Source organism: Hylobates moloch, unplaced genomic scaffold, assembly GCF_009828535.3.
Source record: "Hylobates moloch isolate HMO894 unplaced genomic scaffold, HMol_V3 SCAFFOLD_14, whole genome shotgun sequence".
Classification (NCBI taxonomy): Eukaryota; Metazoa; Chordata; class Mammalia; order Primates; family Hylobatidae; genus Hylobates; species Hylobates moloch.
Window position 1 is genome coordinate 75,901,756 of NW_026652289.1, and position 144,179 is coordinate 76,045,934.

At 36.6% G+C, this 144,179-nt stretch overlaps 1 protein-coding gene and 1 long non-coding RNA gene across 2 annotated transcripts; one reads left to right on the plus strand and one right to left on the minus strand.

Annotated features, from left to right (window-relative positions):
• Window positions 1-18,292: 18,292 nt before the first annotated feature.
• SPRED1 (sprouty related EVH1 domain containing 1) lies at window positions 18,293-119,775 on the minus strand. The gene is made up of 7 exons (XM_032174393.2): window positions 118,865-119,775; window positions 73,195-73,369; window positions 50,152-50,320; window positions 47,760-47,806; window positions 32,664-32,822; window positions 24,054-24,155; window positions 18,293-21,315 (listed from the first exon to the last, which is right to left on the minus strand). The coding sequence occupies exons 1-7, from the start codon at window positions 118,894-118,896 to the stop codon at window positions 20,665-20,667; spliced, it is 1,335 nt and encodes a 444-aa protein (XP_032030284.1). The 5' UTR covers window positions 118,897-119,775; the 3' UTR covers window positions 18,293-20,664.
• LOC131381148 (uncharacterized) lies at window positions 102,085-111,819 on the plus strand. The gene is made up of 3 exons (XR_009209639.1): window positions 102,085-102,448; window positions 106,208-106,325; window positions 111,718-111,819. It is a non-coding gene; the product is annotated as an uncharacterized LOC131381148 (long non-coding RNA).
• Window positions 119,776-144,179: the final 24,404 nt, after the last annotated feature.

A 144,179-nucleotide genomic window follows, 5' to 3' on the forward strand; every position in this document is an offset into this window, starting at 1 on the left:
CTATATCTGTAAAAGCACCTGCTTAGAATTTACATCCACTCACATTTCCATTGGCCCAAGTAAGCCACATGGCCAAGACAAACAAAAGGATAAGGAAGTCTACTTCACCTACAGGAAGGCATAGCAAGGATGGGGATGCAAAATATTCTTTCAGAGGAAGGAAAAGATGATTGGAAATGACAATACAAAGTACAAATAAACTAAGGGGGAGCAAGGAAGAGGGTGTTGTAGTAGCCTAGATGAAAAGAGTGGAAGTGTTCTATTTACCTCTTGCTGCATAACAAATCACCCTAAAATGTAGTAACTTGAAGCAACAACACTCATTTCATTGTTGCCCATGGCTTCTGTGGGTCTGGAATTCAGGAGGGGCTTAGCTGGGCAGTTCTGGATGAGGAGTCTATAACATACTTGCACTGTGGGTGTGCTGGGGCTGGGGTAGGGGAATGGGGAAGCACTCTCTGGTCATCGTAGGGACTCTATGTCAGCTGGTTTGAGCATTCTTACAACATGGTGACCCAAGGCATTCAGACTGCTTCTATGGTGGCTGAAGGCTTCAACATTGAGGATTCTACTCAACAGGGGAGACGCTGCATCCACTTTTTAAGATCTACGCTTGTAAATTACATGGCATCCCTTCAGTTGTACTCTAGAGCAGGGATCGACAAACTTTTTCTATAGAGACCCAGACAGTAAAGGCTTTTAGGCTTTGTGAGCCATATGGAATGTTATAACTACTTGAAACTACTCAACTCTGCTGTTGTAGCTCAAAAGCAGCCACCAGTCCCTATGAACAAGAATGGCTGTGTTCCAAGAATATTTAATTTGTAGACAATGAAATTTGAATTTCACATAATTTTCACATGTCATGAAATATTCCTTTGATTTTTTTTCAACAACTAAAAATATAAAAACGATTCTTAGCTTGAAGGCTATATAAGAACAGGTGGCAGGCAAGATTTGGTCCATAAGCTGTAGTTTTCCAACCCCTGCTCTGCTGGAGAGAAATCAGATTGGGTATGTCCACTGGCAATTGGAAATATAGGTTTTATGCTCATGAAAGATATCTGGGCCAGAATTATAGAGGTGGTGTCACCGCATTTCAGTGCTGGTTGAAGACCTCAAAGCCAATGAAAATTTCCCCACATGCACTGAGTAGAAAGCAGAGATATCCTGGGATAGAATCTTCAGGACTCCAGTATTCAAGGAGCAGCTAGTTAAGGAGCCAATAAAGAAAGGTCCGAGGAGGCCCACAGCCCAGCCCTTCCCACCTTCTTTTTCCATAATAATCTCCATCTTCTTATTCCTACTTCCTTTCTCTGTCTCTCAATCCCAACCTTCCACCCTCAGACACTATATCCAAAGTCATGGGTAGGAAACAAGGCATGTCACATTTGAAATGTGGAGAAGACATTCTTCACACTCCTTTCTGTCCCATTGATTCATACAAAAACCATAACTTTATTTGTAAAATCATACGTTATTTAAATATTAGATGGCATTACTGCATGTTAAAAATTTTCTTAAAGAGTATTGACATATATTTATTTATAAGTCATAATTATTTACCAAATGGAAAAAAGAACAACAAATTTAACCATATAATTTAGTATTTGAAAACATTATTTGTACCTTACTGAGAAGGAAAATAAACGTCAGAAAGAGACTAAAAGTTGCTCAACTATATTTTCTCTACTTTTTTTTTTTTTTTTTTTTTTTTGAGACAGAGTCTTGCTCTGTCACCCAGGCTGGAGTGCAGTGGCGCGAACTCGGCTCACTGCAAGCTCCGCCTCCCGGGTTCACGCCATTCTCCTGCCTCACCCTCCCGAGTAGCTGGGACTACAGGCGCCCGCCACCACGCCCGGCTAATTTTTTGTATTTTTAGTAGAGACGGGGTTTCACCGTGTTAGCCAGGATGGTCTCGATCTCCTGACCTTGTGATCCGCCCACCTCGGCCTCCCAAAGTGCTGGGATTACAGGCGTGAGCCACCGCGCCCGGCCTATTTTCTCTACTTCTTTAGTCCCTTAAAAATCTGTTCTGAACTTCTTCAGAGTAGGGACCCCAACACTAGGTAAATAATTTCAGCAATGTACTTTTTATCCAGTGTTGAAGGTAGGTAATGATAGTTCTCTTCACACATAAGTCTGTGTAGAACAGGCAGTAATATCTGATGAGTAAGATAATTAGAAGTACACATGATTTTGTTAATTGAGCCCAGGATAAAAATGACAAAAAAAAAATGAAAGTAGCAGTGTCATGACATAGCTCAAAAGAAGCAAGGCAAAAGCAGCCCAATCACCCGAGGCATTCTAAGAAGATGGACATCTAACTGCCTTGGAATGTGGCAGGGATAGGGCCCCCTCCCATCTCTGTGTTTCATTTATACTGTTTCCACATGTCTTTAAATAACATGTAGCCAATCATTCATTTATTCCGCAAATATTTAGTGAGCAGAGATACAAATCAAAATGAGGAGTACTCTGTGGGACTGAAAGATAAACAATATTTAAATAACATTCTGTCCCTGCCCAAAGGAAAATTATACTTTTTAGGGAAGATTCAATACGTACATGAATAGGCTGCTCTGGATTGGGAATACACAATTTTCTGTTGACCTCTTTCTTTTTACTGAGATTAGCTGGGGTAGAATCCCTGCCTAAGAAAGCCATCATTTCAAAATCTGCTTTGCTTGTAGTGATGATAGCCAAGGATCAAGAGGTTGGCATCTCTGTTTAAGAAAACATCTTAATGGGTTTTTTGTTGTTGTTATGCAAAGTTAGGTCCTGAAGTCAAGTGAGGAGAACGGTTTCCCAGTCCAATGTAAGAGGCTATCTCTTTTATGGACAGAAAAAATCTTTGCTTAATTCTGTTTTGCTATTTTAGTAGTTACTTTAGAGTTTGTAGTATGAATATTTATCAGTCTATCTCCAAGTGCTATTATAACATTTCACATATAGCCTAAGAACTTTATAATTCCCTTTCTCCCCTCCCAGTCTTTGGGCTACTGTTGTCATGAATTTTATTTCTACATATGTTATAAAGCACATACTACTTTGTTTTTATTTTTAAAGTCAATATTCTTTTAAAAGAATTAGATATGAATAAAGTATTTATTTGCTCATATAGCTACTACCTCCAGAGCTCTTCATTCCTTTGTTTAGATCCAGATTTCTACCTGGTGTCATTTCATTCTGGCTAAAAGACTTTTTTTTTTTTTTTAACATTTATTGCAGTGAAGATCTGATGGTAATGACTCTTTCAGTTTTTGTATAACTGAACAAATTGTTATTTCATCTTTGCTTTCCAAATATATTTTAGCTGGATACAGAACACTGATCTTGTTTATTTTTTCCTTGTTTATTTAATCAGTCTTGCCAGAGGTTTATCACTTTAACTTGTCTCTTCAAAACCACTGTTTGATTCTGTTGGTTTTCTAAATTCTATGTTTATTTTCTAGTTTATTAAATTCCAATCTTATTTCCTTTTACTTTCTTTGACTTTATTATGTTATTCTTTTTCTAACTTCTCATGATGAGTCTCATTAATTTCAATATATTATACTTTTCTAATATTAACATTTAAAGCTATAATTTTTTCTCCAAGTACTGTTTTGGCTGTTCTTACATGTTTTGCTATTCTATATCTGTGATTTTTATTATTGTTCCAGTCTAATCTGTAATTTTTATCATAAGTTCACCTGTGAACCACAAGTTATTTAGCAGTGTGTTTCTAATGTTCCTTATATGTTTTTTCAAATTCCTTTTTTGTTCCCTAACATCATTCAGAGCAGAGATGTGTCTCTAATCAATTTTTTAAAATTTATTGAAATTTGTTTTATGTCCCAATATATAGTCAATTTTTGTAAATTTTCTAAGAGTGTTTAAAAATATATTCTGCAATTTGGGGATATATGTGGTCATTAGATCAAGCTTATTAATTAAAAAAGTAATAATCCTATGAACCCACAAAATGAAAACTGAAGATGAAGGCAAAATCATTTATGTACTAATTTTACATCTCCAAACTTGATTGCTTCTCAAGACTTTGTGTTTACATATTGAAGTCCCTATTCAACATCTCCACTTGGGTGTCTAATAGTCCCCTCAGGTGTGTTATGCCCTCACCATTCCTATTCCCACTAAGACTTTGTCCTTCCCCAGGCTCACTTACATCAACATCTCTCCAGATTTAAGGTCAAGGATTATACTGTTTCACTGATTTCCACCTCCCACACCATTTATTCCATTATGAAGTCCTGTTGAAGTGGCCTTCAAAACATATGTAGAATCTGTCCCTTTCTCTTCCTCATCTGATTCAAAGCAAAAAACCCTAAGAAGACTACTTCAATAGTCTTATCATTGGCCTTCCTGCTTTTTGTTTTGTCTCCCTCTTCCCCAAGCAATTCTCCATATAGTTGCCAGAGTAATCTTTTACAATTGTAAATGATAAAATGCCATCCCCTAGCTAAAACCCTTCAATTATTTCCTCTTGTACCTAGAATAAAATAAAAACTCCTTACCTTGGTGTACGATGCCTACATAATCTGGCTTCTGACAATCTCTCCCATGTTCACTCTGCTCCTATCCTAGTCTTCTATCTCTTCTTGTAACCCATAAAGCTTGTTTCCACCTGAGGCCTGCATTAGACAAAACAGGGTAGGTTATGCTACTGTAATACACAATCCTCAAATCCCACAAAGTATCCAGTGGGACCAGGCAGCTCTCCAGCTCAACTGCTGTCCATAAGGGGACCCAGTAATTCAGGCTGCCTCAGCCTTGTGGTTTCACCATCTCAGTATGTGATTGTGGTAGAAGAAGAAAGTACTAGCAGGTCTTACATCAGCCTGCAAATTTTTCTATCACTTTATCTCATAACCCATTCTCCAGAACCCATTTTCCAGAAGTAACTACCTATAACCCCACAGGTAGGAAAGTATAATCCCCCTGTATGCCAAGAAGGAGAGCCGAGTCCAATACGAGTACAAGTTTCTACCACAGACCGGTTTCCTGTTCCTGGAATGAACTTCCCTCTAATTTTCACATGGCTGACTCCCTATTGACATGCAGGTCTCATCTCAGAAGTCACCTTCTCAGGCTGTCATTGGCCACCCAGGTGTTCTTTGTTTCAATTAAGTATTAATTTTCTGTATATAACTTGCAACATTCTGATTTGGTTTTATTTTTTTGTTTATTGAATACCCTCTCCCTCATCTAGAATGTAAGCCCCATGAAAGCAGATAACTTATTTGTTTTGCTTACTCTGAAGTCCCCAGACTCTCAATAAGTATTTCTTAAGTAATTTAATAAAACAATTACTCAGAAATGCAAATATGATCATCCTCTCTCTCTTCCCCCACCCCTCTCTCTCTCTCTGTCTCCCCCTCTGTCTTTCTCTCTCCCTCTCCTTAATGAATTTTTATAATCTTCAGGATAAAGTTTAAACTTTCTGACATGAAATACAAATCTTTGCATTTGTAACAATTGGTTACCTTTCATTTCATCCCCAGGGGCTGGTGCTTGGGGATACAGTAGTGTAGAATCTCCAGCTTCATATCCTATCCTTCTCTTCCCAGTACTCAAAGTCATATAAACAACCTAAGGCAGCCAACAAATTCCATTTTCTTTAGACAGATCCTTTTTGAATTTAGTAAGTGAGGATGGAGGCAGATTAATACAAAATGTACAAAAAAAGAGATTCACGTTCTAATCTGCCTTCATGGCTAAAGCCAAATCAATGTTCTAAAATAATTCAGTTAAGTGCTTATCACTTATATTTGGGTAGGGCTAGACTGAGTTGCTGAAACAAAAACAACAAAACTCCAAAGTACCATGAGCTTAACATAACAGGGGTATATTTCTTATTCAGGAAAAGTCCAATGAAATTCAGGTTGTCCTCCTCCATCTTGTAGCTGCACCCAGCTATTCATGACCATTAAGATTTTGCAGAAGGGCAAAAGAGACAAAGTCATACTAGTTCTTAACTGTCTTTCCTCAAATGTGACCCCTCATAACTCTTTAAATTATGTTGGCTAGAAGTAGTCATGCAGCCTCAACATATTCTAGGGGAAGCTTGGAGAGGTAGAGAAGCATATGAATACTAGAAAAGCACTAGCAATCTCTGCCTTAATCAGGCCATCAACTATTCCTTTGATTCCTTCCATCTACTAACAAAGACTTCTTGACTTGAGTCAGGCTCCTCGGACTAGACCCTAAACTTGGGCTATGCCCTTAGCCAACTTAGTTCAGTCTTGGCAAGAATCCTGCTGGAACAGTTGAATGAAAATCCCCCTTCTGATATACGATCAATTTTCTCATACCACCCTCCTTGATATCTTGTCTCTCTGGTCTGCCTTCAGCACGGATCTTGTCAAGTGGGTTTAGCCACGATCTCCCTCACGCCTGATGTTTCTTTATAGAAATTTTCTGTTGGCTGGCTCTCGTGCTACTCCTTGGCTATAAATCCCTACTTGTCCTGGATGTATTCAGAATTGAGTCCAATTTCTCTTCCCTACTGCAAAATCCCCATTGCTGTAGTTCCTACCTCTATCACAATAGTTATGAATGAGGTCTACTTTACCATTTTAACAAGCACCTGAATTTTTCTTTAACACCACACAAAGAACATATTTGATTGATTCCCAAGGGAGACAACCTAAAGTACCATCCTATTGTTGCAGCCAGCTTAACAGCCTGGACCTGTGTATTTCTCGTCTTTGAGACATGGTTCTTCTCCATAGATTTATGAGCCAAGAGTCAATTTACTGGTCCACTTCTCCAACATATCCCAGATACACTGCTAAATCAAGAACAGGATAACTGCAATAGAAAATTCTCATTCAAAAAAAGGAAGAATGGTGGACATAAAGCAATTAATCATCCATAGCAATTCTAAAATTCCACTCAGGAGACAACAGGAAGGTCTCTTACCCTGAAAATCCGAAAGAATCCTTGATTAGTCCCTAATTTTGCTCTGAAAAACTCCTTTATCCATTGCTGGGGCCCACTGCTTTGGCTTCTGAGGGATGTATTAGGTTTTTGGAGCTGTTGGATCCAATTACCAAAATTTTAACTTACAACACTTCTAGAGGTTTAAAGTTTGAAACTTGAATACCTTGGGCTGAAATCAAGGTATCAGCAAGGCTGCGCTCCTTCTGGAAACTCTAGGTAGGGGAGAATCTGTTCTTTCCTTTTCCAGATTCTGGTGGCGGCCAGCATTCCTTGGTTTCTGACTGCAACCCTTGTCTTCAAGGCCAGCATCTTCAAATCTCCCTGTTCTGTCTTTACATTGCTTTTTGTGTGTGTCACCTCATGCTTGTAAGGTTTGTCTGCTCTTCCTTATAAGAACATATGAAATTATTGTATTTAGGGTCCACCTGAATACTCTAGGATGATCTCTGCAACTCCAGATCCTTGTGACCAAGGATCTCTCCAACTCAAGATCCTTGGTCACAATGGCAAAAGCTACTTTCTGATATAAGGTAACATTTACAGGTTCCAGAGGACTTGTTATCTTTAGTGGCCATTATTCAGCCTACTACAGGAGCTTATTCCATTTTTCTTATCCTCAGTAACTATCTGAACTGAGCCTTTGGAGAGTGTACAGCCTTCTCAGCCTGCTTCTTACTGAAGGAAATTTAGTGGTCCAGGGTGGGTCTTATGCCTTGAACATCACTTTTCCAGAGTTCTTGTTCTTGATTCCACTTTCTTTTGTAATCTTCTTAATCAGACTTCTTGGGAGACAAAGGTAAGTTTGAAAATTAGATAAAACTACTGTTAATAAACAATAATTTCAAATAGCCAAGGCAATCCTAAGGAAAAAGAACAAAGCTGGAGATAACATGCTACCTGACTTTAAACTATACTACAGGGCTGCAGTAACCAAAACAGCAAGGTACTGGTATAAAAATAAACACATAGACCAATGGAACAGAATAGACAGCCCAAACATAAGACTGCACACCTATGACCATCTGATCTTCGACAAAGCTGACAAAAACAAGCAATAGGAAAGGACTCTCTATTCAATAAATGGTGCTGAGATAACTGGCTAGCCATATGCAGAACATTGAAACTGGACCCCTTCTTTGCACCATACACAAAAATTAACTCAAGATGGATTAAAGGCTTAAATGTAAAACCCAAAACTATAAAACCTTGGAAGACAACCTAGGCAATACCATGCTGGACGTAGAAACAGTAGAAAACCTAGGCAATACCATTCTTTGTCCGTTGGGCAAAGGATTTCATGATGAAGACACCAAAAGCAATTGCAACAAAAGCAAAATTGACAAATGGGATCTAATTAAAGAGCTGCAAAGCAAAAGAAACTATCAACAGAGTAAATAGCTTACAAAATGGGAGAAGATTTTGCAAACTATGCATCTAACAAAGGTCTAAGCTCCAGCATCTGTAAGGAACTTAAATACATTTACAAGAAAAAGCAACCCCATTAAAAGTGGGCAAAGGACGAGAACAGACATTTTTCAAAAGAAGACAAACATGCGGCCAAAAAGCATATGAAAAAAGCTCTACATCACTTATCGTTAGAGAAATGCAAATCAAAACCACAATGAGATACCATTTCACATCAGTCAGGATAGTTATTCTTAAAAAGTCAAAAACTAACAGATGCTGGTGAGTTTGCAGAGAAAAAGGAATACTCATACACTGTTGGTGGGAATGTAAATTAGTTAAACTATTTTGGAAAACAGTGTGGTGAGTCCTCGAAAACCTAAAAACAGAAATACCATTCAACCCAGCAATCTTGTTACTGGATATATACCCAAGGGACTATAAATTATTCTGTTATAAAGACAGGTGCATGCATATGTACACTGCAGCACTATTCATAATAGCAAAGACATGGAATTAATCTAAATGCTCACTAGTGGTAGACTGGATCAAGGAAATGTGGTACATATACACCACGGAATACTACACAGCCATAAAAAAGAATGAGATAATCTCCTTTGCAGGAACATAATGGAGCTGGAGGCCATTATCCTTAGCAAACTAACACAGAAACAGAAAACCAAATGCTGCATGTCTCACTTACAGTGGGAACTAAATGATCAGAACACATGGATACGAAGAGGGGAACAACAGACACTGGGGCCTATCAGAGTGTAGAGGGTGGGAGGAGAAAGAGAATCAGGAAAAGTAATTAATGGTTACTAAGCTTAACACCTGGGTGACAAAATAATCTGCACAACAAAACCCCATGACAAAAATTTACCTACATAACAAACCTGCACATGTACCCCTGAACTTAAAAGTTAAATTAAAAAATAGAAAGAAAATAGATAGGGCTGGGCATGATGGCTCACGCCTGTAATCCTGCACTTTGGGAGGCCGAGGCGGGAGGATCACAAAGTCAGGAGATTGAGACCATCCTGGCTAACACGGTGAAACCAAAAAAGGCCAGGCTGGTGGTGGGGCCTGTATCCCACCACGGAGGCTGAGGCAGGAGAAGGCTGAACCAGGAGGCAAGCTTGAATAAAAGAAAAAAGAAAAAAGAAAAAAAGAAAAGAAAGAAAATAGATAGTAATTTATTCCTGGTTAAAACATCATGCATTATTGTTTGCTTTTACTAAAAATTAAGTGGAGAAAATTAAGACTAAGAAAAGTATTCATATTAAAAATAATGGGCTTTAAATACTTAAGAGGAAATAGTTTCTAATAAGATACACACAGGTTAAACCTATGTCATCAGAAGTAGAGATGACTTTAATCAACTGCTGATCAAACTACAGGGAGTAATGGGTAAGTGCCAGCATTTGCTAAGCACAATGGACTTAATGCTGCCCCATTACAAGGAAGCAAATAAAGGCCTCTTTGTTAGAATATAAGGCACTGCAGAAACATGCTACAGAGGCTCACACTGACCTTCTAGTTAGTCATTTTCTTTCTAAAAATTTCTAAGCATAGACTTAACATCTTTAAGTGGCTTTGATATTGATGGGCGTCATGAAACTAATCTCACAGTCGGTCCTTCAAAATTTAGTATATTTGACTGTTATTTATGGGCAAGATAGGTCAGTGAGTATACCAGAAAGTTCAGAATGAGAGAAAACACACAGAAAGAGATTTGAAGGGAAAAAAGAGACAATGCAGGTTGAGCAAAAACAATAAACAGAAATAAAAGAAGACAGACCAGGGATTTAAGAAGGGCACAATGCAGACGAACCCCACAGGAGTAGAACGGAAGCCAGGAAAGAATGGGAAGCAGATAGACCAGGGTTTGAATTTTAGCTCTCACACTTAAGAACATAGCTAAGTTTCTCAATTTTTATATGCCACGTTTCATGTGTGAAATGGAAGTAATCATGCCTACATTACAAAAGTATTGAGTAATTAAATAATATATGTGAATGTGTTCAACACATTATCTGGTACCTAATAGGCATACAATAAATGTTAAATTCTCTTTCCTCATTACTTGTGCACAAAATACAAGTAGGAAGGCAAGGAGAAGAATAAGGAAAATAATTGTTCAATTAAGAAAAAACATATCAATTAATCCTAAAACTATGATAATGGAAAAGATGAATATTCAGTGAACATAATGAATCTTTCTAAAAATAAAAGACCCTGAGGTGAGCAAGTAGAAGTAGGAAAGCTGTTATAGAAGTATAGGCAAGAGATCACTGAACTTGGACTGAGATGGCAGTGTTGCCCATGGTGAGAACTATCCAGGATAGAAATTTATTTTTAAGTTGAATCTCTTGTTGGTCTGTATTTAAAGCATGAAGCAACAAGACGAACTCTCTGAACAACTGGGTGAATTATGATCATTTCTTAAAATAAGGCAACCTGGAGGTGGAGCAGGTTTGGAGGGGAAAATCAGGAGTTCTGTTTTGGCCTCATTAAAACTGAAATGCCAATGAGAACCCCAGTAGGTATGTCAAGTAGAAGATCTAAATGTGGATACCACAAACATCAATATGGCATTTAACTCTCTAAGCAGGGAGTTTTGCTAGAGAGAGTTTATTGCTGCACCCTGAAGAATTCCAACTTGTAGTGCTTAGAGGAGTGACAAGTGAAATTTGAGGAAACAAGGATAGTGTAGCATCAAGGAAGAATGTGCCAAAAGTTGCTCAGTGAGGTGAGGTCTAAAAAACATCCATCACATTTAGACATGTGGAGGCCTTGTGGAGAGCATTTCAGTGGAATGCTTAGGACAAAGCCTCAGGTAATACAATACCATGCCAACAAGATCTGAAACCAGCCTGTAATCCCAGCAATTTCGGAGGCCTAGGTGGGAGGATCACAAGGTCAGGAGATCGAGACCATCCTGGCTAACATGGTGAAACCCCGTCTCTACTAAAAATACAAAAAATTAGCTGGGCGTGGTGGCGGGCACCTGTAGTCCCAGCTACTCGGGAGGCTGAGGCAGGAAGATGGCTTGGACCCAAGAGGCAGAGCTTGCAGTGAGCCGAGATTGCACCGCTGCACTCCAGCTTGGGGTACAGAGCGAGAGTGCCCCAAAAAAAAAAAAAAAAAAATCTAAACTAGTATTGGGCTTTCTTTCCTTTTAAAAGGCCAAATAACAGATTTCAAAATTTCCCAGTTGAAAACCTTCCAGTGGATTCCTATTACCCTCAGAATAAAAGCTGAACTCTTTACCGAGACTTCCAGATTCCCAGAATATCTGGCACTTGTGGTCTTACTTCCATCCAAGAGCGCAAGAGCGGCCTCACCCAGCCCTTCTAGCCCTACTAGCTTCTTGCTCTTCATTAAGAAGCCAAGTTCCCTTCTATTAAGAGCCTTTGCATTTACTCTTCTCTAACCTGCATGGTTCCTTCCTCACTTATGTGCATAGCCTTCCCTGACTACTGTATATAAAACCATACCTCCTTGCGAGGCCGAGGCGGGCAGAGCACCTGAGGTCAGGAGATGGAGACCAGCCTGACCAACACGGAGAAACCCCACCTCTCCTAAAAATACAAAAATTAGCCGGGCGTGGTGACACATACCTGTAATCCCAGCTACTTGGGAGGCTGAGGCAGGAGAATCGCTTGAACCCGGGAGGCGGAGGTTGTGGTGAGCCGAGATTGTGCCACTGCACTCCAGCCTGGGCAACAAGAGCGAAACTCCATCTCAAAAAAAAAAAAAACAACAACCATACCTCCTCCACATCTTTTAGGTAGTCAACCTTACCTGGAGCTTTCTTTTTCCTATGAAAGAAATCTACGCTAGGTAGGTGATTTCTGATCTTCCTTTGGCAAAAAGTGAGTTAGAAAAGGCAAAGAAAATCTTTTGAATACAGGCTCACATGATTACAGAGCTACTGACTTACTTATAATGCTACCAGTGACAAGATTCCAATGGTTTCCAGTAAGGGACTCTTCGTTCACCTACACTCTAAGACAAAAACCCACAACGACAAATAAGATAATATGTTTAAATTACTTAGAAAAAATAATGGGTTTGAGGAAAAATGAAAATAAAGTTTAAAGTTTACCATTTCTATAAGTTTGTACTCTGTAGTTCAACTTAGTCTTAATTTTCTAGTTGGTCCTAGGTCCTGCAGTGTTCTTTCAAGTCACCATCATCTGATTCTGCAATCCCACTGTAAACCATTTTTAGATTTTGTCTAGATCTGGGAATGTCTCAATCTGAAGATCACTTTTTAGTTACAGTATGAAGTACTTTCACCTTCTTAATCACATTTAAAATACAGACTCTTATTAAAAATAATGGCATCCAAGTGATTCATTCAATGCCTACCTTCTAATGTCAATAGTGAGAAGACTTCTATTAAGATAGTTACAGTGGGGATAGAAGAACATGGACAGACTTGAGGGATACTTAAGAAATAGAACTGTAGGAAATTGAGAACCAATAGTGAAAAGGGGAAATGAGAAAATAAAGATGAAGGCCAGGTGCAGTGGCTCATGCCTGTAATCGCAGCACTTTGGGAGGCCAAGGCAGGCGGATCACTTGAGCTCAGGGGTTGAGACCAGCTTGGGCAACATAGCGAGACTTTGTTTCTACTAGAAATAAAAAAAATTTTTTTTTTCTCTAATGGCCTGGTTTCTGGCTTAACCCACTGGATAGGCAGTGGTGTCACCTCAAGGCAGAGAGAAAAAAGGTTTGAAGAATGGGGGAAATGTCAGTTTTGGGTATATTGAATTTAAGGTACTTGCAAGAAATGTATTTTAGGCAGTTGGATATATAGTACAGATTGTGTTACTGTGTATGTTAAGTGAATGACAACCTTGCAGTAATATCTAAACCTTCTTAGATCCATTACTATATTTATAAAATGATATAGTGATCTTTAAGGTGCCTCTCAGCCCTAAAACTTCAGTGAATTCAACTTTATCATTTTATTATTTAAATAATTTGGTTTGGATCCCCATTTTCTTATTAGACTCCAGAGTATCATGCTATTGTTAGCACTTTAGTTCAGCAGTTTTAAACAAAAACTATTAGCCAGTTAGAAGCTTGTGAATTCATACAACTTTGTTTTCTCTTAAATTTTAAGGGATTGTGAATCATTTGCTTCCCCTACCAACGGAAGACATATATTCAAGCTTGCTGGACTTTCTTGGGATGAATACAAGAATTTTTAAAGAAAATGTAAAATATATTCATGAAAATTTCTTCTCCATGAATTCTTCCTCTCATAGATTTGGAGAAGTTGGAGAAACATTACTTTAATTAATAGAAAAAAAGGGGAGAGGAAAACGTGGAGCACAAAAAAATGGGGTTTGGCAAGAAAAATAAATCTACAAGGAGATGTATCACAATACATTTTAAAAGGAAAAAAACCAGCACTTAATTGGTGCCTTGCAACTGGCAATACGAAATTAAGTGATAGAAATGAAAGACAGGTTTAAGTTAAATTTTAATTTAAATTTTATTGTTGAGATAATAGTCTTGACATTTCAATACTGAATATTCTGGAATTCTTTGTCCTCCTCTCTTCCTAATTGCACATAGCATCTTGGTTATTATAAACTATTTCCAGGTTAACAGAACCAGTAATTTTGAGAGAAGAGAGAATACTAATCTCATTGTCTGAAACATGTTTAAGTAGTAGTCCCGGCCGGGTGCGGTGGCTCATGCCAGTCATCTCAGCACTTTGGGGAGGTCGAAGTAGAAGGATTGCTTGAGCCCAGGAGTTCGAAACTAGCTCGGGTAACACAGCAACACCTTGTCTCTACAAAAAGAGAAAAAAATTAGCTGGGTATGATGGCAATTGTTGTGGTCCCAGCTACCTGGGAGGCTGAGGTGGAAAGGTAGGTTGAGCCTGGGAGGTCAAGTTTGCAGTGTAATGTGATTGCTCACTGCACTCCAGCCTGGGCACAGAGCGAGACTGTGTCTCCAAAATAAATAAATAAAAAAAGTAGTCCTGACAATAAACGCAACTTTGGTTCCCAAAAGAGGCTCTGTGGAATAACTGACAGATGAATGGCTCATCATTTGGAGGGGGGGAGGGGGGGAGTGGGAGGTCGAAGAGTACCGTATACACAGCTCATTTTAGAGCATTGTTTCCTACTGCCTCAAGGAGTATTGCTGCTTTGGTGAAAATGAATCCCTCCAATGAAATATCACCAATTGAGCAAAATGAACAATTCCACAAACTGAACTATGTATGTTTTTAGTGCTTCCCATTGGATCAGCTCACAACTGGCATATCTTGAAGCATTATCACAATTATTCTCCAATTTAAAAAATTCCCATGCCATACTGTGGATCACATACCACAACTTAGTGAGACAGGGGGGCCAGAAATGCACAAGGGAGTAGAAATTAAGAAATTATTCCTTTATGAAACAAAATTACTCCAGCTTAAAATAATAAATAGAATTTCATTTTAACAGAATGATTATTTTATGAAGTGTATCTGTAACTCCTGTAACAGAAAGCTGAAACTGCATCAGGAAGAAAAGCCTATGCTTTTGGAGTCAGACAATTTGTTTCAGACCTAGTGCCTCTATGTAATCTGGTATTTTGACCTTTTGATGCCCAAATCTCTTCCTTAGAAAAATAAGGAAGATAATCCTTACAAGGTTACTTGAGGATTAAAAGCAATCATGTATAAAATATATTATGTAACAAAAATGAAGACAAAAGAAACACTATTTCGACTGTGATTTTGTTAGACTTTTATTATGAATGTATTTTTTTGAACCATCATTTCAGATCTCACTAAAACTGCAAATCTTAGAGAAGTTCAATTTAAAGAGTGACTACAGCTTTCATACCATTGATGTCGATGTCTTTTTCTTTAAGGAGCACTATGTGCGTGACACTTATATTGATAGCCAAGCTAGAACCCTAGTTTCAATTTCCTTGTTATAAAAGCTATTCTACTTACTTGTGGGTATTAACTTGAGGTGAAGAATGTAAAGCAAATTCTGAAAAACCTGTAAATAAGCACATGAGACTACATTTCATAATTAATGGTAAAGATACAGTTACTCCTTGATTTTTCAAATAAACTATAATATAGTAAACCAACTTATTCTAGTGTTGAGATACACTATAATTTTTGATTACTGTCCTAATAACCTTTCATTTAGATTATTCGTTATTTTTTGTTTATATTGCAAGTTAAGTAAAACGATGAAACTGACTTGAATATAAAAAAATCAGTAGTCCTGGGTTAAACATTTGCCACTTAAGGTCATTAGCTTAGCTGCAACATGTTACCAAACCAATAAATATAACATTATTAGGTTAGAGACTTAAAAAAAATCTGAATACAATTAAGGATGAATAAATATGTTATTAAGATGAACTACATGTGAACTTTCAGTTTAAAAGTATACTTTTAAAGAACAGAGCTAATTATCAAAAGCTTCCATTTTTACTTTCTCCTCCAGTAATTATCTCTTATGTGATAATTTGATAAGCTCTAGGAGAATAAGAAAAAGTCCTTTTATAATTCATGATAGGTTTAATCAGGTAATTCCAGGAGGGAAAAAAACCATTAAAACAAAATCTTATGATAATCATCTGGTATGTCCAATTACATGGGTATGATGTAACAGAAATGGTTACAAACTTATAATGTATTATTTACATTATATACTCAAAACTATCAAGCTAGTTAACTATATCTGAGGAGACACATTATGACATGAGTTAAACAGTTTTTCATTGTTCATTAGAAAGAATGCAGTCAAGCTTTTAATGGAAATAATATACAAGTGAGGCACTTTTTAGGTCAGAAATAGAAAGCAAACGACACTACACACTGGAAATGTTCACAAAAATCTATGTGTATTTTTAATACAAAGACTTTTCAACTAGTTTATTCTTGAAAAATTCCAAAACTAATCACTGATGCAATTTAAGAAGCTTGAATAATGGCTAACATTTATCAGTGTACCAAAGCATATGAACGTTTTATAACCACCTGGCTGCTAGGCAAACAGTACCTAATACCTTAAAGCCTTTTTTTTTCTTTTGGTTTATATAAATCATCTCAGGTTGTGTTTCTTTCTTAAATAAATTCATTCTTTATGTTTGTCTCATTGCAAAACACCTCATGGTGCTATTATCATGATTTATAGACTTTTTTAGTGCAACAATAATGCCAGTTTCTAGTGCTTCCTCTTACACTTTGAAATGTGATCATGGAAGTCAAATCAAGAATGAACATAATTAGTAAAGAATCCTTGCTTTTCAGGTAACTAAAGTTTTCTAAGTTTTATGTGGAAAAAATGTAACACTTGCTTAATGCACCTTTGGGCTACAATTAAAAACCCAATTTAACACATATTTCCAAGTGTAATCATAAAATCTAATGTAAATTTCAACACAAGAAATATCCTTAAAATTCTTTACACTGACCATTTAGAGGAAAGCACATTTCCTGTACTCTGGAGACTAACATGCATATTAAGAAACATTTCTGTGCCATTTAATTAAGGGGGCAGGGGAGAGGAAAAAGAAAAGAAAAAGCAAGACTTACCCAAGATATCAGATGGCACTATACACATGAATTGAAAGTGCATTTACATTACTTCAAAAGCTCATTTTAGGCACTGCTGAATAACCAATGAAAATAGGTAGTTTCAAGTTTTTCCCTTTAGATTTTAACCCCACCCCATCATCATTTCAGAAACATACACATGGCTGGGCGCAGTGGCTCATGCCTGTAATCCCAGCACTTTGGGAGGCCGAGGTGGGTGGATCACCTAAGGTCAGGAGTTCGAGAGCAGCCTGGCCAACACGGTGAAACCCCGTCTCTACTAAAATACAAAAACTTAGCTGGGCATGGTGGTGGGCGCCTGTAATCTCAGCTACTTGGGAGGCTGAGGCAGGAGAATCGCTTGAACCCAGGAGGCGGAGGTTGCAGTGAGCTGAGATCGCACCATTGCACTCCAGCCTGGCCAACAAGAGTGAAACTCCGCCTCAAAAAAAAGAGAAAGAAACATACACACACACTCTCTGAAGTTGTCATGATAAAATACAGGTGTGATTATGTTTTTTCATGTTTTGAGTATTATTTTTAAAAATTCTCCCTGACTGGCGGAAGGAGGAAAAAAATACCATTTTGGTAATGGCTTTTGAGAGTTAAAGCAACTGGTTCTATAAATGCCTCAGTACATCCATTAAGTTTGATTGCCAGTCCCAAATATCAACAAATATTTTAAAACAGGATATGTAAGAAAAAAGTGCTTAAAATCTTTCAGCAAGCCAACAAGACACATTTACAATTCCTTTGAGATAGTTCTTATTCCTGGTTTCCCTGGTAGAGGTGGTCACCACATAAATAGCCCTTTAATGGTAGTAGTGATGAACCCTGTCAGATCCCTATTGCCATCTCATGTCTCTGGCCTGGAAATCATCCAGTAGGTGGTGCTGAAGCTCCACATGACATACTTCTTCAGAAATCAAATGATGTCCCTTTTCAAGTCAAGAGAAATATTTAAGAATTATCAATTCTGAACAAAACAAGTTCATCAGACCAGTCTTGCTTGTCATACCATCTAGATGATTCCATTTTCAATACTATTACTCAAGCAGTTGTCTTGAGCCATCTGCTTATATCAGATAAAAACAAAGGAAAGTTTTAGAGGAAAAGCCAATTGGCAGTGCCGAGTCTGTACAGAGAATGAGAAAATGTTCCTGAAGTTGCCTATACACGTTTAAGAATCAGTGATTTAAACTACCCATTTGCTTTCACAAAGGAATTCTAATTTACTCAAAAGAAAATTTCCACTTAGCGATTCAGAGAACATTATATCATCAGTTAGTCTTGTAGACTGATTTAGAAACTGGGTATGTTAACTACAAAGATCCAAGGTAAAATAAAAACCATTTCATCACCATAGTTTTTAATGAAGAAACTTGTTTAAAATTGTAAAGGAAAAAATGGGAATGGGACGGCAAAATCTTAGCAGCAAAGTGGTTAAACAAATTGAAAATATTAATGCACAAACATTAAAATATTAAAGCATATATGTTGCATATAAAATACAGTACAGAACCAGGAGTTGCACTATACTGATTAGTGCTTAACAGAAGAAATGATTAAATTTGTTCCTCCCAGAAGTATATACACAGTTCATTTCCACAGCATTTTCCTATATAGCCAGCAAGTTATTTTCTTCAGTTATTCACACCTTGATCAAACCTGAATTATAATCTTAGCACTTACAAATATGAAAATTCATTCACAAGGAAAAACAGTATTTCCATTTCACCAATAAAAATTTTGAAAGTTAACAGTCTATTCTAGGAAACCAAGTTTAGCTGAAAACTTCAGGGATGAAGATCATCTGTTGTAGCAGCATTCAAATATATAAACAGTAAAAATAAGACTTAAAACTGCTGCTACAGTGTCATGTTTTGGATTTAGTTCATCCAATTGACTTTTAGTACAAAACTAGAAATACCCTCTTCTTCATAACATCTATAGTTATCAATATATTTTCTTCTTTTCAATGTGAAATAATACTTCAAGATGATCTATATACACAATGTTGTCAGTTCAAGCTGTCATATAAATATAAATGCTTTCTTAAAAAAAGTATTTTACAGACAGATAGTGTTATATACATTGTTCAGTTTGATCTGGGGCAAAAGAAAAAAGCTAACACAAGCTTAAATGTGATATATAAAAAGAATGATACATAAATGACGTTTAAAAACCTGCATAGAAAATGAGCTTCAAATGGTAGTGTGATTTTAATTTTTATCACCTCTGAAACTTCAAGCCATTAAAAAAAAGGCACACTTCTCAACTTTATCCCTCTAAGGGAATGTTCTTAAAGAACCCTTTCCTTGGTTAGAGTTTTAATGTAACACTTAAGAAAACAACAACAACAACAAAAAAACAAAAACAGACAATTTGACTTCAAGGTACTTTAAAGTTTGTTGGAACACTTATCCAACTATTTTGTAAATTAAACATCCAGTAATATAATGCTCTGCAAAAGAAATAAATTTATATGTACAAGATACTTCATTTACAATGTTGGATTAAATACTTTCCTGGGATAGTTTAGCACACATTTTAACATAAAATAATTTTGCTTTTGGCCAGTTTAAATAAAAATAAAATGTAACTGATAAAAAGTTATTGTTATGTAAATAATAAGCACTGAGGATTAAGCTGAAAAATTAGTAACACAGCTGAACATATTCTGGTTTAGCAGAATGATACATGAAGATCTCAAGACGAAGCTTTTACACTAATTATCCAGTCAAACTTTCTGCCTTGTAAAACATTTGTAAATGCAATATAATTTTTTGAAGGAGGAAACTCTGAAAGAAAACAACTTGCTGGTTGAATACCACAAAAAACAACTAAAAAACTTCACTTTTTTTCTATAATGTTTGTTTACTCAGTCTCTTTTTATATAAAAATAAGTGTTACGTTCCCATCAGAACATTAGACAATTACATCTGTGCTTTAAAAAAAAAAAGTTGGTCACTCAAGGCTATTAGAGTATTTTTAAGGATTTTAGATTACCAGAATGTACAGATATAACTCAATATAAATTGTAGCCAAAGAGAAATAAGGATGAAAATATCAAATCATTCACATGGAATAAAAACATTATTAACTAGATGAGTTAAATATTCAAAATATATGGAATGTGACAGTAGATATATATATATATCTACTTCAGAACTAGGAAGGGGAAGAAAAGTTTAATATGTAATAATTCGTACCTTACATTTAGTTAAATATAAACATTTGTTATTTATACATAAAACTGCTTTCAAAAAACAACTAATAAATGATTTAGTTGCACTTGTTTTACTTCTTGTAATTCCCAAGTGTTAACTTTTCTTAGATTGAAATCAACTGTCCCCTAGTGCACTTTCATTTTTAGTTCATGTCCTAATAAATTCATACCTTTAAAAGTCCCATCACCTAATGCATAAATATACAAAAATGCCAAAAATTAATCCCTTTTAGTTGGATCATATTTTATGCTGACTTTTTATAGCCAAATAACCAGAAATGGTTTCCTTCTGCAAATACTCTACAACCTGTAACAAAACATGCCATGCACTCAAGGGAAAAGTTAGGCATGGCGTGAAACGCCAAGAACTGATGAGTTCTGCTTCCTCCATGTGTGGCCCCAATGATACCAGGCAAGATTCCATATTGCTTGCCAAAAGCTTCCACAAATCCAAGTTAGCTAATTCCTGGAAACAAAGATTTTAAGCTCATTTTGGTACTGGACCATTTCATCCAGCAGCTTTATGTTTCCCACCACAGCAACCACATGCCTCACCACAGCGATGGCACATTCTCAAAGGGACGTAGCAGCACATACATGGTACAATGAAAGACAAAGCTACCAGGGCTAACCATCGCAAGCAGAACTTGTCGTCGCTAGTGTCACACGAACAGGGATCAGAAAAATCTCCCTCCGAGTCTGACATACAATGATACAACATGCTCTCTGCACAGAGCATGCAACTAACTTGATATATGCATCTTTTAATAGGGTCTGGAGCATCCTGACATTTTCCCCTGACATTTTCTTCATGATTAAACCTTTCCTGGCAGTATACACAGCGAGAACGTTCACCATCCTCTTTTCTTCGTTTTGACTTCTTAATTTTTAATGAGGAAGGCTGTGTCTTAAATACCACAGAGTCTTTGGGTGAACTTAACTTAGTCTCATCCCCACAAGAGTACAGATAGTCTGATTTTTTACTGTCTGGTTTAGAAAACTGAATACTGGAATCAGCATCATCTCTTTCCAAGTCATTTTTCCACATGTCAGGATGTCTGTAGTCTGCATAGCGACGTATTAAGATATCTCGAGGGTTTATTCTGACAATCTCATCCTCATCTTGAAAGCTGACATGTCTGATTGATTTCAAAGGGACCTAAAAAAGAAACAGATAAAAACTGCAGTGAGGGCTGTGATGGTTAATTCTATGTGTCACCTTGGTGGGGCCAGCGTCCAGATATTTGTTGAAATATTCTGGACATTTCTATGATACGTTTTTGGGATGAGATCAACATTTCAATTGGTGGACTATGAGGAAAGCACAGTACCTTCTGTGATATAGGTGGACCTCATAAAATCAGTTGAAGGCTTTACTAGAACTAAGACTGAGCTCCCCCTGAGCAAGAAGAAATTCTGCCAGCAGGGTGCCTTTGGACTCAGACTACAACTATTTCTTGGGTCTCCAGACAGCCTACCCTGCAGATTTTGGATCTGTACCTCTACTATTGCATGAGCCATTTCCTTAAAATAAAACTTTCCTATCTGTCTGTCCATCCGTCTGTCCATCCATCCATCCATCCATCCATCCATCCATCCATCCATCCACCAATCCATCCATCCATACTGTTGGTTCTACTTCTCTGGAAAACCTTGACTAATACTGATTTTATTGTCAGTATTAGTCAAAGTGGGGTGTCACTCTAACAAACACCTAAAAATGTGGAAGTGGTTTTAGAACTGGGGAATGGGTAGAGGTGGAAAGTATTTTGAGATGCATGTTAGAAAGAGCCTTGAGGGGACTGTTGCTTCTAAATATGGACTTTAAAAAGTGCTTCTGGTAAGATCTCAGATGGAAATGAAGAACATGTTTTGGACACTGGAAGGAAGGCAACCTGTGTTATAAAGCGACAAAGAACTTGGCTAAATTGTGTTCTTGTGTTTTTTGGAAAGTAGAACTTGTGAGTGATTAACCTAAATATTTAGCAGATATTTCTAAGCAAAGTGTTGAAGGTGTAGTCTAGTTTTTCCTTGCTGCTTATAGTAAAATTCGAGAGGAGAGAGAGGAATTGAAAGAAGAAACTGTTAAGCAAAAAGGAATAGTACATGAAGATTTGATATGTTCCATGTCTATCCATTTGCAATAAAATGAGAAAGCATGTTATGGAAAGAATAGCTAGGGTATAGTTGGACAATCATATGGTAAAATGAAATGCTGTCAATCTGGATTGAAGGGGACAGAGTCAGGACAAAATGAAGGAAGACTGTTGGACTTCTGGAATTCTACAGGATGGGCCAAGGGAGTAATGTGAAATATGACTTATCTTTCAAGAAAAGGGAAGAATGAGCCTAAAGGCAGGCTGTTTTCTCCTCAGTTCCAAAGGGTGGGGTCAATTAGTCAGTGTCAGTGGGTCAGGCTGTAGCAGGCCAGAGCCCTGGGGGCAATACTGACACCTATGGCCGAGGGGGTGGGGCTACCTACCATCCCAGTGGGCCCAGAGAGCAGAACATTAAAACAAAGAGGATTATTCTTAATCCTAAAATCTTTTTCAAAAAATCTTAAAATATTTTAAAAAGTTTAAATATCTAATGGAATTATTGTAAGGTTTTGGAATTGCTTGGGACCCATGACACCTTTCTTCCTTTCAATTTCACTTTTTCAATAGGAATGCCTATCCTATACCTTTCCTATCATGGTATTCTGTAACCTATCCTATCGTGGTATTTGTACCAAGAAATTACAAATTTCACGGGTTCATAGCAGAAGACGAATTTTGCCTCAAGATATATGTACCTCATCTTACCCACACTTGATTGAAAGATGTTATTTAGATGAGATTTGGGACTTAAGAGTTGATGCTGGAATGGGTTATGTCTTTGGGGCTGTTGGGATAAGGATGAATGTATTTTGCATGTGAGAAGGACAAAATGTTATGGTCTGACTTACGTCCTCTTCAAATTCATATGCTGAAGCCCTAACCTCCAGTAATGCGACTGTATTTGGAGATAGAGCCTTTTAAGAGGTGACTAAGTTAAAATGTGGCCCTTAAGAGAGACTTTAATCCAATCTGACCGTTTTCTTTATGAGGAAATTTGGACACACAGAGAAAGACACCAGGGATGTATGGGCAGAGGAAAGACCATGTGAGGGCAAAGTGAAAAGGCAGCTACCTGCAAGCCAAGAAGAAAGGCCTCAGAAGAAACCAAAGCTGCCAATAACCTTGACCTTGAACTTATAAGAATTGTGAGAAAATAAATTTCTGTTGTTGAAGCTACCTAGTCTGTAATATTTTGTTGTGGGAGTTCCAGCAAATTAATACAAAGACATACATGTGTATAGCTTGGGTACACAAAAAGTCTCTGAAAAATGACGTAAAATACCCCTACTTCCACAACCCTTCTGGGAAGGTTGGTTCTTTGAGGCCAAAGAACAAAATTAAGTCTTTTGACCCCTTCCATCATCCATAAATGCAGGCTTCTAAGTAGATAAATTTGTATCTTTAGCTCCAGTCCCTGGACATAGTGACTAGTCTACTACAAGTAAGCATCTGACTCAGTTTGGGGCAAACTTCTACTTCCTAGATACATGGAATTAGGGCTAAAAAAATTCTAGGTCTGAGCTAAAGGTGGGGTGACAGATACAGTTCCTTTAATTAACAATATATAATTCTTTTTGGTCCTATCTAATAAATGCAGCTCTGGCAATCTTTTAGACTCAAATGAGAAGTTTGGAGAGTTTTTAACTAACAGCATTTATAAGCACATAGGCAGCAAATTCATACAATGAAAAATTTTCTAGTACAATTGAACTATATGGAGAATTAGAAAGACTGGAAAACTTTACCTATATATTAATTAGTTAAATTCCATATCACAAGATAAACTAACATTACTTACCCTATTTTGGGACTTTAGGCTTCCACATTCCTTGGATATTTGCCGCTGTACGTATTCCATACTTCTGCTCTGAATGTCCAAGCCTGGCTGACCAAATGCTATCTAAAATACAAACAATTTCTACTTGAATGACACAAGAATTTCACTTTTAATGAAACTGTACAGTGTATGTTCCAAAACCTTATAATCTATTAGCAGTAAAGTTTTTCAAAAATGGTTTTGAGAATAAAAACAGAATCATTTCCCCCCACCTAAAACACAAAAACCGTAGGTCTTTTCTTACATATTTAAATTTTAACAAGTAATGAATACATAGTCAAAAAAGTACAAACAACCCAAATATTCGTCAAGTAATGAATGGATAAACAAAATGTAGTAAATCCGTAGAGTGGAATATTATTCAACCACAAAGAGAAATAAAGTAGTTACACATGTCACAATGTTGCCAGGGGCTGGGAATAGGGAAGGAGGGGCAATGACTGATAATCAGTGTGGGTTTTTTGGGAAGTGATATGGAGTTTGATACTGCTGATGGCTGCATAATCTTGTGAATATAATAAAAACCACCAAATTATATACATTTTTAAAGCATGATTTTGTGGTAGGTGAATTATATAGCAATAAAAAGATAGGAATCTTTAGTGTCCTGATACATTTACAAGTGTTTTGAATTGCAAAGCCCATTTCAGACCTAAATTATAGCTAAAATACATCAATGTTTAATTTTTAAAATTTTATGGTGAAAAATTCCAATATACATAAAAGGAGAGAATAATGTAATGAATCACCACGGGTCCATTATCTAGCTTCAGTTATCATCAACATTTTGGCAATCTTGTTTACTTCTTATTTTTCCAGATAATTTTGATCCAACTCCTACTGTTACACACTTAATAAACACAATAAACACTATAACCCTGAAAATAAATAGTAATACATGCAGATAGCAAAATTTTCAAATAGTATAAAAGCACATGAAGTAAAACCCTTCCTTCCATCTTAGACCTTTCAGTCCCAGTTTTAAAAGTTAACTATCATAAAAAAATTTTTTAATGCATTCCTCCAAAAATTTTTACACACACACACACACATCTTTAAAACAGGACCCTTTGTACTGTGCCCTTGGTTTCTGCATTTAATGATACAATATGGAGGCCATTCTATGTGTATAAGTAGAATCTGTAAGAATTTAGAAATTAACAAGAGGAAATAACTATGGATTAAATGGTCTGGGAAGGCATGAAAGGAAATGCAACTTGAAGTAAACACAGAATAAAGCTAGGTATTTGGTCAAGCGAAAAAAAGAAAAACAGAAGAACATTACACAAAAGGAAGTGGAGAGAACAATTTTTTTTTTCCTGATAGAACACAATGAGACCTCAACTAGTATTATTAAATATGTATTTCTAAGAACTATTTTAAAGAGTAAAAATGTCACGTTTCTCACCACTGTCTCAGAAAAAAGTCACACACACCACTTAAACACATACATACTTTGAAAACTACCTGAGTCAATAGGGTCTACGCATATTAAATATTAGTTCTCTCACACAATCTCTAAGTGAAAAGACAAATAAATGGACAATATTGACCTTTTCAAACTTACTAAAAACAAATGTTGTAAGATACACCCCAATTAATTTCTGCTTTTTAATATCCTCAAAATTTGGCACGTTTGCTATAATCTTCAGTAAAATTTATTAGCTGAAAAAGTCATAAGAGACGCTTCTTCAAGGCTGGTCACAATTAAAATTTTAAAAGGATTCCATTTATAATAGAACAACAAAAATGGTACAAAGAAATAATCCTATAAAATATGTATTATCTTTTCAAGAAGAAAATGCAAAGTTTTATGTAAAGATACAGAAGAAGAGCTACACCAAGGTATATATCATATTCACTAATAAAATGATAAATTATCCCCTAAACTAACACACACATTCAGCGCAAATCAAATATAAACCACAAAAGAATTCTTCGTCAGATTTGACAAGCTGATTCTAAATTTTTTAAAGGGCAAACAGCCAAATTAAAAAAAAAAAAAAAAAAAAGATCCAAGAGGGAAAACAAAGTTAGGCACTTTCTCTACAAATATTAAATTATTATAGAGCTACAGCATTTCTACAGTAAAGATGACAATGTGGCACTCATTTAGACTAGAGACATCAGAAATAGACTCAAACATATATAGAGAATTGATATGACAGATATGGTACTGCATATCAGTACAGGGAAAGGCTCCAATAAACAGTGTGGTGACAATTAGTAACCTATGTGGAAAAAATAAAATTTGATCCCTACCATAGAAAATAAATCAAATTAAAGTAGATTAAAGACTAAACTTTAAAAGTTTTAGATTAGGAAGAAAATCTTTAAGACGAGGATAGGGAAGAGTCTGTCAAAATAATAAGAGAAATGATAAATTCAACTGCATTAAAATTTGTAATGTCTGTTCACCAAAACACCACAAAGAGTGAAAAATAATCACAAACTAGGAGATAATAGCCGCAAATAAAACTCAGAAAGATCCTGAATCCAGAATATACAGAGAAGTGACACAGAACATTTGATTACCTAGTAACAAGGCCATATGAGAGCATGCAGTTAAAACCCATTTGTAAAGGAACAATCACAGTTATTTCCAAAGTCTTTCAAATACTCAATACATATCCCCTGTACATGGTACACATCAATCCTAAAGTCCAGTTTGTCCCAGAATCTTCTGTAGCACATCAATGTAAAAAATCCACTCCTGAACACTCTAAAGAAACTCATGCACATGAATAGTTGTGGACAAGAAAGTTTGTACCAGCAGTATGCCTGTAACAACAAAAACCTGAAAACAACTGAAATATCCAATTGGGAGAATAAAAAGAAACAAGTTTTAGAACTATCAAGGAAAGCATGAGAATGTTAGACAAATACAATTCCAGGTAATAGTTACCTCTAGGATGGAGGCAAAGGTGTAGATTGGGGGTGTTCCTTTTTTAAGTTGTTTCGTGGTTTCTCAAGTATTCAGTGAATACATTCTTTTTTATGTATTAAACATGTCATAAATCTTTGATATAGGCTGTCATATTTGTCTACAGTGAAATGAACCCCGTGAAAATAAGAGAAACTGAGTTAAAGAACTATAATGGCTTCTAGGCCTGTAAGACTTTGAAACAATGTATCTATCCATCCAGAGGATTTTTTTTTTTTTTTTTGAGACAAGGTCTCACTCTATCACCCAGGTTGAGTGCAATGGCGTACGTGTCTCATTGCGGCCTGGACCTCCCTGGCTCAAGCAATTCTTCGGCTTTAGACTCCTGAGTAGCTGAGACTACAGGTACGTATCACCATGAGATATATATATATATATATATATATATATATATGAGATGGAATCTTGCTATGTCGCCCAGGTGGTCTCAAATGCCTAGTCTCAAGTGATCCTTCTACCTCGACCTCCCATAGTGCTGGGACTGCAAGTGTGAGCAACCATGCCTGACCTCAAAAGATTTACTAGCTCTTCAAAGCATTAAAAAACGAGTCAAAGACAAACACTGGCAATGCCTATTTAAGCATTACTAAGGGAACATAAACTAGCGTAGTTGACAATTCTTTATGGGTCCCATCTCTGCAGATCTAGTGAGCATATGCACTATTGGCCTTTTGTTTTGGACTATCTTTTCAAGGATGTCTGTACAGTGAAACCCTTGAAAGACACAGTGTTTCCCCTTTGGAGACAGGCTTGTTTAGTGTCCAGTATAACAAAGACAGTATCTCCTTCCTCAGCAAGGCAGGCAGGCTACTGAAGTGCATTAAAAGTCATTACAAAAGACTTGGCTTCCCTAAGTTCAAGGTTCCAACGCTGGGATGCTAACCCACCGAGTGGACAACATATTCCTGAGCATCATTCCCATGGGATTTGGAGGAGCAAGGGAAACACAAACATGAAGTTCATGCTACTATTGTACTGTGAATAATAATAAAGTCCTTTGTTTGACCCAGCAGCCATGTCTTCTAGCAGCATTCATAAAACTAGTAAGTTAACTTGCTAGCTTACTCTTTACAGTTCAGCAAGGCAGTTGTCTAGTCCTTTTGGCAAGGTTGTTCCTCTGTTGTAGAAAAAGATCCATCAACTTATGCAATTAAACATTCAAAAGACATAGTTATTTTGTTGAGCATTTACGCTCACCAAGTTAGCTTTTAGTGATGATCTCATAAAGACCTATTTTAGGTAGAGAATGTGTTAATCAGGCTACTGCAGGTAACTACAGTCCTCATGATGGTTGAAATCAAATTTTATGTTCTGATTTTCACATATCATTTTCTTAAACTCAATTATTTGAATCTCTGAAGATGACTTTAGTCCTAGTATCCTAAGAAAATAAGGTGTCTGGTCTGCAAGCTGAGGGCCAGATTCTCTACCATGAAAAAACTCATCCTGTGAGGCCTTCTTGGTCACATACAAATGGAAAACTGCTACACTATCCTAACAGCACTGTGCTGAATGGAACTGTTTTATTCCTATTAAGAAACTTCTACAATATTTCTTTACTGTAGGTATAGCTACAGTCCACTGCAGCTTTAAAAGAGTAAACCGTTCCATTCTAATTCCTATTGAGAAGTTCACTAATTATAACAGCAGTAAATGTATAAACATCTAGTTATGCAATTCATATAACCCTTGATTCTCTAAGTCACATCAATTTTGGAGATAAGAAAAAGTATCAATTACAAGGAATTACTTACGAGTATTATTGTTCTATTTAACATTTTTCCTAAGTGCTTTATATATAACATTAATTATTTAATATTCATAACAACTCTAGGAGGTAGATACTGATATTATTCCAATTTACAGATGAGGATACTAAGCCACAAAGAACTTAAGTAACTTGCCCAAGGCCGCACAGCTAGTAAGTAAAGAAGTTGGAATTCAGAGCCAAACAGAATAGCTCTAGAGGCCATGTCATAATCCCAAAGCTATCAGCTGTCTGCCAAATGTTGTTCACTTCTCTCTCTGCAGTTATTGAGCACTTTTTGTACTTTCTACTTGATGACTACATTCTTCAACCACCCCATCATAACCGCCATTACTATTTTGGGAGAAGAGTTCAGTTCTTTTTCCCCATCAATCAACAGAACACCTTTAAATATATAGTTCTTTCAGCCAAAGAAGGTAGGCCAAATAAATTCCCAGGGCCTGGGATGAGGAATACTGGTATATCATAACATCCCTGTGTTACATTCACCGTGTTTTCTTTCCCTGCTCAACTGTATGAATCAGTGACTTAGTTCAGGATATCCATACTTCCACTCTCTCCTATGTTGAGATGAGTTTTTCTGCCTGCCACTCAGTATGTGGGAAAATATTTTGTATTTAAAACTGTTAAACTGAGTATCTCCAGATTCAAATGTCTCACAGGATGCCTGGAAGTTTATAAGCAAGTATGACTCCTGGTGGGTTCATTTTAATATCCCAAAATCTCTAGCGAAAATATGCAGATTGCTTTTAGCCTTTATTCTTGCAATTATTTTGCTCAAAGTAAAACTGGCTTGCAATTTTTTCCTTCTTGTACCAATATCTTAATTTTTCTTTAATTTTTTATAAAATTTCATAATAAATTTGAACATACATAAACTACAGATAATTTTTAATCACTAAAAATAGGTAGTTTGCCAGTTTGTTGAGAGGATTAAAACGAGTTATATAAGTAAAGCACTTAAAACAGTATCTAGCACGTAGTAGGTACCAGCTATGATAAACATTAATAATAATGATTAGTGAAAAATAAAGCTACAGGGGGCCTGGGAGACTTACCTGGAGCCTTTTACAATCTGTGTCTACCTTGAATAATTCAAACTGTATTTGCTATGGTATGAGAGTTGCTGGAAGAAAAGCTCCCAGATGATCTAGAAGTTTTTCTGTTCTCTCTCTACCCACTTTTAAGACTTCAGGACAAGAATAGTAGGGCCCGCAATGCTGAATTAATCAAGTTTGAATTGTTAACTTTCTGTCTCAATAGCAAATCTGTAACTCTACCTAAATTTCACTTCCACCTTGGAAAATGAAGTAATTTTATCTCTTCTCATGCAATTCTCCTGTCTTTACAGTCTCCATTGTGCCTTTCTCTATCAATTTTTTTCTCTGTCCTGAATCTTTTAATTTCTCCACTTTCTTCATCTTATGACCATATTCATTTCTTGACCCTGCACCCCTCTAACTCCATCTATTTGTTAAGGAAGGAAGGCTTTTGCAGTCAAGCTTCTAGAGAAGTGGCTAGCAAACATCATCTTTGTTTCCTCTCCAGACATGCACACCTCTTAATCCCACTGAAACTGTGGTACGGTTATCAATTACCTTTATAGAGATGAATTTGAATTTTATTGGGGCATTTTCGCCATAAAATATTAATTAACTACTCCATCATTTCCTTTCCTTACTCCATCACTGTCCTCCCCGGGCTTCTGAGACATCCTTTTCTGGTTCTCCTAATGTGACTGCTCTTTCTTAACTCACTGTCTCAATATTTAGTGATTCCCTACTGTTAATAGTTTTAAAACAGAACATATATAGTCTTCCAAAATAATTCTAACTGTCCTCATAGTTTCAATTTTCATTCTCTGATAATGATTTCCAAAATTTATCTCCAGTCTTTAACTCTCCCTGAGCTTCAAACAATATTTAAAGAGCTACTGGTTGAAAATTTCTAAATCTGTTCAAAGACATCAAGTCACAGATTCCAGGAGCTCTTTACAACCAATACAAAATATATAACCTAATACCTAGGTATAGCATAATAAAACATCTGAAAACAATAAACATATTATTTCTTAATAGGAAGGGTAGAAACTTCTTCTCAATGGTATTACATCTTTTAAATTGATGAAAGAAAATGAATTATAACAGAATTCAATGAAAAGCAAAACATCCTTCAAAAATGAAGGAAATAAAAGATTTTTATCAGATAAATGAAAACTGAGGTTCAGCAAGCACCAATAAACAGCAAATGATCCTAGATGGAAGTATAATACATAAGGTACTGAAGAATGTCAAAAGTCATAAAAAAGTGAATAAACCTAAATGAATGCTGACTGTTTAAAACAGTATTTTTGCAAGGTTTTAAATTTTATAGAGATAAAGTTTGTAATGACAATTACATAAAAGGTAAAAGAGAGGTAAACTGAGTTAAGATACTGTAGATCTGTGCATTATCTTGAAAATGGTAATAAAACATTAATACAGGATAGATTTTAAGGAGGCAAGACACATTTGTAATCTCTAGGATAACCACTAAAAATACTTAACAACTGTATTACTAGTTAGCTAATAAAGGGACAAGAATCAAGTAATATATTTGAATCAGCAAAGTGAAGGGGAAAAATACAGCAAATGGGGCAAATAAAAAATGAATAAAATGGTAGATTTATATCAATAATTGTGGTAAAAGTAAATGAACAAAATACGCCAATTAAAAGACAAAGACACTCCGGGGGGGAAAAAAAAACCCAAACCCAACTATATATGGTTTAAAAGAGAGGTCTGAAATGTTGGAAGAAAAAAAAAAACCAAAAACCCATTGTGAAAGTGCTAACCAGAAGAAAATTGATGTAATCAGACATCAAAAAAGTAGCTCTTTAAATATTGTTTGAAGCTCAGGGAGAGTTAAAGACTGGAGATAAATTTTGGAAATCATTATCAGAGAATGAAAATTGAAACTATGAGGACAGTTAGAATTATTTTGGAAGACTATATATGTTCTGTTTTAAAACTATTAACAGTAGGGAATCACTAAATATTGAGACAGTGAGTTAAGAAAGAGCAGTCACATTAGGAGAACCAGAAAAGGATGTCTCAGAAGCCCGAGGAGGACAGTGATGGAGTAAGGAAAGGAAATGATGGAGTAGTTAACTAATATTTTATGGCGAAAATGCCCCAATAAAATTCAAATTCATCTCTATAAAGGTAATTGATAACCGTACCACAGTTTCAGTGGGATTAAGAGGTGTGCATGTCTGGAGAGGAAACAAAGATGATGTTTGCTAGCCACTTCTCTAGAAGCTTGACTGCAGAAGCCTTCCTTAACAAATAGATGGAGTTAGAGGGGTGCAGGGTCAAGAAATGAATATGGTCATAAGATGATGCAAGGTTGCAAACCAATGACTGCAATTTAACAAACAGAATAAGGGAAGAAAAAAATAGAATCACCTCAATTACTGCAGAAAAAGCATGTAATAAAAATTTAGTTCTGTAGGAACACAAGGTTATCCTTAATCTAATAAAGAGATCTATAAAAACATATAGTAAACACATCATAATTAATGATAAATATTGAAAGCTTTCCTGTGAGATAAGGGGTAAAATAAGAATGCTTGTGATGTCCCCTTGCTCAATCGCTACACCCATATAGGACTTTATGGTGTATATGTTTACTGTTTCACTCTGGATTTGATTCATCATAAATCACATTCTCCTGGTTTTGTTTGTGGGGTTTTTTGTTTGTTTGTTTGTTTGTTTACTGTGTCTGGTAAAGGGCAGATAGTTTTAATGTCCTTATCTAAGACATCATCCAATTTCTACACATATAAACAACGTGCTGAAAAAATATTTTATCTTCTTACCTGATTGGCTTGGCTTTGCATGTAGACTCTTCTGGCATTCAGATCTTCAAAGGGAGAAGGTCTTATATTTGAGCTTCTATAAGGCTCACTGGTAACAACTGTCTCTTGCTGAAAAAGGTGATCCTTCACTAGAGAACTGGAAGAATCCTCTTCATTTGCCTATTGGGAACAAACCTTAACGCATTAGTTGCCAGAATAAAAATCACCACCACCACAAAGTAAGATACTTTCACTCTAAAAAGTATTTAGCAAGTCAGTAAGTATATATCGCTACCATCGCTATGAACAGCAATTCCCAAAACTCAAATGTACATGATTATAAAGCTATGTCAAAATATAATAATAATATGAACTTTTAGAAAAATTCAACTTCATGAGAAAAATGGGCTTTATTAGAAATAACATGAAGAACTAAAAGGCTAACCATGTCATGTAGAAGAGCTAATTATAATAATGCTTTTAACTATAATAAAAAGTGATAAATGTACATAGAAAATGCAGAAATTATTAGGAAGAAAACACAAATCTGTTTTATTTTGCAAGTTAAAAAAAAATGTTCAAAGAACTCTGCTGTTGATACAGTGAGTCAAAAGAGAAGACAACAGTAGTCTATTACTGTGTTGAATGAGTGAATGAATAAATTAGCCTAAACTTGCTGATTACGTAGGATTTAAATCATGTACTCTAATTAGACTTAGGTTGGGAGATATGCTCAATAAATGACACTCACTAAAGACACTTTTAAAATGTCGTAAACAATAATTTATATAAAATAAATATTAAGTAAGTAAAATTTAGCACACTACAAAACACAAAGTCCTGGAAGGGCTTTGTTTCATTTAATTTTTTAAAGAAATGGGATATTACTTTTCCCATCACTGTATAATTATTTAAGAAAAAAGCTGATATCCAAGTAAAAGTGGCTGAAATACTTTCACTAGCTTATTCTAAAATAATTCAGAGAAATCACTATAGGGCTAACAATTTTAAGGGTTCAAACCTTTCATAAGCTTTTCTTTTTAAAAAATTTAAAAGATTGTGTTGGTGCTACTTCTAAAATTAACAAATAAAATTCAAAAATGACTAAGATATTTTAAATTTATAAATGCAAGTTCTAGTTTTTGTTTAAGAAAAAAAAAAAAAAAAAAACAGCCTTGTCCCATTTAATTCCTTTGACATTCAATTTCTCCATTAGAAAATAATTGTGATACTGATGCTATTTTATGACACCGGGTTATCATAAGGATATAATGGTAGTAACTGAAAATGCTCCTGAAACTAAAAGCTGTTATTGTATCAAGGAGTAGGCAATTGAACTATTAAAAATATATCTGAGAATCTACTGTCACTTAAAACTATGTCAAAACTGGCTGCTATTTTTACCCAATTTTCATAACAGCTGTCCCAATGTGTTGTGACAGTTGCTGATAAAATATTGGAAAAATGTTGGCTAAACATTGATATCCAGCAAACATGCTTTCAAAATACATAATCAAAATTGGGAAGAGTAGAAAACTTCAGGAAATGTATTTATTTGTTCCAGAGATTTCTGAAAATAAATGACTCAAATAATTGTCAAAAATCATAAGCAAACTGAATAGAATACTGGGAGAAAAAAAAATGGGTGAGAAAAGACCTAAGTTAGAATCTTGTCTTACTTTAACTTATCTAAACCACAATTTCTTTCTTTTTTTTTTCTTTTGAAATGGAGTCTTGTTCTTGTTGCTCAGGCTGGAGTGCAGTGATGCAATCTTGGCTCACTGCAACCTCCGTCTCCCAGGTTCAAGCAATTCTCTGCCTCAGCCTCCTGAGTAGCTGAGATTACAGGCGCCCGCCGCCAAGCCTGGCTAACTTTTTGTTTGTTTGTTTGTTTTTTAGTAGCGACGGGGTTTCACCATGTTGGCTAGGCTGGTCTCGAACTCCTGACTTCAAGTGATCCACCTGCCTCGGCCTCCCAAAGTGCTGGGATTACAGGCGCACAATTTCTTTTTATTATAAATTGAATATCTGCCTCAACAATTTCAGGGTTGGGATACTCAGGAGATTGAAAACTATAAACAAGCATAAGTTTTAGGAGTAGTATCAGTGGTAATTATAAGATGCCGCTTTTAATTGTGACTTTTTTGAATTATCTTTTACTAAATTATAATAACTGAGAAGTCATGTTAAAATTATAAATTAAAATAAAGCTGACTTGAAAAAATCTGCATATGAACAAACTTAGTGTCTTGCTGTACTGAGTTGGGTTATTCTATTTATATACTGTAAATTAAACATTAACACATTTTACTTTAAATATAATACTTTTTTAAAGAAAATATCACAAGTGTTTGTTGCTTCATTATTAAACTGTGTGTAATATTTAAGTAACAAATGATTTTTAAATGTTTACCAACATAGCTGAAATTAACCTATTAACTAGGAAAGGTTCATATTGCACACTGAATTTATAGCTACACACCTAAACGGGTCTCAGTGAATAAAATAACCAAAGCATCATTCAAGTGTCTGATATGGCAAACAAAAGACTGTTTGAAAATGCAAAGTATACAATCTACAATGAAGTATATATATTATTCATGAATTGTAAGAATCAAATTAACATTTTAGAGAATCCTAAACTAGAAAAAAGTATCTTCCTACTACCTAATTATCTCTTTCAGCAAGTTAAAAGTTTAAATGCATATTAAATTTACAGGTTTTTAAAAAAGTGGTGATAAGGAAAACAGGCATACTCAATTCATTGCTAATTCTACACACACAGAAGTAAAATAAAATCTGGAACAACTCTTCCTGGAAAGCAATTTTAATAATAATGCAACAAAAAAGCATTTAATAAAATGTACCAAAAGCTTTTAAAACATTCACACATTTTGACCACTTCTTGAATCTAGCAAAGAAAAAACAGTACTAAAATGGAAAAAGCTTTAGGCACAAAGTATTTTTCTCAGAATTATTATCTGTTGTTGTTTTAAAGTTTTATTTTTTCCACTAGTTTTTTTGGGGAACAGGTGGTGTTTGGTTACATGAGTGAGTTCTTTAGTGGTGATTTCTGAGATTTTGGTGCACCCATCACCCAAACAGTGTACACTGTACCCAATGTGTAGTCTTGTATCCCTCACCACACCCACCCTTTTCCGAGTCCCTAAAGTCCAACGTATCATTCTTACGCCTTTGTGTCCTCATAGCTTAGCTCCCACATAAGAGTGAGAACCTATGACGTTTGGTTTTCCATTCCTGAGTTGCTTCACTTAGAATAGTTTCCAATTCCATCCAGGTTGCTGCAAATGCCATTATTTCTTTCCTTTTTATGGTTGAATAGTATTCCATAGTGTGTGTGTGTTTATGTGTGTGTGCATATACATAATCAAAATTGGGGAGAGTAGAAAACTTCAGCAAATGTATTTATTTGTTCCAGAGATTTCTGAAAATAAATGACTCAAATAATATATACAATATATATAATACAAAATATATATACACACACACATACATCACATTTTCCTTATCCACTCATTGATTGATGGGCATTTGGGCTGGTTCCATATTTTTGTAATTGCAAATTATGCTGCTATAAGCATGCATATGCAAGTATCTTTTTCGTATGACTTCTTTTCCTCTAGGTAGAGAACTATTTTTAATGGTAAAAAGAAACAACTTGAACATGCCATAATAAGGGAATGGTGAAGTAAATTATGATATGCTCATAAAGTGAAATATGGTGTTGTCATTTGAAATCAAGTTTGGGAATAATATAATATACAATGTAGGAAAGGTTTAGTGTTAAAAAGTCAGTACATAAAATTTTCTTTACAGTATTATCGTAGCCATAAAAATATAAAAAGTTGGAAATAAAATGAAGGCTAATACTCCTTGATGGTATGATTAATTTTCCAATTTTGTAAGCTTACTTTTATATAATTTTAAAATCAAGGTACTGCATACTTTCTCCCTTTTGATGTAGGATCATTTTATATTTTAAATTTTTATTATTTTAAACTTTATTGGAGGTGTAACTCAATGAGACTGATCTTTTTTTCAATTAACATGTTTATGAATAGTACTGCTAGAATGAGACAGGTTTAGCATCAATTCTATTCCTGTTTTGTCTTTCTTTTTCAAGAGACAGGGTCTTACTATGTTGTCCAGGATGGCCTCAAACTCCTGGCCTCAACTGGTACTCCCTAATAGCTGATACTACAGACGGGTATAGGTCACTGTGCCTGATAAATCATAATATTTAAAAATATAATACAAATATACTGTATCAACGAAACCAATTTTTAGCTTAAATACATTTTCCCTCTTCATCTGAAATAATTAACTGAGAGACATACTATACCTTTGCCCAAATCCTTCTGAATTCATGCAGAATGTCTTTATGTCAATAAAATAATTTTCTAAACAAGGTAATCTTCTGAATATCTTTCAAATCCATTTCCTCTTCTCAATACCTACTATTCACTGTCTTAATGCAAAGCCCTCATTATCTTTTTTTGCCTGTCTTATTTCAGTAGGTTTCTAACTGATTTCCTTGTTTCCAGCCTTTGTCCCATTATTCTTAAGGCAAATCTAATTGGTTTTTCTGTTCAAAATCCCTTAAGGTTTCCAATGACCAAAGCTTTGTTGGAAGACTGGGCACATACTGGAGAGGACAGGGAGGAGAGTAAGTATTAGCTAAGGAACTCTTCTGCAAGGTACATAATTTACACATACATAAAAATGGGCCCTCTCTCCCTGGGAAATATGAGACTCACAAGATAAAGCCCAATTTTATTTTCCTATGAAAAAGAAATGGAATGTAAGTATATAAAAACATACTGACCATTCAATTAAAGACACATGGAAGTATAATGCCATTTTTATATACTAACTAGGAAAGATGTAAAACACAGGTAGTAATACTGAATGTTGGCAAGGGTTTGGAGAAACAGAAATACTTTTTTGCGCTGTTGGTGAGAGTGCAATTTGATAATGGCACTGGAAAAAAAAAAATCCGTACTTTTTGACCCAGCATTTCTACTTTGAGAGATTGACTGTATATACAGATACACACACACACACACACACACACACACACACACAATCACAGTAGCACTATTTTTTAACAAAAATAAAGAAAACAAGAATCAAAATATCTTATGGCTCTACCAGCAGGGAACTGGTTAAAAATTTTGATACATGACAGAATTCTGCACAGCTATTAAAATGATATTTTCAGTATTCCCAAGGTATTGTTAAATGAAAAAAGCTAGGTACAGAACAGTCAACATGGCATGATCCCATTTGTCTAACTGATAGAAGGATGAATTGATGGATTTATATTTTTACTTTTAAAATACCAGAAACTATCAATATAGTTCCGTGGAGTTGAGGCTAGAACCAGGGGACTCATGGGTTCTCTCTCCAAGGAGTTATTTTATATGTATAAAGGACTATATACATAATCATATAAAGAATAATAGAATGTGTACATTTGTCACCCAACTTAAGGAAAGTGAACATAACCAATACAACTAATTACTCCTCTGTGTTTCTCTGTATTAGCACCCCCCATCTCTACCACTTGGACCCTCAGCAGATAAACCCTATCTTGAAGTCACTTATTTTTTCATTTTTTTATCTTCTTTAAGTTTTACTAAACAAATATCCCTGAACAATATTTAGTTATAGATGCTTTTGAACTGACTGATATCATGGGACATTCTGAAATTTTTTGCTCAATTTTTTTCAGTGAAATTCATTCACATTGACACGTGTAGCAATAATCAGTCATTTTGACCTCTGTGTACCAATGATAGCTAAAATTTATTGAGCATTTTCTATGTATCAGACAGTCTCAAGTAGTTTACATGGGTTAACTCAATCCTCACAATAATCCTTTGAGGTACATAGTATTATCAACCTACTCCATATGAAAAGACTAAAATCCAAAGGGATTAAGCAACTTGCCTAAAATAAAAGTTACTAGGTGGCAGAGTCTGGATAAGAACACTATAATTTATTCATCTATTCTCTGTCTATGGATGTTTGGGTAGTTCTAATTTTTTGCTATTTCAATAAACGTTGCTAGGAATAATAGTGTATAGGCCTTATGGTATATATGCACAAGAGTTTCTCTAGAAGACATCCAAGAATAGAAATGCTGGGTCACAGGATATACATATGTTCCAGTTCTCATAATGAAAATGATTTTTGAAGGTGGTTTAAACAATTCATATATCCACAATCAGTGCTCCATATTCTTACCAAGACTAGGTGCTGTCACACTGTTCACTCTTATATGTATATCTGCTATTTAATTTCTATTACAATGGATCCATCTTATTAAAAATTAAATAGTGGCTTTCCTTATGTGAATAAGAAACTCCATGAATGAACAAAAGAATAAATGAACACACAGTCTGTTACTTAAAAAGAGTCAATCTACTTTCTTAATATGGCTTGTTCCTACTGGTTTTCATCCTCATTTCTTTGATTTAAAAATATTGATATACCTGTCTCTTTCCGTTAGCATCTGATGTTTCATACTTCTGATTTTCTGGTACATGTCGCTTCCTCTGCCCAACAATGACATGCTTCAAATTTTCCACTAAAAAACTGTTTTATGCTTAACCTCAGCCACAAACTCATCAAAAAGTCTTTGTTGATTCACTCACAAGTTAGTCACTCCCTCCTTTGAATTACCTTAAAATTATATGTATCTATCACCCTATATTCTCAGTACTCTTTTATTTACATTTTTCCCATGAACCAGTGCTATACTCCGAATGTTTGTGTCCCCCACAAAATTCATACGTGGAAATCTAATTACCAATATGACGGTATTAGGAGGTGGGGCTATGATTCAATTAGGAAGGTAGAGCCCTCATGAATGTGATTAGTGTCCTTATAAAAGAGATTCTAGAGTGCTGTCCTGTTCCTTCCACCATGTGAGGATATAGCCAAGTATCACTTATGAACCTGAAAGTGGGCCCTCACCAGGTACAGTCTGTGCCTTGAGCGGACTTCCCAGACTCAAGAATGATAACAAACTACTTTTGTTTATAAGCTACCTAGTCATGGCATTTTGCTGTAGCAGCTAGAACGAACTAGGACAACCTGTAAGGAGGGACTCCGCCTAAGTTTTATCCCTGGAGCATAGAACTATATGCCTGGCACACACTGAGAATTCTACAATCTGTGACATGCAAATATCCAATAATCAGATCACATTGATACCTCAGGAGTAAATGTGATATATTAGAAAAAAAGTATATAAAGAGAGCTCCTTAAGCAATAATAAATCTAAACACTCTGGCCAGGTAGCTAGCTAGACAGGGTCTTGCTCTGTTGCCCAGGGTGGAATGTGGTGGCACGATCACAGCTCACTGTAACCTTGACCTTCCAGGCTCAAATGATCATCTCACCTCAGCCTCCCGAGTAGCCGAGACTACAGGTGGACTCCACCATGCCTGGCTAATTTTTTGCTTGTGGTAGAGACAGAGTCTCACTATGTTGCTCAGGCTGGTCTTGAATTCCTAGGCTCAAGCAATCTTTCCGTCTCATCCTCCCAAACTGCTGGGATTACAGGCATGAGCTATCACACCTGGCAAAAAATATCTTTGAATAACTGTTATTCAAAGTTCAAGTTATAAAAACAATAAAAATTATTTCCATAATCCTACCCCCGTGGAATAGCCACTATTATTATTTGATATATATCTTCCTAAACTTCCTAATGCATGCATATGTGTTTACATGCTATGTATAATTTGATTCCATTTATATTGCAGTCTATCCACACAGTGCTCTTTTTCTTCACTCCTTAACATTCCATGGACTTTTCCCCATACCAGTATACAAGTTACACTTTGCAACTGCTGCAAAGAAGTCCAGCATTGCATATGTCATATACTACCTTAGCTAATACTCTAATTATGGGCATTCAGATTTCCAAATTTTTGTTACATGCATTGTAATGTACTTCTTTTTACATGTATCTTGGTGTACTTGTATCATTTCTTTAGTATTAGTTCCTATAAATGGAATTGCTGAATAAAGTATATACACGTATTCAATTATATTACCAAGCTACCCTTTGGCAAACTTGTGTTATCAACTGAAAACCCCTCAATTGTTTAAGACAGAGGAACCATTTCCTTACATCTCTGCCCACACTGGGCCTTACTGCTTACCTAACTTTTATATTAGGGATGTTCGACCTAAGTATAAATGCGTATAATATAATATACCTATCCTAATAAAAAAAATTCAACATCTGAGCATTCTTTTGAGCCACATGTCAGTGCTTAAGAAAATGTGAATTTTGGAACATTCTGAACTGTGGATTAGGGATGCTCAACCTATAGTAATAACCAAAACACTTTCTTAATTTGGATTTGATTGACCATAAAGTGTTCAGACTTAGACAAACTTCTATTTTTTTTTTTTTTTTTACTGGGTTATAACCCCTGAAAAGTGACAATTACTATGGAAACATGAACATAACATAAAATTAGGTGGTGGGAAATGCCAAAAATCTTCCACAAGAGCAAAAAGTTTAATATATGATAGGCACAAAGACTGTAAATACGCTGGCATTATCTCTAGCTTAAAAAAATTACATCTATAGCAGTTATATATACTCACTTTCAATGCTTTTAGTATTGTATGCTGGCACAGGCTAATGTGTATTGTCTACAAAGTAACCCCATGCCAATAGTTAATGCACAATGAAAATTTGTTTTACTCTCAGCTGCTGGTGTAAGAATTATTCTTTTATGGTTGATAAGTGATTGCCTAGTTTTTTATTTTTCAAAGACTTCTATAGCAATTTTGTGTGTGGAGGCAAAAGGATACAGAGTAAAGCAATAAAATAATTCCAGCTGTAGCTCTTGATCAGAACATAAGGCCAGATGACAGCTGCAGAAAAAACAAAAACAGATTTTGCTTCTCTCCTCCCTTTGCGCCCCTTCTGCTAGTACTAGTTCTTAGAGAAAATTTAGTGCTGTTTTGCAAACCCTTGTTAATGTATGATTCCCAATAAATAAGTCAAATGCAGAAAAAAAGGGATATCACAGTCGACGTACTGCTCAAGAACATCATTCTTGTAGTTGTAAATCACAAATTACAGGTTTGCAAAATGTGTGACTGGCTCATATCCTACTAAAATAAGTTTTTAAATAATTATATCATTGGTTTATTAAATGACAGAAGTGGTTTAAAATTTTCTTTGGTAAAGAGCCCTTATATCTTGGCATTACATGTGTTAAACATGCTACCAAAGCAATTCCTTAGGTACTTAAAATTATATGCTCAAATTATGCTAGCTTAGGAAGCATAGAAAAAAAGGAAAAAAATTACTCTAATTCCACAAGTCCAACAAAACCATTATTAATACTGTGGTGTAGTGTTTTCAGTTGCAATTCATTTTAAATTTGGCCACAACTGTCTCCTATTCTGTTCATTAGCTTTCTTTAGTTTGATTAGCTTAACGGTAAGAATAAACCAGCAGTTGAATTTTTAGTTTTCTATTTGTCTATGAGCTTTGACTGGAAACATTAACAGCATATAGCATTTTCTTTAAGCAACCTGAACACAGTGATCTGTGAGGAAATAATATAGAAGGAATATGAAAAATGCAGCAAGACAACAATGTCTGGCAATAGTGGTAAAGGAAAACAAGTCCTCTAATCTGGCTTATTCAACGGAAGAACGAAACTATGTTTCTAATGAAGAGTTAGTTTGGCTTAATGTGGTATTAGGTTTGCAGAGATTGTTTACTGTCTGTAGATCTACTTTTGAGTTAATAAGCAGTAATTACACACATCCTGCTAACACATAAATCTTCAACCCTTTAAATGTAAGTATATTTCTAGGATTTTTATCTTAAGGTCACACTCAAAGATACAAATTAAAATGTATGTAAAAGGCTGTGGGAAATATTCAATGACGTGAATGATTAAATTGTAGTATAGCTACATAACGTAATGGCTAAGATCAAAGACTCTGAAGTTAGACTGACACAATGAAAATGGCCAAGAGATTTTAGGCTGACTGCATTTTAGAAGTATGATCCCAATGGTGCTTTTAAAAGGAAGTATGCATTTGTATGCAAGATGCCAGAAGAAAGAAAAACCTAAGCAGAAATATCCAAATATAAACAGTAATTATTTTTAGGTAGGAATGAATGATTCTTAATTTTGTATTTGTAATTTTTGAAATATGCACATATTAGTCTAAGAGTCAATAAAATTTTAAATAACATTATGCAAAAAGTTATACAGAGAATGTTTTTGCTCTCTTATTGGGTAATAAATAAAACTCAACCTAAGATACAACAGGGCTTTCTGAAAACTGTTAAGGCAGCACTTATGAAAGGATTGTGATAGCTTGCAGTACCATTAAATACTCTGTACTACCTAAATAAAGCCAATCCACTAACTTAGTTTTCAGATATAGAGCCTTATTAAAATATTACCACCTCTGAAAATCATTACATGAACAATTCATATCCCTGCCTAAAGCAAAATTAGACAAACATAAATCATCGCCTTCTAATCATTTTGGCTAAGAAATGACATTACTTACTTCTAAAAAAGATTGTTAGTCACGTACTTCTAATGGCCAAACGAGAAAACATGAAAATGTTTTACTTCATTATCAATCAGATCTCATCTTTCTTCTGCCCAAAAACATGTTATCTAATATCTTTTCCTCTTTCAACCTCAAGCCTGTTGTGAGGTAAGTTTGTGGGTTTTGTTCTCAGTCCAGCATATCTGAACAATAAGAGCTGTAAATGTTGTAAGTAACAACTCTGTCAGCACTAAAAATGATCTTAAAACAAGCATAAGCTAGCATTCAACAACAATAAGAAAAACCTAGACCAGGCACAGTGACTCATGCTGTAATCCCAACACTTTGAGAGACCAAGGTGGGTGGGTGGATCACTTGAGCCCAGGAGTTTGAGACCAGCCTGGGCAACATGGCAAAACCCCGTCTCTAACAAAAAGATACAAAAGTTAGCCGTTGAGTGGTGGTACGTGCCTATGGCTACTCGGGAGGCTGATGTGGGAGGACCACTTGAGCCCAGGAGGCAAAGGCTGCAGTGAGTTGAGATCATGCCACTGCACTCCAGCCTGGGCAACAGAGTAAGACCCTGTCTCAAAACAAACAAAAAAACCAAAAGCTCTCATTTGTCTCATTAAAATAGTCAAAGAAAAGAAACCAAATGAAAAGAACATTCATACCTTAATATTGGTTAGGTTTTTAAAAATCTTAACTTTTAAGACTTTTCCTCAAAACTTTTCTTGAGTGCCAACTATGTATGTGATTAGCACTATACTACACATCAGGAATAAAAGATGAGCAAGATAGGATTTTAAATTGAAATGATGATCTGTTATAAAACCCTCCAAAGACAGATATGAAATAGAAAGGCAAATTTCTTTGTTGACTTATGATAATTGATGAAGACATTAATTGTTGAAAGCAGAAAGTTGTCCAATAGCTTATGAAGGAAATGTCTAGCACAGTTATTGACACAGAAATAGGTACTCAAATATTTGTTGAATTAATTAATGAACATCCAAAAGGGAAAGGATTTCCACTCTTGACATTTAATGCCTTCAAAACATTTATTTAAATATAACATTATCATTACTTTTACTGTGTTAAAAAATTAGATAATGCATTATTCTTTTAAACTGTATTAGTTGTCTTTGCAAACAATTGCCAATGCAGTAAACCCGATATAAACACTACCTGAAACCATAATCTGTATTCAAAACATTTATGCCAAGCCCATAAGATGAATTATGAAACTTAACATGATCTATTTTATTCCTAATAAAGCAGCTAGATAAATCAGAACACACTGAAACTTCCCATACATTCCAAAAGAAGAATGACCTTCTAAACCTTTGGAACATCATGAATGAAATAAATGGTACTAAGGTAAATTTAAGAGTTTTCTTTCGCAGTTGTAACTCTGAAAAAATTAGCTATCATTCTAATCATCTTAAGAAAAAGTTAAACTTCCCTTTCTGCTTGTGCATTCTTTACCTACAGATGCATTAAAAATTACCACAAAACTTAGCAGCTTCAAACACAAACATTTATTATATATAGTTTCTGTAAGTCAGAATTGTGGGACCAGTTTAGCTGAGTGATTCTGGCTCACAGTCCCCACGAAGTTCTAGTCAAGGTATTAGCAGTGGCTGTAATTATCTGAAGGCTTGTTTGTGGCTGGAGGACTTGCTTTCAGGATGGTTCACTTCACGTGGTTGTTGCTAGAAGGCTCCAGTTCCTTGCTGGTTGTTGGCAGATGACCTCAATTCCTCACATGGATCTCTTCATACATCTCTCCTCCAGTGTCCTCACGTATAGTAGCTGGCTTCTCCCATAGTGATCCATGAAAGAAAGCAAGATGGAAGCCAGAAATTTTCTTAGGATCTACCCTCAGAAGTCACACTTCATTTTCAACACATTCCATGTGGTAGAAGTGAGTCCCTGGGAACAGCCTATACTCAGGAAGAGGGGAATTAGACTCCAATGATGAGAGAAGTATAAAATAATGTTTCCATATTTTAAAACGACCATAATTCACTGCTCTTTGAACACCAATTATTTATATTTTTATCATATTCAAAATACACTCTACCCTCCCATGACTCCCTAAAAGTCTCATCTTTTTACAACAAATCTTCAAAGCTAGGATGTTGTCTTCTAAACAGGTGCAGGTACAGATGAAATTTCCTGGGTATATGTAGTTCCTTAAATGCCGCTCCTTGAATATACATTGCTTCTCTCAATCTGATTTCTGGAACTAAAGAGACAAACTACCTGCCCAACACATATCCAAAAGACAATGGTAGGACAGGCAGAGGGTAACTGCCATGTGACCTTCTTGCTTAAAAGTGGAAAAAATGAGAGGAACAACATAGTTATTGGTGCACATAATTCTGAAATCAAGGTGGCAACGCTGAAAGTTCCTAGAGTGGAACTTAGGACCTGGGAATAATTTTTCATAACTCGTGGCTCTGGCCTTTGAGATCTTGGTTCTAATTTCTAATTTCCTTCTATTTTCATTGAAAGGTGGGCCAGGTTTGCATCTGCATAGTGTTTTCAACTTGCTTCCTGCCAGTGGAATTTTGGGGATCCAAAGGGCCCCTCTTCAATCAAAGGTGGTATTTCTGCCAATATAATGCTGTGAAAAACTTTGTGAATCTTATAGAGGTCCACTCCATTAGATAAAAAGCACACTCATAAATGAGAAAAACTCTTCTCAGCCTTAAACTTCTGCTAAGTGACATACATTTACACTTCTTATAGGACCTACTACTTTGATCGAAAGTTTCTCTGAGGTTCATCTTAAATCCTCCTGAGGTCTTAACGAAGGAATTTACACTCACATCCTTAGACAATGCTTTTCTGAGAAGGCCCTGGATTTGATCTTTGCTTAGAAGCCATTTCTTAATCTTAGCCATTTGACATACTGAGAAACTGAGAATTCTCAAAACCAGCAAAGCCCTGGGTTCTTTTTGTTTGGGAGCCCTTCCTTAGCTTACTTCTCTCATTTACTGTTTATCATAAGCAGTAAGAAGAAATCAGGCAAACAGCTTCAACCTTTTGCTTGAAAACTCCTTAGCTTAACCACCCAGTACATTAGGTACACTTTCTGCTTCCCACATTACTGCCATGACATTGTTGCTAAGCTTTCAGCCACTAAACAAACATTCCCTTTCTTCCATTTTCCAACATGGTTGTCTTCATTTTCATTTAAGCCCTCACTGACGCTCTATCCAAAGATCTTCAAGCTTCCAGTAAGTCTCTTCGGAACTTCACTAAAACTCGCCTCAAAGACCTTCCACCTTTTATTTACTGTCTGAGTCCTGAGTCCAAAGTCATTCCCATGTTTTAGTATTTGTTACACCAGCGCGCCATTTTCAGGTCTCCAGAATCTGCATTAGTCAAAAATCATTCCCAAATTTAGTGGCTTAAAATAACAAACATTTATTATTTCACAGTTCCTGTTAACCAGGAATTCGAGAGCAGCCTAACTAGATGGTTTTGGCTCAGGGTTCCTCATAAGGTTGCAATGAAAACATGCCACAACTGGTCATCTTAAGGCTTGCTTGGAGCTGAATAACCTGCTTCCAAGGTGGCTCACTAATATGGCTATTGTCTGAACGCTTCAGTTCCTCACCACATGAATATCTACATAGTGTTGCTTGAACGTCCTTTTAATATGGCAGTTTGGCATCCTCCATAATGTGGGTGACCTCATGCAATTAGTTGAAAGGCATAAGAAAAAAGATTGAGGTCCTCTGAAGAGAACAGAATTCGGCCTTCTCATGACTGCAACATCAACTTGTGCCAGTTTCCAGCATGCCTGCCCATTCTGCCAACCCAGCCCACAATCTTATGAACCACTTCCTTAAAAAAGAAAAAACAAAACAAAACAAAAAAAAAACAGAAACTTTACTTTCTATATAAAGATTGATATCTCTTATCTGAAATGCTTGGAACCAGAACTGCTTCAAATTTCAGAATATTTGTATGTGCATAATAAGACATCTTAAGGATAGTACCCAATTTAAAGATGAAATTTATTTATGTTTATACACCTTATAACACACAGGATGAAGGTAATTTTATACATGATTTTAATAATTTCGTGCATGAAACAAAATTCTGACTGCATTTTTAGTGTGATTTATCACATGAGGTCAAGTGTAAATTTTTTCTACTTGAGGTGTCATGTCCATACTCAAAAAGTTTTGGATTTTGGGGCCGGGCACGGTGGCTCAGGCCTATAATCCCAGCACTGTGGGGAGGTGGGTGGATCACTTCAGCACAGGAGTTCCAGACCAGCCTGAGCAACATAGCAAGACCTTGTCTCAAAAAGAAAAAAAGTTTCGGATTTTGGAACATTTCAGATTTTAAATTTTCAGATGAGGGATGCTCAACCTGTATTGGTTCTTTTTTTCTGGAGAAATCTGACAAATACAGTGTCTTAGAAATATTCTTAGTAATTGCTAAGTTTATTTAATAAGGCTAGTGATTTCTTCCACATCCTTTATGTTTACAAATTCCTTCCAAGCCATTACTTACTTGTAAGTCATCTGCCCCTTCAGCTTCATTTTTTGATTCAGGGCATCCTAAGAAAATAGATAAAAGTTAATTAAGTATAGAATTTTTGTCTTAGAGTCCAGTATTAATGACTAATTGATTATATCATTATAATACTTTAGAAGACTAACCAGAGATCTTTCTGGACTGCCTGGCAATTAAGATACTGGCCACTTGTATTTGCCCGTGTTAGAATAATGGAGAATAATGTAATTATTTCCCTCTTCTATAGGTAAATTTCCAGCTGCTTACTAACGAGACGTTTTCTCTGAAAGTATACTATCTCTAGTTAGCCCTGCCCCTAGTTTCTCCCAGATACTCAAAATTACTAGGCAGATTATAATTACACTGCTCTGGTGATGCTAAGATGTGATTTATTCAATTTTTCTAAATGCTTTGACCCAGGAAACAGTATTTAGTACCTATAACCAGGATTTTAGTTGCTTTAGCTAAAATGGAAAACAAATGAGTTTTAATCCCCTATTGATAGTTAATGGCCAATTGTTGTTACTGCCTTTTTTGCATCAATGTCTCTGTACAGATTTTCATGCTGTTAAGAGTACCTTTAGTTTCAATAAATTAGTAAGAAAGGATTTGTCCTAGCAAAGTATTCTTAGTTCATGCTACCCCTGAGAGGCACAGCTTAGCCTGGAGTAGGCATGAGATAAGAAGAAATGTGCCCTTTGGAAAGAGCAGCATATTTTATCTTTTTGTCACAGAAGGTCAAGTAAAAGCAATTTGAGATTGTTGAAAGTCTATATAGCAGCTGATAACAATGCTAGCTAATGTTTTTTAATGTTCAAAAATAACAAGGTAGACTACGTACTGTAGTCTACTCTACCTAGGAGTTTGTAAGCTACTCCTTATAAATCCTTTTTTAAAACATTAAACCCAATCTGTTTGGTCCTAGTGAAAGAGGTATACTGTTACGGTACATGAGCATATGCTTAAAAGTAATTCAAAACTTTAAATCATATAAATTCCAGCAGCCATGGATACTATTTTTCTCTTTAAAGTACTGGTTCTTCAAAACTGGCTAAAGGTTAGAATCAACTGAGGAATTGTAAAAAAATACACTGATGCCAGAGTATGGAGTCAAACCAAAATATATCAGAATCTCTGTGGAATGAGGCACAGAAACATCATGTATTTTTCTTTTAAGTTTCTTATTTTTTTCTTCAAATTCAAATTACAATTACTTGACTAGAGAACAATTCCTCACCATATTTGAACTTCTTGGAGTTTTTGAAAAATAAGGGATGACTCGACTCTATTCCCCAGATAGAGTCAATTGGTCTGGAGCGCAGACTAGTCATTTTAAGCTTCGAAAGCTTCCCAGGTGATTTTAATGTGTAGCCAAGGTTAAGAACACTGATCTAAGGAGAATTTATGGAGTCTCACAATAAAGACAAAATGGCTACTATTACTTCATAGTAATTTTTTCTGGATCAGAATAAAAAATTACTCATTTACCAAATTCTAATCTTTCAAAGTAGCTAAATAAATTACTTAACTACAATTTCATGCACTATCAAAACAGATTTGTACAATGTATTTCCATGTTCTTGCCTGTGATTGGTCTCACAGTTTATGTTTTCAGATTTTCTTATTAAAATGACATCTTCAAAATACACAAATCACAATGTAGTCTAGCACACTTTCAGTTACTTTATACAGAAAGTTAGTTAAATTTAAATAATTTTCCTAATTAGAAAAAAAAATCAAGTCTTGGATATTTCTTCCTTTATGGAAGAAGTGGGTTTTAATGTGATTTTTGTTTAAGTAAGCATAAGCCAGTCTTACATGAAAAAACATTATTCTTCCCTTCAAAACCTGTATGCTTTTGAGTTAATAATTTTAATAGACTGGCAAGATAACAAAGGAATAGATGAGCTTGTGGTCTCTGCCAATCCTCAATAATGAAATCAATCAAGTGAAGACTTTTGTCATGGAATAACTAGAGTCTACATAAATTTGAATATTACAAGTTCTATATAATTACCCAAAAAAAGGATGTGACTGGTGTCATACATACACAAGTAGAATACCAACTGGGATTCTCACAGCTGTACATTTCTATTCCCTCGTCCTTCAAGCTCTTATTTTAAAACATTTGAATTATCTGAAGTCAGCTGTTGATGGACTCTTCAAGATAATACATGCAATTGACATAGACTACGATGTGACAAATACAAATCACGTTAAGGAGTCTATTATTTTATCTTCATCTATTGTGAGGTTTCAAAGCCTGGTCACATATCACAAAAGCTGACATGGTTAAAGTGTGAAAACTACTTTGGGTCAAGTTTAGGAAAGATAACCTCTACTATATATAACTGACAAATAAATTAAGAAAATAGTCAAGAATACCTACCTTGAGAAATATCCTCTATAGCTCTTCGGATACCTCTATCAAAAGCCCTAGCATCAGCAGGACTTTGAAACGTAAGACCAAACTTCTTGTCATCAATCTTCCAGTGGTGAAATGTTGGAGTGACCTTATTATAAATGAGGTCTTTTTTAAGCATACATTCCAAAACCACCTGACAAAAGCCAAATACCAAAAATTAATATACATACATCAAATGCATCTAATGTAGCTCATAAATACAAACTGAGATGATACAATGCTATTACTTTTTAATGAATAATTTTAAATATTTTAAATAAAGTGGTCTAGTTCACAAAGTCACTCAATAGATTAAGATGGAATAAAAAAATGCACATTATAAACAAGATGCTTATTATACTCCCATTTTAAAGAATACACACATATATACACTCCCATTGCAAACAAAATTTCCGGAGGAATATATCAGGAATTACTTCCAGGAAAGAGGCAGGGGGGTGGTAGTAATAGAAATTTAACTTTTTAAAGTCATTTTTGGCTGGGGGCAGTGGCTCACACCTGTAATCCCAGAACTTTGGGAGGCCGAGGCAGGCGGATCACTTGAAATCAGGAGTTTGAGACCAGCATGGCCAACATGGTGAAACCCCATCTCTACTAAAAATATAAAATATTAGCTGGGCATGGTGGTACGCGCCTGTAATCCCAGCTACTCAAGAGGCTGAGGCAGGAGAATCGTCTGAGCCCAGGAGGCGGAGGTTGCAGTGAGTTGAGATCACGTCACTGCACTCCAACCTGGGCAACACGGTGAGACTTCGTCTCAAAAACAAAACAAAACAAAGTCATTTTCCTAAACTTCTTAAAAGATGTATTTATATTTTGTGTAAGGATTTAATGGTCATAGCAGTAAAACAAATACACTTTGCCACTTTTTCAAAATATGTATTTAAGTGAGTTACCTAACATTTAAAGCCTTAGTTTACTCATCTCTAAAACAGAAATTACAGTACCAAAATATCCCAGAGCTTAGAGTGGAATGACCGAATGTGCATTCATGTAAAGAGCTTCATGCAATGCATGAATCAATATACCCTTGGTTTTTAAATTTTTTATTTTGAAAGTATTTCAAATTTGTAGAAAAGTAACAAGAATAATACAGAAAATTCCTGTTTGCCCTTTATCCAGATTTATCACATTAATTTTTAACATTCTCTCCGTATATGTCCATGTATAAACATTTAACTTACTTTATTATGAACTATTTCAAAGGAGTTACATATATTATGTTCTACTGCTCTTTAATACACACTTGAGTATATTTCCTAAGTGCAATACTGTTCTCTTATGTAATCACTATGGTGATCTCATTCAGGAAATTTAAAACCAACACAGAACTTTAATCTATAGACCATGTTCCATAGACCGCGTTACATTTTTGCCTACTATACTAATAATGTCTTTTAGAGCATTTTAAAAATCCTTCCAGTATAGGATCCATTCCAGGACAGTTGTAAGGTCTCTTCAGTCTTTCGTTCCTGGGCCTTTGTCTTTCATCATATTCACAGTATGTTTTTAATAAATGTTAGTTGTCACATAAAACAAAAGTGGATATACTAGTGATCTTTGCAATTAATCTAATAAAAAGACTAGAACTACACACCTTAATTATTTTAAGAATCCCCTATAACAGGAGGAAAAGAATTAAAAATAATTCAAATGAAACCCATAGTAGCACATGACACATAATAAATGCTCAGTTGGTATTTGGTGAAAGATTATATTTTCACTACCTCCACTCTTTTCCAATCACCATTATCACTTGCACGTCTCTTCCATGCACTGCTGATGATCCCCTCAGATATTACTAGTAGTCGTGAATTACTAATAGTAATTGCAGTACTCTGCAGGTAAAGTAATAATTTTTCTTAAAAAAAAAAATAGCAACTTTACTGGACCACTCCCTAGTTTCAATGTCTTTTCAATGCTTTCAAGACTAAAATTCTTATTATGACCTACTAGGCCCTGCATGAGCTGGTCTTTGTCTGTTTGCCAAATCCTTAAACTATAGTGGCAGACAAATATTAGGTACTCAACCAATACTTCTCCTCAGAAAAACTTTTAGGCTTTATGCACTTCCCTAGGAACTCATTCACAGATCATGGACTAGGAATCTCTAATTTATACTTTTGGAGGGGAGGTCTGCTAGAGTCTGCTTATACTGGCTCCTAAAAGCCAGATATTAAATTTTCAGGAATTTTGGAAGCCATTGTTAAAAGCTAGAATATATAACTCTACAATGAAATAAATTACATTAAAAATAAAATAATAAATACACAAAACTCATCAGTTCCTAATTATTTTACTATATTTTTACAATTACCTATGTTCATGAGGTAGTTTACGTCTGTCATATCTGTATGGTGGAAATACTATATAATGCCACACTACTGCTCATTTCTTCCCAATGCTATATGCAATGATAGCATGTTGAGAAAAGCAGCCATGGTAGAGGTATGTAAATGCTATAAATCATTGACTTGTGTCCCCTCTTGAAAGCTGATTGTTAAACCTTTTATCAGCATATCACTGAATATAATAATTCTTGGTAGTAAGTTTTATTAATTCAGAAATAACCAAAAATGTGACTAAGGTTCAGTCCTGCCCGTTTATAGGCAATGCAGTGAAATTTTCTCAAGACTTTTGCTTCCTATACTTTGATGACTCTACATGTATTAGAAAAGAATTAACGGCCAGGCACAGTGGCTCATGCCTGTAATCCCAGCCCTGTGGGAGGCTGAGGCGGGTGGATCGAATGAGGTCAGGAGTTCAAGACCATCCTGACCAACATAGTGAAACCCGTCTCTACTAAAATACAAAAATTAGCCAGGCGTGGTGGTGGGAGCCTGTAATCTCAGCTACTCAAGAGGCTGAGCCAGGAGAATCACTTCAACCTGGGAGGCAGAGGTTGCAGTGAGCCGAGATCGTGCCATTGTACTCCAGCCTAGGCATCAAGAGTAAAACTCCGTCTCAAAAAAAAAAAAGAATTTACATGTATCCAGAGCTTTTATGAGTTGGCATTTTGCTAAAGCATTTTACACAGATTTACTATTAAATATTTGTTACAATCACTTTGCAACAACAACAACAATTCATGATTAAGTTCTAGAATTCAAGGGGAAGTAAATGTTAGTGTCATAAATTACTGCAACATTTTTACTATATTCATAAACAGTGGGAAAAGCAGTATTTTGTAAAACAATGCTAAATTGGAATTGTTAAAAAGGGGAAGACATAAAAACAGTTTGATTCTAGTTTTTAATATATGATAATAACACTTAAATTTTTAATACATGAAAATATTACTGAATTAGCCCCCTCTTCTATTTTCCAAAATTAATATTTTCAACTATTAACTCTCAGATAAATAAAATTTCAACGTGATCTACCCTAATCTTGTCTTCAAATGGCATCTATTATTTAGAGCCTCCCAACACTCACAGAAAAAGTAGTTTTAAAAATAAGTTTAAGCACTATTCACAATAGCAAAGACATGGAATCAACCTAGGTGTCCATCAATGGTGGATTAAATAAAGAAAATGTGGTACGTATATACTTATAAAACATATACCATGGGATACTAAACAGCCATAGAGAAGAATGAAATCACGTCCTTTGCAGCAACATGGATATAGTTGGAGGCCATTATCCTAAGCAAATTAATGTAGGAACCAAAAGCCAAACACCACATGTTCTTACTTATAAGAGGGAGCTAATAATGAATACTCATAGACACAAAGATGGCAAAAATAGACACTGGGAACTACTACAGGGGAGAGAGAAGGAGGGAGGTAAGAGTTGAAAACCTATTGAGTATATGGGAGTCAAAATCCATCATTCCCCAAACCTCAGCATTACCCAATATACCCAGGTAACAAAATCTGCACATGTACCCCTTGAATCTAAAAGATGAAATTATAAATAAATCAATAAAAATGAGCTTTAAAATGCACTGAGGAAATGAAGAGGCTAATGAACTAGCTCTTTGACTCACATAAATACCTATGCAGAAATGTGTTCCACCTAAAAGTCATGAAAATACTGAGTTTAAATATCATACCAACCAGTACTAAAACATACTAATTATAAACTAGATCTCAACTTGTTTACTTCTATCTATAAAAATATGAGAAAATACTGTTGGCATTATATATTTAATGTAGCATAAAACTGATTATCCTTTAGGGAAAAACTTCTATGGTAGCTGCTAAAACGAATTTTGGAATAGGCAGTGGAATAGAAAAAAGGTAATCTACTGGCACAATCACCCAACATCATTGTAGATAATTTTTAGGATATGCCTCCTAGAACAGTCTATCGCTCATTTACATAATTCTCATAGGTTCCCTATGCAATGTACAATATTTTCTTATTTATCTAAGTGACATAATATATTAGAAAGTTGTTTTGCTTTTGACTTTAAGTAGCATTTTTTAAAATGTACTTTCATCACACTAAAGCAATGTATAGTACACCTTGATTAAGTAACAGAGACAGATACCAACTGTCTACTTCAAATTAAAAAAAAAAAAAATCAATGGGGTTGAAAGTTGTTAAAAAAAAAAAAAAAAAAAGAAAGAAAAAGAAAGCAGAATAAAGAACGCCTCAGAAGATGTTTACTCATCATCTGATGAGAACTAAATCTACATTCCTGAAAAGCAAAAATAATTTTAAAGGCTAGAGGATTCTTAAAATTACTGAATTCTGCTGCCTATTTTCACGTCCCTTCTCAACTATATCAGAACACTAAGTTCTGACTTTAGCCCAATGTAGTTTTCAGTGTATTAATTCTGTATCTTAAGATAATAGTAATATTAGTAACAACAGTCATACAGGAAGCAGAGTTCAATGCTGAATTACCATATTTGAGATTGGCATAATTAGCAAACTGTAGAAAATAGCAATTACATCTTTGACAAGAGATTAAAAACAACCAATCCCATATTACCAGTGAATTATTTACTTTGTAGGAGAAATGAGGTAAAGGGATACATTATTTCTGGCCAATAGGAAGTTAGACTAATTACCAATGGCAATTAACATCTTGTCTTCTTTGTAAGACAAGACATGGTGCAAAAGGAAATAAATAATTCTAAGTCTTGTTAAGACTATCCTAAAGGCCATTGCCAGAAGCTATTAAAAACATAATCTTAAAAATATTCGGTCTATTGTAATACATCCCTAATTCTAATTAAAAGCTGAATAAACTTCTTGCTAGTATTAATTAGTTGTGGGTGTGAATTTCATCAGGCCCCCATCGTATTAATGAAGGACATTCATAAAATAGATAGTAGAGATAAATTTAAAAGCCAACCAGTGGCCTCACCCTCTTTTTTACTCAAAAGATAGTTTATATTAATAAACTGGAAAGACATCAGAAGTGTAGACAGCTACTGTAAAGTAAATACTAAATGTAGGACTCAATCAACAAGAATAACTATAAAGAATATGTTGCCAAAATAATATGACACGAATAACCCTTCACTGATCCATTAAAAATGCGGCTGGTTGACAATGAACAAATTAGAGTAATGTTTTAGTATTAGTACTAGAACTTTTTGAACTTTTGATCATCTACAAATGCACAGGGATTAGAAATAAAGAATTAACCAAAAAAAAAAAAAAAACAAACGATATAATGGAAAATTTTAAACTAGAAAAAGCCACAACAAATTCAAAAGCACTTAAATGTTTATACTGACTGCATGAAGAAAAATTCAGACTTTTACATACAAACAGATCTGGCCAGGTTGGAGTACAATATAATTGCTGCAAATAGACTGGCTGGAGCCAGCTTTAGGAAAGTGACTATAATAATAAAGGAGGAAAATACAATTATGTAGGTGTATTTGGTAGCACAACTTTGCATTCCAACACAGATCTAAACAAATCTAAGTTACCTAAGACATACAAGTCTAAATTCTTTACTAGCAAGGTAAATATTTTTGGAACCACAGATATTTTAAGAAGATCTTAAAGTCTTTCAATCCAGTGGTAACGAAAATAACTTAAAATCTATTTTTATTTTTTATTCTTTTGTCTGTTAACATTAAACAGACGTTATTTGTGAAAATACAGATAAACAGGTGAACTCTGGACTTCAAGAAAACTGAAAATACTGTTGACATAAATTTATTAAAATCTGATACAGATGAAGGAAGAGGGAAGACAAATGGTTTCCTTATACAACACCAGGTTAAGAGACAACGGAAGAAGGTGTTTAACAAAAATGGATTTTTATATGAGTGAAAAGTGTTCAAAATAAAATGATTAAGCTATGAAAAATAGAACAGGACAGAAACATGACACATTCACTTCTCAAGAAGAAGAAAACAGTTACTACCGTGTAAGAAGAATTCAGTACAGAAATTAGTTTAGCTTGTAGGCTTTGTAGCCAAGAACTGCTGGGTCCTGTCCAGTCTCTACCACTCACCATCCAGCTGACTTTTGAGAATTAGATGAACTAATAAAGTATTCAAAATACTGCCTGACACATAGTAAATCTTCAATAAATCTTAGTAGTGATGGTGATGTTGGTGACTAGGTGATGCCACCACCCCACAATAGGTTACTTGCTATGCGAGGATGGGAGATCATTATTTATGAAAAGGATTTTTGAGTATGGAGACAGAGGTGTTTGAGTGACAGATACAAGTATTAAGCACTTCAAAGAATTTATGTGAATAAATTCTGAAGAGTTTGTTAATGGATTCTAAAGGCTGTAAAAATGCTTCAATCTCCAACCCTTTTCCTTCATCTGAAAAAAGTTCCAGGGTAAGAATTTACAGAGGGGAAAAAAAGGGGAGAAACTGTGGTTATTAAATAACTACAACTTCTGAAGACTTATTCCAAGTTATTTTGGGAAATATAGAGCAAAACTCCCATCGTAAAATAACTGTGTTGCTTGCCAGAAGCATTTAAAATAGACCAAGCCAAAAATGGGTGTAAGTGCATTTTTGTTTCACTAATAACAACTAATAATTTGGAAGAAGAGAGTACAATTAAATATACACTTTTAAATTACTACATACTATATTGTAGTTTCTACCTTACAAGTAGATAATTACATGTTCACAAATAGTGTTATCTAAGAAGTAGCATGCTTGGTAACCAGACATAAAAATTTTTACTAGTAACTTTCTGAAATACCTTTGAATCCAATGAAAAATAATTTCATTTTCAAAATAATAATTCCAAATTCAGATTAAATTACTTGATAACCAAAGCCAATAACTGATATCTCAAATAGTTGCCTCTTATTATGAACTTTAATTTTCTGAATGTAAAAACCTGTACCCTTTAAGAAATAAATACATTATGACATTCTATATAGAATTGTTATCAAATACATGTTTTTACAATTGTCTATTAATATAAATTTGTGTTTAACACTGTGTTCTGAGCTGAGTGGGACTTTAGACATTGAAAAATATAAGTAACAGAAGCAGCAATGGCAGTGATTCTCACACAATAGCAGTTCTGTTACCTTCAGCTACCACAAAAGGAAGGGAAGGAGGCAGAAAAAAAGGAATAAAGGAGGAGAGAAGGGAAAGAAAATAGTATCATATTTTCATAATTATGGCACTTTATTTTAACACACATTATTTTTGTATAACTAAATAGTTCATATAAAAAACAGCAAGTTACAAAAGAGATCAAATATTTGACAGTCAGACATACATACGTATTTTATTTTCACTCAAAAAGATAGTAACTGAGGCCGGGCGCGGTGGCTCACGCTTGTAATCCCAGCACTTTGGGAGGCCGAGGCGGGCGGATCACGAGGTCAGGAGATCGAGACCACGGTGAAACCCCGTCTCTACTAAAAAATACAAAAAATTAGCCGGGCGTGGTGGCAGGCGCCTGTAGTCCCAGCTACTCGGAGAGGCTGAGGCAGGAGAATGGCGTGAACCCGGGAGGTGGAGCTTGCAGTGAGCCGAGATTGTGCCACTGCACTCCAGCCTGGGCGACAGAGCGAGACTCCGTCTCAAAAAAAAAAAAAGATAGTAACTGGAGCAGCAGTATCTACAGTTTCCATACTCCAATAAACCCACACTCCTACCTAGTTCCTACTTAAATAAATGAGGCGAGAAAGTATACATGTATGTGTGCAAATAATAAAAATTAGAACAAACAACCAATAGAGGAATAAAATTTAACTGGAGGCTCACATGACTACAAGGATATGAAAAAGTGTGCAGCTGGAATTAAACTTGACATTATAATATTGGGAAAAGGTGGTGGATGCTGAGAGTAATAAGCAAAATGGACTCTTAGGCTAAAAGGTATAATGAATAAGGTTCACTTAGTAGAAATATAATCCATATATTTTTATTAAGCAAGAATAAACACAAGAAAAACTTGACAAATCTATAATCAGAGTAAGATATCTGAATATATGTCTCAATAATTGATAGATGAAATAGACACAAAATTAGTAAAGATAAAGCAGATTTGAATATCACCATTAAAACATCTGACCTATGGGACACATGAAGAAACCTGTATGAATTACTTGAAAAATACATTCTTCCAAAATATGTGGAACACTTAGGTAAATTAATCATTTACTCACAATATAACATATATCTTGACAAATATAACTGTTATCGCATAGGCTATCATCTCTAAACATAATGCAATAAAACTTTAGTTTAAAATACCTGTTCTTTTGAAAGAAATTACACCTGCTTCTAAATGACAAGTGAATCAAATAAATCAGCATGAGAATTAGAAAACCCTTAGAACTAAAAGATAATGAAATTAACTCCATATAAAAATTTGTGTAGTGCAACAATCTAAAACAAGAAGCCAAAAAGGAAATTTGTAGTTTAAAAAGCTTACAGTGAAAATAAGAATTTGAAAATAAAATGAACTCAATGTCCAATTTAAAATGTTAAAAATGAATATAATAAACCCCAAAAAAGTATTAAGAAATAAAGGGTATGAATTCATTTAAAAAAATCTACAGAAAGGAAGAACTACTTTTCCACCATTTGCCTGCTTGTTTAGAACATAGATAATATGAATTCCTGTTTTAGTCAATGAATTATAATCATTTATCCTACTTTAATTGGATAAAGGGAACTCCTTCATGCTGACTTGTGTCTTTTCAACAAGATTTCATCCTTTGAGTACAACTTTACTTTCTGGCACAAGATGTTATATGATATTCTGGGCAAGGATGAATAATATGAATCTAATCATGGGGAAACATTAGAAAAATCCAGATTGAGAAACATTCTATAAAATAACTGCCTAGTATTCTTTAAATATGTCTATGTCATTAAAGACTGAGGAACTGCTCCATTTTACAGAAGACTAAAGAGCTATGGCAGTTAAATGCTACATTTTCTTATACTGAAGAAACAAAATTGTCATAAGAACATTACATGGACAGTTGTAAAAACTGGAATAGGGACTGTAGATTAAAGTACTGTATTTATGTTAATTTCCTAAATATGATAAATATACTATAATTTTGTAAGAGAATATCCTTGTTCTTAGGAAAAATACACTGAACAATTAGGGTAAAAAGCAGGCTGTAATGCAACTTACATCACATAGTTCAGAAAAAAAGTGATTTTTGTGTATGTGGGTGTGTGCGTGTGTTGGGAGAGGGAGAAAATGATACACTCAATGTGGCAAATGTTAAAAATTGGTGAATTTAGGTAAAAGGTATACAAGAGGTCTTGAGAGTATCCTTGCCAACAGCTGATTATTTGCAAAGACCAGTGAAATGGACAAGAAAAAAAGAAAAAGTACGAATAAACTATGTTAGGAAGAAAAAGAGGGACAAAACTAGAAGTAGAGATTTAAGAATTAATAAAGAATACAATATAAAGGTTTATGACCCTGAATACGAAAACTTAAGTGAAACAAGCCAATTTCCTAAAAAACTATAACTTACCAAACTAACTGAAAAATAAAATAGAAAACCATTAGAGACCTGTAACTATTAACAAAAGTGAATGACTAGAAAGCAACGACGACATGGGATGAGGGAATGTGAGGTGAGATACACTGGGATTCCACCAGCACCTCTTGAAAAAATATAACAAGGACTAGAGGTCAAAGAACAAGAATGTCACCACCTTTTATAGATACTGTAGGGGAATTCTACCCGCAAAAGGGAATGGCATTGTCAAAACTGACTCCTAATTAGGAATTAATATGGCTCTGACTCCTGGTAGGCACACTAAAAAATAATAAAAAACATTCCAGCACAGGCTTGTTGACTCAGCTTTTTCCCAGGTCCCCACAGGTTGCTAGCTTTCTAAACTGCCAGAATAAAACTAAATAAGCTTAGGCAATTCTCTTTTCCCTCACTGGATTTCTATAATTTGGAGATGGGCTCCTATAATGTTGATGAAATGAACCCCAAAGATCTAAGATTTTAACAGTTACGAACCTTATGAACCAATTGATAACAGCAATACCCTATTACAACACAGAAACCATTTAGAAACACAAAAATAACCAAAAACATGATAGTTGGAGATATTCAACCTTTGAAAGTTAAACAAAAAAGGATGTATAAATTTGAATAATTTAATAAATAATGTTAAATTTTATAAAACCAAAACTTTATACTACAGTGAACCAAAGTCTTTTTGAAAGTCTGGACTTTACAAAGGAGGAAAAATCTCAAATCAATAACTGAAGTTCCTACCTCAAGAGACTAAAGAAGGAAGGGCAAAATAAACCCAAAGCAAGCAAAAAGAAAACGACAACAGAAATAAAATTGAAAATAGAAGAAAAATCAATGAAACAAAAACTACTTTTCTAAAAATCAATACAATTGATACAAATCTAGCAAGACTGACAAAAGAGCAAAGCCACGTATCAATTACAGGAATGAAACGGGATACTGCTAAAGTTCCTGCAGCCTTTAAAAGAATAACTGACCTACTAAGAACAACTTTATGCTCATAAGTTGGACAACGTTAAAGAAATTGACCAATTATTTAAAAATCACAAATTATAAAAATTCAACCACAATGAAATAGATAACCTGAATAGTCCTATAACAATTAAAGAAACTGAATTTGTAATTTAAAATCTTCTGAAGAGATCTTTATATTGAGATAGTTTCAATGAAAAATTCTACCATCTGAAAACGAACTAACACCAATTTTAGTCTTTTCCAGAAAACAGAATATGAGGGAATACTTCCCAACTTATTTTAATGAGGCCAGTATTACCTTGACATCAATATTAAACAAAAATAGTACCAAAAAACCCCCCACCACCCTACAGACTATTATCTCTAATGAACTTAAATGCAAAATTCCTCAACAAAATATTAGCAAACCAAGTCCAACAACGTCAACAACGTATCAAAAATTATACACCACGACCAAGTGGGATTTATTGCAGAAACAAGGCTGGTTCAATATTTAAAAATCAGTATAATCTATCATATCAACAGGCTAATGTGATCAATTGACACACAAAAAAATTTAACATACTCCAATATCTAGTCATGATAAAAATTATCAGCAAGTTAGCAAGAGTAGAATGATCTCAATTTGATAAAAAATGCCTATAAGAAACCCCAGCCAACAACATACTAAAGGTGAAAGAGTGTATGTGTTTTGGTTAATATCTGAAACAAGGCAAGGATGTACTCTACTACCATTGTATTACATATAGAATTGGAGGTTTTAGCCACAGAAATAAGGGAAGAAAAAGAAAAGACATATAGACTGAAGAGGAAGAAATACGTCTCTTCCTATTTATAGATGACATGATGTCAACATTAAAAAATTCCAGGGAATTTACATAAAGAATTAAATATGTCTATGTAACAGGATACAAGAACAACAAATGAAAATTAATGGCATGTCTATATACAATGGACACGCAGTAACCAAAATTAAAAACACAATAGTATTTACAATTGCTCCAAACAAAACATTTAGGTATACAATTAACAAAACATATAAGAAAAACATTTAGGTATACAATTAACAAAACATATAAGGTCTATGTGTTGAAAATCACAAAATGTTAATGAAAGGATTCAAAGACCTAAATAGAGACACAGTGTATTTATGAATTAGAAGATTCATCATAGTAAAGATGTCCATTCTCCCCAAGTTGATCCACAGGTTTAATACAATTCCTATCAAAACCCCAGTAAGGTTTTTTTGTAGATACAGACAAGAATATTCTAAAATTTGGCTGGGCACAGTGGATGATGCCTGTAATCCCAGCATTTTGGGAGGCGGAAGTGGGTGGATCACCTGAGGTCAGAAGTACAAGACCAGCCTGGTCAACATGGTGAAAACCCCAACTCCACTAAATATACAAAAATTAGCGAGCGTGGTGGCAGGTGCCTGTAATCCCAGCTACTCGGGAGGCTGAGGCAGGAGAAAAGCTTGAACCTGGGAGGCGGAGGTTGCAATGAGCCGAGATCGCGCCACTGCGCTCCAGTATGGGCAATAAGAGCAAAACTTTGCCTCCAAAAAAAAAAAAAAAAAAACCAGAAACAAAAACACACACACACAAAAAATATTCTAAAATTTATATGGAAAAGCACAGATCCAGAATAGCTAAAACAATATTGAGAACGAAGAGTAACATGGGAGGAATCATTCTACTCTGTATTAGGAATCATTCTAGTCTGCATTAGGGCTTCTTATATAGCCACAATAATACAGTGTGTGGTACTGGTGGAGGGATGGACAAATAGAGAAATGGAACATAATAAAGAACACAAATATGCTTACCTAATTTTTAACGAGTACAAAAGTAATTCAAGGGAGGAATCCAGACAATCTTTTCAACAATGGTGCAGGAAAAACTGGACATTCATAGGAAAAAAAAAACCCTTGATCTAAGTATCACAACTTACACAAAAGTTAACTTAAAATGGACCATGGGCTTAAATGTAAAAGGTAAAACTATTACATAAAACTTTTAGGAAAAAAACACAGGATAAATCTTCATGACCTATGGCTAGGGAAAGAGTTCTTGGACTTGTCACCAAAGTATGATCCATGAAACGAAAACTTGATAGATGGGACCTTATCAAAATTTAAAACTTTGGTCTGCAAAAGGCCATGTTCAGAGGATGAAAAGACAAGCTACAGACTGGGAGAGAACATTTTCAAACCACGTTTTCCAACAAAGGACTAGTAGCTAGAATATATAAATAACTCTCCAAACTCAATAGTAAAAAAGCAAGGCTGGGTACGGTGGCTCACGCCTGTAATCCCAGCACATTGGGAGGCTGAGGCGGGCAGATCACTTAAGGTCAGGAGTTCAAGACCAGCCTGGCCAACATGGTGAAACCCCATCTCTACTAAAAATACAAAAATTAGCCAGGTGTGGCGATGCATGCCTGTGGTCCCAGCTACCTGGGAGGCTGAGGCAGGAGAATCGTTTGAACCCGGGAGGCAGAGGTTGTAGTGAGCCAAGATCGCGCCACTGCACTAGAAGGAGACTCTATCTAAAAAAAAAAAAACCTCAAACAATCCAATAAGAAAATGGGCAAAAAGACTGACATTCGCCAAAGAAGGTACAAATAATCAAATGAAAAGATGATCATTAGTCACCAGAAAAATGAAAATTAAAACCACAATAAGTTATTATCACTACACATCTCTCAGAATGAGTAAAACAAAAAATAGTGGCTACTTGAAATGCTGGTGAGGATGCTTAGAAAACAGATTGCTCATAAACTGCTGGTGGCAATGTGGCATGATAAACCCACTCTAGAAAAAAGTTTTGCAGTTTCTTAACAAAACTAAATATGCAACTACCATACAACCCAGCAACTGCATAACTGGTCATTTATCCCAGAGAAATAAAACTTACATTCACGGAAAAAAACACGTATGTGAATGTTCACAGCAACCTTATATTTAGTCCCAAACTGGAAACAGCCAAGATGTCCTTCAGTAAGTCATATAAATACATATCAGAGACTACTGCTTAACAATAAAAGGAACAAACTCTGGAGATACTCAATAACCTAGATGAACCCTCAGAGAATGATCACGAAAGAAAAAAGGTCAATCCTGAAAGGTTACATACTTATGATTACACTTTTATAACATTTTTTGAAAGACAAAATTACGGAAATAATTGAGCGAAGAAAGAAAATAGTGGTTGCCTGGCAAAAACAGAAATAGATGTGGTGATAAAATGAACAGAAAGAAGAGATTCTTGTGGTTGTTAAACTGTTCTGCATCTTGTCTGTGGTAGTGAAAACGTGATAAAACTGTACAGACTTAAAATACACAGAAAAATGAATACAAGTAACTGAGGAAATCTGAATATGATACATTGTATCAACAGAAATATCCTCACTGTGATTATGACAATATAGTTTTGCAAAATGTTGCCACTTGGGAAAACAGGGTAGAGTGTACACAGCATTTATTATTTCTTACAATAGCAATTAATAATCTACAATCATCTCAACAAAAATTTCAATTTAAAAAGTCTGTGAGACATTTGCAAAACCAGATTTCATAAAAATCCGTACCAAATTCTAGTCTGGGGAGGTGGAGAACATAAGAACACTTCCTTATCATGGTAAAGGACATCTCAAGACAACAGCTGACATCATACTTATCTGTGCAACATTAGAAATGCCTTTAAATTTGCAAAGAAAATAAAGAGATATTATACCACCAATATTGTCTAACATTATTCTAAAAGCTGAATGAAGAGCTTCAAAAGATAATGATTTTTAAAATATATCATTTACAATAGCCCCTTGCCACATTTTTATAACCCTAAGAGAACACTTGTGAATGTACCTACATACGAAAAAACATAAACTGTCTACAGTTCTGAAAGAATAAGTAAAAATATACCCCTCCCCACAAAAGTTAAACAAGTCTAATGAGAAAAACTAGCACTAGCAGATACTAAACTTCATATTAAAGTTACAATAATTTAGAGAGTGTACATGCATATCATAGACTACTCAACTAACAATCAACAAACAGTAGAATGGAATAGGAAGCACTATGGACTGAAGGGATTGTGCTCCCCTCAAATTCATATGTTAAAGCCCTAATATCCATGGTGACTACATTTGGAAATAGAGCCTGGGAGGAAATGATAAAGGTTAAATGAGGTCATAAAGGTGGGGCCCTAATCTGATAGGGCTAGTGCTTTTATAAGAGGAAGAAACACCAGAGCTCTTTCTCTAGACCATGTGAGGACATCCTGAGAAAGTGACAGTCTGAAAGCCAGGAAGAGAGCCCACACCAGAAACAGAAAATTGGCTAATACCTTGGACTTCCCACCTTCCATAACTGTGAGAAAATAAATTCTGTTGTTTAAATCATTCAGTCTACATTATTTTGTTATGACAGCCCAAGGAAACTAATACAGGAAGTCAAGCACATAGAAGGCACTGAGTAGTTGATTAAACAAAAGAATACTACAGTCAACCACTCAATTAAAAGCATGACACATTCAAATTATAATTTAGAATGTAATAAAACAAAAGTAGTGCAGAAACATTTGGAAAGCTAATAAGTATGGTCGATAAATTGAGGTCAGAGTTTGGGCTTTAATTTAGCTATGATGGAGGCTATTACAGTGTAATGGCAATTGGAAGATAACGGAAAGGATGTGAAATAAATTATGAAATATACCACAACCAGGTATAAAAGAGAACAATGAAGCCAAGATAATATTGATGAGGCTGACAGACCAAATCAACCAGTGAAAAGCAGTAACTACAGAAAGGAATGATGTTAGTTTAAAATAAATTGTAAAGAGGAAATATATCGGATGCCAAATGCAGGGTTTGAAAGAAGAGGAAATGTTAATAATAAAGAGTATGCTGAAGAAAGCTGAAGTTAAGCTAAATGAGAAAATAAAGGCAAATAGGAAGGTATAATAATTTGGGACATTTTCTAAATCTTAATTTTCAGGAACCAGTTCCCACAAGCCTCCAGGGAAAGAGAACAGAAATGCCAACAGGCAGATTTCTCCCCCTCTTCAAGGTATACTAGCAATATTAAATAATTAACTGTTGCAAAACAACGGCTGGGGAAAAACTAAAAAATTCATGGTTGTACAGAAAGTAATTAATAGCATAATTTATTACCTTTTCAATGGGTTAATAATGAAATGAATGGGATTCTGGACTGGTTATTATTATCATTTATCTCAATTCCAATTCTTCACAGCAAAATTGGTTTGCCCAAGGTGCTTTAACCCAGTTTTCCTATTTTTCCATCTATGACAGCAAAAAGGAAACCACTGTTTCCTGCCATTATTGTTTTCTGAGCATTAGCAACATGTTTATCAGCATTCTCTACTCCACATAATCTCTCAGTATGCTATCTATATAGTGCCATATTTATTAATGTAAAAGGGGAAGAGCATTTTCTTATGCATGGTACTTCTGATGAACTACAAGTAACTCAGTAAGGAAATACCATGGAAATGATTACCTTTGAGAAAAAAGGCAGACAGATTAAAGGCAAAGGAGGACAGGGCCAGATTATAAACACTTTCTATGTGGAGTTGAAATTGTCTCCAGGAAACTAGTGGGGAATCCTAAAGAAGTATTAGACCCAAGTTTTAGAAATTTAATTATGGTAAATAACACAGAGTCAGGTAAAACTGGGCAATGAAAAAAAAATAGTAGGCTTATTTGCAGGAAAGATATGAGAGGGGTAGAGATTAAAAGAATGAAACAGAATCAAGAATAAAGAAGATCTGTTTGAATAAATGAAGAGATCACTGATAATTCCTAAGTTTATAACTATTGTTGATGCACATTTTGAGAACATTCACCAAATCCAAACAATTTCAAGATCTTATATAGTTTAACATAAGAACTGAAACAAGATGAATTTATTCTACTTTAAGAATACTGAAGATTTGAAAATCTGAACATACAAACTAAAATATAAGACCTTATTCACCATATAAATAATCTTCACACAAATGTTACCTACATTCTTGGTAAGGCCTTCCTTGGTCACTGTGTCTATATACATTTTAACCAATCCCCACCCCCACCAAAAAACTTCCCTATACTCCCTTTTCCTAATTTGTTTTTTCCCTTTAGCACTGTCTAGCATATCATTTTTCTGCTTTACTTATTGTAATATTTATCTTCCACTAGAATGTATATTACCTTAAGAACTGAGATTTCTATTTTTGTTCACTTACATATTCCCAGTGCCTAGGACAGTGCTTAGCACACAGTAGCCACTCAACAATATTTATTGCATGAACGAACAACCCACCTTTAAAAAGAAAAAAAAAAGTTGTGTTTTTTTTTTTTTTGACAGAGTTTCACTCTTGTTACCCAAGCTGGAGTGCAATGGCGTGATCTCGGCTCACTGCAACCTCTGCCTTCCACATTCAGGCAATTCTCCTGCCTCAGCCTCCTAAGTAGCTGGGATTACAGGCGTCCGCCCCCATGCCCAGCTAATTTTTTGTATTTTTTTAGTAGAGATGGGGTTTCACCATGCTGGCCAGGCTGGTCTCGAACTCCTGACCTCAGGCAATCCACCCGCCTTGGCCTCCCAAAGTGCTGGGATTACAGGCATGAGGCACCGTGCTTGGCCTAAGAAAAGAGTATTAAGAGAAAATACTGTAGGATTCAATGAAGTTCCTTCAGTGTCAAGTAAGGTTAAAAAAAACTTAGCAACATATTGTCTACTGAAATATGAATGAAAGGGTTGTTTGAGAGATTGACTGAAAAGATTTAGATTAAATTAAAAAAGAAAACAATAAAAAAATATTGAAGCCAGAAGGAATCTAATTAAGGAAAAATTGGAGGCACAATGTAATAGTGAAGACATGAAATTGAAGAGCAGTAGGAGGGGAATAAAAAAGAAATGACAGGAAATTATAAAATTCCTCAAATGGAACAGTTCTGGGTAACAACCAGATCCAGGAAAGTAGCCTGCTGAAATGAAGACCAGAAGGTCGAGACTGCAAAGAAAAGTAGCCAAGAATGATGATGAGGCTCAGATGTAGAAAATTTGGCTTTGGGAAGAAATTGCTAGATCAGTAGATGAAAATGAAAGCTAATAGATGCTGATCGGAATGCTACATAGATTCAGTAATGGGATTTATATATGTGGGTGACAGACTAACAACTTGTAAGGGGAATAAGGAATAATAACAATACTCCACTATCTCTACTCCCACTCCCATTCTTTTCCTAACTGTGGTATTATGGTGAATAGGAGAACTAGTATCTTTCAAGAAAGAAAACTGCTAGGAAGGCTGAATCCTAAGGAAAAGTTAGTTAAGGCACTTGGTTTTTAGTGGAGGGGCACTTCTGTAGGACTGAAGTTTCACAAAGGAATAATTCAGAAGCACAGAGGAAAAGCTTACCAGGAAATTCTTGTTCTGTACTTCGATAAAGTTCAACCCAAGGCAGAAAGATGTTTCCCTGGTCTTTTAAGATTCCCCCATGATAGAAAGGGGTGAGTATCATTTTTAATAAAGCTACTGCTATATTATAACCACATTATTTTCTTCCTAGAAAAGAAATATTGTAACTTTGTTTTAGGCTACAGTAACTGGAAAGAAACCTTATTTTTAAAACATGCTCTTTTTAAACAATAGAACCATTACCTTAAAGGCACTCCAACTTCTATAAACAATTACTTATTAATCCTAAAAACAATTCCTTAATCTCTTTGGCAACTCCTTAAGCTGAAAATATTTCTAGTTTTTCCTTTCTCCATTTCTATATTACCTTTGTCACTCTAAGTTTATAATGGTAACTGTCTTATAACCTTGCTTTTTCTTGTCCCCACAGAGCATCTTCAGGAATTCAGGCATTTTAAAAGACTCCTATCTTTCTACTCAGCCTATTCTTTTGTCATACCTTAACCCATAATATGGTTTTAAAAGCATAGCTTTAGCAAATTTTAATAATACTAGCAAGTTTATATTATTTTATTATCTATTATGTAAACTAAAGAAAATCTACTTAGATCCGCATGATAACTAAAAACTGTTTAGTAGTAAACAGATATTTTAGCAAACTTTTTGTTACTAGTTAATTCAGAAACTTAAAAAATCTTAAGCTGTATTATAATTCAGTGTTTTAAATGTACAATGTCACATACTATGTATCAGCTAAAAATGGTCAAATAACATAACCTATACAAATAGTAAACATTTTCATAAAATGTTTGTAAGACAGAAGTGTCCTACTTACAGAGAAGAACCATTATATCTAATGAAAACTAAATAGGCAATGTGGAACTCTATGACGTACGCAAATGAACAGTTAAATTTTAGTTAACAATTTAAATTATATGTGCTCCAAGGTAATACTAACTTGTATTAAAGAATTAAAGGAAGAATCAAGGCTATAAAGGTTTAGAAGAAAACAGAGGCTATAGTCACACACATCAAGTAAGACTTTCTTTTCTTTTTTTTTTTTTTTTTTTTTGAGACAGTCTCGCTCTGTTGCCCACACTGGAGGTGCAATGGCACAATCTCGGCTCACTGCCACCTACGCCTCCCGGGTTCAAGCGATTCTCCTGCCTCAGCCTCCCGAGTAGCTGGGACTACAGGTGCATGCCACCATGCCTGGCTAATTGTTGTTTTTTTGTTGTTTTTTTGTATTTTTAGTAGAGATGAGGTTTCACTGTGTTAGCGAGGATGGTCGAGATTTCCTGACCTTGTGATCCGCCTGCCTCAGCCTTCCAAAGTGCTGAGCCACCACGCCCAGCCAAGACTTTCTCCGAATCTGTCCTTAACAACGATCATTCCATCCCCAAGTGTCTCAAAGAAAGGTAGTACTTTCATTTTCTTAGGCTACAACACCAACCCCTGGTGTTTCTTTCAAATTCTTTCTTTCTCAATCATCCATAAAGCATGAAAGCCAATTATGCAGAGCAGTGCTTTCCAACTCTTCTCTCCTCAGGCACATATAGAACAATAACATAAGGCAACCAGTTTGGAGGCCCCAGACACTCATGGCACACAGGTTGGAAAGCTCCAATTTAGAGTATCAAAGGATAAACCAGGAAATAAACTCCACCTTTTGTAGGCATCACAAAGATGCTTTATAGGTAAGCAACACAGGATCACTGAGTGAATGAGTAAACACTGAGTCAGTTACACAAAATGATGTCTTCTTGAACAAGTCTCAGGCAGCCTGCTCTTCATTTGTGCCCCCCTTCTTAAAAAAATAAAGTAAAATAAAAAATAAAAAAATAAAAAGAGTAAAGTATATAACCTTCTGGGAATCGTAGCAAGACTTATTTTTAGTACCTGTAATTGTAAATCAAAGGCTGGAAAAGTCTTCTGTGAAACGGGTTCTCTCATAACTGATAAGGGCCATCTTCTTCACTATTGTTATCAGTATTCTGACTTATAAACACTCATTAAAATATTGTACTTATTAGCCACATGAGTGGTCACATACTCCTCTTCTGAATATTTATTCTTTCTTCAAGGGCATGAATTCATGGGATATGAGGGGCAAGAATCTCACTTCTAGAATTCATCTAAGGTAGAGGATTCTAAGATGTGGTCCACAGGCAAAATGGTTACAGAACAGTTTTCAGCAACTATCTTTCACATAACTATTACATCAGAACTACTACTAAAGTGCACTGTTTATTCACTGAGAAGGCTTTTAAAGGAAAGCTACCATTAATCTGGGAGGAACCCTGTAGACTTACAGACTCAGTAATCACAACACTTCTTTAAAAAAAAAGTCAAGAAACTAGAACTCAGGAAAACGGGTTAAAGTAAAACCAATGAATAACCAATGAATAAAACCAATGACTACAGAAATGAACATTAGTGATCTCAAAATGCAGTGATATTGTAAACTAATGTATGTATATGTCAATTCTACTATTGGACTTTTCAGTCCTTCAAGTAGTCTTGATCAGAGTGTATTACCCAGTAGAGGGTGCAAATTAATCTCATTTCAGTATCACTGTCTCATTTATCTTGAGATTTCACAAGACTTTGCTGTTTTCAATTTACAGCCATGAGTTATTGCCTCTGCCTTTGATCACACAAGTCCCCATAACCTAGAATGCTGTACTATAGTTAATCCCTCTAAGAAATATGGCAACTTTCTGACTGAAAGCTCTCCTTTACGGATACACTGAGAGATGTTTCTTACCCCCGTTTCACAAGTAAGAAGATTCCTCAAAGAAAAATGGCTACATAAAACAACAGGTGTTCTGATTCCTGTTACTTCTAGCAAAATAATCTATTTTCTTATTAGTCTATCAATATTCTATACCCTGGGAGTAGGGTAAGTGCTCTTAATTTTTAAGCTCTGTCATAGGGAATAAAAGTTTCTGTTCTTTCTGAATCTCAGGTTTATTTTCACTAGCTTTATGTTAAAGCCACACTCTGAACAATCACCCAATCCATCAATCTGTGCAGGCTCATACTTAGTTATGCAGATTTGGTCCCTTATTATCCTAAACTGTCCATCTCTACTATATCCAATATTCTGTTTCACTGAGTTTTTTGTTCACATCTAGGTCATCCTTTCCTTGTTCTTATAATTTTTTGAGCAAGCATTTTTCTCTCTTAATCCACATTTTACTTTCTACTACCTTTGTATTCTTAAGAAAAAGTTTATCTAGAAAAAAATGCCTTAGATTTTCACCATTTTACTCGGTTTCTAAAATAGACAATTTCTCCAACAATATTCCCCAGTTACCATTAGCTCAGACCAGAAGCATTATACCATCATAGGCGCCTTCTTAGATGTCTCCAGGCTTAAAAAAGCATCAGTATATGGCAGATCCCATTTTATCCAAGGCCAGACCACCTTTAAAAATTTAAACTTTTTAAAGATGACATATTTATCATATTTCACTTTTGACTTCAATCGGGGTTCTCTACTTAAACATATTTTGGCTGAGACACATTATACAATGTGTAGCATGGGTGAATCATAAACTCATAAAACATTAGTGTAGGAAGTCTTTCAAGATGATTTAGGATAACTCTCCCTTTAAGTGGGGAAGAAATTGGGGCACTGAAAGTTAAGCAACTTTCTGAATTACTACAATGATTCAGTTGTAAAAAAAATACGAAGAAACCAAGCCCCCAAACTGAAAGTAAGTCATATTCAAACTGTTCATGCATGGAAGAATTATTTGGAGCTCAAAACATAAGAAATAACAAAGATGCTAAATAAACAGATCCACAAATACGTATTTAAAGGGAATTCTCATTATTTTCAAGGCTCTATTGTGGCACTTTATTTTTATTTTGCGTCTAAGTATATGCTCTTCTTTTTCTTGATACAGAAATGACACTAACATTACTCAGCTTTTCGGATGTAATCAGTTGTTTTTGGCCCACAAATGAAACAAAGAAAGTGAAGGAGCTTTCCATACCAATTAAAAGAGAGCAAATAACATTATCAAAGGTTAAACTGAAATTTTAAAATGTATACAGGTAAGAAACCGCATGGAAGACAACAGTGTTACAAATTAGGCTGGCCACCAGGTAGTCTTATGAGCCTAAAAAATAAGGAAATTAATAAGGGAATCACCTTGGCTATGTTCGAATAAAACTTCATTTGTGGATACTGAAATGTGAATTTCATATAATTCTTATGTTACACAAAATTATTAGTTTTAATTTTTTCCAACCACATAAAACTATAAAAACCATTATTAGCTCACAGACCATATAACAACAACTGGTGGGCTTGCATTTGGCCTGTGGATTAGTTTGCCAATCTCTGGTCTAGGGAATAGCAGAGAGAAGGGAAGGCATGATGTTACCAGTTTAATAACTAGGGGGACTATTTATTAACTCCTGCATTAAACCTAAATGGAAAAGCGGCAACCCCACCCCCCAACAAATGTGTATCAATGTCAGTCTCAGTTTGAAAAAAAAATGTTGTATTTCACTGTCTTTAACACAGAAACAGCTCCAGAAACATAATCACTGATTCATTGGTGAAAAAAAATCTCAGAACAGTATACTAATCATAACTTTAAACAGATAATTCATTTTTGTAGAAATATCTAAAATTATAGTATTAGACACATTATTCATTACCATTTTGTCCCTGAGTCGCTCTCCACGGATAAAAAAGTCAGCACAGCCATTCTCTTCCTGATGAGGGACTTTGAAGACAGTGACGCTGCTTAGTCCACTCCCTCCAAGTGGTAACCATCCACCACTTGAGTCATCTCGGGTCATCACCACAGCTCGCACTCGTGCATAACTATTACTAAAATAGATGCAAAGATCAGGAATTAGCTTTTCCATAAACAAAAAACAGCCAAGCCATCAGTCTTGTTTGAGAAACCAAAGACCACATTAGTTAATATGTGGTGCCTAAGGTGTTTACTACTTCCATGAAAATCCACAGAAAGTAACCTACTTGAAAGAGGTCAAAAACCGAAAACAGACTTTAAGGTTGTCTTTTATTTTGAAGACTAATATTGTAATAAAAGACTACAAAACTACTTCAATTCATCATTTCAGTAGTTCCAGCACATCTGATTGCCATGGAACAAGTTGTGAAGGATCCCAGAGACAAATACTGTCAAACTACACAGGGTACCATAAAACTTGTCTATATATGTCCATTTGCTACAATATTATAACCAGGACAAACTGCTGTATTTCGGCACATTAAACTGTAGCATCTAGAAGTTCCTAACAGTTCCAGAATATATTATAAATAAAATGCTGAAACAAACATGCTTTAATTTCTTCTACCAACTGGGAATCTCAATCACTTACACAAATCATATAAAGTGTTATGCTTAAATTACTTAACAAGCAAATTGGTCTGTAGAAACTATAAGAAATAAATTTCTGTTATTAGCTAACCAGTTTATATTTTTCTATAGCAGTCCAAAGAGAATAAGACACATGTATAATCAACATGATAATCAAAATACAGGCCATTTTCATCACTTCAAAAATCCTTATGCCGAACACAGAGATTTTGCCTGTTTGGGGCCTTCAAATCAATGGAATCAAAGAGAATTACCATTTGTACCCTTTTTGTCTGACTTCTTTCTCTCATGTTGTTTCGTGTATCAGAAGTTCATTTTTTTTAACTAAGTAGTCCTCTAATTGAATAAATCTATCATAATTTATTCTTTCTTACATGGATAGGCATTTGGATTTTTCTAGCTGTTGGCAATTATGAGTAAAGCTGTTATAAACACTCTTGTAACATGTCTTTTTTGTAGACATTTTTTATTTCTCAAATAATTACCTAGGAGTGGAATTAACGGGTCACAGGATAGGTACATGTTTAACTATACAAGACACTGTCTTCCAAAGTGGTTGTACTGTTATACATTCCCATCAATAATGTACGACAGTTTCAGATGCACCACATCCCTGCCAATACTTGGTGTTTTCAGTCTTAACTTTATTCATTGTATTGAGTATACAGTGGTATCCCACAGCATTTTTAATTTCTATTTCCATAATGACTCATGATATTGAGCATCTTTTCATGTGCTTTTTGGCCATTTGTTTATCTTGTTTTTAAGTCTGTGACCATTTTTTATTACATTGTCTTTATTACGATTTTTAGAAGTGTTTTTTAAAATATATTCTGGACATAAGTATTTTTTAGAGAATATACTTTTAAAGTTGCACTGGGTTGTGATTAAGAGTGAGAATTCTAGAGTCAAACTTCCAAAGTTGAATCTTGGCTTAGAAACTTACTATCTGTATGACTTTGAGAAAGTTACTAAACCTCTGTGCCTCAAACGTATGTGTGAAATAACAGCACTCACTTATAATAAATGTAAACCATGCCTGACACATAACAAGCACTATATGAGTATTACTTTTTATTATCATTATGACAACAAAGCACTGAAAACCGAAGACACTACCATCCTGGTAATTCAAAATCAGATAGAATCTGGGAAATAATTGAATTTTCATGTTCAACCATAATTATCTATTATTGGGATCAAAATAATTCTTTATATAGAAACTCTAAAAGGGTTTGGCTTCACAATTTACTCTTTTGTGGAAGCTTTTTATTATTTAGTTATTCAGAGGCACTGATTCTTATCTGGACCCAATTCTTGCCAATCTTCAACTCAGAGAAATGGTCAGAAGAAGTGCCGGTGCATAAAGGCTGGGTCGATGTAGATATTAAATTCTCCTGAGATGGGCTGGAGCAAGCTCCACCACTATAAACACAATATGCATCTTAAGAGGCAGTGGGAGCAGACTACATAATAACCACATTTGTGGGCTAGCTTCTATTCTAAAGCCAATTAAGAGAATCTTGTAAGATGTTCCTTCTTTATTAAAAACCTAAACTGTAACTCAATTTCTAATCTCTGATCATATTTGAACAGTAATTTCAAATATATCCTTTCATACACAGCAGGAGAACTAAACTACTGTCTTTGTACGTTTTGTGCTGCTTTAACAGAATACCAGACTGGGTAAATGATAAAGAGAAATTTATTTCTCACAGTTCTAGAGGCTTGGAAGTCCAGAGGCTGGGAAATCCAAGATCAAGGCACCAGTAGGTTCATTGTCTGGAAAGAGGTCAGTCTCCACTTCCAAGATGGTGCACCTTGAATGCTGTGACCTCCGGAGGGGTGGAATGCTGTGCCCTTGCATGGCAGAAGGTGGACAGCCAAAAAGGGATGGGCACCCTCAATTCTTTTATTAGGATACGAATCCATTCATGAAGGTAGAACTCTTACTTTCATGATGGTAGGTGCTAAACACCTCCCAAAAGGCCGCACCTCCTAACACTGTTGCACTGGAGTTTAAATTTCAACATAAATTTGTGGGGGCAAAAACATTAAATCCATAGCAACTACTAATGTAGAAATCCAGGTGAGAGGTAATACTGAATTGAACTAGGACGATAACAATGGACACGAAGACGAATACAGACATTTGGTTATAATTTGGAGGTAGAACCAAGAGGACTTGCTGATGAGATTGTAACTACAAAACAAGTGTTTCAAATCATCTAAAATTCTTAGTAGCAACCATGAGCTTCATTACCTAAAATTTCCAGCTAGTATTTCAATAAAGTCAAAGGCAAAAGAAGATGACCAAACACACGAAGACAAATTTTGTCTCAGTTGTATTGAACCATGTAGTTTTGTTTGAAATGACAGTACTATATTACACATGAACCAGAATAACTCTAAAGCTATACTTTATTGCACTTTGTGGATAAATGTATGGCAGCAATTTCAAATTTACATATTGGCAAAATTTGTAATTTTGATGAATTAATTCATCAAATTTGATGAAATAACCCATCAATGTATTTCTCAGAGCAAATACCTATTGCAAAACACGACTGCTTTACTTAGCCTACTTTTATTCTCTTGAAAGTAAAATAATTTTATGATTTACTTGACAGAAGATGCTGTAACTCCACTCAACTGGCACTCAAATATGTAATGTGCAAGGAAATGTTATCTCGATGAATCCAAAATTCATAGAGCCTATAAATCTGTAGCAAAGCAACTTTGCCCTTTACACCAAAGATTAATTTTGTGAACCTCCTGGAAAGGATTATGAATCCCCAAAATTGTAATCAAATGTGAGTTTTTTTGCCACATATGTATTTTCTTCAGGGGAGATAGTATATAGCTTTAATCACAATAGCATCTATGATCACCCTGGCCCACCAATTTAGTAACCATTGCCATACAAACAAAATGACTAGCAGTACAGCTCTGGCTCTTGCTCAGATCAGTTTCCTAAATTTGGATACATTTCTAACAGCCTGCTGGCCATTTATATTGTTTTGGTCGACTGTTCTTAAGCTTAACATTTCTAAAATAAGTTGTTTGTCTTTCTCTTCTCTCTATACCTTTCTTTTCTATTATAATACATACCCAAGCAATACCTTGATATTAGCCCAGTGAGACCTATTTGTATTTCTGACCTCCAGGCTAAAATATAATACATTTCTGTTGTTTTAAGTCACTAAGTTTATGGTAATTTGCCTACATCAGCAACAGGAAACTAATACAAAGGAGGAAATACCTTCTTGAGGATACAGTAATATATATACAGCAGAAAAAGATAAATTTTTCCATTTTTAATTACAATAGTATTAAAACAAAATCCTGACCTCCGCCCAACCAACCACCAAATTGAGGAAGTTCTTAGAATGCCTTAAGATTTGTACAGTATAACAGGAACTTATTTATCCATTGAGGCATATTTATAGTGACAAAACACCCTTTGCTTTCTATATATTTTAAGTAAATATTAACCATCCAAATATTAAACATTATTACAGAGACTAGGTAGAAAAGGGAAGCATTTAATAGAAGTAGGTTAGGATGATGTAGTACTTCACAGTGTAAGTACTTGCTTTCTAAACTATGTAGAATGCAGACATTCAGAAGATAACCACATTACTACTCAATAATCTATTCACTTAACCCATGAGATTCATATACTACATAAACAAAATTGAAAAGTTATGATCCTCTCCCTGTAGAAGCTCATAATCTAGTGGGCAAAAATATATTACCACATAATGGGAATATAGGAGATTACTAGTATTCATATTTGATGTAGGTTTTTAATAGCAGTATATCAGGTAGATAAAAGGCTAAGGACACTCAATAGAGAGAGCATGACACAAGTATATCATATTTAAGAACCAATACAAAGTTCAAAAGATGACAGTAGACATAAGCTATAGAAAGAAAGAAAATAGTAGTTGACTTACTGTATTAAGCCATGCATACTATGCTGAAGGTTAGTGCTCTATTTTATCACGATAAAGAGACAACAGGATAACAATAAGCAAGAAAGCAGAATGTTCTGATTTGTATTTTAAAAGCTCTAAGGGCAGTAGGAGAACATTACTGCATTAACCCTAATGAAGGAGATATTTCTTCATCTTACAGAGAAGAGCTGAGTTTGATTAGAAAGATGAAGATCTGTATTACTCCTTTAGCACTGACAACTCTAAAAACTGGAGCAAATATTAAACATGGCACTCTGTTTAATAACAAGTCAGATCTAGGTTTCAAAGGCAGTGTCACCTCTTAAAAGTTGTAATCTTGGAGCCAGGTGTGGTGGCTCACGCCTGGAATCCCAGCACTTTGGGAGGCCGAGGTGGGTGGATCACGAGGTCAAGAGATCGAGACCATTCTAGCAAAGATGGCGAAACCTTGTCTCTACTAAAGATACAAAAATCAGATGGGCATAGTGGTGTGTGCCTGAAGTCCCAACTACTCAGGAGGCTGAGGCAGGAAAATTACTTGAGCCTGGGAAGCAGAGGTTGCAGTGAGACGAGATCACGCCACTGCACCCCAGCCTGGTGAGAGAGGGAGACTCCGTCTCAAAAAAAAAAAAAAAAAAGTTGTAATCTTGGGCAAATTACTTAAGCTCTCTATATCCCTATTCCTGGTCTATAAAATGGAGATAATAATATTTATCACAGTGCTATAAGAAATAAATGAGGCTATGCATGTAGATTTCTTAGCATTTTGCCTGGCTCATTGTTAGGTGCCCAATAAATGTTATTACAATGACTTAATATATTAAATCAACTTTATATTACTACAACCGCATTATCAAATTGCCTAAATTTGTCTCATTATTTATGATGATCTTGTATAAAAAACCAAGGTGACAGCTCCCTCTCAGAACTTTTAACGCTAAGAATTATTAATCATAGCTAAGTATGTGAAATGGTTTGGCTGTGTCCCCATCCAAATCTGAAGTTGAATTGTATCTCCCAGAATTCCCATGTGTTGTGGGAGGGACCCAAGGGATCTTAACTGAAATCATGGGGGCCAGTCTTTCCTGTGCTATTCTCGTGATAGTGAATAAGTCTCATGAGATCTGATGGGTTTATCAGGGGTTTCTGCTTTTGCTTCTTCATTTTTCTCTTGCTGCCATCATGTAAGTGCCTTTTGCCTCCCGCCATGATTCTGAGGCCTCCCCAGCCCTGTGGAACTGTAAGTCCAATTAAACCTCTTTTTCATCCCAGTCTCGAGTATGTCTTTATCAGCAGCGTGAAAACGGACTAATATAGTAAATTGGTACCAGTAGAGTGGGGTATTGCTGAAAAGATACCCAAAAACATGGAAGTGACTTTGGAACTGGGTAACAGGCAGAGTTTGGAAAAATTTGGAAGACTCAGAGGACAGGAAAACGTGGGAGAATGGCTTTGACAAAAATGCTGATAGTGAAATGAACAGTAAGGTCCAGGCTGAGGTGGTCTCAGATGGAGATGAGGAACTTGTTGTGAACTGGAGCAAAGCTGAATCTTGTTATGTTTTAGCAAAGAAACTGGTGGCATTTTGCCTCTGCCCTAGAGATTTGTGGAACTTTGAGCTTGAAAGAGATGATTTAGGGTATCTGGGGGAAGAAATTTCTAAGCAGCAAAGCATTCAAAAGGTGACTTAGGTGCTGCTTTATGCTGTTTTCAAAGGGAAACAGCATTAAAGTTCAGAAAATTTGCAGCCTGACAATGCAGTAGAAAAGAAAAACCTATTTTGTGAGGAGAAATTCCAGCCAGCTGCAGAAATTTGCTTAAGTAGCAAGGAGCCTAATGTTAAATCCTCAAGACCATGGAGAAAACATCTCCAGGCCATGTCAAAGACCTTCAGAGCAGCCCCTCCCATCACAGGCCCGGAGGCCCAGGAGGAAAAACTGGTCTCACAGGATGGGCCCACTGTCCCTGTGCTGTGTGTAGCCTAGGGACTTCGTGCCGTGTGTACCAGCCACTCCAGCCATGGCTGAAAGGGGCCAACATAGAGCTCGAGCTGTTGCTTCAGAGGGTGGAAGTCCCAAGCCTTGGCGGCTTCTAGATGGTGTTGAACCTGTGGGTGCACAGAAGTCAAGAATTGAAGTTTGGGAAATTCTGCCTAGATTTCAGAAGATATATGGAAACACCTGGATGCCCAGGCAAAAGTGCTTCAGGGGCAGGGCCCTCATGGAGAACCTCTGCTAGGGCAGTGTGGGAGGGAAATGTGGGGTCAGAGCCCCTACACAGAGTCCCTACTAGGGCACTGCCTAGTGAAGCTTTGAGAAGAGGGCCACCATTTACCAGACCCCAGAATGGTAGATCCACTGACAGCTTCCACCATGTGTCTGGAAAAGCCACAGACACTCAACATTAGCCTGTGAAAGCAGCCAGGAGGAAGGCTGTACCCTGCAAAACCACATGGGCAGAGATGCCCAAGACCATGGGAACCTACCTCTTGCATCAGCAAGACCTGGATGTGAAACATGGTGTCAAAGAAGATCATTTTGGAGCTTTAAAATTTGACTGCCCCACTGGATTTCGGACTTGCATGGGCCCTGTATCCCCTTTATTTTGGACAATTTATCCCATTTGGAATGGCTGTATTTACCCAATACCTGTACCTCCATTGTACCTAGGAAGTAACTAGCTTGCTTTTGATTTTACAGGCTCACAAGCAGAAGGGACTTGCCTTGTCTCGAATGAGACTTTGGACTCTGGACTTTTGGGTTAATGGTAAAACATGTTAAGACTCTGGGGGACCGTTGGGAAGGCATGATTGGTTTTGAAAAGTGAGGACATGAGAACTGCAGGGGCCAAGGGCAGAATGATATGGGCTAGCTGTGTCCCCACCCAAATCTCAACTTAAATTGTATCTCTCAGAATTCCCACATGTTGTGGGAGGGACCCAGGGGGAGGTAATGGAATCATTAGGGCTGGACTTTCTCATACTATTCTTTTGATAGGGAATAAGTCTCAGGAGATCTGATGGGTTTATGAGGGGTTTCCGCTTTTGCTTCTTCCTCATTTTTCTTTTGCTGCCACCATGTAAGAAATGCCTTTCGCCTCCCACCATGACTCTGAGGCCTCTCCAGCCATGTGGAACTATAAGTCCAATTAAACCTCTTTTTGTTCCCAGTCTTGGGTATGTCTTTATAAGCAGCATGAAAACAAACTAATACAGTATCAAATATCAGTCATCTAAGTCTTCCACAAACTGTTTATATAATGCAGACATCTGGGAATTCTTCCAGAAGAAGAAATAAAATTAAAATATGAGAGATGAATAGAGGTTTTCACAAACTACACCTTTAGAATCAATCATTTTAGGTTCTGCTAGACAGTATCATTAACCTATGAAAATAGTTCAAACTATAACTACTTTGAATGTCCCCTGCCTTCTGGTACTACTAGTGTCCATTCCCCATGACTCCTTAATTACTAGCATTGATACTATGATTTCATTCTGAAATTCTCTTGGTCTATGTCAGAAGAAGTGAACTACAAAAAGTATTCATTCTCAACAAAAGATCAAAACATAGAAGACAGGAAGTCAACATTAATATTAATATTAGAGTTCATGATGAGATAAAAGCATTAGAGTAAAATATGAAAAATTTTAAAATAATCCTATAGTTGGGAAAGCCTAAGATCCACAGGCCATTAAAATATAAAAGGATAAATTCAACTATATTAAACACATTCTTGCATGGTAAAAACACCATAAACAATAAAGACAAAAATAACAAATTGGGAAAAAAATATGTAACACACATGTATTAGCTTTTTATTGCTGTCCTAACAACTGCCACAAACTTAGTGGCTTACAACAACACAAATTTATACACTTCTGTGAGTTGGAAGTTCAAAGAGTTTCACACTGGGCTAAAATCAAGGTATTGGCAGTGCTGCATTCCTTTCAAGAAGCTCTAAAAGAGAAAACAGTTTCCCTTGCCTTTTCCATTTCCTAGAGACCATCCACATTCCTTGGCTCATGGCTCCCTCCTTCTACCCTCAAAGTCATGAATACTGCTTCTCTCTGAACCTTCTTCTGTAGTTGTATCTTTCTCTGACCACAGTCCTATACAGTCAGGAAAGGTTATCCACTGAAGTGCTCATGTGATTAGCCTAGGTTCATCCAGATAATCCAGGATAATCTCCCTATATCAAAGCTCACAAACTTAATCGCAGTTGCAAAATCCTAACATACTCACAGGTTCTGAAGATCAGGGCAAGGACATCTTTGGGGAGGGGCAGGACATATTCTGTCTACCACAAATGGCATATAACAGGAAAAAAAAAAGGTACTTCCTTAAAAGTAACTCCAAAAATCAGTAAGAAAAGACAACACAAAGGAAAAACAGGCCAAGTTCATGAATAAAATCCACAGAAGAAAAACATAAATGCCATGAAATATAGAAAAAGTAATTTTATTCAGAATAAGAGGAATGCAAATTAAAGAGATTACCTTCTTTTTTCATTTCAAAGCACTGATTGCAGTTTTTCTTAAATGTGGAATACAAAACTTGTAGAATCCCAACAAATTCATTTAATAATGACCACACTAATAATCAGGAATCATGGCAAAACTTGTTTTAGCAAAAAATTCCATTGGTTTAGAGGTAACTAAATACACAGATTCCCAAGGTCTACTCCCTGATTCCTAAGGTTTAAGGCACAGGAAACCTGTAGTTTAAATTCCTAAGGAAGTTATGATGTTGTATTTGGAATATTAGTAAACTAGAAAACTAATCTTAATTTTGAATAAACTAACTGAAGATTTGTTGCTGTAAAATTCTATCCAGAATAATTTATCTCATATCACTGCAGGTAATGTAGCCTAACCAAACAGTTACTCTAGTTTTGGGCTTTGGATAATCTTAAATATTGAGTTCCAAAGAAAAGCAATAAAAAAAGACACAATATTCAAAGCAAAAAATACTGAGTTAGCATGGCCTGGCAATATAAAATCTTATAATGGCTATAACTTAAAAGGCTATACCTCTCTGACCACCTCTCTTACTGCTTACTCACTATATTGCAACGATAGTATTTTTGTACTCCTTAATAGTTCTCTTCTACCGTGGGGCCTCTAGACAGTGTTTCCTTTAGTTGGGTATTCCCGAGATATTCTATTGGTTGCTCCTTTCTAAGCTATCAGCTAACAAGAATCCTCCTCGGAGTAGCACCAGCATCCATCCATCTTCTCTCCACTATTTCTTTTTCTGGTTTTAGCTTCCTCATAATGCCTATGACTATTTGAAATTATTTTATTTATTTATTTATTTATTTATTGCCTGTCCTCTATTAGTAGGATTTACACTCCATGAGTAGGAACCTTGTTTTCCTTGCTCACTACAAACTCCGAACCTTCCTCTCAATTTATTAACATGTCATATTCATGAACCTCTGTGAAGACAATAACATATGTTACGAAATTTTAGTTGTCAACAAGCCTGAAGTAGAAAATTTTCAGTACCTTCCTCTACCTTCCTCCTCTGAGCTCCCTTCTTCCACCAATACTCATTTATCCCTGACCCTTGTGATCAGGTAATTTTGACTTAAGGTAGGTAAACATGACTCCAGAAGCAACTCTTAATGATAGAGAGGTGAAAACAGGTATATTGTTACAATCCAAGCAAAAACCGTAAGATATAGAGCTTTTCTCAGTTGTGTTATCATTCAGAGAAGACCACCTCATATCTCAGAGTGATTCATGATTCAAGTCTTTCCAGGAACCAGGTGTACTCTGGATCCTAAGAGATCAGAAAGATAAGCAAGGGGAAATTAGAAAAACAAGAAAAAATAAAGGAAGGAGAAGAAAGGCTTTCCTGATAGAAGGCTACAGTTGTTCCTCGGTATCTGTGTGAAATTGGTTCCAGGACCTCACTTGAGTATCAAAATCCTTGACGCTCAAGTCCCTGATACAAAATGGCAAAATACTTGCATACAGCCTATGCACATCCTCCTGTATACTTTAAATCATCTGTAAACAGTGGTATGCTGTATTGTTTAGGGAATAATAAGATTTTGAAGTGTGTACATGTTCAGTAAAGATGCAACTTTTTTCAAATATTTTCAATCTGCAGCTGGTTCGATTCACAGATGTGAAACACATACATATGGATGCAAAGGCCACAAGACAAGAAAGAGCATTAGAGAAAATGATATTCTACAAGATTCAGATAGACATTTTTTTAAGTGGGGAGGGAGCAGTAATGGGATATATGGACCAGCTCATACAGGGCCATATTAAGGATTTTGTTCTTTATTTTAAGAAAAAACACATTTTGAGCAAAGAAACAATGAAAGAGATGTATGTTTAAAGAAAAATCACAGTTTTGCAGATTGAATGAAAAGATAGTGGGGGAAAGGGAGTCAGCAATAGATGAAGGTGGCATGTTAGAAATCCAGGTGAGATCCAGCCTGGGTGACAGAGCGAGACTCTGTCTCAAAAAAAAAAAAGAAATCCAGGTGAGAAATACAGACTAGAATAATGAGATAACTAGACAAATAAATGAGAAAACTATCTAGATTGAAGATGTCTTCCGGAGGTAAAACTGTGCTAGCCAGTGTGCTTCTAAAACTCTGACCTCTGTTGCGTTTTTCTGTTTTTTCAATTGTTTCTAGTCTCTAGAATAAAGGCGTTATTACACATTTTAAATAAAGAATTAAGGAGGTAATGCAATTCAACTTAACATGGTAACAGCTGCATTATTACATAAGACATGTGTGATGGGAAACAAATACAAAAAAGATTCTATACCTTCCCTCAAGAAGTTCACCATCTAAATAGGATTGTAGATATAATACAAGTAGCAACATAATAATGTGCAGTATGAATAAAAATACATAAAAAGAGAAAAGAGGAGTGAAATTTCAAATATAAATTTGATAAAGTGGGACAACATTATTTTTACAAAGTTTGCACTCCATGATTCAAATACTGGAAAGGGGACTAAACTGGCAATCAAAAGACACTGCTTCAGAAAAACTTCACTTACTTGGATGATGGTTTAAAAGAATTGAAAAATTCAACATTTATTCTTAAAAATATTCATGGTAAAGCAGTATGAGATACTTCATCAATACTGTAAAGGCTCAATTAATAATATGTAATTTACAACAATAAAAAGGTATTTCAATAATTGGTACCATGCCTAAAAATGAAATACCTGTGGCATTCTATTAAAGTCAGAAATAGGACATTACCACAGATTTAAAAAAAAAAAAAAAAAGGCATAAGTAATGATTAGAAGAGATGGTGGAAAAAGATAAATATAAATCCTCATTTAAAAATTATTCTTGTTTGCAGATTATGTGACCGCTTACTTAGAAGATACAAGCAGATTTCCCATTACAAAAATAAGAGAATGCAATATAGTGTTAGAGGAAATTTTAAAAACTGTCCTATTTACCAATGATTTAGAAATTGCCACACATACAAAAAGAGCCAATTCACAATAAAAATAATATAAAATTGATACGATAATGATGTACACAGCTAATCTGATGCAATCTGCAAAACTTTTTTTTGTTTTTTTTTTTTTTTTTGAGGCTGGAGTGTGGTTGGCATGATCATAGCTCACTATAGCCTCAAACTCCTGGGCTCAAGTGATTCTCCCCATCTCAGCTTTTCAGCTCAGTAGGCGTGACAACAGGCACCTGCCACCATACCTGGCTAAATTTTTTCGCTTTCTGTAGAGACAGGGTCTCACTATGTTTCCCAGACTAGCCTTGAACTCTTGGCCTCAAGCAAACCTCCCTCCTTGGCCTCCCAAAGTGCTGGGATTATAGGTGTGAGCCTCCACATCTGCCTGATCTGAAAACACTAATAAGGGTACAAAGGGCATGAATGAGTAAGAAGATATTGTATGTTTTCTGGAAGCAAAGCTTAGTATTTCAAGGATGACAATTCTAACGTCTCTGTTCATTTATTGGAAATTGAGTTTCAAATACCGATGGACTATTCTGGGGAAAAGGTAACTTGAAAAACATGAGCTTTAAGTATACAATAAAGCCAAGAACATTTGAGTGATCTTTTAAACATGAATCAGGTCATGTGAGTCTTGCTCAGAAACCTCCATGAGCCACAAATTTCACACACGGAAAGAGTTCAAACTCTAAAGACCCTATAAAAATTGGCTCTTGTAATCTGTGTGACTTCATCTCCAGCCATTCTCCCTCCCATTCCCTGTTCCAGCCAAATTGTTCTTTCTCCTTCTCAAACATGCCAAGCATATGCCTGCTTCAGGACATTTACTCCTGTTGTGCTCACCACCTAAACCCCTTCCCAGATATTCTGTATGCCAGATTCCCTCACAAGAGACTCTCTGCTTTACTCAAATGTCACTTTCTCAATGGGGTGCTCCTACTGCCATCATCTCCACTCCATTTGCCATCCATACCATGTAGTCTGTGCTACCACAGCACTATAATTTAATTACTATAATTTTATTGTTATCTTCTGTGATCTCTCTCACACCTACATAAAAACTCAAAAGGTCTTTGTTTTGTTCTTGAACACATCCTTAAACTAGAAGAGTGCTTGGCACGAAAGACGCACTGAAAATATCTGCTGAATAAATAAACATTTTAATTTGGAGGTGGTGCTTTTCCTAGTAGTTATTCAAGTGTAATGTAAAAATACATTACTTGAACGGACGGAGAGGGAGCAGGAGAGGACAGTCAGGCAGCAGGAGAAGCTGGGAACAAAAAAAATATATTAAAAAAATAGATCTAGTATTTAAAATGGTGTGGTACAGGCAAAACAGAGGAAGGCTTCTCAATGTGTGGCTCATAAAACACATGCATCTTAATAACCAAATGTGTTTATTATAAAACTGATGCCTAGATCCCACCAAAACTTTGAATCAAAGTTTCTGGAGACAAGGCCCACAAATAGGTTAAAAAAAAAAAAATCCCAGATGAAGTAACCACTTATGCACAGTTTAAAAACCACAGGAGTGGAGCTCAGAAAGCATCCAAATGCATATAAACATTTAGTAGGTGATAACAACAAGGAACATCAAATCTGTAGAAAACAGAAGGTTTACTCAAGGAATAGTGAAGTAAAAGTCTATCCATCTGAAAAAAAAATTAAAACTTGAATCTCTACATTACACTAAAATTAAGACTGTAACTATTAAAAGAAATATTTTTATAATTGTGTGGTAATAGCACTTAAAACTTCCACTAAAGTCAGAAATTATAACAGAAGACTGCTATATTCAACTGCATAAAAATGTAAAATCTCTGTATTGCTAAAAACACCAAGATATTAGAAGACAAATGACAAACTAGGAAAAAACATGTCATCATACATGGCAAAGATTAGTATAATAATATAAAATTAAATCTTATACAGCAATTTGGCAAATTAAAAATATTATACCTTTAGACCCAGAAATGTAACATCTAAATATTTATTCTAAAGAAACTGAGACATGCACTCAGGAGCATATGAACAAAACTGTATATCAACACTGTTTATTATAGGAAAATCAAAACCTTTGAAACTGCCTAAGGACCCACCACTAAGAAACTGACTAAAAGTAAATTTTCAGCCACTATTATGATGTGAATTTTCACAGGCTAATTCAGTAAATAAAAAGACTTCCAAATAGTATAAAATAGTATAACTTCAGTTTGTAGAAATAAAAACATTTTAAAATGTATCATATATGCCTTAAAAGATAACCTGGAAAAATTTACAACATAATGTTGTAACCGCTATCTCTTAGTAGCAGAAGTAGAGATTATCTTTATTTTCTTCTTTTATAATCACATGGACCAAGAAAACTATCTAAAATAAAGTGATCTGAGCTCTAGTAATAAACATTTAATAGTAAACACCTAATTTTTACCACTAGTTTTTACTATTAGTAAGGCAGTTACACTACTGTAAGGCAGCTCTATCTACCTAATCTATTTTGAATATTTGGTTAAAGACATCATCTTTAATTCTGACAACAACCCTGGAAAGGGGTATTATCTCCAAATTACAGATGGGGAAACTAAAGCTTCAAGAGGGTAAGTGATTTGCACAAGATCACATCACTGAGTAAGGATTTAAATCCCTGCTCTTCTAGTCCTGCTGTGACTGGAAAGGAAAACAGCCACTCATATCATACTCTCAGCTTCACTTACATAAAAATAAGAATATTTGGAGTAAATAGTCTCCATCAATTATATTTTTCATTGTCTACAATTTTCTATGTCTAAATATAAGCTCATAGCACCTACTGAAAAAAGCAGATTCCATCATCATGCCCCTGACACCTACAAGGAAACAAATCACAAAATCTGTAATCTATTTCACAAAATAAACATGCTGACTTTATCTACATATCCTTTCACATTATTTCCTATACCTCTCAAGACATGGTCTGGCTCTGTGTCCCCACCCAAATCACATCTTGAATTGTAATCCCCACATGTCAAGGGAGGAACCAGGTGGGAGGTGACTGGATGATGGGGGTGGTTTCCCCCAAGCTGTTCTTGTGATAGTGAGTTCTCATGAGATCTGATGGTTAGATATGTGTTTGACAGTTCCCCCTTAACACGCTCTTGTCTCCCTCCTGTCTCCTTGCGAGGAAGGCGCCTGCTTCCCCTTCGCCTTCTGTCATGACTGTAAGTTTCTTGTGGCCTCCTAGCCATGCTTTCTGTTAGGCCTGTGGAACTGTGAGTCAACTAAATCCCTTTCTTTTATAATTACCCAGTCTCAAGCAGTATTCTTTTTAGCAGTGTGAGAACGGACTAACATACCTCATCACACCCCAAAATGTTCAGCAATCCAGTATCTAATGGAAATACACTAGAACTTACAAGAAGCTTTTTAACTATAAGCAACACTAGATTCAAATCAGTGCCACAGTCCTCAAAGTAGCAAGAAAACAGTGGTTTAAAACAACACATGACAGCGAGGGACTTACAAACCTACAAACCATGGTCCTTAAAGAAAAAAAAGACAATGAAGAAATAAAAACAGCTATCATCAGAAAAATTTTAATCTATAAACTTTTCATCCGCAAAGTTCATCTGCAAAGTTAAACTGACTAAAAACAGCAAAGATGTACAGGAGATATTTCTCATTGCTATTAGGAAACGGGCATAGATAAGAATTTTCAAGTGTTTCCAAGATCCCCAAACTCAAACCATCCTACCACTGTTTATACATAGACATCAGTGGCTTTTACATCAGACACAGGTGGAGTAAATCAAACATACTACCAATGGCTTCTCGAGTAGAGTAAGGAATGAAATAAGAATTTTTTTTTTTGAGATGGGGTCTCGCTCTGTTGCCCAGGCTGGAGTGCAGTGGCACAGTCTCTGGTCACTGCAACCTCTGTCTCCCCGGCTCAAGCAATTCTCATGCCTCAGCCTCCCAAGTGGTGGGAATTACAGGTGCCCGCCACCACACCAGGTTAACTTGTGTGTGTGTGTGTGTGTGTGTGTGTGTGTGTGTGTATTTTTAGTAGAGATGGGGTTTCAGCATGTTGGCCAGGCTGATCTCAAACTCCTGACCTCAAGTGATCCACCGGCCTCAGCCTCCCAAAGTGCTGGGATTACAGGCATGAGCCACCGATTCTGGCCAGAATAAGAAATGTTAATTTAATGAATGTAAACCAACACTCATTCCCAAAAAGATGTATTTATGGAACATGCATGGAGTATTATGGACAGTGTATGAACTCAGTGATGCTGGTGTCCACTGGACTATGACAACTTCAGAAAGCTTCAAATTAATCCCTTAAAGCAAGTAAAGCTTTTTCACTCCATAGATAAATAACCACAAAAACATACCTTCTTCAGCAATAAAATCGGCTTTACCCTGTAAGAGCTCATACTGAACTAGGTATCGACTTTACATCTAGAAATTTCAGGAACTTCTATAAGTGAACATGAATGAGTAAATTCCAAAAGATTAATTGGGGTCGAAAATTTCTTCTTCATCCATAAATCCGAAAGTTTACAGCATGTCTCTAAAGCTATGCATTTTATATATTTTTATACAAAAATGTACATTCCTCAAAGGGTGGAAATGTAAGAAACAGAGCAGTGTATGACATGTATAAAAATCAAAAGGCCAGGCACGGTAGCTTATGCCTAATCCTAACACCTTGGGAGGCTGAGGAGGATCACTTGCAGCCAGGAGTTCGAGACCAGCTTGAGAAGCATAGCAAGATCCTGTCTCTACAAAAAAAAAAAAGAAAAAAAAATTAGATGGGCATGGGGGCACACACCTATAGTCCTAGCTATTAGAAAGTCTGAGTGGGGAGAATCGCTTGAGCCCAGGAGTTTGAGGCTGCAGTGAGCTATGATCACACCACTGCACTCCATGCTGGGTGACAGAGAGATCCCCCGTCTCAAAAAGTCAAAAAAACAGAACTTAGGCAGTTGTAAGGAACCTAAAAGATCTAGACTAATCTGACACGCTACACCATACTTACTCCTTTTGCAAAGATGCACAGATGATCAATCTTTTCACTCTCCGTTTGAAAATAACTATAGGAAGCTCCCAATTTCACAAGACAGTCCATTCCATTATCAAACAAATCACATCAGTAGGAAGTTCTCTTTTGTATAGAAACAAAACTTACTCCCCCACCTTTTTTACTTTCATCCACTGATTCTAGTTTTACTTTCAGGGACAAAAAAGTCTAAGTTTACTCCCATTATTATATGAGGTTTTCAATTATTTGAAGATAACTAATACTTCAATGATCAACTCTTCTCCAAGTTCAACCTGACCAGTTCCTACAACTTGTCCTAATTTAATGTAGTTTCTAAATATATCATCACACTGGTGGGTTATGAATTTATCACAATGGTTATATATGTACTGGAAAAGAATAAATAATAACCTTTGAGATATGGATGTTTAGGTGATGAGCTAGGCTCACTCACTAGCAAAGCGATTCACTGTTTTCTCTTTTAAGGTATCATCTATTTTACAATTACATATTCTGAATGAAGATCTACAGAGTTCACAAGTAGTTATTTTTAAGTTATAAGAGATGTTAAATTTCTACTCATTCATTCTAAATTGTGGTTTGGCAAATAAGGGCTTTTGATTATCAAAGAAAACAGTTTGCTGATCCACATATATGCTTACTATCTTTATTAGTACACTGCCTAATCAAATGTCCTAAGTAGCCCCAAGCTAAAAATCACATCTTTTAAATCTCTTATCTTTAGATAAGATAGATTTAATGGTCTAATTCAATTATAATTATCTCCACAAAAAACAATGGATTTTTAAAAATCTAATACAAAGATGATATCCATGTCAATTTTGGATAAGGATATAGATAAGGTTATCTTTTTCGTACCTTTCTGTATTTTTCAAATGTGTAGGAGTAAACAAGCAACTCATCTATAAGCTAAATAATCAATCTACTGCCAATACCCTTCTGGCTATCATGAGAATCTGAATTGTGCTTTTGGAGATTTTCATTAACTTGCTGGAGGGATTAATGAAGAGATTCTGACAAAAAACATTATTATACTATTGTGTTCCTTTAAGGAGGCAAATGAGGTATTTCTCTTCCAACTTATATTACCTACACTTTAAGAATCAGTGTTGATTACTGACATCAATGATCCCTAAAAATAAAGAAAAAGATGACTTCCCAAACAAATCATTTCCCTTTAAAGACATTGGGGTTACTAGAGGCAAAATTATAGGAAAAAATTGACCAAGGCAACATTCAGTGGAAACAACACTGAACTTACAGTCACGAAGACCAAGTTTCCACTGAGACTGACACATACAACTGTAATAGTTCAAGCAAATTATTTTATCATTCCAAGATGTAGCACCCTCATCTATAAAACTAAGGAAGAAAAGATGCTAATCAAAACTCTCTCCTAATCCAAACTTCTTTGATTCCATGAAATACTGAAGACTCCTAAAATCATCCTAGATAGCCCCCATAAATGTTTGTCATGTATTACCTAGTTCTTACTCTACATTAGGAACTTTTAATGTCTCCTTGCAATGAATTACTACTACTATTACCACTAATATTAACAGGCACTCAACACTTCAGTATCTGCTATGTGCAGATATGGTTCAATGCTTTACAAGGATTATATTTAATCCTGATGATTATTCTCATTTTATAGATGAGGAAACTATGGCTTACAAAAGTCCAGAACCACATAACTGGTAAGTAAAAGAGCTAGACCTTGATCTGGGCAGAAGCAACTCAAAAGTACCAATGGAAGTTTACTTCAGAGGTTGTGATTAGAACAGGATAGCACTGTTTGGCACAAAACCACATACAAACATCCTCTTTTGATTGAGATGCTAATTTGCAATCTGATAAGATTAAGAAAACCAGAAATAATACTCTGCATCCACTCTTAAGACTAAATTTTAGTAAACAATCTAAATTGCAGAGCTATAGCCTACATAAATCATGGCCTTCGACTCATACTGGTAATTGCTCTACAGAGAAAATTCAACCATATTTAAAGCACAACAATAAGAAAATGTGGTAGAATTCTTCTTGGTCACTGACTAACATTAAAATATGGTATGATCATATCGTGGGTGTACCATGGTTGTAGTATTTGTGGGTACCACATCCATAGATTCAACCAACCTTGGAATGCAACCAACCTTGGATCAAAAATGTAGTTAGGATGCTGGGCACGGTGGCTCAGGCCTGTAATCCCAACACTTTGGGAGGCCTAGGAGGGCAGCTCATGAGGTCAGGAGTTCGAGACCAGCCTGACCAACATGGTGAAACCCTGTCTCTGGTAAAAATACAAAAATTAGCCGGGCCTGGTGGTGTACGCCTGTAATCCCAGCTACTCAGGAGGCTGAGGCAGAAGAATCACTTGAACCCAGGAGGCAGAGGTTGCAGCGAGCTAAGATTCCGCCACTGTACTCCAGCCTAGGTGACAGAGTGAGACTTCATCTCATACACACACACAAAAAATGTAGTTAGGCTACAATGTGTTTGTACTGAACATGTGCAGACTTTTTTCCTTGTCATTCTTCCTTTAGAAATGCCGTATAACTTTTTACACAGCATTTGCATTGTATTAGGTATCATAAAAAACCCAGAGATGATTTAAAGTATACGGGAGGATGTGTGTAGATTATATGCAAATACTACATCATTTTATTTAATGGACTTGAGCACCCATAGATTCTGGTATTTGGTCAGGGGTCCTAAAACCAATCCCCCACAAATAACAAGTGTTAATCTGTAATGTACACAAAAAGTGTACAAAAAGGAGTGATAATTTCTTTCTTTTTTGGAGGAGGAGACAGGGTCTCTCTGTGTCATCCAGGCTGGAGTGCAGTGGCACAACCACGACTCACTGCAACCTCCAGCTCCCAGGATCAAGCGTTCCTCCCACCTATGCTTCCAGAGTAGCTGAGACTACAGGCTCGCACCACCACACCAGGCTAATTTTTTAAATCTTTGGTAGAGACAGGGTTTCATCTTATTTCCCAGGCTGGTCTCAAACTCCTGGGCTCAAGCAATCTGCCCACCTGGACCTCCCAAAGTGCTGGGATTACAGGTATAGGCCACCACTCCCAGCCAGGAGTAATAATTTCTAAGACCTATCTAGTAACAAACATGAATTTTTGTCTTGAGAGTTTTCTATTTTCATTACTGCTAGTGAATAAACACACACATAAATAGTTCTACCTTCTTTCTTACCTGTTTTCATTTGTAAAATTTGATATTAAATATCTAAGATATAATTAATCCTATATTACTTGACATTGCCATTAATACATCCTTACATTAACTTCAACAAATTAACAAGCAAAAAACAAACATCCCCATTAAAAAGTCGGCAAAGGGTATGAAGACACTTAAAAAAAAAAAGACATACACAGACAACAAGCACAAACACATGAAAAAATGCTCAACATCACTAATCATTAGAAGAATCCAAATCAAACCCAAAAGATACCATTTCACACCAGCAGAACAGCTATTCTTAAAGTCAAAAAATAACAGATACTGGCAAGGATGAGAAGAAAAGGGAATGCTTATACACTGCTCGTGGGAATGTAAATTAGTTTAGCTTCTGCGGAAAGCACTTTGGCGATTTCTGAAAGAAGTTCGAATTATTATTCAAATCAGCAACTTCATTACTGGGTAAATACCCAAAGGAATATAAATCATCCTACCATAAAGACACATGCACATGTATGTTCATCACAGCATTATTTACAATAGAAAAGACATGGAATCAGCCTAAATGCCCATCAATGGTAGACTGGATAAAGAAAACGTGGTACATATACACCATGGAATACTACGCAGCCATAAAAAGGAATGAGATCATGTCCTCTGCAGCAACATGGATGGAGCTGGAAGCCATGGGTATCCTAAGTTAACAAATGAATGAATAGAAAACCAAATATCTCATGTTCTCACTTATAAGTGGGAGCTAAACACTGAGTACACATGACACAAAGAAGGGAACAGACACCAGGGCCTACTTGAGGGTGGGAGGAGGGAACGGATCAAAAAAACCACCTATTGAGTATTATGTTCATTACCTCAGTGACGAAATGATCTGTACATCAAACTCCGTGACATAAAATTTACCTATATAATAAACCTGCACATGTAACCTTGAACCTAAAAGTTTTAAAAAGTCCTTATACTGACACAAGAAATTTTAATAAATTTACTTCTCTTAATGTAGAAGCAAAGATAAGCTTTATGAATATTACTATAATTTTTTATAAAGATAGACCCCAAACAATCATGATGACCCAGAAAAGAAATGCACATCAAGCATTAGCCTGCTATTATAAACTAGCACAAAAATATATCCACCTCTTTTTACTTGTGGATGCTTATCACTAACCCAACACAACTTTATAGACCAGAAGAATGTTCCGTAAGTTAGTAAGATGATACTGCCATAAGACTTCTTTAGGATAAACTACAGTGTTTCATAAATCAGGCAAAAACCTTAAAGGGGCAGGATCAAAATGTGTAAGTCAAAAAATGTTTAAACAGAATAGACTTACTCACCAAATCCTGAGCATTAGAATTAAAAAGATACTTGGGCGCGGTGGCTCATGCCTGTAATCCCAGCACTTTGGGAGGCTGAGGCGGGTGGATCACCTGAGGTCAGGAGTTCGAGACCAGCCTGTCCAACATGGTGAAACTCCATTTCTACTAAAAATATAGAATTAAAAAGATACTTGAAAGCCTCAACAAAATATATCTACAATAGGAACTGTATTTCACATTGTAGGTAGCATAAAAATTAGATTTAAATCCACCTTATAATATTTATTACGCCTTGGGTGAGTCAATTTAAGTCTGTTTGCTCACCTGAAACATGGGGAAAATAAGACCAACTCATGAAGCTATTGTGAGAATTAAATGCAACAACATAAAGTGCTTAACTGTGGTTAGCAAATATGTATCATTTAATGAGTGTATAATATTACAATTATGAAACAATATCATTTAATGGGTGTATAATATTACTCTAATTATGAAATGATAGTGCACTAAAAGGAGGCACATGTAAACAAATGCTATATATATAACATTTCTGCATATTTATATAATATAAAAATCCTAAGCCATTTGAATTAATGGATAATGACATAATTTACAATTGTCATACACCTACCTCTACCCCTTAAATATATATCTAGGGAAAAAGAGCCACAGTAAAAAAAACAAAAACATTCTCAGCACAATGTCTCCTAGTACATATGCAAATACTCACATACCAGCAATGTTTGGCACACTGCCTTACTCATGGCAAGCATATGATAAATATTTCTGGCACTGCAATAACTATTTTTTGCATTGAAATAACTGTATCTGGCCGGGCGTGGTGGCTCACGCTTGTAATCCCAGCACTTTGGGAGGCCGAGGCGGGCGGATCACGAGGTCATGAGATCAAGACCACGGTGAAACCCCGTCTCTACTAAAAATGCAAAAAAATTAGCCGGGCGTGGTGGCGGGCGCCTGTAGTCCCAGCTACTCGGAGAGGCTGAGGCAGGAGAATGGCGTGAACCCGGGAGGCGGAGCTTGCAGTGAGCCGAGATCGCGCCACTGCACTCCAACCTGGGCGACAGAGTGAGACTCCGTCTCAAAAAAAAAAAAAAAAAAAAAGAAATAACTGTATCTATTATTAACAAATAATTTTCTTGAATCAATTTTAATTCGATTGTGTCCTGTCCTTGTCTGGCAAAACAAATGACAAAATTAATGGAAAAGCAAATATAAGAAAGGAATACTACAGCACCACAGGAGAGTAAGTGGAAAGAACCCAGACTCCACACTAAGAAGGTCCAAGTTTATATCCCAACTGGATCACCTTACCTGGGTATTGTGAACAAGACTTTTAACTTCAGCTTAGTTTTCTCCAACTGTAAAGAGGGTTAATACCACCAGCGGCGGAGTGCACTGGCTCACACCTGTAATCCCAGCACTTTGGGATGCCGGGGCGGGTGGATCACAAGGTCAGGAGTTCAAGACCAGCCTGACCAACATGGTGAAACACCGTCACTACTGAAAATACAAAAATTAGCTGGGCATGATGGTGCGCACCTGTAGTCCCAGCTACGTGGGAGGCTGAGGTAGGGGAATTGATTGAACCTGGGAGGCAGAGGTTGCAGCAAGCCAAGATCGTGCCATTTCACTCCAGCCTGGGAGACAGAGCAAGATTCTGTCTCAAAATAATAGTAATAATAATACCACCAGCCTCATTCCAAAGCCAATTAGCACATCTAGCACCCATAGAGTAGTTTCTAAATACAATTCTCCAATAAAAGGAACTAGAGCTCCTTTAAGTAATGGGATGGTTCCAAAGCTGGGCAAGAAAAGCATGAGATGAGCCTGGAGCATCTTGTGATACCAAAAAGGACGTGCTGAAAAAATGAAGGGATATGTCAAAAGGACATAGAAACAGACTTGACAGGGTTCCCAATGGCCAAATCTGGGACAACAGACCATAAAAATGATGACAGTGACGGATTATAATTGATACTAATAATTAAATAAATGTGAGAAAATAAGGCTCTTCCATAAAATTCCAATTAATAAAAGCAGAAGGAATGATGGAAGTAGAAAAAAATCATTTGGCAAACATCACAGTAATTGTTGTAGGCAAGAATCATCAGCAGATGCTAAAAATAGTAACAAGTGAATGACAGAAAATAGGATATTTACGTAGTCTCAAACTATCTCTTCAAAAGATGCTTATTACAAAGCGAACAGTTACAAAACCTGGCAAAACAAACATCTTCTTAACCAAATGATCAAAATTTACCAGTAACGGGATATATCAACACCATCCACCTGTTGAATTGATGCAGAAGGATACCATCACTCTACGGTATTGTTGCCAAAAACATGGAAGTTTAATTTAGGAACATTCTACAAAATTCCTGGCCAGTACTCTTCAAAAGTGTCAAGGTTATAAAAGACAGAAAGGCTTAACAGCTGTTTCACCTTAAAGGAGACTAAGGAGACATGACAACTTAATGCAACATCATTTATCATATCCTGAACTGGAAAAAGGACATTAGTGGAACAACCAGTGAAATTTCAATAATATCAATAGATACGAATATTACATTGCCAGTTGATAATAATATTGTATAGATCCTAGTTTCCTGATTTGGCTATGTAAGACATTTTAGGAAGCTGCCTGAAGGATATGTGCATTCTTTGTATATTTTTTCTTACTCCTGTAGGTCTAAAATTATTTCAAAGTGAGAATGAATATATACGTAGTTTCATAAATCTCACAACTGCTTCGAGAACCACATGAGATAATGCACATAAAGGTGCTCTGTAGATTCTAAAGTAATATACAAATGTTAGCAACTTTCATTATCATTTCTGACTCTGGTGCTGCAAGATGCCTGACACTTCCTGTTGGCAGTTACCCCAGTACACCTTCCAGTCTGTGGGAAGAACCAAAATTGTTAACTGGTCCTACCTGTAGAATTTTGGTTCTAAACCAAGGGTATCTAAGGGTGCTTAAATTTCTACTCTAAAGGGAAAAACTTTTTCTAAAAATGTAGTCTGACCCTTTAAAAATGAATCCTGTCTCCCTGTTACTGTGATCTTAAAGTAGACTCTAAGCATAAAAATTTTCTGAATAAACACAGCAATATGAGGAGGACTCGCTCATAATTACCAATAATGGCCACATATCTTTGAATAACTCTTTAATATGTGATAGTGAAAAAGTTCTCAAGATTATCTAGGTTGTCAAAATAGAAGTAGTGATGGGATTATTTAAACATGCTTGTCTGTCATTTCTTGTCTTAGCAAGTTTTTCGTATAAATAACTGAAGGGAAAGGGAGAAACAAACATAGTTCAGTAGGTTCATGACGAGTTATTTAAGGAGTCGGGAACCACAACCGTGTTCTTCACCTAAAATCCTCCCTTCGTCTTCCAATCAGAAATCCGGGCAGTTTGGGCCATTTATATGATTTAGAATGACACATCTCATACATCTCATGCCAGATCCAACTAGGCTAATTATCATTTAGCTACAAATTATCATTTAAATTTAAATTATCATTTAGCTACAAATTATCCATTTTCAAGCTCTTGCTAGTGAAGGGAATAATTTTTAAAAAAACACTAAAGTCCTACACATCCTATAGGAAAAAAACTATTATTCATATATATATATATAAATTAATAATACATAAAAATAAAAATTAAGGCTAAGGTTAAAAAAACTTAGTTCATGATATTCATTTGATCCTGAGCTCTATGTTAACAGACAATAAATCTTTAACCCTTCTTACACAATCTATCATGCCATACAAACTTCAAAGTGAATCAAAAACAGTTAAGATTGTAGCTACTTAGATCACAAGACTACTACTGAACTATAAAGTTAAGTATAACACATAAAGATGTTTCTTCAAAATTAGGTAATTTACATATGGTGAAAGGTAGGGGTCCAGTTTCATTCTTCTGCATATGGCTAGCCAGCTATCCCAGCCATATACAAAAGTTAACTCAAGATGGATTAAAGATTTAAATGCACCACCACAAACTATAAGAATCGTAGAAGAAAACCTCGAAATCACCATTCAGGACATGGGCCTTGGAAAAGAATTTACGACTAAGTCCTCCAAAGCAATTGTAACAAAAAAATTGACAACTGGGACCTAATTAAACTAACAGCTTCTGCACAGCAAAAGAAACTATCAACAGAGTAAACCTACAGAATGGGAGAAAATATTCACAAACTATGCATCCAACAAAGACGTAATATCCAGAATCTATGAGAAACTTAAATAACTGAACAAGCAAAAAACAAATAACCTCATTTTAAAAAGGGCAAAAGACATAAACAGACACTGTTCAAAAGAAGACATACAAGTGGCCAACAAACCTAAGGAAAAATGCTCCATATCACTAATCATCAGAGAAATGGAAAACAAAATCACAATGAGATATGCCATCTCACACCAGTCAGAACGGCTATTATTAAAAAGTTAAAAAATAACAGACTCTGGCAAGGTTGCAGAGAAAAAGGAACACTTACACAATGCTGGGAATGTAAATTAGTTCAGCCACTGTGGAGAGCAGTTTGGAGATTTCTCAAATAACTTAAAACCAAACTACCATTCGAGGTTGGGCACAGTGGCTCACACCTATAATCCCAGCACTTTGGAAGGCTGAGGCAGGCAGATCACCTGAGGTCAGGAGTTCGAGACCAGCCTAGCCAACATGGTGAAACCCCTGTCTCTAGCAAAAATACAAAAATTAGCTGGGCGTGGTGGTGGGTGCCTGTAATCCCAACTACTCGGGAGGCTGAGGCAGGAAAATGGCTTGAACCTGGGAGGCAGAAGTTGCAGTGAGCCAAGATTGCACCACTGCACTCCAGCCTCGGCAACAGAGCAAGACTTCATCTCAAAAAAAAAAAAAAGAACTACCATTCGACCCTACAATCTCATTATTGGGTATATATCCAAAAGAAAATAAATCATTCTACCAAAAAGACACGTGCACTCATGATCATTGAAGCAAAGACATGGAATCAACCCAGATGCCCATTAACAGTGGGCTAAAGAAATGTGGTACATATATACCATGGAATACTACGCAGCCACAAAGAACAAAATCATGTCCTTCGCGGCAACACATATGCAGCTGTAGGCCATTATCCTAAGTGAATTCAGGCAGGAACAGAAAACCAAATACCACTGTTCTTACAAGGGGGAGCTAAATATTGGGTACTCCTGGACATAAAGATGGGAACAATAGACACTGGCGACTACTATATGGCAGGAGGGAGGGAGGGAAGTAAGGGTTGAAAAACTATTAGGTACTATGCTTACTACCTGGGTGACAGGTTCAGTCATACCCCAAACCTCTGCATCATGAAATATGCCTTTGTAACAAACCTGCACATGTACTCCCCAAATCTAAAATAAAAATGGAAATTTTAATGAAATAATTTTTATTTTCAGCAGTTTTTCTCACTCTCCTGGGAAAAATGTATTTCCCCTAGCAGGGAATCAATATCTCTAAGTCCTTTTTTACCAAAGAACCAATCATTTACTTCTAACATTAGGTTGAGAACTGCATGATGGAAAGATCTAGATTTTATTCATCTCTAAAGCCTACTGTCCTAACACCTGGAACACAGTAAGCTTCAAAAATGTTAGTTTCTATCCTTTCTCTAACATATAATAAATGCTCAGTAAATGTTTGTTGTCTCTATTTCATTAAGTATCAACATTAATGACTGTCAGACCTAAGAGCAATGTAAAATCCAGGAGATGGACTAAATGTGACTAATAAGAAATGCTGCAACATCCCGATCTCCATCTGTTTGGCTGTTTCTATTAGCCCAGCATTCCAACGCACACGTGTGATTGATCCTTTAGGGTCTGCTGCACTGAAACATTTAATTACCACTAAAATATGCAGCATACACATGACTTTGAATTAAAAGACATTTCCTTACTGAAACAGGTCTAAACACTATTTTCATAGAATCTAAACACTTTAACATCTGACATTTAGATAATATCACACTTTGGCATGATATATGGATAATTAGGTATTTATTATTGGTCTAATAACTTTGTCACTCAATAATTAAGTAAATTCTCATATCACCAGAAGAATCATTTTTATATAATATCTATCTTTAAAAACCCAGTGTCTAAAACGTAAAATAATGCAAAACAAACAAACAAACAACAATCTATGGTTCATCTAGCAGATCATAAAGATGATTGGCTTTATAAAGCACTACCTCAAAGGTATCAACAAGAAATGTTTAAAGAAAACATTTCACTCAGTTCAAGAGACATATGTACAAAAGCTTATACACAAAGATTAGTATACTAATTAGTATATATACATACATACATTTTTTTAATTTAAAATTCAACAAGTATTAAGAAAGGAATAACTTCTCAATTTAATTTAATGCTGATTTGGTTTGGCTCCGTGTCCCCACTGAAATCTCAGGTCGAGTATGTAATCCCCATGTGTCGAAAGAGGGGCCTGGTGGGAGGTGACTGAATCATAGGGGCAGACTATCCCCTCGCTGTTCTTGTGATAATGTTCTCAGGAGATCTAGTTGTTTGAAGCGTGTAGCACTTCCCACTTGGCTCTGTCCTGCTCTGCCTTGGTAACGCTTGCTTCCCCTTTGCCTGCCACCATGACTGTAAGTTTCCTGAGGCCTCCCTGCCAAGCTTCCTGTATAGCCTACAGAACTGTGAGTTAACTAAACCTCTTTTCTTAATAATTACCCATCTCAGATGGTTCTTTATAGCAGTGAGAACAGACTAACATAAATGCCATGTCTGTGAAACAACTACAATTATCTTACATACCAGTGGCAAATTCCACATTTTGGAAAAAGCTCTGCTACCTCAAGTTACCTCTCCATGAAAAAAAATTAGAAACTTTCTTCAACAGAGTGAACGGAGAACATGTCATTGTTTTCAAAAAAGGTGTTGGGCTTGAAGGAAAAGAAATGCTCCAGATTTGGGCCGGGCATGGTGGCTCACGCCTGTAATCTCAGTACTTTGGGAGGCCGAGGCAGGCGGATCACCTGAAGTCGGGAGTTTGTGACAGCGTGGCCAACATGGTGAAACCCCGTCTCTACTAAAAATACAAAATTAGCCGGGCATGGTGGCACACGTCTTTAATCCCAGCTACTCGGGAGGCTGAGGCAGGAGAATCACTTGAACCTGGGAGGCAGGCGTTGCAGTGGTGTAAGATCGTGCCACTGCACTCCAGCCTGGGAGACAGAGCAAGACTCTGTCTCAAAAAAAAAAAAAGAAAGAAAGAATTGCCCAGATTTGTGCCATCCAATACAGCAGTCATCACTAGCGACTTGTGGCTATATAAATAAAATTTAAAATTTTAGCTCCTCAGTCCCTCAAACCACTTCAGGTACAGCCAAATAACTATATAGTAGCTACCATATTGGATACCACAAACAGAATGTTTCCATCATCACAGAATGTTCTATTGTACTCACTGCTTTAGATTCTCAAAGAATTCTAATAAAGTCCAACTGGCAGCAAATGGAAGTAAAAATTTTAGCAGATAACAAAGGTAGTATCTTTCAGTAAAGTAACAAACATTTGGAAAAAACAGTGAGAGACAATGAATTAAATGCTAGTAGTAAGGGCCAGGCATGGTGGCTCACACCTGTGATCTCAGCACTCTGGGAGGCTGAAGTGGAAGGACCACTTGAGCTCAGGAGTTGAGACCAGCCTGGCTGGCCAACAAATCAAGACCCTGTCTCTACAAAAAAATTTAAAAATTACTGGGCATGGCGGCAGGCACCTGTAGTCCAAGCTACTCAGGAGGCTGAGACAGATTAATCACTTGAGCCCAACAGTTCGAGGTTAGCATGCTGTGATTGTGCCACTGCACTCCAGCCTGTGTAACAAAGTGAGAGACCCTGTCTCTTAAAAAACAGTACTGGCTGGGCACGGTGGCTCATGCCTGGAATCCTAGCACTTTGGGAGGCTGAGGCGGGCAGATCACAAGGTCAGGAGATCCAGACCATCCTGGCTAACACACGGTGAAACCCTGTCTCTACTAAAAATACAAAAAAAATTAGCCGGACATGGTGGTGGGCGCCTTAGTCCCAGCTACTCGGGAGGCTGAGGCAGGGGAATGGCGTGAACCCGGGAAGCGGAGCTTGCAGTAGCCGAGATCGTGCCACCGCACTCCAGCCTAGGTGACAGAGCAGGACTCTGTCTCAAAAAAAAAAAAAAAAAAAGTTAGTACCTTAAATATGATTTCTGTTTCTATAACTCCTTTATAATCTGATGATTTCAAAGATTGAAAATGTACTAAGGTAGATAGGAATCCCTCTCCAGCTAAGATGATATGGTTACTATTAAGGAACGAACAGTAAAAACTTAGAAAACAAGGTTAAGAGACTGAAGTCATACACTTTTAACACAACCTGTGAAAAATCTTTTGATTACTTTCATTAACATAAAGCAATAAGGAAAGTATGCTCAAATAACAGAGTATTAACAGTATCTTTTTAAATGATGGGTCCTGTATGATGATTTATCATTTACTATACCCTGGTCACTTTTAAATGTTTAGGCTATTCCCCCACCCCCTACATGGTCTCAACATCCTTGTGAATTTGTTTGGCGATGATTGGTAGTCACAAGGGTAATTGTATCACGCACACACATGACTTTTCACAAAACAACTTCGACTTACTGTGACAACACAGAGGCTGACTTTGGTATTCTATTCCATTCTACATGGAAACATAATGCTGATGGAGACCAATTGCCAATGAAAAATTCGCTGCTTTAAACTACTGTGAAGTATTTGGGATGTTGTTCTCATCTAAGGATGTACCTCCTTGTTGGTAGTGAAGATTCACATTTATGTTCGGCTTATTTCATGAAAATAAGAGATAATACTAAAAGGCATAGGATACTCACAAGAGTGGGTTTCAAGGCTGAGCTGTGAGGGACTGCAGAAGAATTCAGAATTGAATTGCTGTTGCTAGAGTAGAGATAGCAAATGTTATTACATCATTGCTTTTTCAGATGTCTTCACTGAAGTGCTCCAAATGATATAGCAATGTATTGCAAATTAATCTTTTATAAGTACATAATTATTTGTAAATCTAGTAAACTAACTCAGATTTATGATTTATATGAACACTGAATTCTAATCACTAGGACAGTTGTTTTCCCAATATGAAATGTTTTTAATTATTTGTATTAGGAAAAGATGGAAAGCTTTTTAAACACTAAATCTTTTCATATGCATATCCTATGGGCATACGTGCGTGTATGTACACTGCTGATGTCAAAGTGTCAAAATGCAGAATGTATTTGTTACCGTGATGCAGTCGAAGTCTAAAAGCCATTGTTTTAGGGCATGGGCTTTGGAATCGTAAGACTTTACCAAGTATGTAATCTTTGCCAAGTCATTTAACTTTCCTGCACCTCAGTTTCCTTGGCTTTGTAAATGGGAGTAGTAACATCATAACAAACACTTAAATGGTTGTTATAAAGACTAAATGCATGAAATGATTTTAGGCCAATGCTGTTAGTTACTATGAGCTGTCATTTAATTATGTACTTAGAGCTACATAAAACCACAAGGTACCAAAGAACAAAAATGGAATCTAAGAAATTTGAGAACAAATTTCATTACAAATAATCCACGATAGAAAAAAATGTGAATTTTCAGAAGTGGCAGTTCATATTAAGAATTTTAAAAAAACACTTACTTGTACTCTTTGACACAGTTATCCCACTCCTGTAAATTTATCTTAAGAGATTATTAAAGAGAAGAAATATTTATATGCAAAAAGATGCTCCTTAGAAATGTTATTTGTAGCAGCAAAGAGCTGGAAACCTAAAGTGTTCTTTAAAGAGATAACAAGTAGGTAAACTTTTGGTAAAACAATGTGAAATATTACAGGTACTAAAATGATTATTTAAAAACTATATATACACCTAAGCCTTTATATTAAGTACATCAGGTGATATACTTAATCAGGTAAATAATATGTGTATGTACACAAGCAAAAATGTGTATGGAACTAGACGCAGTTGAAAGCTGTGCTGGGTTTTTAGTTGATTTCTTTTGATGTAATTATTGCTCATTGTCTTCCTAAAGGATTTTAGCTTACTTTCATTTTTTTCCTTATACCACCTGACTAAATCTGATAGGGTAAATGCAAAAATTGGGATGATCTGCTATTTGCCAGTAATTATAAGTCAAATTATCCTTCTTATGTGTTATATGCTAGGGCCTAGTACACAAAACACAGTTCAGACTCAAAAGCAGTAGAGTCTATACAACATCCGATAATTTTTTTTTCTTTTTGGCTCACTTAGAAGCTCAGTTTGCTTGCTCTTCAAGTGTCAAGATTAGGAAACACTGCTAAGGAAAACTAAGGTGGCTAGAAGCTAGTCTGTCTCATTCATCTCTCGCCACTCTCCTTCTCTTTAAAAATGATAATATAAAGTTGAAGAATATCCTGATTTTTTTTTTTGAGACAGAGTCTCACTCTGTTGCCCAGGCTGGAGTGCAGTGGCACAATTGGCTTACTGCAACCTCGGCTTCCTGGGTTCAGGCGTTTCTCATGCCTCAGCCTCCCGAGTAGCTGGGGCAACAGGCATGCACCACCATGTCTGGCTAATTTTTTTGTATTTTTAGTAGAGAAAGGGTTTTGCCATGTTGCCCAGGCTGGTCTCCAACTCCTGAGCACAGGCAACCTGCCCACCTTAGCCTCCTAAAGTGCTAGGATTACAGGCATGAGCCACCATGCCTGGCCCTAATTTGATATATCATTTAAGGCTGTTATATGTTCTTAACTGTCACTAAGTTAATTAAGTTTGATTTTTGGATCCAATAACCTTCATCAAGAGAAAAAGTATGTGCATTCTTCATCATATTTTTAAGTTCCTGATTTATGCTCATTTAAGATTTTGATTCACACATAACTCATTCCTAAACCAAGTTTCTGATTATGTGTCCAAGGCAATTATTTTTGAATTAACAAATTATACAGTTTTTTCAGAATGCTAGGACTAAACATCAGGCTAAAGCAAAATGTAAACGTATTTTTGCTTTAGTTGTTAATGACCATAAAACTTAACTAAACATGAGCATACAGACCATCAGCTGTCCAAATTAAAGTTAACAGACTAAATCAAGAACAATGAATTTCTAGCTGGCAGAACTAGTGCGTCCATCTAATAGGAATCTTAGTTTAATTACAGCTTCAAGAAAATTAAATTCTAAACCTTTAATAACTTAATAATTTCCCTAAGCTGAAAAATCTTCCTCTCCCATTCTCTCCCACGAAAACAGATTTCTGCTTGCCATATAACAATATTTGAAAGTTCCTGGATTGAACTGTAAGATGTTTTTTTCCATTAAAAATGATGGCAAGATACCGAATCTACTTAGACTTCCAAACGGTGCTCAGGTATTAAAATTATTTTAATAAGTTCTAGAAATATACTCCTTTTATAACTAGTTGTATTAAAAAATTAAACAAAAAACTAGTTAGAGCTAGTTGTTTGTCTTATTAACCTACTCAAGACTAGTTACATCTACCTCTTCAGTCTGCCCAGAACATGGAAGAAAATTTTCACAATATAAATTATTTTTCTAATGTTGTAATTTTTAGATTTTAAGTTTTTCTGAAAAGTTGCTTCCTAACATTTAAAATGAAACACAATTTTTCTAAGTAGGTTAATAATCCTTTTTAAAAAGCGACCCCACCTTCAGGCTAAAGGAAAATGAGCACTGATTATTTTATAAACATAGTACCTTCCTTCTGAAGAACTAAAAGTTGTGTTTAATATTCTTTTATCTCTAATCAAAAAATGTTATTGTAGGGAGAGAGGTTACATTCAGAGGTTGTATCCCTCTGAAGTGGGGACATATTATCCTGGTTTTATAGATGAAAAAGCAAGCACAAAGACAGGTTATGTTATTTGCCAATGTCTTAATGCTACAGTCAGCAGTAACCCCAGGATTATGTTAGTTGTGAACACCAGGTTAACTATAAAATTTAAATTAGTAAATTTTTATTTGAAGGGGCTTCTCTAACCACATTAAGAATGGAGTACTCAAAGGCTACAAAATCCCATAAATGACACTATAATTTATTTGGATAAAACCCTGCAATATCAGTCAACATCTTGGTTTGCCTCTCATAAAAACGTAAAGTTCTTAATAAGACCTTAATTTGGATAGTTTATTTACATGTCTTTCTTCCCCTCTACTTTCTAATTCTCAGAATCACTGGTTCCTGATAGGACCATTTTACATGACATCCTATCATTGCTAATACTCTCACATCTTCCCAGCTAAACCCTTCCCTTTTCTTATTCTCTTCCCCAATACCCTTTTCTTCAACCTCCAATTCCAAAATCCTTACCCTTGTCTCTTTTGATTGCAGAGGGAGGTGGCAACAGTGATACCAGCACTCTAAGTCATTCAACCCACACTCACATTAAATACACTGGCACTGGCTTAGGATTTCTCTCCACCTCAACTCTTGATACCACCCTAGCTATCCAAACATCCATATTGTTGACTCTTTAAAAAAAAAAAAAAAAAATTTTAGCAGATCCTGGCTTCTCCAATAACCTTCATCCCTGTTTCTACTTTAATCTTCCCTTACATGTCATCACTCTGGAGCCATTGTTCTATGATCAAAATCTCTTTGTCTTTCCATTTTTCCAACTTACACTCTACAAGCTCTTTAACTTCACCAAAACTTGCAGTTCTTCAAAACAGCTGTCAATTCTATGTGTCAATCTACCACTTCAAGCTAATTTTTTCTTTAAAATCTAGTCTGTCAATAAAGTATATGATGTACAGTGTGGTATAAATACTGTGCAATTTGAATCTCAGTTCTACCACTTTACTCTCTTGAGTGGCCATGGCAAGTTACTAAACCTTTCATGAGTCTCAGTTATCTCATCTGTAAACCATGGATACTTAGCTCACATGATCTTTAGAAGGATTAAATCTAACACTGTGTGACAACCAGTAAAACAATTTGATAGACTGTCCTAGGCCTTGCTCCATCCATTACACCATTCCTTAAGTCTTTCTTTCTCTTCCTCTCCACTACTGACATAAGCCAACAAATAAACTTCAACTACTAACTTCGCCCTAAATGACTAGCATCTACTCTATGACTTCTCTGCTTCAGCACGTCTTATTTTCTCTTTAATCTACGGCAAGCTCATCCAACCCGCAGCCCGTGGGCCGCATGCAGCAGGATGGCTTTGAATGCAGCCCGATCCAAATTCGTACACTTTCTTATAACATTATGAGATTTTTTTGTGATTTTTTTTTTAGTGCATCTGCTACCTTTAGTGTTAGTGTATTTTATGGGTGGCCCAAGACAATTCTTCTTCCAGACAGACCAGGGAAGCCAAAAGATTGGACATCCTCAACCTATAGCAAAACCTGACGTCTGTCCCCATTATTACTCCCACAAAGGTCAATGACATCCTAACAGTTAAATCCTTGTCTTAGAAATCACCAATCTAATTTTTCTGTGATATCTAACATTTTCTCAATACTCCTTTTTCCCTTGGCTTCTAAAATACTTTCCTCTTCGGAGCTCTCCTACCACTTAAGCCACTTCCGTCTTTTGGTGTCTCTTCTTTCTTCTCCTCTCCCTTAAAAACACTGCTATTTCTCACTTGTCATCTTTCCATTTAACTTAATATTCTCCATGGGAAATTCTCCACTGGCCTCAACTACTATGTATGCTGAAGATGTCACTATAACTCTACCCTCTTAACCTTTTTGAGAACTCAACCTATAGTTAAAGCACCTTGTTGGACACTTTCTACCTTGACATCCAGTAAGCACCCAGACTAAAAAAGATCAAAACTGGGTTATTTTCCCATTTAAAAAACTGGGTTCACCTCTATTCCCACCTTCATTTAAACGCATTACAGCGGCCTAAATTTAAAATGTTCAAGTCATCCCACAACCTTCCTACTCCTTCCTTCACATTCAGTCAAATAATCATTGGACATTTGAATTTCTTCTCATACGAGTCCCCAGTAGTTCCAAATGCTCTATTTCCAGCTCTGTTTTGTTGTCTTACTACATCTTCCTCATCAACTGAAGTTCATTTTCTTCTCCCTCCAGTCAACTGTCCTAACAAGCCCTGCTTTACACAAATTGGATTATCATTCCCTCACTTAAAATACTGATTCCCCACTGTCTACATGATGAAAACTTCACCTGGTGCCTCTCATTAAGTATCCTTACTGACTGAAGATAGTTGTGGTGAGGAGGGAGGGCAGCTCAAAGAACAAATTTTCTTTCAACTCTTCAGTGTTTCATCTATAAAATTAATGGGAACTCTGTTCAAAATTCATCTTATTACTAACCAGTCAGATAAATATTGAACTTTTGAAGAAAAACTGATTTCCAGGGGTTTCTGCCATGCTCATATTGTGTCTCATATTTTAGGCCTAGCCACCATCCCGTGTCCCACAGTTGGTGATACACAGGTAATACAGGTGTAATACACAGGTAATACACAGTAATACACACGTGATACAACTGTGTATCACAGTTGGTGATACACTACTCACAATCTGGTCCCTCAGCACTTTCCTTAACCCCTCGCAACTCCTCCAAACAACTGTATCCAAAAAGGTATTGCCTTTCCTCCAACTTTTTCTTCTTTCTATGCTTGTCTTCTGCCCCCTCTCTTCCTGGTTGGAATACCCCTCCCCCCTTCCATGCTCTCATTCATGGCTGACTACTAAAATGCCACTTCTTTTCTGAAGCCTTCCTTCACACACAGTCACCATCCTGCCATCCACTCCCAGGTAGAATCACTTTCTCCTTGAGCCTTGAAGAACTTTATAACCAGAACACCCATTACATTTCAGAAGTATCTATTTCTCTTGTGGACTGTGATAGCAATTTTAAAGTTTTAATTATCTTTGTATCTCCAAAGCTAAGGCAAAAGTCAAGTGCCTAGTAAGCACTCATTCAAATGCCACTGAACTGAATTTCTTTAGGAAAAAGTTACTAATGGTCCCTGTTCAAATCTATCCTGAAAGTGTAAAAAGTCAATATATATAATCCAGCAACTAAAATTCTGAAATGTTTAATACTGCTTTTACATATTAAGGGGGGAAACCCCAGAACTCCCCAATCTCACAGTATAAAAATAACACAATAAAACAGTTAAAAAAAAAAAAGTTTGGTGACTGTGCTGAAGTTAATAAAACACTCTGAAGTTACAGTAACTTTGAAAAAGTGGCATCAGAAAAGACACAACTCACTAAATTTTATCTAAATTTTTGGCAATCTTGCTACAGGATGCTAATACATAGAAGTCATTAAAAAACACTGTGTATTTGTGAATATAATTCCTAACCACATGAACAGCTCAAGCAAAATGTGTTTAATCACATGCAATGGTATCACTAAATACTACCAGGAAAAAGAATTACATTCCACATTCCAAGTTCATAATGGCCTTTATCCAAATTATAATTCCTGTTAGAAAGGCGTGAACCCGGGAGCCGGAGCTTGCAGTGAGCCGAGATGGCGCCACTGCACTCCAGCCTGGGCAACAGAGCAAGACTCCGTCTAAAAAATAAATAAATAAAAATAAAAAAATAAAAAAACAAATTATAGCTCCTGTTATACGATAAAATTTAGACATAAAATTATTAAACTGATATTAGACTGAAATTTAATTCCAATTACTCTTGAATTCACTAAATGTTATTCTTTGCTCTCCAAACACAGAAAGAAATGCCTTGCAAGGTGATTCAGAAATTTCAGACACAAGGCAATTTCCACGAGTCAATCCTACATCTGAGTAACAGAAATGACATATTAATTCAGAAGTACAAAAAAAATCAGTTATGATTCTAGAACTCTTGGACTAAAACCCCAGAGTAAATCCCACACCCTCGTTTTAAATCAGAAAAATTAAAAATCTAAAATTCTAGAGAGCAGAAAAATAATTTGTCTCTGTATTTATGAACATTTACTTTATTATGGGCAGAGATTAAATGACATTTCTGGCATTTATTAAGATCGTATCATTTCTCTCCATTAATCTTCAAATGTGATAAAATGCACTGCTTTTCTCATGTTGATCCATTCTTACATCCTAAAGATAAACCCCATTTGACTGTGAGGCTTTGTTTTGTTCTAGTTCGCTGACTGAGGTTTGATTTGCTACTTCTTAAAAATTTGCAGCCACTATTTGTCATATTTCCTCTCCTCTATTCTCTTCTTTTGGAACTGTTAGCTGTATGTTGGAGTTACTCATCTTATCCTCATGTTTCTTACTCTTCCTATTTTATATCTCTGTCTTAGGGTTCAGGCTGCTGGGCTTCTGTCCATTGCAGAAGATTTTAACCTTTTCTGTCATGGATGTTTTTGGCAGCCTGGTAAAGCTTATGACCCCTTTCTCAGAACAATATTAGGGGCCTAAAACAATATATACAGTATTATAGAAGAAATTAATTATATTGACATAGTTATTGAAGTATTTTTCATTTTGATACGGTAATAATGTGGTTCTTTATTAACACTTTAAAATATATGCTCTAGCAATAGGTTTAGTAACTATAATAATTTCAAATTAGTGATGACTATAAATGGTATTTCAAGATAGCTGTAACAACCAACAGCAATTGTGCTATAAGAAAAAAAAATCCATAGTTTCTATTGGTGTTATGGGTTGAACTGTGTCTCCCCCACAATACATGTTGGAAGTCCTAGCCCCATGACCTTATTAGTTAAGATGAGGTCATACTACAGTAGGGTAGGCTAATCCAGTGACTGGTATCATTCAAATGAAGATAGAGACACACAGGGAGAACACCGCCATGTGATGATGAAGACATGGAATTATGCAGCTCCAAGCTCAGGAATGTGAAAGATTCCCAACAACCACCAGAAGCAAGAAAGACAAAAGAAAGGATTCCCCTATTGGTTTTAGAGGGAACATGGCCCTGCCAACTCCTTGATTTTGGACCTTTAGTAACTGTGAGACAATAAATTTGTTGTTGCTTTTTAAGCCATCCAATTTGTAGTACGTTGTTACAGCAGCAATAAAAACTAATACATTTGCTGTCACAAGTACCTCTAATACTGTCATGGATTGTTAACATTTCCTTTAATTATGAATGTTAACATATTTCAGTTAGAGATTAATAAGAATGTCACATTTTCCTTCAAGCCTGCAAATACTCTGAATTTTAAGAACGCTTTGTCTATAGCAACATAACACCTTAGCGTAAAATCCATTATTAATGAACTGTTTTTCATTCTGAGTATCACAAAAACACAATCTCACAGATATGTAATAATCTTGGTTCTGGATTCTGAGATGCAGCTATGACATGATACTTATCATAAATCTAAACATTAAAGAGTAACAAAATTCATTACCTGAGTTAACTTCTTAAACTAATATACAGTTATCCCTTAGTGTTAGATTATTGATTTGTATAAGTGACCTAGCCAAAAACTTACTTCTGTAAGTAAAGCATAAAGACTAGTATCTTGTTAGCATATTCCTTGTAGAACTAATCAAGTTGGTGTTTAAGCCCAATAGCCTTTTGTTTACTTATTCATCCACAGATGGCGGCCATACTTTTTTTCTCTTTTTTAAAATGAGGGCTGTGCATGGTGGCTCATGCCAGTAATCCCAGCCCTTTGGGAGGCCAAGGCAAGAGGATCACTTGAGCCAAGGAATTTGAGACCAGCCTGGGCAGGACCCCATCACCACAAAAAATTTTAAAATTAGCCAGGTGTGGTGGCACACCTGTCGTCCTAGCTACTCAAGAGGCGCAGGTGGGAGATCACTTGAACCCAGGAGTTCAAGGCTGCAGTGAGCTATGATCATACCACTCTACTGCACTCCAGCCTGGACAACACCGCAAGACCCTGCCTCTTTAAAATAAATAAATAAATAATAAACAAAATTGAGTAGTACAAAATTTTGTGTCATCAAAGATACATGGCTATTAAGCCCAACATAAGTCTTGAAAGACTATTAATATACCAATGGTTTCCAAATTTTGTATCTTAATTGTTCAAAACGCATGCTTTTACCTCATCATCCTACCACTTCTACTCTTAAGTCTTTTGTTTAAGTATGTCAAAAATAACAATATAATAAAATTAACAAAGTCTAAATCATACACCATCAACAAAGGAAGGGCGCATATGATGCTTAGTCCAAATTCTTTAATTTATAAATCAGCAAACTGAGGCCTACAGAGCCCAGGATTCGAGAATAAATTAAAAATAGCTACAAAAGAAATCCATCTCCCAATTTCAAGTCCAGTGTTCTTTAGACTATACCATACTGCACAGAAGATGGTAAGAGTTAAATAAACGATGTACAAATGGCTTTTACATGAGCACTTAAATTCTATTTGTAATACAGTATTGAAAAACATTCTAGTTACTGCAAAACAACCTAATGTTTTTAAATCAATTTTATTTTACCATAAAGCATTTAAAAAATAAGACTTCATTTTCTACCTTCAAAATTGGCAAAGAAAAATTCAGACAACTGTACAGACATTTCAAAGTGTAAGCACTCTCATATACTAAATACTTCTTTTCTAGAGGGCAATTTAGCAGAAAGAATAAAATTAAATATTTTCCTCTCTTTTAACTCCATTCTTAGACTATCTCAAGGGAAAAGTAAGAGATCTGGATGGAGACAGAACTCAGGATGGTATGCAACATTGTTTAAAAATAACCAAAATATCCAACAATAGGAGACTGATTAAAACTAATGTATATCATACACTGAACATAATGTAGCCACTAAAAATTATATTCTAGAATATTTAACGACTTAAGAAAATATTCACATTAAGCTACAATCGTACCCACTGTGCAATTCCATTCCACTGAGAAGAAACACATGTATATATATAAACTTCACAATGCTTTGATAAAGTATTTATAACAGTGCTTGGCATACAGTAAAAATCTAATAAATGAATATGTTTCATCACCAACATCATAAGAAAGGTTTCCATGTATACCAAAATTTTAACAGCTGTTATTTAATGGTAGAATTGCAAATAAGTTATTATTCACTTTAGAGATCATTTTGTACATTATCTGAAATAAACTACTACTCTTACATGGGGTGAAGCATTTTTTAAATTGGCATTTTTAATGTCGTTCCAGTTCCCACTGAAAGATGGAGAAGAAAAGCAGGCTTGTCTTTACCAATCATTTCCCCAAACTGGGTAAGACTAGTCAAGTTCAAGTTATACAACACCAGAGAAAAGGCTAAATTGCTACACTTTCCCCGTAGGCAATTCTCAGTCACCAACAGCTGCAGTATAAAATCATGGAATCTACTGCTGTTTACGCTTTCCTGATCAATTTCACTTCTTTATCCCTAGTCAGTTCCTCACCCTTGGCACTTATGTGGAACCATGGGGGAAAGGGAGAGCAATTTAAAGAACTTAAAACTGATAAACAGCTGGAGATATATATTCCTAAATTTTGAGCTTCCTATGCCAAACAAGACAGAGACACAAATGTCTACCTTCTTGTGGATATAACACGGGTCTTCAGATACACCACATAACTCAGAGGCCAAGCACATCCAAACATCCCAACAGCATTTAGGACAGTTTTAAGCCTGATCTAAGTTATTTCTCAAACTTGCAGAAACAAAACATGTCAAAAATGAGGCCAATTTTGGTCTTTTCTTAAAAAAATAAGGTAAGCCTTCTTAAATGGGTAACAATTTACTTTTCCCATACTCTTTTTCAGTCTATTTTTCTAACACAGCTAATGATCTCAAATGCATAAATTCAGAGAAAACAAAAAAATGAGGTAGTAAGGCTCCATTAATTCAACCACATTTGTAGAGCATTTGCCATCAAGCACTGTGCTAGGCATACAAACAAAAGTAGGGGATTACAGAATAGTGGTCATAGAAATCAAGTAAATAATCACAATATTATATGATTTTAAAACTAATAATACATATGTACGAAGTACAGAGGCAACATAGAGGGAGAGAGTGTTGAAAGAGGGGAAGAGAGAAGGTCTTTTGGGGAAAAATGACGAATTTACAAAAGTTTATAAGGAGAGGAATTCTAGGTATGGTATCATAATGTGTTTAAAATACATAATTCAGGATCCTAAAGTTTTAAGTGAGAAAGCACAGGGAAATTAGGTTGAAGCAAGTATGCAGTCATTTAGCTGATTTTTACATAGGCCAACTGAATAATAAGCAAATTTTTATATTATGTATACACCACATCTATATAAACAAACATTAGATGGCTTAATATTACACAGCTTTCCAATGCTTCCATTTATTTCTAGAATGTTTTCCAATTTTATATATATATATGTGTGTGTGTGTGTACATACATATACATATGTAAAATGTATGGGGTGAACATATGTTTATTTACACTTATCAAAAATAAGTGTAAATAAAATATACCACTGGGTATATTTTTTATGAGGCACTAAATGATATAACCACAAAAAATTGCTTTTTATTTATGGAAAAACGGTTCAAATTCAGATTACAACATAGTACGTTTATCATACGTGGTCTAATTCTAATTAACCTAATTCCAAAATCTAATATAATCCCAACTTGCTATTAGAAAGCCTAATACTGACACAGCAAGTGTTTCTGGCTAACGTGAGCCTAATAAGCCACATGCTTATTATTTCAGCTACTTCACTTCTCCAAATGTTTTGGCCAAATTGACAAAAGGACATGTAGTGCTATATACACTCAATACCAAAGGACAAAGACTCTTAAGTATTATATAATATGCCTTTAAATGTTTAAAACTCTATTTAGAAGGCTAATTCAATAATGTAAAATATGGTACAGTTATATCTATCGGAAACATTTGACTGGAGTATTAAACAATCTGTGCAAATTACCTACAAAACAAACATGTACGTGGCTATTTCCTCTACTATTTATAACACCAACTCTTTTGCTCTAGAGTGCATTTATTATTTTTGAAAAGTAAGATTTTTAAACATAAATGTGAAACAATTTATTTCTTCCTTACTTGATTTGGCATTAAAGCAAAGCCCTACACGTAACAGATTCCCCACTCATTCTTGATTAAATATATTCTCACAGTCAGCCTAGGAGTTATCCATTTCTCTACATAAAACTTTAATTTCAAATAACAGAGCATGTACTCGAGGATTTCAGAATGAGGCCTTACTGGATTTTACCACAATGGCTATCTAGAAAGGGTTAATGGTTTCCCAAGAAACTGGTGATTTTCACTTTTCCTGAAGGTTGAAATCAGGTGAAAAAGAAACTAAAGAATGTTAAGAATAGTCCCTACTGTAATTAAACCCCTATGAGCAACGGCTTTAAAAAAGAGAAAAGGGAAAAAAATGTAAGGCCCAAATAAAACCCATGTTATGGGGCAGTTTTAAACTGTGCTAAGGCCTTAATGGCTTCTGCCATGATATGTATCTTTCTTCATAATATATGACTATAAATAATAAATTTCCATTTCAAAACAGTTCACCTATTAAAGATGAGACATAAATTACTATATTAAAAGTTACATTCCAAATAAGTTCACTCTGTGGTTTATCTAATGCACAAGCAAACAATGCTGGCTCTAGTAAAACTGATTATCAGATGAACACATTATTTTCTAATATAATAGAGTTTTTTAAAGTAAAATCCCCAAGATTTTGTTCCCATGAAGGGTTTACCAAAATATTATGCTAAATATTATTATCGCCCTACCCAAACTTAAAAGTATTACAAAGCTCCTAGGGAATAATTTATTAATAAAGCAGGATAAATTTGTGAAAAAACGATTTTAAAAGTCTGGGTGAGTGAGATAATTTCCAAGTTGTCCCATACTAAGTACATTTGGATGAAAAAAATTATTTAAAGCAATCCTCCCACTGACGATTGCCATTCGGTGTTTCAAATATCAACATCTTGGGGATTAAATCACTGGGAGTATTTTCTCAGTTTACTGTAATAGCAGTAGAATGCACTATCACTATACAAAAAAAATCTGTTTTCTCAATTTATTTATGGCAAGTATTTAAAAAATGGCCATTTAGAAAAAATATGTTTTACTTGTGTTAATTCACATTCCATCATCTGCTTTTTTTATTAGCTGCAACCAGAAGGAAACAAGGAGATATTCACTGCTTTAAGAAAAAAATTAAACTGGTAATAAGTCTTTTCCCATCTCTAAAAGAAAACTTAACATTTTTAATCCAAACTATTTGTTTGAAAGATACCAATAAAAGTTACCGTCATTCGGTTCAGCATTTTTAGCAGTTTTTCTCCTAAATAACCATTATCTGAGATAGACTTCTTGATCTCTCTCAAAGTAGGTCTAATCTGCAGAAGGCAGGGAGACACTGTACTGCACTGTGAATGGACAGCCAGGTATTTTATGAATGGAGGCGATCACGTGATCCCAGCACCTCCCCGAACTGATATTTCCCACATAACTGTGTCAACATTCTCAGAACAGGGGTAGTTGTTTGTGTGTGCGTATGTTTTTAAATTTAACCTAAAATTTCACATTCTTCTTACCTTCTGAACTCAAAAATCTACACACAGACAAACAAGCCGCGAATTTTTTCTTGGGAAATCCTTTCAAGATGTCCAAGGTGATGGATGTTTAATTATTTTTTTTATGAATGAAGAGTGTGCTATGCAAATGCGGGCGATTCACAAAAAGAGACAGAACATGGCTGCCACTTCTGCTTCTACACTGTACTGACACTGCAGCAATGTCCCTCCTTCTACACCCGCTCAGCAGAAGCGTGTGTTTTGGGGTGGGGAGGGAGTAAGGGGGGAGGAAATGTTGCTTGGCCTTTCTCTGGCTATTTTATGTTAAACAGGACTCGGCACTAGACTTTATAAAGTTATTTCAAAAAGGTCTGACTTTAGTAATGCACTGTATTTAAAGGAATGCATCCAAAGGACTAAGTCCTAACTCACTTAACTCTTTCCAACCCTCCAAAGATAAACAAAAGTTGAACTTAATTACAAGAAAACGGATGCTAATATTCTGCTTGGAATTAAATCCCTTCTCAATAGAAAAGTGTTGCCAACCATTATTTCTCCACGCAGCTGTTACTTTAAAGCAAAACATTTAAAAGACGAAGTATTTCGTTTGGAAAGCAAGGAGAAAGCCCAAGTAAGCTAAAACTTAAACCAGAATGCTCTAAAAGTTAATGAAATCACCAACATATTCAGCAATGTAAATTCGGTTAAATCAACGTAAATCATGTGTTTTCACATAGCTGAAAGGTAAGAATTAGCGTTCACAATTCTTCTCCGTTCCTGAAGACACATCCAATATTCACAAAGGTAAACTCTAGCTCAACATCTCCCACACTCCAGGTGTCCTTAATTCTATTAAATTCTAAAAATGTTTCCCTAACCCTATTTTTTACAAGAATCTTACAGGTCATAAGTTTAAAAGGGGGAGGGGGGAGAGGGTGAAGGCTTAATCGGTATTTAAGAGTCACTGACTCATCGAATTAAGATTCAAGAGCAGTTTGCTGCAGGAGGTGCTCCCACACATTAGTTTCCAAGTGAAACAGCTATAAAGGAAGCAGGATGGATATTGAAGGTATGGTGACTGGTATGTGAGTGAAAAAGGACAGGACAGGGGTCTAACAGGCAAAGGGGTAGTTTCTTTTCCACTTCCATCCATCCACATTATTCCATCTCATAGACGTACAATTGCCACCATCCTCTCCCAACACTTAATCCCCTACCCCAAAAGAAAGCAACTAAATGGGGGAGGGTGGGGAGGGGTGCTGCCACTAAAAATGGCTAAAGAAATCAGCTATCTCCGGAAGATGCACTGAACTCTCCAGGGTCGCAAGCTTTCCGGCACCCAAGTCTCGGATGGGTCTGGGGGAGAGCCGAGGACGGATTGGAGGAGGGGGATTAGCAATCGAGATCAATGAAGCGCTTACTCGTTGTCAGAAGTCGCCGTCTCCTCGCTCATCTTTCCCTCACCGTGATCCGATCTGGAGATGGAGGAGCAACAGCAGGCGGGGGAGCAGCAGCAGCACCGAGGGGCAGGAGGCAGCGGCGGCCGGGGGGGCGCGGGGGCAGCGGCACAGAGGCCTCACCATGGTGGATGCCTCACCCAGAACGGTACCCCCCCAGCCGGGAACCCCGGCCACCCCCGCAGGGGGGTGGCGGCAGCAACCTCCGCCGTGGCGACCCCAGCCTCTTCCCCCGCCTCAGTGCCCAGCCAAGGGATCCGAGGAGGCCCGGTGGAAAGGGAAAAAGAGAGGGGCTGCAAAGGCTGACTGGAGAGCTGCTCCTCCAGCCACTGGGGTGGAGCGCTGCGGGGTCCGGCCAGGAAGGAGCCGGCGGGCGGAGAACCCGGGAGCAGAGGCGGCGCTTCCCTCAGGGATGCGGCGAGGAGGAAGCAGAGCTCCGCTCGGTGGGGGCCGGCGGGGGGGTGCCGAGCCCAGGCTCCGGGCAGCGGCGGCGCGGTCCTGCCGGAGCCCACCCCACCATCTCCCGCCTCGCCGCCGGCTGCCCCTCAACCCCCGGCGGCGCCTGGGTCCGTCCTCAGGCGCGGGCAGAGCCGGGCTAGCGGCCCCGCGGCGGCGGATTCCTCCAGACACGCTCCAGCCGGGACTCCTCCTCGGGGGGTGGAGGGGGCGGCGGGGAGCGTGTGAGGCGAGGGGCAGGCAAGCCGATCGCTCCCACCCGGCCAGAGAAGAGCGGGCGGGCCCGGGTCCGGGGGGCAGGATCCCAAGAAGCGGCGGGAGAGGACAAGAGCGGCCGCAGGTTCCCCGCCAGCCGGTGCCCACCAGCAGCTCAGCGGGCCAGCTCCTCACGCCCGAGAGAGGGGAGCCGCGAAGGGGGCGGCGGAAGCGCTCACGCCGCCCGCTCCTTCCGCCGCCGCCGCTGCCCGAACCGGGGGCGCCCGCGAGAGAAGGAGACGAAGTAGTCCCTCGCGACTTCTCCCGGCCAGCCGCTTCCCCCGGAGGCCACAGCGGGCGCGGGGTGGGGCTGCCGAGGGGGGTGCCCGGGCTGTGAGGGTGTGTGGGTAGGACTAATAGCCGCGGCCTCCGGGCGAATCACTGCAACTCGAAGTCGTGTGCAGCATAGCAAGTTTCAGGAAAGTAGTTCCCTCCTCCCTTCATTTCCCAAATCGTTGTCGAGCCACTTAGCGGAGAAAGGGGGAGGGGGGGTTAGGCGGAGGGATATTCGCCCTGCACCGTGCTCGGTGTGCGTGCGCGCGCTCCAAACTCTTGGCACGCCGCGAAAGGGGGCGGGGGTGGGAGCTGCGAGGGGAGCTGCTAGGGAGGTTGCATTGTTGTGGCGCGTTACTCCCCGTTACTCTGCTTAGAATATCCGGGTTGCTTGAACGAAGAGGGTAGAAAGACAGTGTGCTCAGAGGGGAAATCTGGAGGCTACTCTCTTCTGCCGTGTTTGTGTGTGTGTGTGTGTGTGTGTGTTTTCCTTGCAGAGCAAAGAATGGAACTGGCATGAGTTCATCTTTAGTTAGTGGGGGTTAGAAGCAGGGACTGTGCAAAGAGAGCTCCTCCTGCTGTCCCCCTGGTTGCACTGCTGCAGTCCCCTAGCTGCATGCACGACGTGTGTGTGTGTGTGTGTGTGTGTGTGTGTGTGTGTGTGAAAGAGAGAAGGAGAGAGAGAATATGAGAACGTATGTGTGTTAGTTTTAACACCTCGCCTCGCTGCTTGGATTCTTACTGCGCAAGGGGTATGCTGTCAGGGCATTCATCTCCGAAAGCTGGAGTGATTGTTAATGGAGAACGACTTCCATTGAAGCCCAGGGTAGGCGTGTTACATGAATCTGGCGCAGCCAGAACAGAGGAAATAACTCCCGCTGCGACTGAGGTTGCATAACTATAGCGCAGGAGATGCTTCTGTGGCACGAACTGCTCTGAACGGAGGCGGACCGATTGGATAGACAGCTGTCACGAATGCATTGTTAGAGGACAATGTTTGCATTCATCTCAAAAGATTTTTGCACAGAAACCTACTGGGGTTGCGGGCTGGAGCCTAAGGTCAACCCAGCCACAGGAGTCAGAGCTCCTGGCTCTGCAAATTCAATTCTGTCTTCTCTACTTAGAAAACCAGCCTATACATGAACCAACCTAGGGGACTGAATCCCAAGTGCTCCCAAGTTCCTGACGCATCTTCCCAGATATAAGTCTCGCCCTGCGTGCAATGTTTTTCTCTTCCTTGTCAGGTTTGTGCGACCTAAGAATGAAGGTTGCCGCTGGTGCCACGTTAAAGAGAACAATCCCCCAGGAAAAAAAGAAGTTGGGAGAACCTCGCAACCTCGCAACAAGGCAGCACTCCTCTTCTACCATCCCACTCCAGGAATCGCAGGATTGTTGCTCTGAGAATGAGCGTGCACAGTAGTGCACTGTTAACAGTGTTTTGCACGTAGCAGGTGCTTAATAAATGACGAATAAACAGAGGCGCTAAACCAGTCAATGTGCCCAAAAAACCATCCCATTGATTTCTGAGGTCTCTTTATGTAACTTGCTTCCTGCCTCAGTAGCGGTATTGTCCTTACTCTGAGAAAGAAAGGGGCAATGTTGGTGGTGGTCTGTGCTAGACATGACCTCTAAACCTGCCTTTTTGAACTTATTTTGCAAAGAACCCATACGTGTGGGAGTGTTGATACTGGCCTCTTCCCCTTCCAGGACTACGGTTAACCAGTTAGGCTGCTCAAGTTTCAATCAAGTCCCATCAGTTATAATCTATGTTCTTATCCAAGTTGCTGAAACTCTGGGCCTGCATAAAATGGGGATAATAGTACTTATAGAGCTGTTGTAATGATGAACGAGATAATAATATACATAGTTACTTAGAACAGATTAAGAATTCACAGTAAGAATAAGTCCTAGTTCTTACTACTATTTTGTCAGAGATAGTAATAAACTTCATGGCAAAATAATGGCAGGTGCTCTGAGGATTAAATGTAAAGCATTCAATATTCTTGTTCATGCATTCAACAAATAATTAGCAGTTGCTAGACACATGGCCTGGTCCTTAGTAAGCCATCAATAAATGAAACTATCACAGTTATTATGATTAAGCAAATAGAAGGAAAGTTGGTCATTTGCAAAGGCCTTTCTCTTTTGAAGATCTGCATCTGTTCGAGGTTCTGATGTATCAAGGAAGTTGTCAGTACAGTCTTAGGAAGAATCTTGGTTGTCATGAGCCAGGCACTGTGCTGGCTACTTCCACATTACACATACACTACACACTGCTTACATGAAGGGAGTAAGATGTGATCAATAGCCCAAATTAATGCTTTAAAGATTGCTCTCAACTCCACGACCAAGACGTAGTCACCAAACCATTCACAGCCTTTGGTGGTCCTGTGCCATTTCTAGGACACTTTTGTGCCCTTTTTTCAACAACACATTTGTAGTTCTCTCACCCAGTTGTTGAAGATCTTACCAACTTTTTAAAAATTTGCTTTGGTTTGGCAGAGCTCAGAGTCTTCTACTCTGAAGCAGTCAGAAATGGTGCTAGTGCTCAGAGCCAAGGGATCTTCTAGTCTGTCAATCACTGGCTGCTCTATACTCAGGAGGCCTTGACTGATCTATCCGGGTGTCTGGACCTTAAAAGTAAAGAGATGTAGCAACCAGAGACAATGTGTGAGACGTTATTTGGATCGTGACTTAAACAAATATTTTTAAATTTGGGACAACTGGAGAAATTTGAACATTAACTGGAGATTCGATGAGAACAAGGAATTTTTTTTTAAAGTATTGGTTTATGGCAACATTGTCTTCAAGTCCTTACCTTTCAGAGATACGTACTAAAATATTTACAGATGAAATGTTATGCTTCAGAATAATCCACTAGGGTGAGGAGTAGGAAGAACGGGTAAGGATATAGATGAAACAAGATTGGTTATAGATTATTGATGAACACATTCTCTTTACTATTTTATGATTTAAAATGTTCTACAATAATTTTTTTTAAATACACTGCAAGTACTTAAAATGCAGATCCTAGACCCCAGCTCAGAAATTGTGATCACTAGGTCTGTGATGGGGCCATGCTTCTGTAAGTATGCCAGGTACTTGGCCCTTTTCAGTCCTTCATCATCTACTCCCCCTTTCCTTAAAACCATTTTTGTCATCCTGTCTCCCAGCACATCCCTGATTGAAAGCGGTGTTCCAGCCAAACACAAAAAAGGGTGGCCCGTGGTATATCATAAGCTTAGATAGATACTGGTCAAGGCCAGAGGGATAGTTCAGTTAGGAAAGGGGGATCCAGCCAGATGTGAGAAGCTAAATACAGATCACAGTTTTGTCTTAAGTTCCAACTCCATTCAGTTGGTACTAATCAAGAAGAATTCTATGGCCACATTTGGGCTCAGCAAGAAAGGAGATACTTATATTTGCTCAGTTGTGTTTCCTAGTTGGCCCTGTGGGAAGGAAGCTAGTCACAATAGCTGGTTATCACAAGTGACTATCTGTATTATTGTCCTCAGCTTTAGGAATTAGCCACAACCATTTAATGACCTGTTCGAGGTAATTAATTATCAATAGCATCCATGGGCCAAAGAGGGAGGAACAAGAGAACAATTGCCAAGTAATTGCCAGGATAGGATATGATCCAAGTTAAGAAGGTACAAGTGGATTCTGAGTTCCATGTAGGTATCAGGCCAGGGTTTATTCATAAGGACAGCAAAAAGTAGGCTTTCCTCACTGAGACACTGGCAGATGGCATGCCGTTCTCCTATTCAAAGTTTCTTTTCTTTTTTTCACATTGCTCAGCCCATAGTAATAATCTTTCTTATAAGTTCAAAATTGGTCTTCTCAGATTCTTTTATTTTTGCCTTTGCTGTTTATACTTGTGTTGATAATTATTATTTTTGCTGATTCATTTTTTATGAGTTTATATTTGTTTTCCCAGTTAAATTTTAGTGACTTGAAGGTAGGGGCTGCCCTTTATATTTTTCGGCATCCTTTTTAGCAGTGGTTTTAAGTAATAGAGGCTTTTTAGGTGAAATACTATACCAGAGCCTTGACTATATATAAAAATGAAGCTATACTGACTGGCACTGGAGTCAAAATCAGGAATCCCCTCTGGTTTCCTATTGGGACTTAATACTATTGCAGTTTAGCATTTCACATACACTGTGCCTAGCACTAGAAGCTCTCATCAGATATCTGTATTCTTGAGAAGCCAAAAGAGGAGACAGCCATGCCAACATATGAAGTTCTAAAAGTACACAAAATACAAGTGCATATTTCCATTTCTAAAATTACCCTTAACATTACTCCTTAGCAGATGTTATTAAAATTTTGTATTTTAAAACTGTAGTTAATGTGTGCCTTGATCAATGGGAACTTCCTATTTTCATGGTGTACTTTGTTTAATAAATGATTTTTTTTCTTTAGTTTAACCAGTCTCTTGGCTAATGAGCCCTGCCTCTCAGTGGAATTACTAAGTGGTAACCATGTTTCTAAATAGTTTCCTTGCCTCTGGCATGAGTCTGCTTCCCCATCAGTAGGATTCTCATGTTCTTCCAAACTAGTGCAAAGTATAAAGGATAAGTATGCTATTTTCCTTTTTTCCCTAAGGACGGCAATTGTTGGTTTGGCAGTATCCGGTGAGTGTGTAATCAGTTTACTTTTAATGCTATAATTGCCTTTTACAGGAAGTTTCCACAAGATTAGGATGAGTACAAGGGAAATGAGCAGTCTGCAATTTCCTTTATTTTCTGTATAATCTTAGCAGGGAGGATGCTTACCAGACCCCACACTACTAAATAAAGCACTTACCATTATTCTCCCAAATGGCTTTAGCGTGCTCATTCTTTAATGGTTATGTCCCACTACAACAAATATGAAGGACTGAAATACCCATCATAAAAGTATACAAGGTCACGTGCAACACAAATTTAGTATAACAAAAGATTCTAGGCTGGTTCCTTGGATTTCGCTTTAAATATGGCATTGCCTTCCCTTTTAATAAGTACTAATTAACCACTGTATAGGATTACAACAGGATTACATTTCAAATATACATTGCCCTTCAGGAACTTACCTTCCTAACACCCTTGCCCAGTAGGTATTACTATTAACTCCAGCTTACAAAGAGACTTGCAAACTGAATATCAGAGAGGTCCCAGAGGTTACACAATAGTAAAGGCATGGCTAAAGCTCAATCCCATATCATCCCCTCCTTCAAAATTCTGTGTATGTGGGTGTGTATTCGTGTATGTTTCGATATTATCATTTCTCAAAGATGGGATATTTGGTGGGATAGACTTTCAAGTCATTATTACTTTGGATAATGATTTAACAGGAGAGTCCTACTTTTAGATAACGAAAGAATTAAATTCCTTGGCTATTATCAGCTACCTTTTGTGGGCCTCAGGTATATAAGTTCCTTTATACCATCAGTTCTTAGAGTAGGACCTGGGGACATCTGGAGTCTCTTTTGTAAATTGGTTGCTAAATCTAGAGCCATGATAGGAGGACTACTTCAATCAGAAGGCGAATAACATCTGGTTGTCTTTGGGTGATGCTAGCAGATATTGATGATCATGGTAGCCACTAGCCATATGTGGCTGTTTATTCCTCAGGTATACTAGCCATGTTTCAAGTGCTCAATAGCCACAAGTGGTTAGTGGCTATCATATTGAACAATCTAGATATAAAATATTTCTGTTATCACGGGTTGTTTTCTTAGACACATTAATGTGCAAATGTGTTGCTGTAAATAACAAAAGTAGTTATCTTGTTATTAAAGTAGACATGTAACAATGATTATGCTCTCAAATATATTATTATTGGTGTGAACTGGGGCACTGTAGATTATCTCTTCACTGCCATTAACTAAGGGTTAAAGGGAGGATAATTTCATAATTATCTTTGATATATAGGTCTTTGATAAACCCACAGAAGATATCTGTACTGGGAAGCATAAATTCATTGACTGATTTATTTTGTTAAAAAAATGGTTTTTGTTTGTTTAGTTTGTGGTTTGTTTTTTTTTTTCCTTCCTCTGTTGCCTAGGCTGGAGTGCAGTGGCACAATCTCAGCTCATTGCAACCTCCACTTCCCAGAGTCAAGCAATCCTTCCACCTCAGCCTCCAAGTAGCTGGGACTACAGGCACCCATCACCATGCCCAGCTAATTTTTGTATTTTATAGAGAGGGGGTTTCGTTATGTTGCCCAGACTGGCCTCAAACTCCTGAGCTCAAGCAATCCATCTGTCTCGGCCTCCCAAAGTGCTGGGATTACAGGCGTGAGCCACCACACCCTGTATATAAAAATGTTTTGGCCGGGTGCGGTGGCTTACACCCATAATCCCAGCACTTTGGGAGGCCAAGGTGGGCGGATCATGAGGTCAGGAGATTGAGACCATCCTGGTTAACACGGTGAAACTCTGTCTCTACTCAAAATACAAAAAATTGACCGGGTGTGATGGTGAGTGCCTGTAGTCCCAGCTACTCTGGAGGCTGAGACAGGAGAATGGCGTGAACCCAGCAGGTGGAACTTGCAGTGAGCCAAGATTGCACCACTGCACTCCAGCCTGGGCAACAGAGCAAGACTCTGTCTCAAAAAAAAAAAAAAAGAATGTTTTAAGTGTTCATGTTTAATATTGCATATCTTTGCCACTCAAAGCTGAAAAGCTTCACCTGGAAGCTTGTTAGAAATGCAGGCTCTTGGGCTCCACTCCAGCCTTCCTGAATTAGAATCTGCATTTTAATAATACCCCCATATGAGTCATCTGTGCATTAAAGTTTAAGAGGCCCTATTGTAAGTAATCCCTTTATCTTTATTATTAGTAGTATTATTATTATTATTTGAGACGGACTCTCGCTGTGTTGCCCAGGCTGGAGGGCAATGGCGTGATCTCAGCTCACTGCAACCTCTGCCTCCTGGGTTTAAGCAATTCTCCTGCCTCAGCCTCCCGAGTAGCTGGGATTACAGGCGTGCGCCACCACACCTGGCTAATTTTTATATGTTTAGTAGAGACGGGGTTTCACCATCTTGGCCAGGCTGGTCTTGAACTCCTGACCTCGGATGATCCACCTGCCTCGGCCTCCCAAAGTGCTGGGATTACAGGTGTGAGCCACCATGCCCGGCCAGTAATCCCTTTATCTTTAATAGTGTCCCTTCCTAACCTTGTTCTTCAAGCTTGTCCAGCTTCCAAGTATGCAAAAGTCAGATATTCCCATCACCATTTCTAGCCCTTTTTCTGTGCTCCCCACCCCAAAACAGGATTTTTATTCCTGTTTTCCTTTAGCCTCTTTTTCCTGGCCTGTGACTTGGACCACTCAGCACCTTGTCTCTGTTCATCTCTGGATTAAGCCCACTGCTCACCTGTAGCTCCCTGCAGTCCTGGCAGGGGACTGTGGCCTTAACAGCTACTCCCTGCTTTCCCTCTTTTCTCTAAAATCTCTTTGCTTTTCTAAAAAAAAAAAAAAGAAAAGAAAAAAAGTCTTCCCCCCTCCACCAACTCTCTGGCTTACCTGAAGCTTCGCTCCTCTTCCCACTGTAACATCACACTTGAATCGGACTTTTTCACACTTCATTAGGCACATGTAAAGCCTGGTGTTTCTACGCAAGTCACTCAGGAGAGCTTAAAACTTTGCATTTTGTTGTAGCTTGCGGTGTAGTCCACTATAATTTTAGAAAGCTAAACAAAACAAAACTTAAGACCCTGTATTTTCATGCAACATTGGCCCCTCCATCCAGCCCTCTGTGTTGGCAGTGTGTGTGTGCAGTTTAATAGTTATAATTGAAAGTCAGAATATAGGTAGAGGTGGGAGGAGAGCTATAAAGAAAACGTCAATATTCAAGGGAAAAATAGCAGTTATTTTTATATATTTTTATATGTTTGTATAACATTTTATATTATTTAAATATTTCCATTTGGTTTTCCATGTCTCCTTGCTATACTGTAAGATTTTGGAGGCCAGTAAAAAGACTGTTGCAATCATCTATACAGGAGAAAAATGAGGACATTGCTCATGGGGCTAGAAAGAAGATGACTATAGACATATGTAGGTGGTAGAATCCACAGGACTACTCTTACAGGGAGGAGGCCTGCTTTCCAGAAACTTACCGTCTAGCTAGGGAGACATAGAACCAGAAGGAAACATTTCGATTATATAAATTGCAATATGACTAAATGCCATAAAAAGTAATAAAATTAACTCATTTTTCTCCAATGACACTAATCTTATTAGTCTCCTCAAATGTGTCTGTTTTGAAGTTCTATGATATTATCTTTAGTACTTTTCTATAAAGAAAGAATATACACCCGAAGGAAAACTTCTTCCGGTTTAAAAATGCTGAAAACTTCAGTCCAGTGACATCTGGCCAGTTCTTACATCACCAGAAAGAGATGTTTTTATTTTCCATAAGATTTAAAATCCTAAGACACTGGCTTTCCTTCATCCTAGAGAATGCCTCCTTCAACTCTAAAGCTCTTTATCAAAAAGCCCTAAAACAATTAACACCCTCATTGCCTCCTGGGTTTTAGCCAATTTTTGTTTATGTCAAGTTTCCTTCTTTTGTTGGATTGTCCCAGACTTCCTTCTGGGTTCCCTGCCAAGATGCCATGCATTTTGAACAGTCTCTCTTTACCTATCTTATTCTTGCTTATTTCAGGTACAGTCAGATGCCTCATAATGACTTTCGGTCAACGATGGACTGCATATATGACACTGGTCCTATAAGACTATAATACCTCGTTTTTATTGTACCATTTCTATGTTTAGATACGCAAATATTGACGCTTACCATTGTGTAACAACTGCTCACAGTATTCAATACAGTAACACGTTGTACAGGTTTGTAGCCTAGGCTATACCGTCTAGGTTTGTCTAAGTACAGTCTGTGATGTTCACACAAAGAGGAAATTGCCTCACAATGCATTTCTCAGAATTTATCCTTGTCTTTAAATAACACGTTACTATATATCTCCTGATATTTTCCATAAAGCTTTTTGGAATTGATTTGGGAAAATAAAATTGCTTTCTGCAATCTTAAATTACTTGGTCCAGAATATGTCTTAGAAATGTAATTATCCTTTATAGTTTCCATGATACTGTCCTTAACTATGTATTTGTTTAATGTCTGTATTTAGCTAACCATCCTTTCCAAATTTTATGAAGTCTCAAATTTCATATTATCATTTATTACACAAATTATTTTGTGTAATAACTTGTAAAGTGAGATGTCAGATAGGCACTTATTATATGTTATTTTATTATGGTAATAGTAATTTATTACTCTAGTAGGACAACTCTTAGTTTATATTTTGAATTTATGTCTCTGGAGCTCTTATCCATTTAAATGGCATGGAAATTTTGATATGCTTTCATCCAAATTCATAAACTCTACTTATGTGCAATTCCAGTTTATTTTTACTTTTCATGTATCTAAAATATCAAATTTGCTTGAAAATCATTTGAAGTTTAACTCATTTAATTCTAACCATTATTATTGCCTGGTTTTGCTCTTTTTAGACTTTTCCTTATCACCTTCACTTCTGATATTTATCCTATTTTACAGAGCCAACAGTACTCAATAAACGATAGAGAGAACCTTCAGAAAACTATCAGAGACATCTAGAATTCATTAAAGAGTGGTGTCTAGGTCCAACTTTCAAAGGGTCCATCTTTGATAAACTCACAGAAGATATCTATATCAGCAACACTAATTTATTGACTTACTTATTTTATTTGCCAGGCTCTTATTATAGATGAAATGAGAGCAGTTCTTAAACTCAAGAAGTTTATAGTCTAGTAAAGGTGTAAATTGGTAATCACCATTGCCATGGTAAGTGCTATAAGAGTTACTATGGGAGAAACTGATTTTGCTTCACATAAAATAGAGGTTTAACAGCAGATGAGTTACCATGAAGCGTTATAGTGAAACATAAACAAGAACAAGGAAGTGAAAAACAGTCCTTGAAATTGACTTAACCACATCAAGGAGAATGTAAATAGAAAAAATATGCTAATTGTTATTTATTTGTATAACTTCAACTTTCAAAGGGCCAATTGAAGCTAAGAGAGATTTGATACATGTTTGGATTTTTTTGTGGTACATTTTTATATGACAAGGCTAGGACTTGGCTGAAGAGGAAACCCCATCAGAATTAAGCTGTCCTAGCCATTGCCCAGCCTTTAACCTATTTAAATATGTTATCCTTTTCACCAGCACCTATTTCATTTTCCCTTGGAAAATATCTGTTTGGTACCACACAGTGACCCAATGGATGTTTATGTAGCTGACTTGTTTGTTTTCAATTATACTTTCTGGCAGTTGTTTATTACATAGGCCCTTTGTGGCTTATTTCAACAATCTCCTAATTTAGTACCTAAAAACTCCGAGAAAATTATCTTTTACATAATGCACTTGGTTTGATTCCCAACCCAAGAACTAAGAGTGGTTGTCTTTTTTATTAATTCTAAATGTCTGGCTGTCCACGGTGGCTCACACCTGTAATCCCAGCACTTTGGGAGGCTGAGGTGGGTGGATCACCTGAGGTCAGGAATTCGAGACCAGCCTGGCCAACATGGTGAAACCCTGTCTCTACTAAACATACAAAAACTAGCCAGGCGTGGTGGTGGGCACCTGTAATCCCAGCTACTCCGGAGGCTGAGGCAGGAGAATGGCTTGAACCTGGGAGGTGGAGCTTGCAGTGAGCCGAGATCGCGCCACTGCACTCCAGCCTGGGTGACAAGAGCAAGACTGTGTCTCAAAAAAAAAAACAAAAAAAATTCTAAATGTCCAAGGCCACCTGTTGTGATTCTCATCTTATCCATTCCAATATAGTTTTTACTAGGTCTTCTGTTTCTCTTGTCTCTTCTGAATGCATGTAAAAATTCTACACTAGACGTATTTTTATTGTGTTTATGTTATTCCAAAAAGTGTTCTTGGTTCTCAGTGTTTGCTCTGAATATCAGATTAAGAAAACAGTAGCCTTACTTTCTAAGATCTCTTTTATCTTCCCCAAATGTCTAGTATTGTTGATAGGTAGAAATTGCCTGTTGCCTTTCAGAAATTTAACGGACACTTATGTGCACCTATGTCATGTATAATTCAAAGGAATAATTTTATTTTATTTATTTATTTATTTATTTATTTATTTATTTGTTTATTTATTGAGACAGGGAGGGTCTCACTGTATCACTCAGACTGGAGTGCAGTGGTACGATCACAGCTCACCGTAACCTCAAACTCCTGGGCTCAAACAATCCTCCCTGCCTCAGCCTCCCAAGTAGCTGGGACTGCAGGAGTGCACTACTATGCCTGGCTAATTTTTTAATATTTGTAGAGAAAGGGTCTCACTTTGTTTCCCATGGTGATCCTGAAGCCCTGAGCTCAAGTGATCCTTCTGCATTCGCCTTCCAAAGAGCTGGAATCACAGGTGTGAGCCACTGCCCCTGGCCCAAAACAATAATTTTAAAAGGCTCAAAATAATATCAAGATGAAGAAATCTCAATGCTTAGCTCAAATCAGATATACTGGAATTTAAAGTCCACGTGCACTCTCCATATATAACCCTAGTAATCCCCAAGTGCAAAGACAAAACTGCTAAATTGCCATTTTTGCTCATTTAATAATTAAACCAAGTACTCCTTCTAAAAACTTAGAATTGTATAAAAAAGTGTACAGAGTAAAAGTGAGGACTCCAATCCCACTTTTCTCAAAGGTGACCACAATTAGCAGTTTAGAATACAAGTATATAATTTCACATCCTTTTCCATATATTTACACACACATAACAAACACAAGTTTTACATATTATAATGCTACTTTTTAACAAGCTGTGTATATTTTTATATGAGCATTCATTATTTTAAATGGTTATATAGTATTTCATAATGTGGATATACTACAAGTTATTTATTTCTATTTATCTGTTTCTGTCTATAAATGGACATCAATCATTTATTGTTTTAGATTTTGTTATTTCTATTGAAAACAATTCTTTGGCTGGGTGCAGTGGCTCATGCCTGCACTGTGGGAGGCCACAGTGGATGGATCACTTGAGGTTAGGAGTTCCAGACCAGCCTGGCCAACATGGTGAAACCCCATCTCTACTAAAAATACAAAAATTAGCCAGGCCTGGTGGTGGACACCTGTAATCCCAACTACTCAGGGGGCTGAGGCAGGAGAATCGCTTGAACCCACTCAGGAGGCGGAGGTTGCGGTGAGCCAGGATCATGCCTGGGTAGCAGAGTGAGACTCTGTCTGGAAGAAACAAACAAAAACAATTCTTCAGTGATTATCCTTGTACGCTTACCTTTGGACTTAAAGGCAAAGATTTCTCTCAGAAAGATTTGTATAAGTGAAATTGCTACATCAAAGAGAATGAATATTTTAAATAATAAAAGATAATGCCAAACTGCCCTCCGAAAAGCATTGTTCCTCTTTTTAACCAATATTTTTTAACCAGTAGTGTGTAAGAGTACCTTTTACTCTATAGGTGCACCCAAAGTGGATATTAACGATCTCTTAATTTTTGCCAGTGTGATGCCCTACCAAAATGGTATCTTGTTGTTTTATTTTGTGTTTCCCTAACCACTAGGTTTAATTTTATTCGTGTTTCTTCTTCAGTGAGTTCCCTAATTTACCTGTTTCTTAATTTCTCTTTGCTTCAATTTCCTTAGCTATACCATTAGCTGTTGTTGTGAAGTAACTGTAATGAGATTAATATGGTTAGGCTTTGTGTCTCCACCTAAATCTCATCTTGAATTTTAGTCCCCATAATCCCCACCTGTTGAGGGAGGGTCCAGGTGGGAGGTGATTGGATCATGGGGGTGGTTTCCCCATGCTGTTCTCGTGATAAAGAGTGAGTTCTCGCGAGATCTGATGGTTTTATAAGGTAGTTTTCCCTGCTCTTGCTTGCTGTTCTCCTTCCTGCCACCTCGTGAAGAAGGTGCCTTGCTTCCCCTTCACCTTCTGCCGTGATTGTAAGTTTCCTGAGGCCTCCCCAGCCATGCTGAACTGTGAGTCAATTAAACCTCTTTCCTTTATAAATTATCCAGTCTAGGGCAGTACTTTATAGCAGTGTGAAAACTGACTAATACAGAGAATATTCCTTTATTAAACACTATTAGCAGTAGCTCACTGTCTTTTCTAAGAAAACTAATAGGTGAAAAATAAGTCTTGTTCAGAAAGGCTTTTCAAAATTTCATTTTCTGTATTTAATATTCTATTGTTATTTATGTAATTTTAAAGTTTGCTTTCCCTCCAGCCACAGAGAAATATTGCATACATTATATTCAGACTAGCAATAACAATACACATATTGCAGGGAGAAATTCAATGGAATTACTTCTGTTCTATTACTATAAAACGTACATTTGTTCATAGTGTTTCCTCAGCACTTTCCCCAGCACAAAGGTGTTAAATGAGCCTTATTCCTGAAAGTGTTATTAAACAGATGCCTAACTTTTTCCTCTCCTAAACCAGTAATATAGAATAATTCTCTCAATAAATACAAACAGGCAAATGTTGCTAGACTCTCTTATATCAAAGTGTGTGGTCGCATTCTTCCCTGCAGGGTAGGGGATGTGAAGGTAATCACAATGGTTAACATCGATTGGGTTAACATCTACTGCCTGCCACAGCCTCCCTTCCATGCGCTTTACATATGTTAATATGCTGACCAAGAGACAGGTGCTATTAATATCGTCCCCATTTTAGTGGTAAGGAAATGAAAACACTTGGAGGTTAAGTTATATGCTTGAGTAGCTTTCATAGCAAGAAAGTAGCAGAGCTCTGATTCAAACTCAGGCCATCTTGTTCCAGGACCCCACTTACAACCGTGATGCTGGGCTTTCATGACCAGTACTTGACTAAAATAGTAACAGAGGGGGAAGGAACTAGAAAAATAACATGCACAAGGATGCACAAAGGAGAAAAGAAAGAAGTAAGGGATAAGAGAAGAGAAAAAGAAAGAAAAATAGAGATGTAGACAAAAGGGAGGCAATAAAAAAGAAATTGGGAAAACTACTCTCCAAACTTCTCATGCCACCAACACAATGGCCAACTAACCCGAGCTTGCTCATATCAGCACTAATGAAATGCACTGCATTTTGGATTTGGTCTTCCTAATCCTCCCTAGTCTTTGGCCTAGCCACCCCCTTCCCTCCACCTATAGACATACTTCTTCTAGTTTGGGAATATGGTCCTAGCATCTCCCCTGCTGTACTTCTAAGGCTGACAAAAATTGTAAAAGATGAACTCTTACAAAGCAAAATGGGATCAACTCTGTACTCATTGATTTGTGCTTTTAGGCTTAATACAGGCCAGTGGCATATGTACAAAGTGTGCCCTTACAAAATTATAGCAGAGATAAGATAGAAAAAAAATTATAGCAGAAACATTATAGAATTCTGATTTGGATTTCAAGTTCTCCTTAATTCATTAGATTCACCTCATCTTGTGCACAGTAAAGAAGGTAATGGGGATCACTCCATGACAGTGGTTCTCAACCAAGGACAATTTTGGTGATGAAACATTTGGTGATGTCTAAAACATTTTTAGTTGTCACTACTGGCAAGGTTGGAGGGAATGCCACTGGCATTTAGCACATAGAGGCCAGGGTTACTGCTAAAGACAGCCCCTCGCAACAACAAATTATCTGATTGAAATGTTGGCAGTGCTAAAGATGAGAAACCTTGTTCCATGAGGCAATGCTACCCAGGCTCAAGTGAAAGCTCATTTCTGGTGGCATGGGAATTTTTTCCCTAACAAAGATACAAGGACAGGTGACACTTTTCTTTCCAATCAAATTCTTCTTAGCCAGGAGCAGTGGCTCACGCCTATAATCCCAACACTTTGGGAGGCTGAGGCGGGCAGATCACCTGAGGCGGGCAGATCACCTGAGGTCAGGAGTTCAAGACCAGCCTAGCCAACATGGGAAAACCCCATCTCTACTAAAAAATACAAAAATTAACCGGGTTTGGTGACGCTTGCCTCTAGTCCCAGCTACTCGGGAGGCTGAGGCAGGAGGACTGCTTGAACTCGGGAGGTGGAGGTTGCAGGGAGTGGAGATTGTAGCACTGCACTCCTGCCTGGGTGACAGAGCAAGACTCTCAAAAAACAAACAAACAAACAAACAAACAAACAAAACATCCTTTTCCCTTCCAACTACTTCCAGAGGCCTAAGGCCAGGCCATTCATTTGAAAAAAAAAAAAAAAAAAAAGTTGTCTAAAGATCCAAGCCAATATATTTGCTTGTAATTTCTTGTCTGAGTTTTCTACCACTGATCATGGAATATTTTATCAAAGGATTTTGTGAATGATATTATTTGGGTATCTCTTTATAAAGCTATGGATTAAAATGAAACTGAGCAGGTGTTGTTGGGATAATAATAGAAGAAAAAAAGGGAAAACCTTTATTCCACTGAAACTAAGGAATAATTATTACCCAATAATTAGACTCAGACACTTGGATGAATATTCCTTATCTCAAAGAAAAACTTACTTTACAGATTTGAATGCTGTCTCTTTTATGTGTCTAATAATAATAATGTGATATATTTATGTAGATTCTAAGAATATAAAAATGCTTAATAATTGTATCTGAAATTGATATACTATTTAAAATTTTATATACCACATACTCTGCTCAATCCTATGTACATGATTTTATTTAAGCCTCGTATATCCATTTAGCAGATATGGAAACTAAACACTCAAGTTATTTGCCTAAGCTTACGGCTAGTATGAGGCAGACTAGGATTTTAATTCATGTTTTCTGACTCAAACCAAATCTAGCATTATTTACATAATATGAGTCTGTCAGTCTCATTATCCTTGTTCCCAACATTGAAGAATGGACTGTATCTCTATTGGTAATTTATAAAATATACCCCTAAATGAAATCATGATTAAATTATATAAATATATTGCTATGTTAAAATATTATGTTCATTATGAACACTCCAAAATAAAATTTCAAAAATGAAAGCAACGAAGAACAAGTAAAAATAAAATTTGTAAAATATTATTTCTGTTCCTTAAAATCATCTCGTGTACATCCTGGGATTTTTTCACCCCTTTCAGAGACCACTTGAGTACTGGAGTCAGTTCTTCTTCACTATATACATCAGACTAGGAGATCCAGCCTATCTGTGCTTCTTCAGAAACTGTCTTAGAAATAGCTTCTTGTCAGATCAGTATTGGATGTCAGTCCCAGTTCAGATCCACACTTAAAACTAAATGACACAATAGTAATAGGAGAATATAGCTCCCATCCATGAGAATAGTGCAATATGGTAGAAGGGGGGCTTCTGCCCCCTCATCATCCATCAGGATAAAAATATAGTGTGACAAGGCAGACCCACAGCACAAGACTGAAAGCTTTCCAGCGTTTCATTACCAAAGTCTTTACCTGAGAGTCCCAAGGAAATATACTTCTAACTCCTGTCCTGTATTTCTTTTTCTTTCTTTTTTTTTTTTGGAGACGGAGTCTCACTCTGTCACCCAGGCTAGAGTGCAGTGGCACCAACTCGGCTCACTGCAACCTCCACCTCCTGAGTTCATGCCATTCTCCTGCCTCAGCCTCCCGAGTAGCTGAGACTACAGGTGAGCGCCACCACGCCCAGCTGATTTTTTTGTATTTTTAGTAGAGACAGGGTTTCACCATGTTAGCCAGGATGGTCTCCATCTCCTGACCTCGTGATCCGCCCGCCTTAGCCTCCCAAAGTGCTGGGATTACAGGCGTGGGCCACCGCGCCCGGCCCCTGTCCTGTATTTCTTACACAGTAATTGTTCAAAATATATACTGAGGTCACTACTGAAAATTTAAAACTACTCTACTACAGAGTGAGGAAATCTTGGGGACATGAATTAGGTGCAGAAAGGCAAATTATAAATATACCATTTAGTTATTTTATTTAATTTGGCTTAACAGGTACTAAAGCTTCTATAATTTCCTCCTGTTTCACTTCTTACCAGTACCCTTGCTTTGAACTTTTGTACAGATGGAACTCTCAGGACTAAGATGAGATGAGTGATGGACTTACCTCAAGCTAAAAATGTAAAAGGGTGACCAAAAAACTCAGTAGTGAAGATAAATAATACTTTAATGCAATGTTTTATAAAAATCAAATTAATACATAAGAATTCATGATGAACAAAATAGAAAAATTTTAAATAATGCAGAGGATTCTATCTGCTTCTTAGTTTTTCTAGGATTGTGGAAATAATATCCATTCTGTCCAGATACTCCATGATTTACCTTCACATTTAGGTAAGATGATACTTTATTTCACTCCCCGATGTAAAAATATGCCTTTGATCTTAACTGTAGGAAATCTCCCTTCAGCAGAACATCTTCTGTTTTCAAGTCTGTTCCAGTTACATTGCTTTCTGTCAAAGTATAATGTTCCTAGCTGGCTATGCCTTCAACCTTTACAGTCCTTAAAACCTTCAACTTTTAGAAACAAAAGAGATATTAGAATATATTGCATGTAACTGTTTTCATCGCAACTAATAGATAATTTATTGGCTAAGTGGCTAATGTAATTTTTTTCGTGGGAAATTTAATGTAAGGATTCTGAGTCCTCTCATTGTATAAAGGGCAGTGATACACTGAGCATCACATTCCACCAGGATCATGGATTTAAAAGTTGTTTCTGTCTTTCTGTTCTATTTTTTGTGTCTGCTTCTTTCTTCTCTCTGATTGTCTATTAATCGTTTTCACCACATAGAGCAAACTGGGAAGGTGGCCACCAACCAGTTGTAGGTTTGCATATCCTCAGTTTCAGCTACCAGAAAGAAGCTGATATTACTTTTTAGGTCCAGTTCTGAAGTTCCTTGTAAAAGATTCATATCAGCCCAGCTTGGGAGTGCCTATGTCTCGATCAATCGACCTTGACCATGACCACGACTTTGACCAATCTGGGCAGGGTCAGATTTTACCAGTTTGATGGTTTGTAGCGTGTTCCCATTATAACCACATAGATAAAGAAATTGGAGCTTGGGCGCAGTGGCTCACGCCTGTAATCCCAGCAGTTTGGGATGCTGAGGGGGATGGATCACCTGAGGTCGGGATTTCGAGACCAGCCTGACCAACATGGAGAAACCCGTCTCTACTGAAAATACATTAGCCAGGCGTGGTGGCACATGCCTGTAATCCCAGCTACTCAGGAGACTGAGGCAGGAGAATTGCTTGAACCCAGGAGGTGGAGGTTGCAGTGAGCTGAGATCACACCACTGCACTCCAGCCTGGGCAACAAGGGTGAAACTCTATCTCAAAAAAAAAAAAAAAAAAAAAAAAAAACAGCAAATTGGAGGGGGCAGGTCCCTCACTAAGCTGCAGCTTGGCAGAAAGAAAGCATCTGTATCTACCACAGAAATAATGTAGTCCAAGCCCTTTATTTAATAAATAATGAAACTAAGCTTCAGAAAGGTAGGTTGACTAGGACTAGGGAGAAAGCCAGAGCCAAATGCCAGGTCTCCTTAGTGCCAGACTCATGTACTTTTATTCAACAGACATTGAGCATTCACTACGTGCCAGGCCTGCTTTCAGATGCTCAGGTTGGCTGCAATAGTAAACACTATACTGCTTATCAAGTCAAACAAATTATTTTCTGATCTATCTTCTAAACAGCTTCCTTTTTCTCACTGTCTCCAATCTTCCTTAATGAAAACTTCAGAAAATATCCCCTTCATTCTGCCCCTTCATTGCTTTCCCATCTGCCTATTGACTCTCACATTCTTTTCACAAATCTACATGAAGATTGCTTGCTCTGATAGACACGCAGTCACGAGACACACATTTAACATACACTAGGTTTTTTTTCTTGAGACAGAGTCTCACTCTGTCACCCAGGCTGGAGTGCAGTGGCACGATCTTGGCTCAGTGCAAGCTCCGCCTCCCGGGTTCACGCCATTCTCCTGCCTCAGCCTCTCCGAGTGGCTGGGACTACAGGCGCCCGCCACTACGCCCGGCTAATTTTTTTTTTTGTATTTTTAGTAGAGACAGGATTTCACCATGTTAGCCAGGATGGTCTCGATTTCCTGACCTCATGATCCGCCTGCCTCAGCCTCCCAAAGTGCTGGGATTACAGGCGTGAGCCACTGCACCTGGCCAACATACACAAGGTTTTTGAAAGGATATGGATATTTTCATGATATGGGAGGCACATTGTAAGTGGAGAAGAAAAAATACACTTTTATTTTTAAATTGTACCCCATTTACTACTTTGCCTCAAGGGAAAACACTTATATGTAAAGATTGCAAATTCTTTGGGAGCTGTTTGGGAAAACCAAGAGGAAAATAAAAGGATGGACTCTAAATTGAATCATGGTTTATAGTGAGACATCACACTTGCCATTTGCTGGCTAAGAGACCTTCGGAAGTTCACTTTAACTTCTCTGTGCTTTAGTTTCGCAATTTGTAAGAGTAGGGACTAAATCTCTATTGAAATTATTTATAGTCCCTACTCTTACTATGGTCTTAGAAGGATTTGAGAAGCCAATTAAATGTAAAATCCATTCCATTATCAAAATTCGACACTTCCACGATAGTAAGTGGTTTCACTCTGCTTTATTTAGAGGTAAATAGCTCTGCATTTTACTATTTGTATATAGATCCTGGATCATGTAGTGATGTTCATTAAATCAACCTTGTTTTTGAAAACAAGGTGGCTTTGTTTTTTAATGCTAGCATTATAATAGGTTGTGACCGTCATACCAAAAATATCTATGTAGGTAACCGAAAAGCATCTCACACTGGTCCTATATACAAAAATCCCACCCCTCCAAATGATTTCTTCTGTCTCTGCCCACATTGGAAGGCTAAGATATGGTATGAAAATGTAACACACATTATTCAGAGTTCTCCACACATTTCCCTCCTTGAAAATCTAAGAAAAGAGGGATGGAAGAAAAAACATTTCTTTTTTTGCTTACTGGATCACTCTAGTATGCGTATGTGATTAAATTTCTTTAGTCTAGCTTTAATTTCTTTATGACCTGGGCACATAGGCAGTGTATATATCTTTTGTCTGATATCAGAACATTTTCGTATTGAATTCTATAAAAAATGATCTTGGACCAAGCATTTCCACATTACTCTGTGTTCCCTTGACTACCGGAGATAGCTACGCCTTGGTGGGCCCTAGAAGGGACAGCATGTGAAATGTGCCAGTTCCCAGAAACAGAATACAGTCCCTGTGGCTGGATTTTGGATAGGCCTTCCTGGAAGCAACCACTCAGGAGTGCTACTTTTAGCAACAATAGCTGCTAAGATATGATGTGCCAGCCAGGGCATTGTGCTAGATCTTTTCTAAGTCTCTTGAATGAGCCACTGTTTGGGAGTGCTTACTGAACTGATAGCTGAATGCTAGTCTTCATGTAATACAGCCATCAATGTTTTTCCCATCGTAGAAGTGTGGAGCATACCTCAGAAGTGGCTACAGAGGAAACCTTCTGGAGTGGCAACTTTGCAATGGGCATCGAAAACCTTTAAAAAACACAAAATTTATCTCAGCAATTCTATCTCTTGAGAATTTGTTCTAAGGAAATATGTAGCATATTGGCTGGCACATAGGAAATGTGCAAAAACAAAGTAAGCTGTTATTATATAGATGGTCATCACAGAGTAATTTGTAATGGTGAAAAACTTCAATCAAACCTAAATATCTGGGCTGACATGGTGGCTCACGGCTGTAATACTCAGCCCAGCACTTTGGGAGGCTGAGGTGGGTGGATCACCTGAAGTCAGGAGTTAGAGATCAGCCTGGCCAACATAGAAAACCTGTCTCTACTAAAAATACAAAAATTAACTGGGTGCGGTGGTGCTTGCCTGTAATCCCAGCTACTTGGGAGGCTGAGGCAGGAGAATCCCTTGAACCCGGGAGGCGGAGGTTGGAGTGAGCCTGGAGCGCACCATTGTACTCCAGCCCGGGTAACAGAGCAAAACTCCATCTCGAAAAAATTAAAATAAAATAAACCTAAATATGCAAGAAAAGGAGATGCTGCCACTAAAAAGTATGACAGTGGTTTCCAAATTTTGGTGTGCAACAGAATTTCCTGAGGAATTTATTAAAAATAAAATTGCCTAGGCCTCATCCAAAATATTCTAAGAATAACTGATGAATTCTAGAGATAAGAGAGAAGTCTGGCTTCGTGTGAACTCAACATACAGTATAGCAGGACTATTAATTATGCTTAAAATATTATTAAGTCAAAGACTTACTGATTTTTCCTAGCCAGCCTATCTCCCAACCAATCAGTTTATTTTAAAAGGACGTATTAAATCCTTCAGGTCATTGAAAGCAAGCCTGACTTAAAGCTATATCTCATGCGATGAGGTTTTCTTTAAATGGCCATCGTTGTAAAAAGTCTTTTCCTCTCATCCTGTAAATTATATCGTCCCCTCTCTCTGGATGGATAGATTAGATGAGATAGATAAATTCTGGATAGATAGATTAGATATTTAGATAGATTAGATAGACTAGATGGAGATATATCTATCTAATCTCTTTATAATAGAACTAGAGATAGATATTATCTCTATCATCTTTCTATGGACATCTCTTTAATAAAAGAACATTTTCTTCTAAGAGGAAAAGTCCATTTGGGGTAATAATTCACATTTGGGGCTGTCTTTCAATCTGCCTTCTCTGGGAGTGTTTTTATAACATCTGTATTGGATTGAAAGGTAGTTGGAAGGCTGTAGTTGTGTATAGTAAAAACATTTAACTACAAACTCTGAATGTTATTCTAGCCTCTAGAGAAATAACTGTAGCTATAGTTCCTGTTTTACTCAAAGAAATATATATACCCCCAAAATGGCCAGCACAGGATTTGCTTTCTTCCAGATGACACATTACTTCAAAAAGCAATGTAATACAGTGTATTGACATGGGGAATTCTAAGATTTTTTTTTTTCTGGGCATTCCTTGCTGTTTACCATTATTGACTCAAACCATAAAGCCAACACTCAGCAGCAGAGTGACTCAGTGAGTGTGGATATGTCATGTTTTAAGGAGAGTGTTAAAGTCTTAATGTCTTATTTCTTCCCACATAACAACTTCCCTAATAACAGCAGCTTACAATTATGTAATGCTTATCTGTGTCAGGCACAGCTCAGATCACTTTATCTCAGTACTTATATGTTTAGCTCTCACCCTGTAAGTTTGTAGTAGTAGTATTCACTCCCGTTTTACAGATGAGAAAACCTAATCCCAGAAAGGTTAAGGCATTTGTCCAAAGTAACAGTTACACACATGCACAGTCCATAAAGTTTTGAACCCAAGAATTCTGAGAGTCTTCACATGTAATCTCGAAGCCTCCATTTTAAGTACACTGCCCAAGGGCTGAGACCTTTGCTTCAACTGCTGGAGAAGCTGTGGGTGCAGGAGAGAATGCAAAGGACTGAGAGGCACAAAGAAGTGCCTTAAGACAAAATAAAGGGAGAGTTCTGATGGTTGCAAAGTGAAGCCATGAGAGGAGCCTGGACAGAAATCCTGCTCATCTCTGCTTCTGGCTAAGGCCCCTTAGTAAACGTATTTCGTTTTTCAGAACCTCGGTTTCTTGCCATAAAAAGCTGTTGATAATACCACTTTCATTGTACTGTCATAATTAAATAATATATGCACAATAGGCACAGAGAAACCTTAACTGTCATCTACTTCCATCCCCCATCAAATGCAAAGAAAGAAACTTGAAATCTTTAAATTTACTAAATTGAATAGATAGATATCTGAGTAGGCTTTCCTTAGGAGTAGAAAACAAAAACAAAGCGACAAAACAAAAACCTTAAAAAAAAAAAAAAAAGCTGGCATTTATAAACATTAGTTTTCATTAATTTCAAATGTTCTTTTTTATTGCTCTCTTAATTTTTTAATTTCTCCTTCCTCTTTCTCTTCTTTCTCCTCTTTATTCCATTTCTCCCTTCATTTCTTAGTAGAATATTTTTTCAAAATATCTAGCTTTGACTTAGCTAAATAAGAGGGCAGAAGGATAAGTTTCTACTGAGGCCAAGAAATCTATGGAAAGCTGAGTGCCCTGGGGGACAACCCAGCTGCAAAACAAAAACACAGAAAAGTGCGCTGAGCTGGGAGATGAATATTCTAAAGGGAGGAAGTATGGGGATGACTGAAAATTGCAGATTCTTTCTGGCCTGGGGTTTACTTCCTGGGATTTACGAAGTTCTACTTTGCTTAAATATTTGATTTACTTTACTAAAGAGTGGCCCTTTACCTGGGCTGTCTTTTTTTTTTTTTTTTTTTTTTTAATGGAGTCTCGCTCCGTTGCCAGGCTGGAGTGCTGTAGTATGATCTCAGCTCACTGCAACCTCCGACTCCCTGGTTGAAGGGATTCTCCTGCTTCAGCCTCCAGGGTAGCTGGGATTACTACAGGCACACGCCACCACACCCAGCTAATTTTTGTATTTTTAGTGGAGATGGGGTTTCACTATGTTGGCCAGGATGGTCTTGATCTCCTGACCTCGTGATCCACCCACCTTGGCCTCCCAAAGTGCTGGGATTACAGGCGTGAGCCACTGCGCCTGGTTTACTTGGGCTGTCTTATGCTACCTTTTATATTCCTTTAGAATCATTCAAGTTGTTTCAGGCACATGTCTCATTGAAATCCAAACTGCAGATTAGCATAAGAAAGTGTATCTTCCCCTTTGGTTCTATCTCTGTGTATAAACAGGAAAGAACTAGATTCTGGGGTCAAAGAGTTCTGAGTTGAACTTCAGCTCTGCTACTTATTAGACAGGTGACCTTGGGCAAACTACTTAACCTCTCTAGCTGTCCTTATCTGTAAAGTGGAAGTAAGAATAGTAGCAACTACATAGGTTTGTTGAGATAGTAAAATGAGATAATACATGTAAAGCACTAGCATAGAATTGGAGACTAAGAAGTATTCATTATATGGTAGCTACTGTTTTTATTTTTTAGTCTATTTTTCTCTCTCCCATGAGTGCCTATTTAATACAGGTTTGTTGAGCAAACTACAATATATGAATGCAACAAGGATGTACTATTAGCCAGGGAAAAAGACATAACAAAAGGCTTCTTTTCAGGGAGTTGAATAATTTTAATATTATAGGTTATATTTTAGATCCAAATCATAAAAGGCAACATAGAAATATGAAAATAGAGTGATATCCGGTACAGTTGTCATAGTGGTTAGGACGTCTTATTTGCGTACATAATTTTTTATTATCTTAACTACCTTAGTAGAATACCATATTATTTGATATGTTTTTTAAAACAGCAGGCCATGAAACAAAAATAACAATTTAAAATTGAACAAC

Coding starts and splice junctions, on each gene's coding strand:
- SPRED1 (XM_032174393.2), bottom strand. CDS start 118,896: ATGAGCGAGGAGACGGCGACTTCTGACAACGA. Junction 73,370..118,864: donor ACGGCGACTTCTGACAACGA/GTAAGCGCTTCA, acceptor CATCTATTTTAG/TAATAGTTATGCACGAGTGC. Junction 50,321..73,194: donor AGCGACTCAGGGACAAAATG/GTAATGAATAAT, acceptor GGCTTTTGTCAG/GTGGTTTTGGAATGTATGCT.